The sequence below is a fragment of the Nycticebus coucang genome, chromosome 8 (genome assembly GCF_027406575.1).
Source record: "Nycticebus coucang isolate mNycCou1 chromosome 8, mNycCou1.pri, whole genome shotgun sequence".
Taxonomy (NCBI): Eukaryota; Metazoa; Chordata; class Mammalia; order Primates; family Lorisidae; genus Nycticebus; species Nycticebus coucang.
Window position 1 is genome coordinate 117,561,095 of NC_069787.1, and position 144,179 is coordinate 117,705,273.

The 144,179-nt window shown below is 41.2% G+C and overlaps 2 protein-coding genes and 2 pseudogenes across 2 annotated transcripts; 2 read left to right on the plus strand and 2 right to left on the minus strand.

The window, feature by feature from the left end:
* Positions 1-9,151: 9,151 nt before the first annotated feature.
* Positions 9,152-33,389, plus strand: SELENOT (selenoprotein T). The gene is made up of 6 exons (XM_053599335.1): positions 9,152-9,385; positions 25,973-26,083; positions 27,002-27,128; positions 29,574-29,661; positions 31,993-32,146; positions 32,662-33,389. Exons 1-5 carry the CDS (start codon positions 9,249-9,251, stop codon positions 32,115-32,117), a joined length of 588 nt encoding a protein of 195 aa, XP_053455310.1. The 5' UTR covers positions 9,152-9,248; the 3' UTR covers positions 32,118-32,146; positions 32,662-33,389.
* A 30,491-nt stretch (positions 33,390-63,880) lies between these two features.
* On the minus strand, positions 63,881-102,327 carry ERICH6 (glutamate rich 6). Its single transcript, XM_053599879.1, has 14 exons — positions 101,837-102,327; positions 101,097-101,145; positions 95,758-95,849; positions 87,630-87,695; positions 87,334-87,389; positions 87,112-87,228; positions 84,869-84,967; positions 82,321-82,478; positions 81,800-81,870; positions 80,771-80,916; positions 74,665-74,750; positions 71,397-71,552; positions 68,869-69,097; positions 63,881-64,149 (listed from the first exon to the last, which is right to left on the minus strand). The coding sequence occupies exons 1-14, from the start codon at positions 102,243-102,245 to the stop codon at positions 63,886-63,888; spliced, it is 1,998 nt and encodes a 665-aa protein (XP_053455854.1). The 5' UTR covers positions 102,246-102,327; the 3' UTR covers positions 63,881-63,885.
* On the plus strand, positions 65,432-65,547 carry LOC128592923 (uncharacterized; annotated as a pseudogene).
* Positions 102,328-132,485: 30,158 nt separating the features above from the next.
* Positions 132,486-132,659, minus strand: LOC128592796 (uncharacterized; annotated as a pseudogene).
* Positions 132,660-144,179: the final 11,520 nt, after the last annotated feature.

Sequence of the window (144,179 nt, forward strand, 5' to 3'; positions counted from 1 at the left end):
CAGTCCATCTTGTGCAAAGCTTCATAAAGCTCCATAATGACCTTCCTACAAGACTTCCTGTAGCACTTTTCTTTGCTCAAGAACCTGTAGCAGCTGCCTCTTTTGTTCTTTGTTTTTTCAGTGTAGCTTCCAAGGTCATCAATTTTATGGCCCTTTCTTATACACTAATGGTATTAATTGTATTCCCCCAGGAAATTCCTTCAGGTCAAGTCTGCTGTTCTTTTCATGGCCCTGGGCTACATCTCTGTAAAGTGAATTTCAGATCAAACTATCAGCCTCTGAAAATAAAAGCAGGAACACTGATAATACCAACTCACCTGTCACTAACTCATTGGTCCTACTTGCAGATCCATTTAATGCCCACCATCCCCTGTCCTCCTTCCCCAAGTGTGTCTGGGAAGCTCCAGGGGGATGCCTGGTAAGTGAATTCACTCTTACCAGGTGTTAGCACTGCCCCCACTAAGAGCACAGGTCTTCTGATGAATGCTGCCTCTGCTCTGCTGGATACCCTACCTTCACCGGCATCAAGGCTGCTCCACTGGGCACTGGGGTCTCTGCCAACATCCGGGCACACTTGGCATATCACACCCCTGATGTGCTAGAGCCCTTGTGGTGCCACAGCTTTGACTTCGGATAAGATGGAGAGTATCTCTCTGCCCTTGCATCATGCTCTTTTGTTAGAAAAAGTTTGTTGGGCGGCACCTGTGTCTCAAGGAGTAGGGCACCACTCCCATATGCTGGAGGTGGCGGGTTCAAACCCAGCCCCGGCCAAAAACCAAAAAAAAAAAGAAAGAAAAAGTTTGTTGACAGTTGTGCTTCTAGGGTCTCCATGTTGTACGGAAGTTTTAGAATTTCATCTGTCACTATTTTGACCCAGTCATGCTGGGATGAGGATGCAATCAGAGTACCAGTCACTCTGCCGAGGTTGGAATTAGCATCCCACAAAGACAGGCTCTGCTGCTATCTGGGCTCTTGCTATTGGCCCCTTAAGTTGCATTATTTATCAGGAGCATTCATTCCTCATCCCCTTAACCCAGGTACACACCTGACACCTCTGAGCCCCATGGTAGAAACCTCAGTTTATTAGGGTTCCCCCCCCATCTACTTTTGCACTTATTTGTCCTACTTGAAATATTCCATTTTTCTTGCCCTGCAGAGATCTTGTTTAAGTTTTTCCCCATGAATCCACCTAATTATTTATGGCCTGGTTTTCTGCTATGTCAGACTTCTCCTGTTTTTGTTTTTGTACATATTTTAACAGTTACAAATACCAGATTTTCTTATTATTTTTATCTTTATTTTAGAGACAGGGTCTCTCTGAAATGCGGTGGGACAACCATAGCTCACTACAGCCTTGAACTCCTAGATTCAAACAACCCTCCCACCTCAGCCTCCCAAGTAACTACAGATGTGTGCCACAAAGCCCAGCTAATACATATATATATATTTAATTTTTTAGCCCCTTTTGCAGCAACAAAGGACAAGGAGTCCCATTCATTGTCTATGGTGAATATATATTGTTCTGTAAATCGGTATCTTGTTCTTGCTCTGTAAATCTTCCTCAATAGACCTTGTTTTGTGCTTGAAAAAAAAAATTTTTTTTTTTTTATAGAGACAGGCTCTTGCTATGTTGCCCAGGCTAGTCACTCCTGGCTTCAAGCAATCCTCCTGCCTTAGCCTCCCAAAGCACTAGGATTATAAGTAGCGAGCCACTGTGCCCAACCTGGGCTATTAGCCCTCCCTACCTCTAGTCCAGTGGTTCTCAACCTTCCTAATGCCTTGACCCTTTAATACAGTTCTTTATGTTGTGGTGACCCCCAACTATAAAATTACTTTCGTTGCAAGTGATTGGGGGTTACCACAACATGAGGAGCTGTATTAAAGTGTTGCAGCATTAGGAAGGTTGAGAACCACTGCTCTAGTCATTCTTAACCCCAGTCTTTATGCACATAGTTGTTTCATTACTTTTCCTAAAAAGGCTGTAATAAATGGCACCAATCTTCAGTGACTCCTTGGTCAGGTGGAAGACTATCTGATTGAGTTTTGTCTCTAATTTTGTTACCTATAAAGATGTGAAGGAAAGTACTACTAAATCTAAAAAGGGGGGGGAACCAGATATGTAGCAGCACTCCTCTCCCCCTACCATAAGAATGTGACCTTTTGTAACTATCCTAGGAAATAGCCCCGAGCTGAAGTAGATAATCGGTAACTGGTTCTGAAAGAAAAAAACTAAGCAAATGTTTAACTGCTAATCTTGTCTTAAGACAGATGAATAATGAACCAGAGTTCTTCTTATCTGGAAAAGCCCCTATGTCTGCTACCCCTCCCTAAAGCCCCTGCTATGTCTGCTACTCCTCCCTACTTTGTGGTTTTTGCCTTTATAAGCTTGTAAAAACTGCTGTTCAGGGCTTGACTCTTCGGCTCACAAAAGAGTTGTGAGTCAAGCCCCAGCATGCTAGAATAAAATCCTCTTGCTGTTTACATCAAGCGCCGTCTCAGGGCGGAGTGGGGGGACCTGCCCCAAGTCTTTCAGATGTAACTCATTATTAGTGTGGAATCAAGTAGGCGTTAGTTTTAGGTGGTAAACACAGGTACAATTTACATGTCCTTTCTGTGGGAGGTTAACATTAATGTTAAAAACATTTCCTCAGTTTACTGAAATTTCATGATGGGGTTGAATTTAATTAAATACTGTTCCTTCTATTGAAACAATCGTTTGACATTTCTCCTCTAGTCCATTATTACAAAGAATTCCAATAGTGGATATGTTTTTCATTTTACACTATTTAATAATAAAATGAGGGTCCATGAAGGTAGAAAAACTGAGAAGTAGGATCGATTTGCTTCACCTGAGAGGCTCCCCAGCATGTGGAGTTCCCAGACTTGCAGTCCGGTTCCTGCCTCATCCCTGCTCATCTGTGGCCAGTGATAAAGTCCTGACAGGGAAAGACAAGAAGCCAGCACAGTATTTCCATATGAGGGAACTCTTGGCAGCATTCACAAAACTCACTCTCCAAATCAGGAAACACCAACCTGGCCCACTGGTTTCTCTACACACTGACGAGTCGCTAGGCAGGTGGTCCAGACAGTGTACTCTCTATCCTCCTTCACACGTAAAAGAAGAAACGTGTTCCCAGTGTCAACTATTGTGCCAAGACTGCATGTCCAGGAATCCTTGCACACCCCCAGAATCCAGTTACAAGAGTCATCCGCATCCAGCTCCCAGTAAACCTTCCCAGAGGTGAAGGCCTGGTCTCCCCACACAGCAAAATAGATCTGTCAGGATTCAAAGATGCATCTTGACTGTAAAACCTAAACTTGAAGTTTCTCACATCATCAAACAGCCTGATGTGATTGCTTACTTCATTATTGAAAGAAATCTCCACTCGGCGGCTCCACTGTCCAGTGATGGCTCTGACGCTGAGCGCTGGACGCACAAACCGGCGCATGTGCAGCTGCACAGACTCACTTCTCGTCAGTAGGTCTCCCAAATCCTGGAGCAGCTTCTCGTCTGGTTTATGGCACAAATCCATCAGTTCCTCGTGCATTTCCTTTAGTCGGTTCCTTTTTTTTTAAGGAGATAGAATCTCATTTTGTCACCCTCGGTAGAGTGCAGTGGCGTCACAGCAACCTCCAGCTCTTGGGACTTAGGCAATTCTCTTGCCTCAGCCTCCTGAGTAGTTGGGACTACAGGTGCCCACCACAGCTCCTGGCTATTTTTTGTAGCAGTTTGGCCCGGGCTGGGTCTAAAGCTGCCACCTCTGGTATATGGTATAGGGACGGTGCCCTACTCCTTGAAGCCACAGGTGCTGCCCCCTGCATGCTTTCTTTTTGAACTTTTGCCAGCAAGCACACGGGTTTTCCTCCTTAAAGTTAATCTTTACCCCAGGTGCTAAGATTTATGTCATTTAGCAACCTTGTTAAGATACTATCTGATACAGCTGTTTCCACAATTCAGTGCTGACTGCAATCTCATCTGCTCCAGCCCTCCTGATCCCAGGCTGCGATGTAATGAAAGCCTTTTTGCTGCTTCATCCCATGGCAAGAATGCAGAGCTAATAGTGGATTTTTTTTTTTTTTTTTTTTTTGTAGAGACAGAGTCTCACTTTATGGCCCTCGGTAGAGTGCTGTGGCCTCACACAACTCACAGCAACCTCCAACTCCTGGGCTTAAGCGATTCTCTTGCCTCAGGCTCCCGAGTAGCTGGGACTACAGGCACCCGCCACAACGCCCAGCTATTTTTTGGTTGCAGTTCAGCCGGGGCCGGGTTTGAACCCGCCACCCTCGGTATATGGGGCCGGTGCCTTACGGACTGAGCCACAGGCACCACCCAATAGTGGATTTTTTTTTTTTTTTTTAAATTTGGCCGGGGCTGGGTTTGAACCCGCCACCTCTGGCATATGGGACCGGCGCCCTACCCGCTGAGCCACAGGCGCCGCCCCCAATAGTGGATATTTTAACTTAAGAAAGTTTAGGCTGGCTGGGCCTGGTGGCTAACACCTGTAATCCCAGCACTTTGGGAGATGGAGGTGGGTGGATCTCCTGAGCTCAGAAGTTTGAGACCAGCCTGAGCAAGAGTGAGACCCCCATCTCTACTAAAAATAGAAAAAACTAGCTGGGCATCATGGTAGTCACCTTTAGCCCCAGCTACTCAGGAGGCTGAGACAGATTTCTTGAATCCAGGAGCACAAGGGTACTGTGAGCTATGATGATGCCACAGCATTCTACCCAGGGCAACAGAGTGAGACTGTCACAAAAAAAAAAAGTAAGTTTAGACTGGGCACATTGGCATATGCCTGTAGTCCCAGCTACTGGAGAGGCTGAGCTCGGACAATTACTTGAGCCAAGCAGTTTGAATACAACCTGGGCAACATAGCAGATTTTAAAAATAAAAGATAAGTTTTTTAAAATTCTGTACTCTGAAATTATTTCAACTTTCTCATGATGTATTTTTTAATACATTAACTTAAATCTGTTTCCTTTCTAAAGGTTCCATTCCCATTGATTAGGATGGAGTCCTCATGACTCAATAGGCCCCATCTCCCAACGCTGTTAAGTTTTTAATATCTGCTTTTGGGGGACACATGGTTGGGACTCAGAAAATAATACCCCAAAATGAAGACCTCAGAAGTCAAAGTTTTTCTCCTATCTTCTCCTGGTCTCCTGTCTCTCAGTCCCATTATCCCTCAAAGATAGTCATAGAAACTTGAATCCCTTTCCCCCAGGGCAGGTGATAGACACCAGAACTGCTTTACATCAAAGCTAGCCATAAAAACATAAAAGTGTTAGTCTAACTAAAAGAAAAAGGCCTAACTTTTCCTTTGCTCTATGTGTGTAAAAACTGGCCATAAAGAAATTGACTCATTGTGTTTGACCTCCATTCCACAGAACACCCTGCCCCCTGCCCAGAAGGTAGAAGGTAGGAACACATGCTCACAGAGTACCTAGCCTACTTGCATTAGACTTACTCCTTTTGTCCAATAATATTTCTGCATGGCTGTCCATACCTTGTTGAACCTAAGCATAAAAATGGACAATTTCATCTTTAGGTCATCATTCTGAAGGCCTCCATGTATACATGTTAAATAAATTTGTATGCCTTTTCTTCAATTAGTCTTTTTTTTTGCTAGGTGACTTTTCAATGAGCCTTCAGGGGACCAAGGACCTTAGCCCCTACACATTCAAACCATAGCATCCCGGGCAGCACCTGTGGCTCAAAGGAATAGGGTGCCAGCCCCATATGCCAGAGGTGGCAGGTTCAAACCAGCTCCAGCCATAAACTGCAAAAACAAACAAAAAACCCCCAAAAAACCATAGCATCCCCCTTTGCTGCAATTAATAATAAATGAAATTGTTCAATTATTGGTGTATCTTAAAGGCTTTGACAGGACTTAAAAAGATGTATCAGTGAATGGCAATGTGTGGATTTTGATTCTGATTGGAAAAATTATTGAATCCAACCAGGTTTCATCTACCTGCTGTCCAAGAGGAAGCCAAAACCCAGAGACATCAGGGTTTATAGCAGAGAAAGAGATCATTGCTCAGAGCGCTAAGCAGAGAGATAGGAGAAATTTCTCAAATCCACCTCCCTAAGAATTAGGGAAATGGTTTTTTTTCTTTTTGTAGAGACAAGAGTCTCACTTTTTATGGCCCTCGGTAGAGTGCCGTGGCGTCACACAGCTCACAGCAACCTCCAACTCCTGGGCTTAAGCGATTCTCTTGCCTCAGCCTCCCGAGTAGCTGGGACTACAGGCACCCGCCACAACACTCGGCTATTTTTTTTTTTTTTTTTGGTGGCAGTTTGGCCGGCCCGGTTTGAACCCGCCACCCTCGGTATATAGGGATGGCGCCTTACCGACTGAGCCACAGGCGCCGCCCGGGAAATGGAGTTTTAATGATAGTTTGAAAGGCAAGGAATTCGGTAATTAGGTATGATAATTGGCTAAGTTTGGGGCAAAATTTTAGGGCTGTGGAAATCATTGTAAGTGTCTAGAAATAATCTTCTTGTTTTGCTTCAGCTCTTTGGGGTCATGATTCCAGTGGAGTTGCTTTCTTAGCGTGAGCCACTGGACTGGGCAGGTTAGCCAATCCACTGAAATGCAGAGCCTGACAGAGGTCCTCAAACTTTTTAAACAAGGGACCAGTTCACTGTCCCTCAGACCGTTGGAGGGCCGGACTATAGTTAAAAAAAAACAAAAACAAAAAAACTATGGGGCAGCGCCTGTGGCTCAGTGAGTAGGGCGCCGGCCCCATATGCCGAGGGTGGCGGGTTCAAACCCAGCCCCGGCCAAACCGCAACAAAAAAATAGCCGGGCGTTGTGGCGGGCGCCTGTAGTCCCAGCTGCTCGGGAGGCTGAGGCAAGAGAATCGCGTGAGCCCAAGAGTTAGAGGTTGCTGTGAGCCGTGTGACGCCACGGCACTCTACCGAGGGCGGTACAGTGAGACTCTGTCGCTACAAAAAAAAAAAACTATGAACAAATTCCTATGCAAACTAAATATATCTTATTTTGAAGTAAAAAAACAAAATGGGAACAAATACAATCACACCACCTCATGTGGCCCACGGACCGTAGTTTGAGGACCCCAAACTACCTTTTGAGTTTCAAAAGGTGATCTTATCCATGGAGAAAAGTTAAGAATCTTTACAACTACAGGCCATGTGGAAAAAGTTAAGAATCTTTATAACCCCCAGCTGGAAGCAAACAGGGCACAGTGACTATTATCAAGCAAATGAAGGAACAGGGGTTGATTATTATTATTTTTAGCAAAGCCCTTCCTTCAGAGTTTTGGGGCCCTTACTCTAGTTCTCACCTTGCACCCCTTCATCAATTTGTAAGGGTGGTTTCAAAATGGACAGGAAGAATATGAATGCTGGCAATAGGATATTTCATATTAAGCAATTAATGTCTTTTCTTTCTTTAGAGATAAGGTCTCGTTATGTTACCCAGGCTGGTCTCAAACTTCTAGTTTCAAGTGATTCTCCAGCCTTAGCCTCAGGAGTGGGAGCCACTGCACCCTGCTCAATTAATTTTTCTTACAGGTGGGATAACGGTACGGTGGTCATTTATTTCCCCCCTAAGAATAGTTATTTTTTAGAAATATGTGATTATACATATGGTATCTAAGATTTGCTTCCAAATGTTACGGTGCAAGATTTTAAAGGACCACCACAGACATCAAATAATTAAAACCAATTTTAGGAGTCTTTATTAGGTTGGACAACCTACTGTCCCCCTACGTGGATACAGAGGGAACAGCCCAGGCCATGAGAAAGGAAGGATTTATATAGGGTAAATTATCTATACTATCAGGGGGCTACGTGCAGTCCAGGCAGCAAGCAAGCAATGACTTTCATCATCGCTTGTTACAGAAGCAAAAGACATTACAGCACTTAGAGTTACAGCAGTCACAGATCAGCAGGCACAGATCACAAGCCTGGGTAAGAAAACAATTCTACTCTGAACAGTGGGTCAGGCAATAATTGCGGTGCCACACTGACGGCTACTCTTTTTTTTTTTTGGCCGGGGCTGGGTTTAAACCCACCACCTCTGGCATATGGGACCGGCGCCCTACTCCTTGAGCCACAGGCGCCACCCAGCTACTCTTGATTCTTAATTTTTATTTTAGCTACTTTACTTCCTTCTTTCAAGCAAGGGTAAGGGGTTTCGGGGGGGGGGGTGTTTCCTACCCCACCGCACAAATATCCCTGGGAAAGGAAGGAGCACTTAGAGCCATAGACAAATCAACATTGTCAAAATACCAGTAACTATTAAAGCTTGTTGTTAAGTATGGTAATTCTTCGGTTCTCATATATGTCTCCAACATTCCGAAGGCTTTTCTTTTTAAGAGACAGTCTCACTTTATCATCCTTGTTAGAGTGCTCACTTTAACGCCCTTGTTAGAGTGCTGTAGCATCACAACTCACAGCAACCTCCAACTCCTGGGCTCAGGCGATTCTCTTGCCTCAGCCTTCCAAGTAGCTGGGGCTACAGGCGCCCGCCACAACGCCCGGCTATTTTTTGTTGCAGTTTGGCCGCGGTTGGGTTCGAACCTGCTACCCTCAGTATATGGGGCCGGCGCCTTACCCACTGAGCCGCAGGCGCCGCCCCCAAAGGTTTTTCAAAAAAATTTTTTTTTTCCAATATTCTGCTTGCTCCTTTTACTTTATTTATTTTTTTGTGATTTTTGGCCGGGGCTGGGTTTGAACCCGCCACCTCCGGCATATGGGACCGGCGCCCTACTCCTTGAGCCACAGGTGCCACCCTCAAAATTTACTTTTAATATCCTTTTAGGAGACAATAGATGTTATCAGAGAAAGGGCCTTAGCAGGGCACCCCAAAAGGTCAGCATTACTGTTCTGAGAGTACTTCCCCTGCCAACTCCCACATCCGTTATCACTGCTGTCAAGTAGGTGTTCCTAAACGTGTCAGACCGATGACGGTACAAATTAATAAAACCGGATCTGTTACAGGAACTCACACCTATCTATCTACAGTCATCCCAGCAGCCTGTCGACCCCCTCGCTCCGGAGACCCCGCACACATCTAAGATGGTGGTGGCTCAGCTCAGTGAAACAGGTCAGCCCTCCCTTCCAGAGTGTGCGCAGGCGCTTGGCTGCGCAGGCGCATTCCTGCTTCCGCCTCGACCTTGGCGGATCGCGCCTGCGCAGTGGGGGGTTGCTCGCGGCTTGGCTTTGGGCGAGCTGCAGTCACGATCCGAGGGCGGCCGGAGTGGCTGTCTCATTTAAGATGAGGCTTCTGCTACTTCTCCTAGTGGCGGCGTCAGCGGTGGTCCGGAGCGAGGCCTCGGCCAACCTGGGCGGCGTGCCCACCAAGAGATTAAAGATGCAGTACGCCACGGGGCCGCTGCTCAAGTTCCAGATTTGGTGAGTATGTGCAGTGGGCCCGGGCCCGCGCCACTCGCTACGCAAGGCCCCGGCTTATCGGCCTTGAACGGCGCCGGCGTCCTTCTGCAGCCTGCCTTCTCTCGGGCAGGACATCCTCCTTCCTTCCAAGTAAAACTGCTCACTTCTTTTTTGCCTCCTGCAATGGTGGGAATGCGGAAGGAGGGCACGAGAAGGTTAAATAGTGAAAGGCGAGGACGAGGGGACGCTTGTCAGTGCGGAGCACAGTTTGGCGGCGTCACGCCATAGCTACCCCGGCTGCCTGCGAAGATGGGAATGAGTAGGCGCCGCGTCGGCGGAAGAGCGCCGAGCGTTTGTCACTCGGTTCACATTTTCTTTCCGTACGCGGTTACGTCGGACAGTCTCTTGTTGTTTAATTCGGGTCATTGGAAAGGATCCGGGATTGAAAGACTCCCTTTTCTCCCGGACCTGCTGGGGTGACTGTTGAGTGAGGGAGTGTACTTGTGACAGCTGGAGACAGGCGGTCTGAGTTTGCCGGTTCTCAGTTTGCGATATCCAATGTGTTAGAAAAGGAGCGTGTTGCTTTGAACGTTGACGGTTCGCTCCCAGACACCCGGCTCTTCGCCCCTATTCCTATCACACCTGCCCCCTAGGAGTTGCCTTTCTGGCATCTCGTTCTACCTTTCACGGGTGTTGTGCAGGGAAATGGGAAAGAACCTGGCAGTTTTCGACATTGTTCGGTAAATGACTTTGTTATTATCGAATAGTTAAGGGTTAGAAGCAGGGCAGTGATGTATTTTATAAAGTAAGTGGGGTTGGACGGTTTGAAAGGCAGAAGATTAAAGAAAAAAAAAACCCAAATTGTAAATTTGCAGGAATAAGAATTGTACATACCAAAAGGCTAGTTTTCTCATAGGATGGTCAAATTAGTAAATTATCAGAGTCCCGATCTTTGGAGTACTGGCATTGGACATTGTTCATTTAAAGTCATCTTTTAAAAACTTAATGTTTTTGGCTCGGCGCCTGTGGCTCAAGCGGCTAAGGCGCCAGCCACATACAACTGAGCTGGAGGGTTTGAATCCAGCCCAGGCCCGCCAAACAACAATGACGGGCTGCAACCAAAAAATAGCCGGGCGTTGTGGCAGGTGCCTGTAGTCTCAGCTGCTTGGGAGGCGGAGGCAGGAGAATCGCTTGAGCCCAGGAGTTGGAGGTTGCTGTGAGCTGTGACACCAGCGCACTCTACCCCGGGCGACAGCTTGAGGCTCTGTGTCAAAAACAAACAAAAAAAGTTAATGTTTTAATATGGGTATACTGAAGTTTACGGTTTTTACTTTGCCAACTAGCTTTTTGCTTAATCATTGACTACTAAAGTAGCAAGTCTTTAAAATTAAAAAAAAAAAAAAAGAAAGTTTAGGTAGCATTTAAGCCAGAGTTAGAAAATAAGATGGTGAGACTTTATTTTTGGAGTGAAAACTAAAAACATTAAAACAACTCCCTGTACAGTTTACCATGTGCCTGGAGTATGTCATCTTCCATATAATATTGCAAATGGCAGCATGATTTAACCATTCGAAATTTTTCCCTTAATTTCTATCCACCGAAAAATTTTAAGTATTGTGATACTTTTGGATGTAAGTAGTTAAAAAAAAGACTGCAGTTTTAAAATTACATAAATTTTTTGGATAGGCGGCGCCTGTGGCTCAAGGAGTAGGGCACCGGTCCCATATGCCGGAGGTGGCGGGTTCAAACCCAGCCCTGGCCAAAAACCAAAAAATAAAATTACATAAATTTTTTGGTATCTTACCTTACTATCTCTTGGTTGCAGTTTTGCTTTTTTTAAAACAATCTTTTTTACATTTGCTTGTATTGGAATACTTGTCACAGTAATTTACCAGGTGTATATTTCACTGAGGATGTTCTTAGCAAGGTTTTAAAAGTGTGTAAACATAGCCGGGTGTTGTGGCGGACGCCTGTAGTCCCAGTTACTCCAGAGAATCATTTGAGCCCAGGAGTTTGAGATTGTAAGCTATGACGCGGTGGCACTCTACCGAGGGCAACGAAGAGAGTCCCCTGGGTAGAGTGCCATGGCATCACAGCAACCTCTAACTCTTGGGCTTAAACGATTCTCTTGCCTCAGCCTCCCAAGTATCTGAGACTACTGGCGCCCACCACAATGCCTGGCTAATTTTTTGTTGTAGTTGTTATTGTTGTTTAGCAAGGTTTGAACCTGCCAGCCCCTGTGTATGTGGCCGGCGCCCTAACCACCGAGCGACAGGCACCCAGCCTAATAAGAGTTTTCTTTTGCAGTCACCCCAAGTATGTTACAGAACAAAAATCTTCCAGTTTTTTGAGGGGGTGGGAGGGGGGGATCTAACTGTATTTGTATGCCTTGCCCCAAAATACAGATAAACTTAGCTTGTTGTTCATTGCTTTTTCCTCTAGAGATTAATCTGTTTATGGTAAAGTGAACATTGGGTTTTTGGTTTTGGTAGATTCTCTTGGACATTTGTTTGCAAGTTTGGGAAAGGAAAGGAAGCTAGTACAATGGAGAATAAAAAGGCATGAAGAATTTATGTATTTATTTTGAGACAGGGTCTCTGCTGTGTTGCAGAATAGAGCGCGTTGGTGTTGTCCATGGGCACTGCAATTTCACTCTTGAGCTTGGTGATCCTCCTGCCTCAGCCTTCTGAGTAGCTGGGACTGCAGGTGTGCACCACCATGCCCGGCTAATTATTTTACTTTGTAGAGATAGGGTCTTGCTATGTTGTTCAGCCTGATCCCAGACACCTAGGGCCTCAAGTGATCCTCTTGCCTTGGCCTCCCTAAGTGTCACCTAGTCACATGAAGAATTTTAAAATTTCATTTGAAGTCAGTGTATAAAATGCAATTTTTCAATAATTACCATTGTTAATCAAAATTATTTTTACTTCAGTTTCTATTGATTTCGTCCCTGTAAGTACTTTTTAAAAATAACTGTAGCTCAGGATACCACCTGATAATTGTACTACTTTTGTAATTTTTTGTACAACCAGATGGCAACACAATTCAGAGATCAAGCTTGTAGAATAGTTTAAGACACATTTCCTACTATGTGTGTATGTGTTCTTTTCAATAAATTTCCATTTATTGAAATACCTTCTGTTTGGCAGAAACTAAAGGTAATGACTACCTCATGAAGCCTGAGTAGTACTCTGTGTACCTGAGTCTTTAGTTTGTTGTGTCAGTTGATTAATTTTGATGACATTGGCTTCATATTTGGGGACAAAATTTATCCTATTTAGACATTTAACCATTGAACATAAAGTTATTTAATCACATTTTCTTATTTATTTGTTTTTGGAGACAGGGCCTCACTGTTTTGCTCAGGATAGAGTGCAGTTCTGTAGTCACAGTCATAGCTCCCCACAACCTCAAACTCCTGTGCTCAAATGATCCACCAGCCTCAGCTTCCTGAATAGTTGGGCTTACAGGCCTAGTATACTCAGCTAATTTTTTTTCTATTTTTTGTAGAGCCAGAGTCTTGCTTTGTTGCTCAGGCTAGTCTCAGACTTCTGGCCTCAAGCCATCTGCTTGCTTCTCCCAAAGTGCTAGGATTATAGGTGTGAGCCTGTGAGCCACTGTTCTGGCCCACATTTTCCTCTTTTTAATTTTTATGTATGATTTTATTCTTTTTTTTTTTTTGCGACAGGGTCTCAAACTGTTGCCTTGCGTAGAGTGCTATGGCGTAACAGCTCACAGCAACCTCCAACTCCTGGGCTCACGTGATTCTCTTGCCTCAGCCTCCCAAGTAGTTAGGACTATAGGCAGCCGTCACAAGGCCTGGCTATTTTTTGTTGTTGTTGTTGTTGTTGTTGTTGTAGTTGTCGTTGTTTTAGCTGGCCCTGGCCAGGTTTGAACCCACCAGCCTCAGTGTATGTGGTGGTGTATGTGGCTGGTACCCTACCCTCTGAGCTACAGGCACTGCTATATGTTAGCTACTTTTAGGTGTGAGGTATGACAAGCATATTTATTTTTTATTTTTTATTTTTTTTTGAGACAGAGTCTCCCTTTGTTGCCCTCAGTAGAGTGATATGGCATCACAGCTCACAGCAACCTCCAGCTCTTGGGCTTAGGTGATTCTCTTGCCTCAGCCTCCCAAGTAGCTGGGATTACAGGTGCCCACCACAGCACCCAGCTATTTTGTTGTTGTTGTTGCAGTTTGGCGGGGACCGGGTTTGAACCTGCCACCCTCGGTATATGGGGCCAGAGCCCTATTCACTGAGCCACAGGTGCCGCCTGACAAGCATACTTTTTTATGTATACATGATTTAACTTATCAGATACACAGAGGCCGGGTATGGTGGCTCACGCCTGTAATCCCAGCACTTGGGAGGACAAGGCGGGTGGATTGGCTGAGCTCACGAGTTGGAGACCAGTCTGAATAAGAGCGAGACCCTGTCTCTAAAAAATAGCCGTGTGTTATGGTAGGCACCTATTATCCCAGCTACTTGGGAGGCTGAGGTAAGAGGATCGCTTGAACCCAAGAGTTTGAGGTTGCGGTGAGCTAAGATGCCATGTCATTCTACTGAGGATGACCAAGTAAGACACTGTCTTACAAAAAACAAAAAAAACAAAAATCAGATAATACAGCATTCAATTAGTTGTAGCAGTTTAAAGAGATTAAAATAAAGGCCTAAGACTGATTTGGAATTTTTTTTTCTTTTTTGAGACAGAACCTCAAGCTGTCACCCTGGGTAGAGTGCTGTGATGTCACAGCTCACAGCAACTTCCAACTCCTGTGCTTAAGCGATTCTCTTGCCTCAGCCTCCCAAGTAGCTGGGACTACAGGTTCCCACCACAACACTGGGCTATTTTTTGGTTGTAGTTGTCATTTTTTTGTTTGGCTGGCCCAGGGTGGATACGGACCTGGCCAGCTCTCTGGTGTATGTGGCCGGCGCCTTAGCCGCTTGAGCTATAGGCACCGAGCCACAATTTGGAATTTTGACACTGATCAATATTAGTAAAATGCTGACTTGGAGAAATTGTGAGTTATAGACAATGTGTTATTGTAGACTTATTTGCATATTCAAATATATATATGTATAATTGTTTATTTTTGTTTTTATTTTTTTTGCAGTTGTTTGGCCGGGGCTGGGTTTGAACCCACCACCTCTGGCATATGGGGCCACAGGCGCTGCCTTGCATATTCATATATTTGAGTATCTGTTCTCAGCAGGCACATTGCTTGGTGCAGTGTTGCGCGAAGTTCTTTCGGGTGAGATGACTCAGAGTATAGACCTGCTTATTAAAATAGTATGGAATAAAGGGGGCTACAAACTCTTATGGTGGCAAGTAGCAAACTTCTTTATTTCTACCTGGCTTATATAGCCAGTTGTGTACGTACACATTGTTAATAATCACAATTACTTCATAGGTATATTGTAAAAACTAATCTTTTCCTGTGGTCTGCTAATCTACTGATCAACTGATACTCATTCTTCTAAACTTTCTATGATATTTAAAAATCGTAATCTTGGAAAAACATGCTGTTAGCCATTTTCCTGTAAACCGGTAAGTCACAAGACCACTGTGGGGGAAAAGGTTGATTGTTCACCTGGCCTCTGGGCCCTTCACCATTTGGAGGCAGTTAACACTGTCTAAGACACACTGGTGACGGGCTTGCACGCCTCAGCCTCTGGGGCCAGCTTCTGACCACAGGAATTTTACCTCCTCAGTGATCAGGCTTAATGGCTTCAACAGAGTTCTGCCTTGGTTTCTTCCTGACTGTGTAAAGAAAGACTTTGTCCTTGCTCACTCTCGGAATGGTGGGCACAGAGGCAGATATGCTTTTCGCCTACAGTGCAGGAAATTTAATTCAGTGCTCTCATAGTGTTACAGGCAAGAGCAGATACAGTCATTAATCCATGGACCTCACACACATAAAATTACAGTTGTGTTAAATGCTATGAAGAAGGGTTATATGGTGGAATGAGGTGACCTAAGGGATCAGGGAAGGTTTCCATGAAGAAATGAACTTTGAATTGAGATTCAAAGGATAAAATTTATTTAGAGGCAGCTTTCCAGGCAATGTAATAATATGTGCCGTGGGCTTAACAGTAGAAAAGAATGGTTTACTTATGAAGCCTAAGACTGCTGATCTCAGAGACAAGAAAGTAGCACTCAACCTTGAGTGTCTGGCAGCCACCAGAAAGACCATTTGATTTAATTGTGGAAAAGACATTCTGGGGGACAGGAATAAAAGGGAAACCATTGGGGGACTTTTGGGGTTGTCCAGGCAAGAGATGGTGGAACTTGGAATGGAAAATGGTGGTAAAAGTAGAAAGTAAAGAGGCAAGTTTAAAAGGTTTTTATTTAGGAGGTAAATTTAGCAGCTTTTGGCAATGAATTATTTGGGAGAGCAAGGAAAGGTGGCCTGAGGTGAACGATGTCAAAGATGACTCCACTTCTGGAGTGATGCTACACCATTCACTGGAATGGTAAACATTTAAAGGAAATAAGTTTTATAAATTTTTTTTGGTGAGAGGGAAGAAATCCTGAATTTTGAAGACTAAAGACATAGTAGCCTCAAAGTGTTCATCTCTCCAAAATAGCTACAGTAACTGAAACCAGAAGTAACAGTAAAGTAACAGTTACTATGTTTCACCCAATCTAAGATATAATAGATTGTAAGATAAACTATTATTTTATATATCACTTAGAAGGACAAGATACTGCCACTTAAAACTATGACACACAAATGATTATAAGGTAAATCCTGATTTTTGTGTGTGGTGTGTGTGTGTTGCTCAGGGTGGAAGGTAGTAGGGCAACCATAGATCACTGTAGCCGCAAACGCCTGGACTCAAGCAGTTTTCCTGCCTGAGCCTCCTGATAGCTTGGGACCATGTGCGCCTGCCACCAGTCTGGCTATTTTTAACTTTTTATTGAGAGGAGGTCTCGCTGTGTTGCCCAGACTTGTCTCCAACTCCTGGCCTCAAGTGATCCTTCTGTCTCTGCCTCTTAAAGTGCTGGAATTACAGGTGTGAATCACCATGCTCAGCCCTGTTTTTTTTTCTTTTTTTAAGAGATGGGAAATATGGAAAAATATGCTTCTTGGTGCACCGGCCCGCGGGGAATTCAACGGAGACCTGGGAAACAAAGGGGTCAGTCAAATGAGGGGACAAGAGACACGAAAGAATGAGAGCAAGTCAAGAGTCTGATCAAGCTCCGTTGAGTTTATTTTTCAGCTGGACTTATAAGCACACAAACGAGGAAGTAACTAAGGGCTATTCCTAACAGGGCGGGGAGGGGGCTAGTTTCTGGAAAATTACTAGAAGGACCCTAAGGCGGGGGGTGCATTTTTGAGGAGATATGCAAGGGGAAAGTACCGTTGCTATTTATGGTTGAATTCCTGAGAATAGTTTGCTCGTAAAATCAAGATAGCAAGGGGCATTTTTGTGATATGTTTTGGCTCCCGGCATCTCCTCCCTTTTAGTTTTTTAAATTGTTGGGGTCTGTCAGTTGTCGGTAGAAGAGAGGGCATTAACCTTTTGGGGGGAAGTATTGACCTGATTCCTCCTGCGGGCATAATGACCGCATGATAAGTTTGAGCGTCTTTTGGGGAGGAGAGGAGAAATTTTTACAACGCTAACCTCTATGCAAATCAGGTTTGCTTCCAAGGGACTCAGAGAGGCTGTTTATGCCTTCCCTCTGCAGTGTCTTTATTGCACCCCGTAAAAAGGTACCCAGGTTGTACTCACATATGATGGTGAGTCAACGTGCATAGCTCTGAGTGCTTACGCGGTTCCCGGAGGAATATCTTCGTTGTTAGGTTCGGCAAGGCCCCGGTCTGCAAGGTCGAGTTTATGATAATGGACTTGAATGGGTTTTGATGCCAGGGAGTCAATTTGTGATTTGATAAAATTCATGATTTTGTTAAGAATAATGGGTCCAAGGGTGATTATTAATAGCAAGCTAATAAGGGGACCTGCAAGGGGCATGAGTAAGGAGTACATGGAGGATTTCCACCACTCGTTTGCCTCAGAACAAAATTTTTGTTTTTGTAAATCTAAGCTTATGAAGTTTGTTAATCTGTGTTTTCATCAGTCGAGTTTTCGGTTAAATAGAAGCGCCAAGCGAAGGGCTTGGTAACCGCTGGAACAGGTTGGCCCAGTGCCAGGAGGCAGAAGATTAGGAGATAAGGCAGCATCATGGATGGAAATCCGTGGTTCTGGAAGGAAAAGGAGAAAGATAATTTCAGGGAGGTTTTTCTCCCTGGATTTTAGAATTGTTATCAATTTGTTTTACTAATCTTTCAGGCAGCCATCTGGCTGCATTTTCTTTGGTATCAAATAGGCATAGGGATCCTCGGCCCCAGATAAGAACTGGGTCTGGGCCATTCCATTTTGAGGTGAGTGGATCCTTCCATAGGACTGTGGCATAATTGTTATTTGTTTCTGGGTGCCAAAGGCGGTCAGCGGCAGACTTGCCCTGGGCATCTATATTTAAAAAATTAAGGATTAGCAGCCCGGGGGAAAATTTAGCTTGTATAATGTTACTATCATAGGGACTATGTCCCATGAGTTTATCCCTAGTTCATTTTTTGGAGGTCTTATTTTTAAGATTATGGGCTGCTGTTTTTTTGTAGTTATCAGCATATTCGGTTCTCCAGAGGACATAATCACTTCCAGGCAGGGTGGCACGGGTTATAAAGAACCAGTCATTTGGGGTGAGCCACCGCTCACTCAGAGATTCAACTATAGATATAGTGAAAGGGGCTGTGGGGCCATAGAGGGACACAGCAGTTTTTAATTCTTTAACATGCTTGAAATTCAAGCGACGATACTGCTGATCGGCAGTTTCAGCTTTTTCAGTATCTGAGTCAGAGGCCTCGTGGTCATTATCTGAGGCGTCATCTGCTGAGGGGTGTTCGTCCCCATCAGAGGGGGGTTTTGGTTCTGATTTGGGAGGGGGATCTCTTTTTATCTTAGTTATAGGAAAGGTGTATAGTGTCTTTAAAGGTTTTTCTTTTGAGCTATGTTTATGGAACGTTGGGGTGGGGGTGGGGGGTTTAGTTTTAATTCTTTTTTTTTCTTTTTTTTTTTTTTTTTTTGTGGTTTTTGGCCGGGGCTGGGTTTGAACCCACCACCTCTGGCATATGGGACCGGTGCCGTACTCCTTGAGCCACAGGCACCACCCGGTTTAGTTTTAATTCTAAAGCATGTAACTCTTGAATGAGTTTTAAATGTTCCTTCCTTGTTTGGAGTAAGTCCTTAAGGGAGGAGACCTCTTGACGTAATTTGCGTTTGACATTTTCAATTGGCGTATCTACGCCTAGAATTGGAGCACAAAATGGAGGGGTAGAAGTATAGGAAGGGGGATGATTTAGGACGGAAGGGAAGGGAGGCCAGTTAGAATTAGCCGCCTCCTCTTCCTGGGTGGTCGTTTCTTCCAGGGAGAGGGAGTCGGGCTCAGGCATAGGAACAGAAACAGAAGGGCAGGCTGAGGGTGGTCTGGAGTGTTCTTTAAGCACCTTCTCTCCTTCTTTAACAACTTCTTGGATATCAGGCCATTGGTTGTAAGTTTTCAAAATATCATAGATCAAGTTCCAGTAGGAAAATGCCTGAATGGGGATTTTTTCGGGGCCGAATGTTCTATAATAATCTTTTAGATAATCACAGACTCTAGTCCATCTCAGAATATTAATAGTGCCTTCTTGGGGGAACCAAGGACAGATATCACCAATAAAAACAAAAAATTTATAGAGATCTTTTTTCTTTACCCGAATTCCTCGTGTCTTGAGGGACTCCTTGAGTCCCTGAATAAACAAGTCATGTTTACTTAACGTTTGTCCCATAAACTCGTTGCTTTCTCTTACCTTCACGGATCAGACTCGCAGGTGGGTAATTCTGTGGTGATCTCCGTGCGGATCTTCACTCACGTCCTTCTTGTGGCGCGGCGATCACAGTGCGGATTTTCACTCACAACCTTGGTGTTGCGGCAATCCAATGATAAGGGTACCCTTACTGGCAGCAACGTTCGATGACACCCCCATACCCTTGCCCCACGTTGGGCGCCAATTGCCCCGGCCCGCGGGGAATTCAACGGGGACCTGGGAAACTAAGGGGTCAGTCAAATGAGGGGACAAGAGACACGAAAGAATGAGAGCAAGTCAAGAGTCTGATCAAGCTCCATCGAGTTTATTTTTCAGCTGGACTTATAAGCACACAAACGAGGAAGTAACTAAGGGCTATTCCTAACAGGGTGGGGAGGGGGCTAGTTTCTGGAAAATTACTAGAAGGACCCTAAGGCGGGGGGTGCATTTTTGAGGAGATACGCAAGGGGAAAGTATCGTTGCTATTTATGGTTGAATTCCTGAGAATAGTTTGCTCATAAAATCAAGATAGCAAGGGGTATTTTTGTGATATGTTTTGGCTCCCGGCACTTGGTGTCAGTGAATTAAAGGAGTAGTAAGAAGTTGGTCTAGAGAGCAGATGAGTAGTTAGTAGTAGTGTTACTGGAGAAATAAAATTATGGCTACCATACCTACCAATAGGTTGGATTTTAAAATTTTTCTAGAAATGTTCACATAGAATTTAGTCACCATCTTAATTTTTTTTTTTTTTTTTTACCATTTTTTAGCAAACAAGTAGCTGCAACATCTGATTGAACACTGCGCACATATCCATATTCGTTGTTTCTATTTAATAACGAAATATTTAGTTCGAATGCAGGTAAAACATGACTAAATGATTTTGGAGGTTTTCTATTCTCTTAATGAAAATTGAAACATTATTTCCTTACAGTTTGCTGTTAAGCTAAGTGGTAGAAAATCAAATATGTCATTTAGAAATACCAAGATAACCTCACATATTTTGACTAGGATAGTTAATGTGCCTGGTCCCCTTGAATGTCATTAGGTAAATTACAGTATTAAATCTGTTTATTCTTAAAGAACTCTTTAATACCATGGCATCACAGCTCACAGCAACCCCAAACTCCTGGGCTTAAGGGATTCTCTTGCCTCAGCCTCCCAAGTAGCTGGGACTACAGGCGCCTGCCACAATGCCCGGCTATTTTTTTGTTGCAGTTGTCGTTAATGTTTAGTTGGCTTGGGCTGGATTGGAACCTGCTAGCCTCAGTGCATGTGGCTGGCACTGTAACCATTGTGCTACGGGCGCCAAGCCTGATTCTATAATTCTTGTAATTTGAATAAAGTGGGTCTGTGTTAACAATCAAATATTATTTGAGCATATACTTTGTACTAGGCACTGTGGTAGCTCTAAAAAAGAATAAAAAATGATTGCAATCTTGAAGAAATATAGTGTTTGGGGGAAGACTACATAACACGCAAAAATATAACGGTAACCTATAGTAGACAGTGTATAGTAAAGCACCCTACAGAGAATACTGACAGTACATGTTGAGGGAATAAAAGGATAAAAATCTTTTGGTGAGATCTTGAACAAATAAGTAGTCAACAGGAAATTGGACAGTATTTTAGGGACGGTGACTGTGAGCAGTAGTATGGAGTTGGAAATATATAAGGCATAATGGAAGGTGGGAAGCTAAATAAACCAGTTACACCAGAAGGCTCAGGGCAGTTAATTTGAAGTTTGGTTTGTACTAAGTAGTATAGAATGTTGAATCTTCAGCCTAGAAGTTCAAGTTTAGTGCTATAAGGAATGTGAAAGTGAGAAAGTATTTTTACACAGATGAGTTCTGTGATGGATGGAATCTACACTCAGGCAGCTGAATTGATTGGGGGAAGTAAAGTTGGGTAGCAGGCTACTGTATTTAAAAGGCAGCTATGGGCATAAGGTATAAACCTAATTCTAATAGAAAAAGTAAATATTAATGTGAATTCTGTAGGTAGTTTTGAACTTGAAAAATGGGATAGTATATTGTTTGAGGAGTCAGTGGAACATCAAAATGGAGCCGAGTTGGAGCTCCATTAATCAGGCTGATATGCAGGGAATGTTAACTTTGTTCCTCTCAGCGGGTTGCTTTCTATCCATATTCACCCAGCCAGACTGCCTTCCTTATAACAAGTATTCTTTTTTTTTTTTTTGCCGGGGCTGGGTTTGAACCCGCCACCTGTGGTATATGGGGCCGGCACCCTACTCTTTTGAGCCACAGGCACCACCCTATAACAAGTATTTTTTTTTTTTTTTTTTTGCAGTCTCACTTTATGGCCCTCGGTAAAGTGCTGTGGCATCACAGCTCACAGCAACCTCCAGCTCCTGGGCTTAAGCGATTCTCTTGCCTCAGCCTCCCGAGTAGCTGGGACTACAGGCGCCCGCCACAACTCCTGGCTATTAACAAGTATTCTTTTTTTTTTTTTTTTTTTTTTGTAGAGACAGAGTCTCACCTTATCGTCCTCGGTAGAGTGGCGTGGCGTCACACAGCTCACAGCAACCTCCAGATCCTTGGGCTTAGGCAATTCTCTTGACTCAGCCTCCCAAGTAGCTGGGACTACAGGCGCCTGCCACAACGCCCGGCTATTTTTTTGTTGCAGTTTGGCCGGGGCTGGGTTTGAACCTGCCACCCTCGGCATATGTGGCCGGCGCCCTACCTGCTGAGCCACAAGCGCCACCCCTATTAACAAGTATTCTTAAATCTTTTCTTAGAAAAGCTAAAAAAAAAAAAAAATTAAAAAATTCACTGACTTTCTTTTCTTTCTTTTTTCTTTTGGTTTTTGGCCGGGGCTAGGTTTGAACCCGCCACCTCCGGCATATGGGACCAGCGCCCTACTTCTTGAGCCACAGGCGCCGCCCTCTTTTCTTTCTTTCTTTTTAAGAATGTTTTTTTTGTTGCTCAGACTAGAGAGCAGTAGCATCATCACAGCTCACTGTGCCGCTGTGTTTTGTCTCTTTACTCTGGAAACTTTTTTTTTTTTTTTGAGACAGAGTCTCACTATGTCGCCCTGGGTAGAGAGCCATGGCATCATGGCATCACAGCTCATAGAACCTCAAACTCCTGGGCTTAGGCAATTCTCTTGCCTCAGCCTTCCAAATAGCTGGGACTACAGGTGCCCCCCACAATGCCCGGCTAGTTTTTGGTTGTAGTTGTTGTTTGGCAGGCCCGGGCTAGATTCGAAACCACCAGCTCCAGCGCATGTGGGTGGTGCCCTGGCCGCTAAGCTACAGACACTGAGCCTGGAAACTATTTTTTTATTAACAAATTTATATGGTATATAGCTATTCAATAAAGGTGACTTAATTTGTCTCTTGTCAACATACTTTATATACTACTTAATGTTTTTATTCTTTTCAGGACTTCTTTTTTGAAATTGAGGTACGATTTACATGCCTCAATGATGAATGATTTACATTCACCCATAGTGCATTTTTATAAATTGTTAGACTGATAAAAAGGTAAAATACATGTGTTCTATGCTAATTCATAGCCAAACTGGAAAGGTCTCTTTGATGCTTTGTTTATTGCTTTCATGCTTATCTTTTACTTGTTCGAAGTGGACTGATTTACCCTCCACCTCTGGCATATGGGACCGGCGTCCTACTCCTTGAGCCACAGGTGCTGCCCTTCAGGTGATGCTCTAATGAACTCGGTAACAAAGACATAGCTCGGAACCTCTTACAAGCCACTTTGGGCTCATTTTTTGTGTATTTTTGCAATAGTGTACATTGTAAATCTCTAAGAGAGGCAGTTGGAAGGGATATCATTTGATTTCATATAATACAGTTCCTTAACCTAATAAGCTGCCACCTCTTTTTGCGCTTTGTAAAAACCTTGAGCAAGTCAGATCTACATTTTTTAATCTTCATCCAAAGTGTGTGAATACTCCTCTTTGCAACTTTTAAAAAGGCATTTACCAGATTCGTTTATTATTTGTTCCTTGAATATCTTGTTTCTTGTGTGATTTATAGCAGGGGTCCCCAACCTTTTTGGCAGCAGGGAACAGTGTCATGGAAGGAAATTTTTCAATGGATGGGGTGGGGAGGGAATGATGTGGGGACGTTTCAAGCACGTTACATCTTTACCTCAGTTCATCAGGCATTAGATTTTCATAAGGAGCACAAAACCTGGGTTTGTGCTCCAGTGAGAATCAAATGCCTTTTTTTATCTGACAGGAGGCAGAGCTTAGTCAGGGATAGGAGCGATGGGGAGTGGTTTTAAATACAGATGAAGCTTCGCTTGCTCACTTGCTGCTCTGCGGCCTGGTTCCTAACAGGCTGCAGGACCCTACCAGGGACAGCACGTTTAGGAAGACCTGTTCAGGTCTCATTGCATAAAACACTTAGAGCAGGTAAGGCCCCAAGCAGGGGTGTATTAGGACTTCATCTACTTAAACACAACAAGGTGAAATACAGATTACATCTAAAAATGGCATGGTCAGGGTTTTTTTTTTTTTTTACGAGATGAAGTCTCATTCTGGTGCGAACATAACTCAATGTAGCCTCGAACTCCTGGGTAGAAGTTATCCTCCCACCTCAGCCTCCTGTTTAGCTGGGGCTAGACACCATCACAGGAGTACACCACCACATCCAAGGCTGGTTAGTTTTTAATGATCAGTGAGCTTTTGGACTAACCAGTGCTCTAGGCAATTTGAAACTAGTATTTATACTATATTTTTCTGAATTTCTTGGTAAGGGTAGAGTAAATATTAGTTGAAATTCTTGGGTTCAGTAGCGCATGCCTGTAATCTCAACACTTCAGGAAGCCAAAGCAGGAGGATCTCTTGAGGCCAGGAGTTTGAGACTACCCTGGGCAATGTACTTATCCTGTCTCTACTAAGAAAATAATAATAATTTAAAAAGTTTTAAAAAATTAGTCAGGCGTGGTGGCACACACCTGTGTATAGTTCTGGCTATAGGAAAAAAAATAGATACTATTAGATAATCAACTCCATTATAAACACCAGTTCAAACTTGGGCATTAAAATCAATTTTTAGATGTTAAGGGTTATCTGAATTATTTTTATAATACCTTCAAAACAAAAGCAATATAAAAAATTTTATCAGATGGCGCCTGTACCTCAAGCAGCTACACCAGAGCTGGCGGGTTCAAATCCAGCCTGGGCCTGCTAAACAGTGACAACTACAACCAAAAAATAGCTGGGCATTGTGGCAGGTGCCTGTCGTCCCAGCTACTTGGGAGGCTGAGGCAAGAGAATCGCTTAAGACCAGGAGTTGGAGGTTGCTGTGAGCTGTGACACCATGGCACTCTACCGAGGGCGATAGCTTGAGGCTCTGTCTCAAAAAAAAAAAAAAAATTTATCAGAGAAAGCAATTGGGGTAGAAAACTATTACAATACTTGATGAATGTAGATGAAATGTTTATGTAAGATTTCTATAATATTTTTGCAACTGTTAATTATATCAAATTAATATGAACTTGGGAAAACCCTGTGTGCTGATTAGGAAGAATAAAGAATAGTAACAATGGTAACAGTGGTAAGTATTAGATAGGTGAATGTTAAGGTAAGGTAGCTAAAGGTGCATAAGTCCATTAAGTGTAAAAATTTGTCTCTGCAAAAATTTATACTTTTAATAAATTCTAAATGTAAAGAAAATATTCACTGTAAATAAAGACCAGTCAATTTCTCACTTTTTTAAAAAGCAGGTTTTCTTTTCTTTTCTTTTTTAAATTGTTGGGGAGTCATTGAGGGTACAAGAAATCAGGTTGCACTGATTGCATTTGTTACGTAAAGTCCCTCTTAGAATTGCGTCTTTGCCCTCAAAAGGTGTGGCACACACCAACAGTCCACCCCCCTCCCTCCATCCCTCTCTCGGCTCGTGAGATTTACTAATATTTGGGCCGCTTAACCCTGTCAGATATAAACTCTGTACTGTTCCTTTGGGGTGGTAATGGTATGGTTGCTATTTCCACCTGCTTAATTGACAAAGCTGGGACCTCGGGTTTTATGGTGCAATAACTTAATTACTGACCATACTTCCCCTTTACCAAGTGGTACCTTCATTGCTTTATGGTATTTACGTAGCCCTGAACTTAGGACTTAGTGAACTTAGGTGCTGAACAATATTACCTGAAATTTGTAAGCTCTTCTGTTGGTATAACGATGGTACTACCATCTTTTTTCTTCTTTATCTGTGTACTGTAAGGTGTATTTCCCTTTTCTTGTTGGAGCAACATATTCATATATTTGAAAGTGTTGTTGAGCGACTTTAATGGACAAGATTGGATGCTGTTGATCTAAGGCTTTCCTTCTCAAATTGTTGAAAATTATCTTCCCAATTATTTTCCTTTGCAAAATGGAATCAAATTTAGAGATAGAAACCTGAACCACATTGATGGGAGAACTCAAGATATGCTGAATGTGAAATATTCACAACAAATATTTGTTGTGCAACAGTAACTCAAATCTATAAAGTTTAATGTTCTAATGGATTATTTGAAGAGGAGGTAATCAAAATACATGAAATTTGTGAAAAACCTCCATGTACCCATCATGGAGGTTTTATGGTGCAATAACTTAATAATGTTAAGTTAATAATGAACCTACCCATGTAGGTTCAATCATTATTTATTTGTGACTGATACTGAGAAAAATTTTAAATTATGGTAATATTTTAGGCGTTGTCTAACTGCAAGATAAACCTACATATATTATAAACCGCTTAATGGAAACACTTTGTTTTTCTGCAGTGTTTCCTGAGGTTATAGGCGGGTGTTTGAGGAGTACATGCGGGTTATTAGCCAGCGGTACCCAGACATCCGCATTGAAGGCGAGAATTACCTCCCTCAACCAATATATAGGTAAGTAAATTTCAGTAACTTAAAAGGAAAATGTTTCATTTGACTTGATACACTTTCGTGAATTGGTTTAATGAACTTTCCTTGGTTATTATAATTTCTTAGTTGGTCGTGATACATAGATAATGCTGCTTTGTAAATAGCACGTTAATTTGACTCAAATATAGATGGCTTTTTCTGTAAGAAGGAAAAATGGTCATTTAAGAGATGCCAATCCTTCTAATGATGAGCTTTCTTTTGTAGTTTCTTTTTTTCTTTTTTTTTGTAAAGACAGAGTTTTATTTTATTGCCCTCGGTAGAGTGCCGTCGTGTCACACAGCTCACAGCAACCTCCAACTCCTGGGTTTAGGCGATTCTCCTGCCTCAGCCTCCCGAGTAGCTGGGACTACAGGCACCTGCCACAACGCCCGGCTATTTTTTTTTGTTGCAGTTTGGCCGGGGCTGGGTTTGAACCCGCCACCCTCGGCATATGGGGCCAGCGTCCTGCTCACTGAGCCACAGGCGCCATTAGACCAAGAATCCCAGATCTTCATAGAAATATAGTGGATTAAATTCTGTACTATCTTTTTTTTTTTTTTTTTTTTTTTGGTTTTTTGCCGGGGCTAGGTCCCACCTCCGGCATATGGGACCAGCGCCCTACTCCTTGAGCCACGGGCGCCGCCCAAATCCTGTACTATCTTAAAGTAATAGTATCTTTAAGGCCAATTCTGTATAATTTCGTAAGTTAAGTTTTTGATTGTTTTAAAAATATCAAACATCGTTTTAATACTGCACAGTAAACTTCAGTTACTGACTTTTCCTGTTACTAGTAACTTTGAGATTTGGTGTCTAGAAAATGTCTGTATACATACACTTGAATTAAATTTTAACGTAGATGAGAAATTCTGGTTTCTGATGGATTTGTTTTTTTTCTTTTGATAGACACATAGCATCTTTCCTGTCAATCTTCAAATTAGTATTAATAGGCTTAATAATTGTTGGCAAGGATCCTTTTGCTTTCTTTGGCATGCAAGCTCCTAGTATCTGGCAGTGGGGCCAAGAAAATAAGGTATGTAACTTAATAGCTTTGGTAACTGTAGGATTTTTGGTTGTCAGTTTAAACTATTTTAATGGATTTTTGAGTTCTTGTTACTGATTTACCTGTTAATGTGTATTATTTCAACTTACACCACTTTTATGTCTAGGCAAGTCACTTAATCTCTTTTGGCCTATGTATTAAACATGATTATGTCTTAACCTTTTCTTTTCTTTCTTTTTTTTTTTTTTTTTTTGTAGAGACAGAGTCTCACTTTATGGCCCTCGGTAGAGTGCCGTGGCCTCACACAGCTCACAGCAACCTCCAACTCCTGGGCTTAAGTGATTCTCTTGCCTCAGCCTCCCGAGTAGCTGGGACTACAGGTGCCCACCACAATGCCCAGCTATTTTTTGGTTGCAGTTCAGCCGGGACCGGGTTTGAACCTGCCACCCTCGGTATATGGGGCCTGAGCCTTACCGACTGAGCCACAGGCGCTGCCCTGTCTTAACCTTTTCATTTGGGGAGAATAGGAAGGTGTCACTTTAATAGAACCTGGGAATAAAATAATTTATTACCTACCTTGATTATATATATTTTAGGTAGGTCAAATCATATCCAGCAAAACATACTACTGTATATTGGCCTTTTATACCAATTAATGTGGTATTAGTGGGTTGAGTTACATTAATAAAAGGGGTTTCCATGAATTTATTATCTCTTGTAATTATCCTTTGACGCTTCTGTTTATGTGAATCTGTTTGGCAGATTACACGAATGAGTCAATATAAATGTACTTGAGGATCTTGGGCTACTTCTCTTTTCCTTTGTAAGGATTGTTATAACATACATTCTTTGTAGAGCACTCTTATTTTCATGTTTTAATTAAAAAATTTTCTCTGGAGAAATTTTTATTTCTCTCTTTGGTAGAATTTCTAAGCTTTCTCCTTTGACGTATTCTTACGCTGAGTCCTCTCTGTAGCCTGTCCTTTAGTTCTAGGCTGAATACTTTCAGAAGATTCTTTCCTACATGGTTGTATTTATATTTCTTTTTTTTAAGGAACCACTTAATAACAGGCAAGACTTTTTTTTTTTTTATTTTGGCCGGGGCTAGGTTTGAACCCATCACCTCCGGCATATGGGACCGGTGCCCTACTCCTTGAGCCACAGGCGCCGCCCCCCCCCCCTTTTTTTTTTTTTTTTTTTTGAGACAGAGTCTCACTATGTCGCCCTTGGTAGAGTGCTGTGGTGTCACAGCTCATAGCAACCTCAACCTCTTGAGCTAAAGTGATTCTCTTGCCTCAGCCTCCCAAGTAGCTGGGACTACAGGTGCCCGCCACAATACCCAGCTATTCTTTTGTTGTCAATGGCAGGTCTGGGCCGGGTTCAAACCCTCCAGCACCAGTGTATGTAGCTGGCGCTCTAGCTGCTGAGCTACAGGTGCCGAGCCCAGGCAAGATTTCTTAACATAAACTTCCACAGGTGCTATGTCTGAAGTTTGTATGTAGCCTATTAACAAAATGTTGATTTGCTAAGGATTAGAAATTGGAAGTTGAGTATCAATGATAATGCTTTATGTTCTATTTATTGATTTCAAATTGTCTTTAGTACATTTTACTTCTGTAGACATATATGTACCATGGTTGATTCACTGTGAAAGAAGAGGAATGTACTTGAGCACAGTAGCTTTCATGACAGTTCCTGTGTATTGTTCCCTTGAAAGGAGACTTATGTTCCTAAATATTAGAATAATCCGTATGAAATCAAACACCACTAAGCTCAAGTGGGGCAAAAGGAAAGCCTTTTCTCATTTATTGTAGACATTTATTTTTCTGAGATAGCTTACCATGAATTGGTATCCTAACTACATCCTACTTTTAGTCTAGTGATTTTGTCAAATTAAAACAAAATTAAAATTAAATTTTATTAAATTAAAATTTTGTGTCCAACAAGGTATATCTAGTGTCTTTGGGAGAGTATAGATTTGCCTTTAAAAGGTGAATGGATGTACTTAAATATGCCAGTGTTCTCTAATCTACTTCTTTTTTAGTTTGACTTAAAATGATTTGTTTGAAACATAATAAAACAGGTTGTAGTAAATACATATAGTTGCTGATTATTGCATCACTAGTCTCTTGTGAAATCACATGTTACAAAATGGTAAAGGGAATCCTTCTGATACTGGATTCTTCTGTTTAACTTATTAAGGCTATTAATGATATTTCTTATAAATCCTGGGCACATTATGACCAGTATGTATAGAGTTGTGAATTATTGTATTTTTCTTGCTCTGTGTATGTTATCTGAACATATAGAGTAGCGGTAATAGTTTGTGTGGAAACTTTTAGTGTAGATTAGAAAAGAGCATTTACCAAATGAGAATTATACTGTATATTAAAATTATTAGTGTATCCTAAGTTGTCATGTTGTTTTGACTTCAAAATGACCTTGCCTGTTGTGCTTCATTGTATTTCCTCTTAGGTCTATGCATGTATGATGGTTTTCTTCTTGAGCAACATGATTGAGAACCAGTGTATGTCAACAGGTGCATTTGAGATAACTTTAAATGGTAGGTTCTGTAGAATTTGCATTTTGTGACAAATTTTAAATCTTATAATGAGCATCAGGCATTTCTATTTTTCGTAAGAGAAACTTTTTTTTAAATTTTATTTATTGCTGACAATTGATTCTTTAGGAAGGAGAAACTTCTTTAATGTTTCCATAAAAGATAAGTTTATTTGAAAGAAATTGGAAATTTAGGAGATAGTTAATAAGTCAAAGTTTTCTAAATTCTTCTATTTTTACCTGTTTTTGAACTTCATATTTTGCTATTCCTCACAGAGTTGGCCCTCTTCCTATGCCATATTATCTCGGTGATCCTCATCTACTCTCTTAGCTTTAAAATAACATTTGTATGATAATCCCTGACTGTATCGCTCTAGACCTTTCTTCTAAGTGCTGTATCTAACAATCTTAAATATGACATGCTCTAAAATAATTCTCGATTACTTCTGGTTCCTACAATTCCTATACACTGTTAATGTATTCCTCCTCAGGCATTTCTCATTTATTTAATGGCACCATTATTTGTCTACTCAGTTGCCCAGGTCAGAAACCTAGGTAACATCACCTTCTCCCTATCTCCATATTTAATGGGTTACCAAGTCTTATCAATTCTACCTCCTAAATTTTTCAGAAGCCATTACTCTCGTTCAAGTCACAATTTCCTTGATATCCTCTTATTTATTCTGTAGGGGGTGGCAAATATGACCCATGAGCTACTAACGGTTTTTACCTTTTTTTTTTTTTTTCGAGACAGAGTCTCACTATTACATACCAGGATAAAATGCAGTGATAGCATTATAGCCTACTGCAGCCTCCAACTCCTCCTGTGTTCAGGTGATCCTCCTGCCTCAGCCTCCTGAGTAGCTAGGAGTTCAGGTGTGTACCACCACACCCAGCTAATTTTTCTCTTTTTTGTAATGACATGGTCTCACTCTTTTTGAAGCTAGTCTCAAACTCCCGGCCTCCCAAAGCTAGGATTATAGGTATGAGCCACTGTGACCAGCCAGTTTTTACATTTTTAAATGGTTAAAAAAAAACTTTTTTTTGTGACACATGAACATTATATGAAAATCAGACTTCAGTGTTCTAACTAAAGTTTTGAGTTTCATCAATGATAAAATTTGTGCAAATTTGCTTATGTAAGTATCTATAAATGTCTTTGATTTTTGTCTCTAGTTTTGTAAAGTCTAAAATACTTAACATCTAACTTCTTACAGAAAATTCACCAGTATTTGCTCTAAACAGTAACTGTTTTAAATGCAAATTTTATCATGTTCGAATGCCTCAAATTCATTGAATGAGTTGACTTTGTTCTCTGAATAAAGATAGGAACACTTAACATAGCTAAAAGGCCCAGCATGGCTAGTCTAGGGGCCAGCAAGCCATGGTTCTGTGGACCGTATCTTCTGCTGCCTGTTTTGTGAATCAAGTTTTATTGGAACATAACTATACCCGTTTATGTGTTGTCTATAGCTGCTTTCAGGCTACAAGGAGAGTTGAATAACTGACAGAGACACTGTATCTTCCCTAGCTGAAAATGTTTACTTGCTGGCCCTTTAGTTGGTTGGCTCCAATCTAATTCTTCCCACCTCCCCAACTTCCCTTCTGCCACCTCCCCTGTATTTCTTTCAGTTAGGCTTTCTCTTACTTTAATGTGCCAACTTCTTTTCAGCCTTTACATTTCTATTCTCTCTGCCTAGGTGGTTTTCTACTCCCATGAACCTTTACTCTGTCTTGGAAATTTTTCCTTTAATCTTTTAGAACATAACTTCTCTAAGTAGTAAGGGAGAAAGGCTTATGTAGGTGCCTCATACAGTGGCACTTTCTTTTTTTTTTTTGTAGAGACAGAGTCTCACTTTATTGCCCTCAGTAGAGTGCCGTGGCATCAAACAGCTCACAGCAACCTCCAACTCCTGGGCTTAGGCGATTCTCCTGCCTCAGCCTCCCGAGTAGCTGAGACTACAGGCGCCCGCCACAACGCCCGGCTATTTTTTGTTGTTGTTGTTGTTGTTGTTGCAGTTTGGCCGGGGCTGGGTTTGAACCCGCCACCCTCGGCATATGGGGCCGGGGCCCTGCTCACTGAGCCACAGGCGCCGCCCACAGTGGCACTTTCTAGTTCTAATTCTTAGTACATAGTTATAATCTTACATAATACTTCTGGCATTTTCCCTGCAAGAATGTAAACTCCTCTAAGAGCAGGAAGCTGTACTGTTTTCCTCACTTTTTATAGCCCTCATTATATACATAGGCACTCAATAAGTACTTGTGGAATGAATGTCTTACTATAAAATCATCTTTAATTTTTTTGGGGGGGTGGTACCATTTATTTTTATAGATGTACCTGTATGGTCTAAGTTGGAATCTGGTCACCTTCCATCCATGCAACAACTTGTTCAAATTCTTGACAATGAGATGAAGCTCAATGTGCATATGGATTCAATCCCGCATCATCGATCATAGCCCCACCTATCAGCACTGAAAACTCTATTGTAAGTAGTTTAAAAATAAAGTAACTATATATGGATTTGTATTAATTCTTATCACAAATCAGCAAGTTAGTATTGAATATATTATCATTTGAGTTTCCAATTCAGGATTAAACAGATGGATGTGTTCTCCATTAAAATTTATGTTAAGAGTGTTTGGACCTGTTAAATAAAGTAAAATTGTATTAATAATTTTATTTATCTTGAAAACTTAATAATGAGGCCTGTAACATTTGTTTTACTCCACAAAGTCCTAACAGCTAGAGTTAATATATTCTAGAATGTATATAAACACACATCCTTTCCTTACCTTCAAATAATTAGTTCCTGAGAGTATGCAAATTCTTTTAACATGCTCTTGATAAAAAACTTAAAGCAAATGTGTGAACACAGATATTAGATAACTTCTGCTTAGCAGAGTTGTTCACTACTTTTCTGATCAATGACTTGACGTTCTAAAGGAGTTTGTAAGAGTTATTTTTGAAATAAAATACTCTTTTTTTCTGTGTATCTTTCAGACATTAAGGGATTTTTGCAAGAGCAGCGTGACTGACAGTATGAAGGCCTGTACTGAAGACAGCAAGCTGTTAGTACAGACCAGATGCTTTCTTGGCAGGCTCGTTGTACCTCTTGGAAAACCTCAGTGCAAGAGAGTTTTCCAGTGCTGGCGCATTTTGGAATTCTGCACATTCGTGGAGTGCAATAATACTGTATAGTTTTCTTCCCCCCACAAATTCATCCAGTTTTTTTTTTAAAATAGTGAACATTACTACTTGTAACTTTTTTCTTAGTCATATTTTGAAAATAATAGAAAATTGAGTTACAATTTGATTTTTCTTTCCCCCAAAACGTCTGTTAAATCTGTTGTGCTTTTATATGAATTTTCCTTTTTTATAATTTCAGATTAATCTTTTTGGAAATATAGCTAAAGTTCCCAAATACTTTATAAAAGTTTATTAGATATCTCTGATTTGGTTATGTCCAGTTTATATGGTTTTCAAAATATTGCAGATTGTAAACAGTGCATTATACAAGATTATGGGGGAAATCCTATATCCAGAGTACTCTACAAATTTGTGTGTGTGTGTGTATGTGTGTGTATGATTACCAGAGAACCACTAAAAAACCAACTGCTTTTTAAATCTTGTTATGTAGTTCAAGTGTCTTGCCTTGACCAATCTAATAAGTTGATTAACTGGGCCTTTATACTTAACTAAATAAAAAACTAAGCAGATATGAGTTAAATAAAAAAAGTTTCAATTTATTGCTCAGTGCACTTGTTGACATTATATTTAAAAGTTATATTCCTAAATTTTTGTTTTGATTGACAGGTAATGTCGTAAGGGATACACTTTAGGTTCACACATAAAGAATGGGTTCATTTACCATTTTTAGGGTCATTGAAACTCACTAAAGAAAGTTCAGTTGAACCTTTTTACATCATTGATATTAGTTGAATAGAGATCAATTGTCTGATAATTTAACATATATCAGAATTTTATTGTACACGAAGAACAAAAATGCTTTTAAATTTAATTTTTAAATACTGTTTCAGAGTTCTGTAAGAACAACTTAGCAGAAATAGGACCATAATGTTAAAAAGTCATATAGTGGGGCGGCGCCTGTGGCTCAAGTAGAGTGCTGGCCCCATATGCTGGAGGTGGTGGGTTCAAACCCAGCCCCAGCCAAAAATGCAAAAAAAAAGTCATATAGCAGCAAAACATATTTTAGCTTTCATATAGAAATAGAAATGGTAGAGCCAAAAGTAGGCCTAAATTTGTTAGTGGAAATAAAGGGTTTTAAGGAAAGGTTATTAGGTGTAGGTTGAGTATCCCTTATCAGAATGTTTAGGACCAGAAGTTTCAGATTTTGGATTTTTTTTTTCAGATTTGGGAATATTTGCAGTATACTTTCTTAACTGGTTGTGTCTCCCAAATCTGAAATCCTTTGTGTGTCATGTTGATGCTCAGAAAGTTTCAGATTTTGGAACATTTTGGATTTGAGATTTTCAGATTTGGGATGCTCAGCCTACAGTTTGACGTTGGGTCCACCTAACACTTAAGTTTGTAGGGCCTAACCTTATATAATACCTAACCTTATACTTTGTCACTGATTATTTGTTGAATGCATGTCAGGTAGTGATCTCGATTGTGATAGTCTAAAGGTGGAAAATACTATAATCTCCAGATGACAATCTAATAATTCACTATAGAAAGCTGATTAAATAGTTATCCTTTTAATTAAGAGTACAGAACTGGTAACCTAAGTTCTTATGTAGTGACAACAGTCAATGCAATTTAAGCTGAAAATTCCTTAGAGGTTGTTATTCAGGTATGTAATATTTTGTCTTTGACTAGAGCTTAAAACCTTGTTATCTGATTGTGTACCAGTCTCAACTCCCCATGTTCTGCAAATAGAACATTCTGCTGAATGTGTGTAGGGTCTTTCTTCAGCTAATGAGCATTCCACTAATGGCACAGTCAACTTTGTGGCATGTAGATGTTCAAAACTTGAGCCTTGTATGTTGCTGTGGACCTTGTGGGTCAAACTATAAAAAAACCTAAGATTCAATTCCAGCTTTTCTCCATGTTTGCCTTGGGTTGAATAACTTTGTTTTTCGGAGAATAGCTATAAGTGGCTTAGACACTGATAAAACTCAGCTGTTTTGTTGACACTCATCTTTGTTTTATGCTTAGCCATATTTAAATCTTGACTTTAATACTTTAATAGAATCTAGTGAAAAAATTAGAGGGAAGAATGAATATAAAAGAATAATATAAGGAAAAAATAGTAAACTATTCCTAATGTTTCAAAATTTGTTAGTTGCTTATAAATTGCTGTTGCTATATAGTTTCTAAATGTCTATGCATTATATTAATTAGAAGACCATAGAACGTGCCAGCAGGTTGGCTAATATTATTGGGGTTTTACCACAATTGCCATTGTGGAAGAAATTATTTATTACATTAATAAAGAAATGTTGGTAAAACGTGGCTTTTTACTTCAGTGTGTAAGATAAGCAAGACAAATACGCTTTCAGAATATAAATGGCATTGTTTGTGTATGGCACCAACATTAATGACATTAAGGAGTTGAGCTTTTACAGCTATTTACAACACAACATTGTTTGTGTATGGCACCAACATTAATGACATTAAGGAGTTGATGAGCTTTTATAGCTATTTACAACACAACATTGTTTGTGTATGGCACCAACATTAATGACATTAAGGAGTTGATGAGCTTTTACAACTATTTACAACACAACATTGTTTGTGTATGGCACCAACATTAATGACATTAAGGAGTTGATGAGCTTTTACAACTCTCAAAATGTCACAGATTCCCAATGATGGCTCTTTCTTGAATTTTTAAGACAGAATTCTTGAGACATAGTCTCACTTTGTTGCCCTTGGTAGAGTGCAATGGTGTCATAGCTCATAGGAACCTCAAACTCTTGGGCTCAAGCAATTCTCTTGGCTCAGTCTCCTGAGTAGCTGGGACTACAGGCGCCTGCCACAATGCCTGTTTTTTTTTTTTTTTTGTTTTTTTTTTGTGATTTTTTTGGCCGGGGCTGGGTTTGAACCCACCGCCTCCGGCATATGGGACCGGCGCCCTACTCCTTGAGCCACAGGTGCCGCCCTTTGTTTTTTTTTTTTTTGTTTGTTTTTTTTGCTTTTGAGATGGGGTCTCACACTTGCTCAGGCTGGTCTCGAACCTGTGAACTGAGGTAATCCACCTGCCCTTGGCATCCCAGAGTGCTAGGATTACAGGCATGAGCCACCGTGCGCAGCCTCTTTTTTTGAAAGTTAGTTTGGGACCTTGATTTATTGCCATTTTATTAGTGTCATGATTTAAAATAATTTAGATTTTAGAAATAGTCTATAAGATTTTTTAATATTCTAAGGCTTTGCTTTTTAAATTTGAGAGAAATAAGGAATTGTAAAGTTAAGGGATTTATCTCTGTGGCATTGTGAAAATAAACTTTTAAGCCACTGTGAAAGAACCTCCTATATTGTGGAATTAAATCTACACTAGAGCACTTTATGTACGAACTTTATATTTAGGAGATTTTATCATACAAGTTGTCAAATAATATGTTTACTTTCTAATGGTTTTGGAATCCCAATATTTATCACATACCCTCTGTCTGCCGCTCAGTTCTTCTTATACTCTTGGACTTTAAACTGCTCCCTTACAGACCACTTGTGCTTCAGTGCTGCTGAACTGTTAATAGCTCAGTGATGTATTCTGTGCTGGAGTGGAATAGAGAGGAACAGTTTACATCACTGCCCACCTTTACCTCCAACCTCCAGAATCTCTAAGAAATTCACACTAGCATCCCTAGATCTGGAGAGAAACCAAATTTTCTTTTTCTCTGTTGACTGGTATGGACAATTTAACAATCTCAGAATGAGATAAAAAATCAGATTTTTAGGGGCAGCACCTGTGGCTTAGTGAGTAGGGTGCCAGCCCCATATACTGGAGTTGACGGGTTCAAACCCAGCCCTGGCCAAAAACTGAAAAAAAAAAAAAAAAAAAATCAGATTTAAAAAAAAATTCAGCCAAGTCTTTTGTTCTACAATCCATGGTTCCCTCTTCCCTAGAATTCAGAAAAGCAAATAGGCCTAGCTCCAAACTGTATCTTGAAGAAAAGTACAAACCAATTTCAGATACAGTGAGAAGTTGTTAAATCATTCTATATCAAGACCAATAGAATGTCTTCTGCTATCTATGGTAAGTATCAACAAAATTAAAAAAAGGTAACTATGCAGACATTTGATGCCAGTGGTTTTAAAACTTCAGTGTGCTTAAGAATTACTGGGACAAATTTCTGGATCCCACCCCTAGAGGTTCTGATTTGGTTGACCTGAAATGGGGCCTAGTAATTTACATTTCAAACAAGCTTCAAAATAATGCTAATACTGTCAGTCTCTGCTCTACACTGAGTAGCAGCTGTACCACAGAGCAGAATGCAAAAGACTCATGACTCAACCTGGAACCTTCCTGTTTATAGAATAAGTTAACACTTTGTTGAGTCAGTAAAATGGGAACTCAGGAGGTAAACAGAGTGAGATGAAAGGTAGATTGTTTCTCATAAGAATTGACTGACTTGTCCCGATTTATCTTTTCACAAGGCACTCCTTTCTTGTTAGTATTTTTATTCTTGAGACAGGGTCTGGCTCTGCTTATCAGGCTATATTGTATAGTGACACAGTCATAGCTCACTACAGTCTTAAACTCGGGAGTTCAAAGGATCCTCATGCTTCAGCCTAGTAGCTGGGACTATAGGCATACACCACTATGCCCAGCTATTTTTTTTTTTTTTTAAGAGATGGGATCTTAGTGTATTGTTCAGTCTGGTTTCAGACTCTTAGCCTCAAGTAATCCACCTGCCTTAACCTCCCAAAGTGCTGGTATTGTAAGTGTAAGCTACCTCTCCCAGCCAGTTAGCATTTTAAAACTTTTTGGATGAATGTGTTTTAAAAGGAAATACTATTTGGAGTATAATTTAAAATAACTGGCTTGAATGCCCAGATTTTCTCAGAATGAGACAACCGCCTACTTTGTGCTTATTTTATAGTGACAACATCTAGATTTTCACATTACACAGACATCTATTGAAAGTCTTAAAGTTCTGAGAAAAATACATAATTTTATTAGAGTAATTAACCATAATAGAACGCACTAAATTGCTAGGGAAACCCAATCTGAACTATTTTGTGCCCCCAGAAAGGAAAAGATTAGTTCACGTACAGAAAATTCTGATGTAGAATTGGCCTCAGGAATTCAAATGGGATTATCAGAACTCTTTTCTAAATTGGCCTCATTCTTTGCAGGAGTCTCACCATAATTGGGGAACAGAGTGTAGAGGGGTGGGGAAGGAAGAAGAGCATGGATAAAGTCCCAGAAACGTACTCTGGTCCATCTTGTATCACCTTCCCCATCTGGAGTCTTTCTCATTTGACACAGATGCGTGATCCTTCTTGTCATCTCTTACCCCTCTTTTCCTCTAATTTACTCCACTCAGCTTCCTTCCTATTCAGGATTGTAATTGTTGAAGACATGTCTGTGGTTTTGTAATTATAAGCGACTCTGATCAAGTGCTAGCTATTTAACTGACAGAGTTGACTAGCGTGGATGGAGCCAGCACTCGATTACTTAAGACAAGTATTAGTATTAGAGCCTGGCAGGCAGGTTGCTACCACTACTCCCTTGGGCCATTGACTATACTTATCTGTTCTGTGTACTAGCAACTGTTAGTGAAGGTAAAAAACAATTTCAGCTCCTTTGTTTATTACTCTTAAGTGCTAAGAGCAGGTCTGTTTGCAAGAAAGTGTGCTGATGACATTTTCCCCTAAATGTTTAAAAAAGTGTATTAGTAAATGCTGCTGAATTTTGTCCTTTAATTGCTCATAAAATCAAGAGTTAAGAGACTATTTTAAAAGACATGAACGTGTATAATGCATATAAGCAATAGGTTACTTATAAATGTGATTCTTAGAGTAAAAGTCTGTATTGAACATATATGAAATTGGGTGTGTTTGAAATTACTTCAATACTCTAGTTTTCAAATAAAGGCTAAGAGAGGTTAAATATCTTGCCCTGGTTAGATACATATGGTAAAACGAAATCTATAGTCCTGGAGCTGGGAGAAGACAGGGTAAAAGCAGAGAACTTTGTCAGAAATCACTCCAGGCAGGAAGAGGGAGGACAGTAACAAAGCAGTCTTACAAATGTAATTTCCATCTCCACATTTAAGTACGATGAGCTAGAACTTTTCAAATCAGTGTAACAAACAAAAAAGGGCTATGTGTGCATGAGACACCGAAAGAAGAAAAGGCAAGTTTACGTGACGATTTACTATCCTAACGTAACTAAATTCAAGCTTCAGATTTACTAACTAGAAAGACCCTTTCCGAAAAGTAGATTTACAAATTTCCCTTTTTCGGACCACTTCCTCTCCTCTTTATCTGTCCACGTGGTGACAAGTGCAAGGTAGTTTACCTTATACATACGGTAGGTTAAAAACACCACTGCTGCCTCTGAACTAGACGTTGGATCATATGTTTCCTGAAGGTCCTCACAGTTTTAATTCAATGAAAATGCCTTGAGTAGGTCTTCTCAACTTTTCTGCTGAAGCACCAACCTTCCTGGACTGTGGCCTGATGTGGCCCATTGAAAAATAGTTTTATTGATGTCTTATTTTATGATAAAATTTGTGCAAAAAAATTGTTTTCGTTTCAAATTGTTTTAACGAACTTTTTGTTTTATTCATAATTCCCTAAGTCTTTAAGCAAAATGGATACTTCAAGAAAAATGTTTCTCCTGAGGCTGTGTGTAGTCCCTACACCTTGGCATCTTATTCCCCTGGGGAGTGGGGGGTGTATGTGTACATCATCTTAAGAAACATTATAGAGTAATTTCCTTCACATGTATATGAGCTTTTATATACTCTGCAGTAAAGCATCATGCTTAGGGTGATTACAAGAGAAGAGAAGGCACTCTAGGAATTTTGTGGGAAGATAAAACACGGGACACAGATACAAGCTGCAAAATATTACATAAAGTTACAATACAAAAAAAGTATTATACAAAGTAATGACAAACATGCTGAAAACAAAGTCTTGAGGAAGATGAAAATGGTTCATGGGCGGCGCCTGTGGCTCAGTGAGTAGGGCGCCGGCCCCATATGCCGAGGGTGGCGGGTTCGGACCCAGCCCCGGCCAAACTGCAACAGAAAAATAGCCGGGCGTTGTGGTGCGCGCCTGTAGTCCCAGCTACTTGGGAGGCTGAGGCAAGAGAATCGTGTAAGCCCAAGAGTTAGAGGTTGCTGTGAGCCGTGTGACGCCACGGCACTCTACCCGAGAGCGGTACAGTGAGACTCTGTCTCTACAAAAAAAAAGAAAAAAAAGAAAATGGTTCATAAATGTTGCTTTTGAATAAATGAGTGGATGATACAGTTTGGATGTTTGTCTCCTCCAAGCCTCATGTTGAAATTTGATCCCCAGTGTTGGAAGTAGGGCCCTGTAGAAGGTGTTTGGGTCCTGGGGGTGAATCCCTGATGAATGGGTTGGTTCCTTCCTAGAGAGCTAAGGAATGAGTTCTTCCTCTGTGAGTTCATGCAAGAGCCTACACTCTCTGAGCTGGTAGTTTAAAAAAGAGCCTGACACCACCACCTCTCTCTCTTGCTTCCTCTCTTTATTGATGTGCTGCTTTCTTTTGCCTTGCACCAGAAGTGGAGGTTTCTGAGACCTTCACCAGAAGCTGATGCTGGCACCATATTTCTTGTATAACCTGCAGGACCTTGAGCCATATAAACTTCTTTTCTTCCTTTTTTTTTTTAATTGTTGGGGATTCATTGAGGGTACAATAAGCCAGGTTACACTCATTGCAATTGTTAGGTAAAGTCCCTCTTTTTTTTTTTTTTTTTTTATTGTTGGGGATTCATTGAGGGTACAATGAGCCAGGTTACACTGATTGCAATTGTTAGGTAAAGTCCCTCTTGCAATCATGTCTTGCCCCCATAAAGTGTGACACACACCAAGGCCCCACCCACCTCCCTCCTTCCCTCTTTCTGTTTCCCCCCCATAACCATAATTGTCATTAATTGTCCTCATATCAAAATTGAGTACATAGGATTCATGCTTCTGCATTCTTGTGATGCTTTACTAAGAATAATGTCTTCCACTTCCATCCAGGTTAATACGAAGGATGTAAAGTCTCCATTTTTTTTAATGGCTGAATAGTATTCCACGGTATACATATACCACAGCTTGTTAATCCATTCCTGGGTTGGTGGGCATTTAGGCTGTTTCCACATTTTGGCGATTGCAAATTGAGCTGCAATAAACAGTCTAGTACAAGTGTCCTTATGATAAAAGGATTTTTTCCCTTCTGGGTAGATGCCCAGTAATGGGATTGCAGGATCAAATGGGAGGTCTAGCTTGAGTGCTTTGAGGTTTCTCCATACTTCCTTCCAGAAAGGTTGTACCAGTTTGCAGTCCCACCAGCAGTGTAAAAGTGTTCCCTTCTCTCCACATCCACGCCAGCATCTGCAGTTTTGAGATTTTGTGATGTGGGCCATTCTCACTGGGGTTAGATGATATCTCAGGGTTGTTTTGATTTGCATTTCTCTAATATATAGAGATGATGAACATTTTTTCATGTGTTTGTTAGCCATTCGTCTGTCATCTTTAGAGAAGGTTCTATTCATGTCTCTTGCACATTGATATATGGGATTGTTGGCTTTTTTCATGTGGATTAATTTGAGTTCTCTACAGATCCTAGTTCTCAAGCTTTTGTCTGATTGAAAATATGCAAATATCCTTTCCCATTGTGTAGGTTGTCTCTTTGCTTTGGTTATTGTCTCCTTAGCTGTACAGAAGCTTTTCAGTTTAATGAAGTCCCATTTGTTTATTTTTGTTGTTGTTGCAATTGCCATGGCAGTCTTCTTCATGAAGTCTTTCCCCAGGCCAATATCTTCCAGTGTTTTTCCTATGCTTTCTTGGAGGATTTTTATTGTTTCATGCCTTAAGTTTAAGTCCTTTATCCATCTTGAATCAATTTTTGTGAGTGGGGAAAGATGTGGGTCCAGTTTCAGTCTTCTACATGTAGACATCCAGTTCTCCCAACACCATTTAGTCAATAGGGAGTCTTTCCCCCAAGGTATGTTCCTGTTTGGTTTATGAAGATTAGGTGGTTGTAAGATGTTAGTTTCATTTCTTGGTTTTCAATTCGATTCCAAGTGTCTATGTCTCTGTTTTTGTGCCAGTACTCTGCTGTCTTGAGCACTATGACTTTGTAGTACAGACTAAAATCTGGTTTGCTGATGCCCCCAGCTTTATTTTTATTACTAAGAACTGCCTTAGCTATACGGGGTTTTTTCCCATTCCATGCAAAACGCAGAATCATTTTCTCCAAATCTTGAAAGTACGATGCTGGTATTTTGATAGGAATGGCATTGAATAGGTAGATTGCTTTGGGAAGTATAGACATTTTAACAATGTTGATTCTTCCCATCCATGAGCATGGTATGTTCTTCCATTTGTTAATATCCTCTGCTATTTCCTTTCTGAGGATTTCATAATTTTCTTTTTTGTAGAGACAGAGTCTCACTTTATGGCCCTCGGTACAGTACCGTGGCCTCACACAGCTCACAGCAACCTCCAACTCCTGGGCTTAAGCGATTCTCTTGCCTCAGCCTCCTGAGCAGCCGGGACTACAGGCGCCCGCCACAACGCCCGGCTATTTTTTGGTTGCAGTTTGGCTGGGGCCGGGTTTGAACCCGCCACCCTCTGCATATGGGGCCGGCGCCCCACCGACTGAGCCACAGGCACCGCCCGGATTTCATAATTTTCTTTGTAGAGGTCCTTCACCTCCTTCACTAGGTATATTCCTGGGTATTTCATTTTCTTTGAAACTGTGGTGAAGGGAGTTGTGTCCTTAATTAGCTTCTCATCTTGACTGTTATTGGTGTATACAAAGGCTACTGACTTGTGGACATTGATTTTATATCCTGAAACATTACTGTATTTTTTGATGACTTCTAGGAGTCTTGTGGTTGAGTCTTTGGGGTTCTCTAAGTATAAGATCTTGTCGTCAGCAAAGAGGGAGAGTTTGACCTCCTCTGCTCCCATTTGGATTCCCTTTATTTCCTTGTCTTGCCTAATTGTATTGGCTAGAACTTCCAGCACTATGTTGAATAGTAAAGGTGACAGAGGAGGACCTTGTCTGGTTCCAGTTCTAAGAGAAAAGCTTTCAGTTTTACTCCATTCAGTAAAATATTAGCTGTGGGTTTGTCATAGATAACTTTAATCAGTTTTAGAAATGTGCCACTTGTGCCTAAACTCTTCAGTGTTCTAATTAGAAAAGGATGCTGGATTTTATCAAATGCTTTTTCTGCATCTATTGAGAGGATCATATGATCTTTATTTTTGCCTCTGTTAATATGGTGGATAACGTTTATAGACTTGCGTATGTTAAACCAGCCTTGCATCCCTGGGATGAAGCCCACTTGATCATGATGAATGACTTTTTTGATGATAAGCTGTAATCTATTGGCTAGGATTTTGTTGAGAATTTTCGCGTCTATGTTCATGAGTGAGATTGGTCTGAAATTCTCCTTTTTGTTTGGGTCTTTTCCTGGTTTTGGTATCAGGGTGATGTTTGCTTCATAGAATGTGTTGGGGAAGATTCCTTCTTCCTCAATTTTTTGGAATAATTTCTGCAGTACAGGAATAAGCTCTTCCTTGAAGGTTTGATAGAATTCTGGAGTGAAGCCATCTGGACCAGGGCATTTTTTGGTTGGAAGATTTTTTATTGTTTCTTTGATCTCAGTGCTTGAAAATGGTCTGTTCAGGAGCTCTATTTCTTCCTGGGTAAGTCTAGGGAGAGGGTGTGATTCCAAATATTGATCCATTTCCTTCACATTGTCAAATTTCTGGGCATAGAGTTTCTGTTAGTACTCAGAGATGATCTCTTGTATCTCTGTGGGATCAGTTGTCATTTCCCCTTTATCATTTCTGATTGAGGTTACTAGGGATTTTACTTTTCTATTCCTCGTTAGTCTGGCCAATGGTTTATCTATTTTATTAATTTTTTCAAAAAACCAACTCCTTGTTTCATTAATTTTCTGAATGATTCTTTTGTTTTCAATTTCATTGATCTCTGATTTGATTTTGAATATTTCTTTTCTTCTACTGAGTTTAGGCTTAGATTGTTCTTCTTTTTCCAATTCCACAAGATGGCTTGTGAGATTGTTGATTCACTCTCTTTCTTTTTTTGAAATGTAGGCATCTAAAGCAATAAATTTTCCTCTCAAAACTGCTTTTGTAGTATCCTACAGGTTTTGGTAGCTTGTGTCTTCATTGTTGTTATGCTCAAGGAAGTTAATGATTTCCTGTTTTATTTCTTCCTGCACCCATCTGTTCTTCAACAGAAGATTGTTTAATTTTCATGCCTTTGTGTGGGGTCGAGCGTTTTAGAGTTTAGTTCCACCTTTAGTGCCTTACGGTCTGAGAAGATACAAGGTAAAAGTTCAATTCTTTTGATTCTGTTGATATTTGTTTTGTGTCCCAGGATATGATCAATTTTGGAGAATGTTCCATGTGGTGATGAGAAGAATGTATATTCTTTATCTTTGGGATGGAGTATTCTATATGCGTATATCAAGCACAGTTGTTCTAGGGTCTCATTTAAATCTCTTATATCTTTGTTTAATTTCTGTTTAGAGGATCTGTCTAGCTCTGTAAGAGGAGTGTTAAGGTCCCCTGTTATTATGGTATTATCAGATATCATATTGCTCAGACTGAGTAAGGTCTGTTTCAAGAATCTGGGAGCATTTAAATTGGGTGCATAAATATTTAGAATTGAAACATCTTCTTGTTGTATTTTTCCCTTGACCACTATTAAGTGACCATCTTTGTCTTTTTTGACTTTAGTTGCTTTAAATCCACATGTATCTGAAAATAAGATTGCAACTCCTCTTTTCTTCTGAATTCCATTTGCCTGAAAAATTGTCTTCCAACCCTTGACTCGGAGCTTTAATTTGTCTTTTGAAGCCAGGTGTGTTTCTTGCAGACAGCAAATGGATGGCTTGTGTTTTTTAATCCAGTCAGCCAATCTATGTCTCTTCAGTGGGGATTCAAGCCATTAACAGTTATTGAGATAATTGATAAGTGTGGTAGTATTCTATTCATCTTATTTTGTGAGAGTCCATTGCTTAGTTTTATCTTTTGCATCAGTGTTGAGGTTAGGTTCTGTCCTTTAATTTCTGAGTTCTTACTTTGCTGCTGATCATTGTGGTGGTCAGTGTGCAGAACAGGTTGAAGTATTTCCTGTAGAGCTGGTCTTGTTGTGGCGAATTTCCTCAATGTTTGTATATCCGTAAATGATTTGATTTTTCTGTCAATTTTTAAGCTTAGCTTAGTAGGGTACAGAATTCTTGGCTGGAAATTGTTCTGTTTAAGTAGATTAAAGGTAGATGACCATTGTCTTCTTGCTTGGAAAGTTTCATTAGAGAAGTCTGTGGTCACTCTGATGGATTTGCCCCTGTAGGTCAACTGGCACTTGCTCCTGGCAGCTTGCAGAATCTTTTCTTTTATCTTGACTTTGGACAGGTACATCACAATGTGTCTTGGAGAAGCTTGGTTATAGTTGAGGCAACCTGGGGTCCTATATCCATCTGAAAGCAGTGTGTCAGAATCTTTGGTGATAGTTGGGAAATTTTCTTTTATAATATTCTCTAGTATGGCTTCCATTCCTCTGGGGGCATTCTTCTTCCCTTTCTGGGATTCCTATAACTCGTATGTTGGAACGCTTGATAAAGTCCCATAATTCTGACAGTGAATGTTCTGCTTTCTCTCTCTTCTTTTCTGCCTCTTTTATTATCTGAGTTATCTCAAGAACTTTGTCTTCTACCTCTGAAATTCTTTCTTCTGCATGGTCTAACCTGTTGCTGATACTTTCCATTGCATCTTTAAGTTCCTTAATTGACTGTTTCAGTTCCTTCAGCTCTGCTATATCCTTTTTATATTCTTCATAGCGTTTATCTCTTATTTGATTCTGGTTTTGGATTTCCTTTTTGTTATTTTGCACTTTATTAGCAGTTTCTGTCATTGTTTCCATCATTTCTTTCATTGTTTTCATCATGTGTATTCTAAATTCCCTGTCTGTCATTCCTAACATTTCTTTATAGGTGGAATCCTCTGCAGTAGCTACCTCATGGTCCTTTGGTGGGGTTGTTCTGGACTGGTTCTTCATATTGTCTGGAGATTTTTGCTGATTCTTCCTCATGAGTGATTTCTTTTATCTGCTTCCTTGCCCTAATTTTCCTTTCACTTCCTCTTGCTCTTTAAGTTCTCGTGCCTGTGGACTAAGCGTTCGGTGAGTCCTTTTGGTACAGGACCAGAAGGGTGAGAAGGTTGAAGAGCAAGAAAGGGATGAAAGAAAGGAGGACCAAATGAAAAGATAAACAAAATAGAGAAAGGAGAGGGCGTGGGTAACAGGAATATTGACAAAAAGAAGAGAGGCACAGAAAGAGGGAGACAGAGCAATATATGTGTACGGTAGGGTACTTTGACACAACCTTAAAAATAACCCACCTTCTGGGGGTGCCCAGTTCGGTGGTTCCCTTGAGGTCAGCGGCTCTTTGCTAACCTGATCAGACACAGTACCCCACTTCCACCAAGTAGATAGGAAGACAAAAATGCTATAAATCAAACCAAAACAAGCAAACAGAAAACTTTACAGGATAAAATTGGGTGAAAAATCAAATAATAGCTGTAGAACCACTAGCAAAAATGAAGTGCTAGTAATTGAAAAAGGCAGCAATGGGAAATTATAATTAAACTAGAAGAATTGAGAAAGAAAAAAGATCTGTACGGAAAAGGTTGAAATTAAAAAACAAAACAACATCAAAATAAAAGAACAACCAAACCAAAAACACACACACACACACACACAACTAAAAACAAAGCAGTATGTATATGTTGTTGAATATTGTCTTGGCAACACGTGGTCTTCTGGGATATGAGATGTTAATCACAATTCTGATACGACTGGAGGCTGCTGATTTCTCAAACCCCAGCAAGTAGACACCCTAAATCTCTCTTCAGCCCACTTAAAAGGCACTTTGAACTTGTAAACTTCCTGAGCAGAAGCTTTCCTAGGAAAGTGCTTGTCGCTGGAATCACTGCTGAAGTGGCTATCCACTTACCCAGTGTGCCAAAACCAGTCTCACTCTGCCCTTGAGCGTTAGGGCTGCAAGGCGGCTCAGACCCCACCCTTAGGCTACTCAGTCGCTAGGTTACCAGCTCCCACCCGGATTCTAGCTCTCCAATCCTGAGGGCGGACCTTGCCGGGGCAGATCACTCATAATGGCTCCCTGTGGCCCACGCCAAACACTAGTAGCTCCGTCTGGCTCAGCGACCCAGACTGGGGCTCCAGACAATGGCCAAATTTTTCCACACTCCCACCCAGACTCTCCCCAAGGCAGTTCAACCGAGTGCCAAGTCCAAAGATACCAAAACCGTTCACAGGTAAGGCCTTTCTGGTTTGCTGTCTCGCTGCTACTGAACTTAACAGTTGCGGGCGGGTTTAGATCAATTGAACACACGCGACCACTTGCTGTTTTTCCACTGTTTTAGTCCTCCTCTTGGGGTCCAGAAGTCTCTCGCTGACTCCCTGTATTCTCACAGTGGTGATGATAGGCAGATTCCACCAGCCAGAGATGCCTGGAGTCCTATCTCCCCAGACTCACGGTGTCCAGATGCAAGGAAGCTGTTACTCGGCCGCCATCTTGCTCTCTCTCCTCTAAACTAATTTTCTTTTTAAGTTACCCAGCCTTGGGTATTCTTCGTAGCAAAGCAAATGGACTAAGACAATGAGTTTGGTTAAGGCTGTGGCTCTTAACTGGGATTTTGACAGTAACTGAAAATATTTTCGGTCATCAGGACTGGGAGGGACGGGTGCATTGTTCTTGGCTTCTACTGGGGAGAGCAGAGATGTTGCTATGCTTAAGATAGTTTGCCACAACAAGGAATTACCCAGTCCAAAATGGCAGTAGGGTGCTATTGAGAATCTATGCATTAAAGTTAGGAAAGTTGGGGGTGGCACCTGCATATACTGAGGGTGGCAGGTTCAAACGCAGCCCTGGTGAGACTGCAAAAAAAAAAAAATAGCTGGGTGTTGTGGCGGGCACCCTGTGCTCCCAGCTACTCGGGAGTCTGAGGCAAGAGAATCGCCTAGGTTCAGGAGTTGGAGGTTTCTGTGAGCTGTGTGACACCACGGCACTCTACCGAGGGTGATAAAGTGAGACTATCTCACAAAGAAAGGATAGTTGGAGAAGGGGGTTTGGAAAAGAGAAGAAGAGACCAGTTAACAGTGTCCTTACACAGGGTGGCCTCTCTGGGTCCTGTAGAGGAACCTATTCTGAGTCACAACTCTAGCTGACACCAGGTGTGGGAAGTGCCTTAGCCTAACCAGTTTCTTGGTAGGGTGGGAGGGGGCAGCTCTTCTTTCATAGCCAGCCTATTATAAAGGCCCAACGTGGTTTCAAGGGATTTTTGCCTCTCTGAGCAGTTTTTTTTTCATGTTTATGCTTAAAACTACTTTAGTAGAGGAAGCATTTCATTTCAATAATTAAATAAAAGGCTAAATTGAAAGTGACAAACATTTTAGTGGGAAAGACTGTCAAGGATAAAAAGCTAACAAGGAAAAATAGCTCTTCCGCTCCAACTGAATGATATTTCTGTTCCGCCATGTTGGAAGACATCGACACTTTTTTTTGTTGTGTTTTTGCCTATCATTCAAAAAATGGTTATGTGTTTTCTTACATTCCCTGTTAGGGCAGGACAGCAACAGAAAGTCTTATTTGTCCTGATTGCCTTATATGTCTTGAATAGTGATTGATTTGGCACAGATTTTGCAAGCACATATGAGTGCTTCCAGTTGTCACCTCTACACTCACAGGTTCTACACCAGCCCTCACCTTGCTTGGGTCTTACATAAAATGAAAACACGTGTAATAGAAACAGGGCTTCTAGGAGGTATTTTTCAAGTGATCTGAAAAAGAAGAAACTTCAGGAAAATGAATTAGGTGCTTCTCATTCCATGACGAGAGGTTAGTGACCATGCTGAGTACATTCTTTGGCCCTCAAAGAATGAGGTTATAGGAGTAGTGATCACTGGTTATAGGAAGAAACAGCCTGTTCAATGTGAAAAACTGACAAGTTATTTTAGAATACGCAAAGTTTAAGAAAAGTGGACAAAGTTGCTCAGTACTGTGGATGTTAAAGATTTAGAAGGAAGTCCTACACATAGTGGAAAAAAATTCTTCTGGCTGAAGGAAGTTGCAGTTGTGAATAGCTACATCCTTACTCATTAGATCAGAGTGGAGAAAAAGTACACACGTTTCCTACAGGAGAAACCTCGTCACTCACTCAGCTTGTGAGCAGTGAGAGGAACGGAAATTCAAGGAAGAGGAAGACCAGCTCCTTCTGACACAGAAGAAAGGCTAAATGGGAAGATGCAAAAGGAAAAAAATCAACAAAGGATTGCGTGGTTTACAGCAGGAGAAATGAGAAAGGGGGAAGGGGAGAAAACATTTTCTACTGTGAGCCCTGTAAGAGGAAGCCTGGATTTCATCTGGAGATTGCTTCAAGAGTATCCCACTCAAAAAATCCATAAACAAAAATAAAAACACTTTATTTTATGTAACCTAAAATAGATAATAAAATCAGGTGAGTTCATCTTTATGTTTTTCTGTTTTAAATCTGTAGAATAATTACAAGTAATCTGCCAACCTCCTTCCTCCCCCAAATAAATAAGAGCTGGGGAGTATGCAGGTGGCAGAAAAATTGGATTGGAAAGGGTTTTAATAGATGTTTTCTCTTTTTTGATCAGAGAAGAAGAACAACTTAGGGATCTTGAAGTTGGTAGTTTAGACCGCCCCAGAGGACAGAAGTGGGGACAGAAAGAAGAGGGTTCACAGGAAACCTTCCTAGGGAAGTTTCTGTTTCCTTGGAACTTGTGTGAGAGTGAGAAACTGTGATAGGAAGCTGCTTTGAAATACGACTTTCTAGGGCGGCGCCTGTGGCTCAGTGAGTAGGGCGCCGGCCCCATATGCCGAGGGTGGCGGGTTCAAACCCAGCCCCGGCCGAACTGCAACAAAAAAATAGCCGGGCGTTGTGGCGGGCGCCTGTAGTCCCAGCTGCTCGGGAGGCTGAGGCAGGAGAATCGCGTAAGCCCAAGAGTTAGAGGTTGCTGTGAGCCGTGTGACGCCACGGCACTCTACCGAGGGCGGTACAGTGAGACTCTGTCTCTACAAAAAAAAAAAAAGAAAGAAATTCGACTTTCTAAAAAAGACTGGTTGGGTGTAGGCTTCTTATATTTTTTTCCCTTCCAAAGGCATTTGTATTAATTAGTTGCATGATAAGAGGTGATTAACGTTCCAGGCCAGTAGAGTTCAAAGATGCCTTCCAACAATGAAAATAACCTGTTAGTCCTCCGGGCTTCCACTTTCCCTTAGGCTGACTAAATGGGGAAAATAACTTTGGAATCTGCCATGGGGAGAAGCAAATCCACAACCTGAAAGTCAATCTCACTGGAATTTTTCACCTCCAGAATAGTATTTTCATTTAGCTTAAATAGTTCTTGGAGGAGTTCCTCTAGATGCCAGTTGTGAAGATGTGTCCCATAGTTCCTGCATTCAGGCAGCTTATGCTACAGTGGAAGAGACAACCGCACAAAATGTCCCACAGCAAAACATGGTAAGTCGCCTAACGAGGGCTGCAGGAGCAGAAGGAGGGGTAGTGGATAGAGTTTTCAGTGAATGAGGGTGTTCCACAGGAACAACAGCACTGGAAAGGGGAGACGGCACAGAGGTCTTAGTGGTGATTCCTGCGGGGGAAGGGGCTGGAGCCCGGGTGTATGGAGCGCGGGTGGAGGGAAGACTGCTGGGAAGAGGCTGCAAAGGTAGGTTAGACAAGATGGTTGTGGGCACTCAGAACTGAGGGGAGGAGTTAGGGTTAACTCTATGGATAATGTAATAGCCAAGGAGGATTTCTGAGCATATGAGCCGTAAGATCATACCTGGCTTTTTTTTTTTTTTTTTGTGGTTTTTGGCCGGGACTGGGTCTGAACCCGCCACCTCCAGCATATGGGACCAGCGCCCTACTTCTTGAGCCACAGGCGCCGCCCCCTGGCTTTTTTTTTTTGAGACAGGGCCTGAAGCTGTCACCCTGGGTAGAGTGCTGTGACGTCACAGCTCAACCTCCAACTCTTGGGCTCAAGCGATTCTCTTGCCTCAGCCTCCCAAGTAGTTGGGACGACAGGCGCCCGCCACAATGCCCAGCTATTTTTTGGTTGTAGCTGTCGTTGTTTGGCAGGCCCCGGCTGGATTCGAACCAGCCAGCTCTGGTGTATGTGGCTGGTGCCTTAGCTGCTTGAGTTACAGGCGCCGAGCCCATACCTGGCTTTTAAGAGATGATTCTAACTAGTAAGAATGTAGGGGGCAGAGAAGAGGATGAAGAGGCAGCTGGAGGCTCTAACCAAAACGTTTTCTGGCACTCTGACAGCATCACGTTCTTCAGACATCTTTAACTTGGAGAGATAATTTTTAAGTAATTTATTAGACTTAAAAAATTAGTGTTAGCTTTTGTGGCCACTCACATTTCTTTTGTTTTCTCCTTGAGTTACTTTTACTTTAGGATTCAGTGTCATGCAGAAACCTATACTGCCTTAGACTTATCCTTCTTAAATATGAAGTCTCATAATTTAGCTTTTAACCTTTGGGTATCATTTAAATTCTTTGGGAATCTATTTTCTGTGCATTAGCTAAGGATACTCTTTTCTTTGAGAATATGAAATTAGCTGCAGTTAGAGTGCCTACTGGTGTGATGTGATTATCCTCTCTCGTTTTGCTGAAAAGTCATCTTTGCCCAGTCAATCCTGACTTTAATCTCTGAGGACAATACACAGGATGTCCTGTGAGTATTGATTGATTACAATGATCCCAGATATTCACTAAGGGGACTAATTTTCATTATTAATTTCAAGGAAAATTGTATAATGGAAATTAAACCGATTACCCTCTTGTACTGAATGAGAACTTCCATGCTCTCATTGAATACAAGCAAGAGCAGGACCTAGAAATCTTGCTGAAATCTTAGATCGTGGGCAGCACTTGGTAGGCGGCCGATATGCAGGGTATGGAATCCTCACTCACATCCCAGGCATGACAGCATGGTGCACTTGTCTTTCTCTGGGGGAATAATGAACAGTGACAAAAATTTAAGCCAACAGAAATTTATTTTCTCACTAGTTGTGGAGGCCAGAAGTCCAAGATCAAGGTGCTGCCAGCATTGGTTCTGGTGAGGCCTTGCTTTCTGGCTTGTAGCCAGCCACCATTTCATTGTGTTCTAAGGACCTGGCCTTTCCTCTGTGCACATGCCGGGAGGGACTGGGGGAGATATCTCTGGTGTCTCTTTCTCTTATAAGGACATCAATCATATGGGATTAGGGTCCCACCCTGTGACCCCATTTAGTTTCAATTACCTCTCTAAAGGCCCTGTCCCAAATACAGTCACATTAGGGTGGAGGGAAGACTGTGGAGGAACAGTACTTTTTAGACTTCAGGTACAAAGAGGGATCCCAAGCAGCACAGTTATCTCACTGAGTTGGGGAAGCAAATTGGAATTCAAGAAGGTGGATGGAATGTGCAGGGCCAACAGTCACAGAGGAGGGAACTACCCAGAGAAAGAACCCTAGACGTCTGCAACAGAGTTGGTGCCTTTATCCCTTTATCCCTTACCCTGTGCATCACCTCCATCTGGCTATTCCTGAATTGTGTCCTTTATAATAAACCAGAAAATACCAAGTGTTTCCCTGAGTTCCTTGAGCCATTTTGGGAAATTATCAAACTTGAGGAGAGGGTTTTGGGAACTCCTGATACATTTCTGATTAGAGTGTGGGTGGGCAGGACCTTGCATCTGGTGTTTGAAGTGGAGGCAGTCTTGAGATTAACGTTCGTGGGACTTGACACTAATTCTAGATAGATAGGGTTATTATTTTATCAGCCATTTGGACAGAGTTTTAATTTCCCAGGTGCAGGTATCTGAAAGGCTCCCAGGGTGAGTCTAATGTGCAGCCAGGGTGGAGAACCACCAGCGGAAGATCAATGCTCCTCAAAGTTCTAGTGAGCACATGAATCTTCTGGAGAACTTGTTATATGCAGATTCTGGGGTCTGAGATTCTGCATTTCTTACCAGCTCTGAGAACTGTTCATGCTGCTGGTTCAAGGGCCACCCTCTTAGCAGGGAGGCTGTAGCCTTTAGTGGCTTTTGGGAGTACGTGATGATCGTACTAAAATGTGATAATGGTATTATGGTTATTTCTGTAAAGGGTTATTCTTTTGGATACAGATACTGATATGTGAATAGAATGATATTTAGAAATTGCTTATGAATAATTCAGTGGGAGAAAAGAGGAAGTATAAAGAACAAAATGGCATAAGGATTATTTTATGAATATTTTATGAATATTTTTAGAATATTTTTTAGTGGGCGGCACCTGTGGCTCAAGGAGTAGGGCGCCCGTCCCATATGCCGGAGGTGGCAGGTTCAAACCTAGCCCCGGCCAAAAACCACAGAAAAAAAAAAATAAAAATAAATAAATAAAGAATATTTTTTAGTTATAGTAGGTGCAGAAAGCAATCTTTTCAGAACTTCCCTTATCCAACTAACACAGAGCTCCCTAAGAATTCAGCTGGCATAACTCACTGCCTCCCCCACTCTGAGGAAGGCTTCAGAGAAGTGACTGACTCTGGACACTGTAACATTCCAAGAAAATTAAACCAGGTTGGCAAAACCTTTCCTACTTTCCCACTGAAGGCCTAACACCCCCTTTTATGATGCTGATATCTATTAGAAATCTTCACCCCTGGCTGTTTGGGGTCTCTCTCTCCCCTCTGTCTCTTCCCCTCTCCCTCACTCCTTCCTTCCCTCTGGCCCTGGTCCTCTCTCTCATGTACTTTTCTCCTGTTAATCTGCTGTCAATTAATTCACAGGCCTCAAGCTCTAGGACGTAAGTTGGTAGAGGACAAATTTTCCTCCTAATTGTGTGTGTGTGTGTGATGGTATCTGCTTTATGACCAGAAAGAACCTCCACTTTGCGCTTCACATGGGTGTAATTGGATACGGTAGTATTTGGAGTGTCAGCTCCACCCTAGATGTTCAGCTGAAGCTTTCACCTGCCAAGGATGTCTGATTCAGTGATCTTTAAACCAGGTGTCTGACGGCCCTTAAGTGTGAAGGCTTCTCCAAGGAGTCAGTTCCCATGGGCCCAGTTTCTGGTCTTCTCTGAACATGAACTGACAGAGATTGAGCCAGTAATGGAGGCAGAGGTCCTTTCCTCCTTCAGTCACTCATCTCCCCCTTTATAAAGAAAGACTGAGCCCTAATTACAGGGTATCTGAGTGCGGGGCAGTGGCAGGTGCACAGCTCTCAGGCCTCCCCCAGGGGTCCACACTGAGAACACATGACCTCGGAATTGGCCATGTTACACATTAAGTGGTTGGCAATTCATTGCTTTTAACTAAATTTAAGGAGAGTGAGCATAAATTTCCACTAAAGTTTTACTTTCAATTTATTAAATTTTGTCATGTTGTTTTGATCAGTTGTGTGCTACTAATAACAATAATGTTAGTCAAAGGAATTTGGGGGGAACATTTAGAGCCTTAAAGCCATAGAATGTACAGTTTTAAGTATGTATTTTTGCAGTCAAGCGATATGAGTTGACCTGCACTAGGTCTTCAAGTATAAAATATACCACACTCCAATAAACTTCTTTGGAGGAAGTAGGATGAAAGCGTAAATTCAAAAAGAAAAGGAAAACCCAGCTAGGTGTGGTTGCTCATGCCTGTAGTTCCAGAACTTTGGAGGGCTGAGGCAGGAGGATCCTTTGAGCCCAGAACTTGAGGTTGCAGTGAACTACGATCATGCCACTGCACTCCAGCCTGGGCAGCACAGCCAGATCCCATCTCAAAAGAAAAAAAGGACGTTGCAAAGTTTCTGACTTAAAGGAGAACTATCTCATATTGTTTTTAGTGGATAACGATGGGTATCATTATTGTGGTGTCAGATTCCACTGGATTCATTTTAGAAACTAATTTTTTTTTCAGAATGTCAAGATTTACGATACTGGAAATTATGGTTTTTGGGAACTGCTTACATTTGTAATGAATCATAGATGTCACCTAAAGAAATGTGCAGGGGGAAGCATGCATCAATATCTTTTCTTAAGGGCATAGACAGGGAGAAGTTTGACGACCACTCATCTGGATGGATTGCTTTGTTCCCTTCTGGGGGCCTGAGGGCCACTAACTAGGATATGTTTTCATTTAAGCCCTGTTTTTGTTTTACTGAGGCTATTGTAATGAGAGAATTTAATGAAGGAGAAGTTGATCCATACTTTATAATTTCATCTGTTTTAAGATTGATAAATAGTAAATGCTACAAAAACTTAAGTGTGCTTACGTGAATCGTGTGGGTGTGTTTTGTGTGGCACTCTGTTCTGTTTTAGTAAAGGAGAAACAAATGTTTGCGTGGCACAAAGCTACTTCTACTAGGGTTATTACTTTTTAATATAACTTTTTTTTTTCTTTTTGAGACAGAGTCTCCTTTGTTGTCCTTGGTAGTGCGCCATAGCATCACAACTCACAGCAATCTCAAACTCTTGGGCTCAAGCGATTCTCTTGCCTCAGCCTCCCAAGCAGCTGGGACTACAGGCGCCCACCACAACACCCGGCTATTTTTTTGTTTGTTTCGCAGGCCCGGGCCGGATTTGAACCCACCATCCCCGAGCATGTGGCCAGCATCCTAACCACTGAGCTATGGGCGCTGCCCTAATATACCTTATTTTAATAGTAATATTTAACTCATTATATTCCGATGTCAGCTCTCAGTTCCCAGTGATTCTCTCTTCTTATTATCTAAACTAACTTTATCATCTATTTCTAATTCTGTTAAGCTTCAGAGAAGCAAGGTGAGCCCATTCCCTAGTTTTGTGAGACTGTCAGTAACAGGCTGGGGTCTTTGCATAGACCCCGCTTTGAGGGGGTCTCTGTAATAATTACAGCAGTTCTCATCATGAGCACTGCGTACAGCATCCCAAACACTGCACACACCTTCTCTCTAGTGGCCACCACGTGTTCTGGTCTGAATGTTTGTGCACCTCTCCAAATGTATATGCTGAAATCTTGAACCTTAGCTTGCTGGTATTTGGAGGTGGGGCCTTTGGGGAGGTGATTAGGTCATGAGGGTGCAGCTTTGTGAAGGGGACTGGTGCCTTTACAGAAAGGACCTCCACAGATGGCTCCAGGTCTCTTTCCACCATGTAAGGATACAATGAGAAGCTGGACGTCTGCAACCCAGAAGGGGGCCTGACTGGAACCTGCCCAGGTCAGCACCCCGCTCTCCAACTTCTAGCCTCTAAAACTGTTAGAAATGTTGGTTGTTTAAGGCACCCCAGTTATGGTAGTTTATTATAGCAGCCAGATTTGTGACACTACAACCATGAGAAATTGATTTTATTTTTTTTAGTTTATAGCCGAGAGAACTGAGGCTCACAGAAATTCAATAACTCGCCCCGAGGCACACAGCTGGTTCATGGATGGCTGGGACTGCCTGTGACTAGTCTGACTGAATGACATACTATTCAGAGCCCTTGGGCTCTGGCCCTCAGCACGGAGCTCCCTGGTGAGGGACAGAGGGAAGAACATTGGGGAGAGTCAGATGCTTTCTGACTCCACTTTCTGGTTATCTGTGCCACCTAAGAATGGTCTTTCAGTCTCAATGTCTTTGTGGAGACAATGAGTATGAGGAGGATTATTTTATCTTCTGGCTCTTATTTTCTTATAGAATTGATGAAAAATTCACCTTTCAGTCACAGAAGATTTCCCAAAACTTCGTTTGAATTCGTGGAATTGGGAATTCAATATGTTTCTCCATCTGTGTTAAATGCTGCAGGGAACAGATTATCAAAACTTAGAAGCGGGTGGAAGTGTGTAGTATCCCTGCCTCATCCGGGCATTAGTGAAGGAAGCAGGGAGTATGGACACAGGGAAATGTAACACATTTTGGATAGAGATACGTTACCTGTGCATGTTCCAGGCAACCGTGAGTTGAATAAACTCAAGTAGAGAATGTCCAGGCTGTTCATGTTTTGTTCTGAATCTGGTCTCTACCCCTGGAGAATTACATTTTAGGTAGAGCTCAAAACAGAAAAATATATTTTGTATTAAAGTTCACCTGTTCTTTGGATAAGGAAAAAAAGAAATTGCTAAATTCCAAACTTGGCATCTGGATTCCCTACTCTACTTGGAGGAATTCAGCTAAAGCCTCTGCTGAGGCCCAGGAGTGTCTGCTGCTCTCCCTTAATGGCTTCCCATGTCCTTTTTATGTTTGCTTTCTTGGTTCCGGCTGGCTAGTCTGAAAGAAAAATGAGAACTTTCAGATATTAAAAATATGTAAGAATAATTAATGAAGGCCCATGAACTTACCACCCTGCTTAAGATAGTCACAAACCCCTTAACCTCTCACCATCACTTACGCCTCGAATGGGTTAAGGCCAGCCCCAAACTTGCCATCAAGCAATCGCACGCATTTCTTTATACTTTTCCTGCATGGGTATGTCTACCTAAGTGACAGACAGGATCATTTGCATGTTTTGAAACTTTATATGAATAGAGTAATACTGAATTCCTTTGTCCTCTTTACTCCAAGTTTTTTAGAGTTGTTCACATTAATACTAGTAGTTCATTCATTTTCAGGGCCATATGGAATTCCAGGGTATGAATACAGGACGCTTACCTATTCTGTTGATGGACATTGTGTTGTTTTGTTATTACAAACAATGCTGCAGTGAACAAGCTTGTTTTTGTCTCCTTGTGTGAATGTGAGTTTCCCTAGGATGTAACTGTTTAGGAATGGAAACTCCCTGTGGTTGGTAGGCACGTATTTCACTTTACCGGGTAACAGGATTTGCTCTCCAAAGTGATGGTACCAATTTACCTTTACTCCAAGGGTATTTGCCCGTTTCATTGCTTTCCATCCTTGCTCCCAGATCATCGTTATTAAGAAAGAGAAGAAGTGCATGGTGATCAGCAATTAGATCAACTCTTCAGGCTTTAGAAATTAGCAGCCTTTCAAGAAAAAGACAGGTACAGCCCTGCTCTATCCGGCTTCCTCCTACCACCCCCCCGCACCGCACCTGGCAGCACACGTCCCTCACTCCCAGCAGACGGCAGGCAAACTCTTCCCACCTCAGGACTTGACCTTCTCTTTTCCCAGCTCATTGCACAGCTGGTTTTGTGTCCGTTGTTACATCCTGGCTCCTCAGAGAGGCCATCCCCTTTGTACCCTCTTATTACGTGACTCTCATTCACATTACTCTCTGGGCTTTCTATTGCATTTATCACAATCAGAAATTATTTTTACTTGTTTGTTGCTTCTCTCATTGGAATATAAAGTCCAAAAGGGCCATATAGAGTGCCTGGCATGTGCTAAATTTGTACTGAATGAATAAATGTGCACACTGATGCCTTCTGGTCTAGGCAAAACTGTTCCTCTTTCCTATCACTTCTCCATCCTCATCATTCCAGCATTTTGCTGGCCATAAGTGCTCGGGTTAGGGTGAATGCAAAGGACTGATAGTATCCTAAACAGAGGCATGTCCAATGCAGTCTGTTTCCTTTTGAGATGCCCCAAGATCTCATGCACTGGCTTTATCCACAGTAGAACCTTTCTCTTTGGATCCAAGCCAGACCACCCGCTTCTATGCTCAATGTCTGAGATGAAACCTGTGATTCCAGCCTTTTTCTCTGTATCTTTCCAAAAGTCATGGCCTCTTTAAGTGGTTGGTCAAGGGTAGGATTTGCCTGAACCATCTCTGACCCTTTCTTGCTAATGTAATGGTGTGGGCAGCTCCTCAAGGGGTTGAGTATGTATTTACTTACTATCTGGGCATTTGTCAATCTGTGGTCATCTTTTAAGCACCTGTGATTCCTACATCCAGTCAACATACTCAAAGATTAATTGTTGCTTCAGGGAGATAATCTTGATTATTTTGAGATTGGTCATTTGATTAGCTTGCCTTCTTGTGCTGTCCTCCCTCCGCCCCCACCTGACTCCTGTTCCTGGACTCAGACGTGCACTTTTTCTTTTTTTTCTTTTTTTTTTTTGGTGCTCCCTGTCCTGCTGTCACTGCTCTTAGTCATGGTTTTGTCCTCATCTCTTCTTGTATTTCTTTTTCTCTGAGGACAGAGAACTATGATTTCTAGCTCTGTTATCCCCAGTACTTCGTACAAAGTAGGCATTGAATAAATGTTTATTAACCAGATGAACAAATGAATGAATGGATTAAATTCTAGACACGGAATGAAAACTTGGTTTATTAACATACTCAGCTTGTCTGGACAGTGTACCAGCCATGCTTTTGAAAAATAACAGCTCAACTCCACATAAAATCAGGTTTTTTATCCTCTACAAGAGGATAGATCTGGGAAACCAGGATTTCATGTGAATCCATTTCGGTCTATTCTCAACCTGCACCATCAAGCACTGAAAAAAGCAGCAAACAGATGCCCGGAATCTTGCTCCAGTACCATAAATGAATCTCTGGTAGAGATTTCACTTCATTCGTTCATTCATTCATTCAACATTTGTCAGGTGCTAACACGTGCGCATATAAACAAGATAGCAAGCAACCGATTGTTTTTCCAGCGCACTGTCCTTTTGCTTAATAGTTAGCTCTGTGTTATTTTGAAAATGATACAACTGGGCATCATCTCTGAAGAGTTTGGATGGATGTCGTTTTCATTTCTTGGTTGCAGTCCCATAGAGCCGTGGTCCCCAACATTTTGGGCACCAAGGACCATTTTCATGGAATACAATTTTTCCATGGACTGGGAGTGGGTTTGGGAAAGTGGTTTTAGGGATGATTCAAGTTCATTGCAGCTCCCCTGCAGATCATCAGGCATTAGATTCTCTTAAGGAGCAGGCAACCTAGGTCCTTCACTTGCACAGTTTACAGCAGAGTTTGTGCTCCTTTGAGAATCTAAGGCCACGCTTGTCTGGCTTGTCTGACAGGAGGCGGAGCTCAGGCAGTGGTGCACGTGGTGGGGAGCAGCTGTAAGTAGTTATGTACAGAAGACATTTCACTGGCTCTCCTGTTGCTCACCAGCTATGCAGCCGGGACTGGTACCAGTCAGCCGCTCAGTGGTTGGGAATTACAGCTGTAGAGCAAGTAAAAAGTGGATGCAAATAACAAGTTCTTTGCTCCCTAGACTTCTCTGTGCACTGTCTAGTGCTGGGTCACACAGCAAAGTGTCAGATGGACACGGAAGTGCTTTTCTTACCTGGCTGTGGACACATGGAGTCTTTCTATCACCTGCTTTGGAATTGCTAGTTTGACTCAAGTCAGGGTATTCCTGATTCTTCGGTTTTATTCTGTGTTGTAGGGGAACAAAACTGATGCAATTCTCCCTCTAAGGACATTTGTGATTTGAGGAGGCTCTAATCACTTGTTATCTTTTCAGTACAGATTATGTTGTCTCAACTTTAACAGGGGGATTAGGCCTGGTGGGATGCATTTTGAAAACAAACTTCTCCTAATTTCATATTATTTTATTATTGCCTCATTTATATTCACCTATTCTTAAATTATTTTATTTTCCTATGTTGAATATATAAAAGGTATCTTACATTATTCCTTAAATAGGGCCCAGCATAAGCAAAAAATTTATATATAAAATTTATTATTTTATGCAACCTTTTTGCAAGGAAATGAAATAATAGATTCATCATTACCTGGTTTTAAGTCAAAGCTATTTTTTTTTTAGTTGCCTTTCATGTTCTTTCTAACATTTAGAGAAAAATACAGTGTCTTTTTGTGTTTTTAAGGAATTATTATTATGACAATATAACATTTGTTTCCGAATATTATTGACATTTCAAATCTTACCAATTTAATTTAATACAGCTAGTAAAACTTAGATTCCAAAAGATTTTGCTTTATTAATTTATTCATTTTTAAAAAATAAACTGATAGTAAATTTACCAGAGAAAATGCAAATCCTAACAGTTTCACAACTTAGTTGTTTTCAGTTTATTAACAAATAATGTGCATTTAATTGAGTTAGCCTATTTGGTTCTATACTAGAACTTAATTTTCTTAATTTTGGGAGTAGGAATTCAGCTTATCTCTTGTTTTTCAAAATTCTTATTGGGTTGGACACAGTAGCTACTGTTTGTAATCCCAGCATTTTGGGAGCTTGAGAACAGGAGTTCAAGACCAACTTGGGCAACATAGCAAGATCCCTGTATATACAAAAAATTATTTATTTAATTGAGAGATTTAAAAAAATTCTTAATAGCATTGACTAATTCTCCTACATGAAATGAAAACACACACACACACACACCACACACAAACAGAGAAAAGACAAGAAGGAAGTATAGCACAATATTAAAGATGGCTGTCTGTATAGGGGTGGGATCATAACTCCCTTTAAAATCTTTATACTTTTATGTAATCTCCAAATTTTCTAGGATACGTAGCAGTATTTTGTTGTTAGAAAAAGCTACAGATGTGATGAAATCTATGTTGTTCATATATATTCTAAGAGATTTATGTCACTTAATACATCAGAGATATCTTTTATATCTCCATCTCTGCAGCTTTTGCCAAACACACTTTTTTGCCAAGGTTAGCTGGAGCAGAAATTTTTAATGTCTTTACCCATCAGTTACATTAAAGTCTATTTATATATGTCTTCAAAAGATGATCATTTTATCTGTGCAAAAATTTATAATTAAGATCTAAAATTGTGTATCTACATTTGTGTATCAACAAAATGAAAATAAAATTCATAATTCTCAGATGAGGAATAAAAATAGACAGTGGTTCACACTACTTCTTTAGACGTTAGTCAGTGTTTACCAACCTTTTTTTATCTCAGGGCACATTTAACCTACAGTTAAACTTCCATGGCACACTTAAATTATGTTGATCAAAAAAAAGAGAGAGAGAGACTATACTTACTGTGCTTTGAACTTCTTTTGAAAATAATTCAACTGATGATCTTTAAAAATTTTTGCGGCATACCGGCTGAAAATCACTGCTTTAAGCACTTCAATAATTTCTTCAACATTTACATCTAGAAAAACCTACACATTTAAAGTGTTTTCTTTTCCCTCAATTAATGCAATAGTACTATATGACAACTTTATGGCTAGAAGAGTTTAGTTTTTTTAACCAAGGGGAGGTCTACAAGAGAAAAAATGTGTTTAGTTTTTTTGAAGAGCTTTTTATTCAAAACTGAGATTATCTAAAACAGACATATGGAAGAGAAAATATTGATATATAAAATCTTTAGCATACCCCAATCCTCTTTTGGCAGAGATAGATGCTGATAAAAATAAGATTTATCAGTATTGCTGTTTTAAGAAATTCAGTCCCTTAAATCAATCTAAATACCTTGAAATATATATTGACAGAAATATTTTCCACTTAGAAACATTGTCAGTCTTACTACATGTTTAAAGAAGCAGCATAAATTCCTGTATTACGTGTGATAAATTATCATTTAGTAAAGTAAATTCAAAATAACATTCTGGCATTAAACATGAAGCAACATGGTAAAAGGCGTCACCCCATTATTCTGCTAATCTCAATTAAGGCTTTATTCAGTATCTGCTATGGGCTCAGCACCCCAAAAGTAATTTTTAATGATGTACAAAAACAGATTTCAGTTAGGGCTTTGTTGTGATGTACTAGTATGTGCTAATTTTTTTTAGAGCTATACTGATAATACACTAGCTCAATTAATTTACTATTTCTATCTCACTTTACAGTAAAAGTAGGCATTGAATAAATGTTTACAGAAACTAAAACTTCACTCAATGGGAAACTAAAAGTTCACTCAATGAAAAAGAAGGGGTTAAAGGCAAAAATAAAAAAAAAAATGAGTCCAGGAGTCTTTATTTTTTTTCTCACAAAAATTGCCATGAGGAGTAGCAGAGTGAAAATTAAAAAAAATAACATTCGTGAAATACTGCATGCTTCCTCTTACTACTTTCCCTTCCGTTCCCTTCCTGCACATCCTCGGGTGGCTCTTAGTAGAAAAACAATTACAATTTGGTACTAACCTGCCAAGGGGGAGTAGGCTTAAGTTGTTGGAGGCGCTAAGTGACTTCTATATAATAAGCAGCTGAGCCATGAGGAGGGGAAAAGAAGAAAACAGGCTGAATTTGGGGCAACTGGGAATTGAGTGTGGGAGGAAAGAATTAGGGAACAGCTGCTCTGTTCATCTCTCCTCACACATTAGCACCGCGTTTGAGTTCAGTGTAAGGAATGGCCCCTGAAACTGTATTTCACCCTCTCCAAAAGAACAGTGAATTGAGAAGCCCCAGGAAGTTGGGGCGCTGCGGGGGTCAGGGCTCCCTCTCCGTCTGGAGGGTCCTCCACCTCCAGCTCCCAACTCTGCTTTCTGTTCTAAAGTAACCTCAGCATTGGGCAGAGGTTAAGATGCGGGGCTGTCACTACAGATTCAGCAACACTCTCCGCCCTCTCACACAGCATGGGAAATAGCCTTCTGTCATCTCTCCTGGCTGGTTCCCTTGATGATTCACCCGTGACACATACCTCCTTGGGCTTTGTAAGGGCGGAAAGCAGCAGCCATCACTCACCTGTGGCAGGAGGAGGGGACGTCTGGGCAGATGGCGGTTTCTTGCACTTCCTGCACTGTAGTATGATGCTGTAGCAACTTGCAGAAGCGTGCCTGCCAGTCTCTCACACAGGTGCTGTGAGCAGCTAAGATCATTGGTGGTGACTTTGGAGCCTCCTGAGATTGCTTCCCTTCTGGATTCCCTGAAGGCCAGCAGGGGGTGACTTCCCTAGCCCTTGGGGGGTGGGGGGTTGTAAACATCTCCTCCCTTCCTGCTTGTCTTTTCCTGTGTGAATGACACCCATACTTTTGCTGATTTGCTCATTCTCTGGTGTTGGGCAAGTGAGTTGTTTAATTTTCTGAACAAGAACGTAAACCAGTAATGTGTTCTAAATTTATAATATAGCATAGTTCTTGGTATTTCCTAGACATTTTGTACACTTTTTTGGAAACCTCCCAATCCCCCCCAAAAAAGAAAACTCAGCAAGACATATGAAAGTATCATCCTCATGCTTAGTTAAATTTTTGTATTTATTATATTGTTTATTGTTTTCATTATATCTTGCTTTATACCAGAGCTTTGGCAGAGGGCAATGAGTTTTAGAGAAAGTGAGGAAAGGTAGGAAGGTTGCTTTAATTTTTCCCAAACCTGGCTTGAGGGAAAATTCACACATCCTTCAAGTTTATGAAACAGGCTTCGAATCTTTATTAAACTGGCCAGCAGGATTAGGTCATCTCCACTCAGATATCGGAGGATTGGAATCTCCTCAGGGTTTGGTAGCTTTTCAGCAAAGAGAAAAAGAAGGGAGCTCAGAGTCAGGGGTGGAACTGGGGAAGTCTGGTGCTAATGGGGGTTAGATTTCCCCACCGAGGGTTCAGTCTAGTTATCTGTAAGCAGGGGCAGTGGTGCCACTTTAATTCGAATAAGGAAAGAGCTGAAATGCTTTGGAGACTCAGAAGACTGGATGGAATTTGGATACTTTGAAAAGCTTACAATGTATTCAACTAATTTAACCAGTACAGACTGAGGAGAGTACAAAGAGGCCTCAACACAGTCCCTGCCCTGGGAAGTGCCCAGTGTGGGGGCTGTGGTGGGAGGCAGGGAGGAGGCCGTTTTCCTCGGAGAAGGTAGGACCTATTTGACTAGAACTCCTTTTCCTTCTCCTAAACGTGCCCATACCCTCAGGAGGCTGGTCCAAATTAACCTGCCATTATCCTTTCTTGGCCTCTGTTCTCCCCACTTTTTCACAGCCTGTGATGATTCGAGACAGCTGTTGTCTCCTTGCAGTGTGAAAAAACTGGATGGATCTGGTAGGATGTTTTTGCCCAAGGTGCTTGCAGCCTGTGGCTTCGGGGCCAGCCTAGGAGGGGCATTTAGCCTCAGTGGGGCAGGTTAAAGCCAAGCAGCACTGCAACCTTCCACAAGCAGAGTGACCCCTTAACTGCAGAAGATGAAAGAACTTACAGTACCCTTCTGCATTCCACACCTCCCTCCAGGGAAAGGAAAGAAGGAAGTCTGAGGGAGGAGATGGACAAATGACAAAGAATAAAACAAGATCTTTAACCTACGCTTTCACACCTGATTCCATAAAAGGACAAAACTTTACAAATTAAATTGACAGTGGTTCTAATAAGAAAGACTGCATCAGCAGGAATAATTTTAAGGAATTCTGGAAACCAAAAGCAGAGGAGGCCTTATCTACAGAGAGATAAATGACTAAATGGTCACCCAAAACACTCACACTGTGAGTTCAAAGTCAATGGAAATGAGGAGGAGGAGGGACCCTGAGGTATACAGTGTTGAGCGCTGGTGCCCACAAGCTGAGCACTGGCCCCGGCCTAGCCTTCTGCCCCTCCACAGCATATACCATAGTGAGGACAAGCAAATCTCAGTAAGTAGAACAAGGAAAAAGAGATTCTCAAGTACAAAAATGAACATACAACTGAGAATCGCCATATACTTGAGGTCGGGAAAGAGAGGCACCAAATTTACCTGTCAGAGAGACTAAAACACAATAGAAAAGAAGACTTTAGGATATATAGAGAGTGAATATTTTCTGAGGGTGCTCACCTTTTGGCAGAACATATACTAAAATCGGAGCGATACAGAGAACAGAGAAGATTAGCATGGCCCCAGTGCAAGGATGACACACAAATTCGTGAAGCGTTCCATACTTTTAGACAATCTAATACACACCCATATAAGAGAAAAACTCAATTTAATTCAAGTTGTGGGGAAGGGAATTGAGGGAGGGGATAGAGGGACAGAGAGAGAGGGATTGGTGTGCTCCCACTTCGTGGGCACAAGGTGGGGGTGTATGGCACACTTCTTGGGTGCAGGACACAACTACAATGGGACCCTACCTAACAAATGCAAACATTGTAACCTAATTATTTGTACCTTCACATTACCTTGAAATTAAAAAAAAAAATTTTTTTTTTTTCTGAGGGATTTGAGAGAACATTTTCATCAAGGAAAATAAGCAACTTAGAGTACCTGGAAGTTAATTCTTGCATTTAGAAAGAAGATGTGTTAACAGTTTTAGACTAACCATTAACATATAGCATATTAAAAGACTGAGTCTCTTAGATTGAAAAAAGCAACAAAATCTAGCTATAGCCTGGTGGCTTACTCCTTAATCCAATACTCTGGGAGGCTGAGACTGGTAGATTGCTTGACCTCAGCAATTCAAGACCAACCTGAGCAAGAGCGAGATTCTGTCTCTACTAATAGAAAAAAAACTAGCCAGGTGTTGGGCTCCCGGTTACTCATGAGGCTGAGGCAGGATAATAGCTTGAGCCCAGGAGTTCGATATTGCTGTGAGCTATGATGCCATGGCACTCTACCCAGGGCAACAGAGTGAGATACTGGCTCAAAAAAAAAAAAAAAAATCTATATGTCCTGTTTTCAAGAAACATATTTAGCTCAAAACTACATGAAAAAGATTGAAAATCAAAGGAAAAAATATACCAAGCAAATGCTAACAAAAAGAAAGCAAGTATAGCAATTTAATAGCAGATGGAACAGCATTTAAGGCAAAGGCTATTAAAAGGAAAACTGGGAATAATATATGTTAATAATATTAAAATTTGTATTTATTTTTTATTTTTTTGAGACAAGAGTCTCACTTTGTTGCCCTCAGTAGAGTGCCGTGGCATCATAGCTCACAACAACCTCCAACTCTTTGGCTCCAGTGATCCCCTTGCCTCAGCCTCTCAAGTAGCTGGGACTACAGGCGCCTGCCACAACGCCCGGCTATGTTTTTAGAGACAAGGGCTGGCTCTTGCTCAGGCTGGTCTTGAACCTGTGAGCTCAGAGCAATCCACCTGCCTCGGCCTCCCAGAGTGCTAGGATTACAGGCGTAAGCCACCACATCCAACCCTAAAATTTTTATTGTCGAAATAAAAACAAAACCCTTATTATTCCACCGAGTGACATAATAGGCATAGCTGAAGAACAAATGAGTGAGGTGGAAGATTTAGTTGGCACAGGGGGAAAGGTACAACTCACCAAAAAGATAGGGAACATCTTTAATTTCCTAAACCTAAAGCTTCCAAATATATAAAGCAAAACTTGACAGAAACACTGGGAAAAGATGAACAAATTAGGAGCATTATATACATTTCTCAGAAATAAAACCAAGGATATAAAAAGAAAAGAATAGAGAGATGTGTGAATAAAACAATCAGAATTTTATATAAAAAACAAACAATACACCTTTTTGGGTAAATACACATGAAATACTCATAAAAATTAATTTAGAATTAACTTAGAAAATAGCCATTGATACCTGTGTGGCCAACTGCTCAGCCACATTCCCTGACCATTTAGAAATTAATAAGAAAAGGATAGTAAATCTTTATAGGTATTTGAAAATTTAATGACTATTGAATAGAAGAAATCAAAATAGATATTATCAACTATTTAAAAGCAAAAGTAAATAAGAATACTACATATTAAAACTTGGGGTAAATGAGTAAAGAGGCACTCAGTGCTAAGGTATAGGAATGGGTATTGCTGGTTCGGATGGATTGGTCAGGAAAGGACTCCAAGAGCAGAAATGTGAAGGAAGCAAGGGAACAGCCATATGTTAATGGAGAAGGAACAGCTCAGGTTATAAGAGTAGCATGTGCAAAGGCCCTGCGGCAGGATCATGCCTGGTATTTTCTAGCAACAGCAAAAAGGCCCATGCAGCTGGAGCAGAGTAAGGAAGAAAAGCATAATACAGAGAGACTATTAAAACAAGGTTGTTAGATCATATACAGCAATGTGGGCTTTTTATAGAGCCTTGGCTTTTGCTCTGAGTAAGATGAGAAGTCCCTGGATAGTTTTGACCAGACTTAAGGTTTCAAAATATCACTCCAACTATTATGCAACACAGCACGACCATGTCTCTACAAAAAACAAAAACATGAGCTGGGCCTGGTGGCTTGTGCCTGTAGTTTCAGCTACTTGGGAGGCTGAAGCTTGAGCCGGAGTTTGAGGTTGCAGTGAGCTATGATGAGGCCACTGCAGTCTAGCCTGGGCAACAGGTCAAGACTCTTATCTCAAAACAAAGATGAAACAAAGGTCCTCAGAGTTTAAGGAACTCGTTCAAAGTCACACGCTATATATGCATATAGATACACACAAATCTCTGTTTACATCTATCTCTGTATCTATATTAACCTACCATTTACTGAATACTTACTCAGTGCCAAGTACCACGCTCAGCACTTTACACCCTCACTGAATCTTCACAGCAATCTGTAAGGGAGGAATCATTATCCTACTTTATGGACTGAAGTTCAAGTTCATCCACTTAGTCAAATGGCAGAGCCGAGGTTTGAAACTGCAGACTGTACAACCCAAAGTCCATGTTCTTAGCCATTGTGTATTATTGCCGGTCACTGAGAGGGTACTCTGGGCTGTGCCCTGGGCGAGGCACTGGGGAGAGAGGAGTCAGTAAAATAGAGATTCTACCCTTCAGGAGCTCACCGTCCAAAAAGAAAGGCAGCCGGGAGAGCAGGAAAGGCAGCATGGTTCAGCGAGTGCAGGGCCAGAGACAAGAATGTGGGAAACCCGGAGAAGGAAATGGTCACCGCTGACTGGCGAAGGCCCAGGAGGAAGCATCTCCAGGGAGACCGGGCTTAGGCATGGTCTTGAACCTGAGTAGAACCCAGGTCTCCTGGCCCAGCCCTAGGACTCTTTACCATAGCAAGGAGAAAAATTAACAATACAAAATCATAGAACAGAATCCTGAAAGCAGCACTACTCAGCCATAGAGCAAACACTCGGTGCTACTTGGATCTAAGTCTGAAATAAAAGGAATTTCAGAAGAAGAAACAATAAGGCTGCCTCGATTCCACATGAAGCTTCCCTGTGTGTTTTCTCATTGAATTCCAAAATTCTTAGTGGACAGTAGTTTATGCACTAGTGCATTCTATCAGTAAAAACATTAACAAAAATTAGTTTACTCATTACTCTAAATGCTTTAAATTATTGTAAAAATGTACCTACCTTCACTTTGGTTCCAACACTGATTCTTGCCTGTTGCCCCATGGCTAGAAAAGTGATAGAAATCTTGTCTTGTTCTAAGATGCGAACTCCAATATAATGGTTCAAAGCCAGAAAGACGGGTTTAAACGAAACAAAGGGTGAGGAAGTGATGGACGCTGACCAATTCCAAGCCCTTATTCTGTTGCCAGCTTGGTCTGAATACTGACCTCCCACGATATTGATGTATACCCTGGGCAGGAAGGAAATTGAGAAAATCATAAATAGTAACACTGTAAGAGAATGCTGGAATCAGCCCTGCCACTTGCTAAACAAGGGGAGTAACAGTTTATGTTAACCAATAGCCTGTGAGTGGTGGAAACCTCAGGTAATCTTAGGGTGATAATATTACACCTGAACTCCACACTAATTTAAAGTACTGTGTCCAATTTGAGGCCATACCGATAAACTAAAATGGGTTCAAAGGACGGAAATGGGATGGTAAAGGGGTCTGGAGGGATGAAGAGGGAGCAGGGAAAGGTAAGTCTGGAAAAGAAGAGATATGGCAGAGTAGGCCGTTACTGAAAGTGGGAAAAGACCAGAGCTTAGATTCACGCCAAAGAGAAGATCAGTGGGTATAAATTCTGGGGCAGCCCAAGTTGACCTCAGGACAAGAAAGCTGTTTCCTAAAAGTGTCCACCAACTGGGAGCCAGGAGTCCTTCCAGGAGGCCTTGAATGGGGCTGGGTGTGTAGGGGAGAGGCTCAGGAATGCCTCTGAGACCCCTGCAGTGGAGAAGAGCCCTGTAATGGAGCAGAAGGTGGAACTTAGACCACATGGTCATCTCTAATCTCTTTGGATCACCAATGCCTTTTTCCACTACATTACATTCAGCACGGCACAGTCCGCGGCCTGGTGGCCCTCGTCATGGTACTTTGTCTGTTCAGCTATCTCCTTGTCATACTCTGTCACCTTCTTGCATTGTGGGTCACCACTCCCACCTTGAGGCAAGAGAATAGGTATAGTTCTGGGTAGTTAGAAATTGGCTTAATTTGATAATGAATTTTTTTTGGAAAAAAACTAGATGAATTGGCCACGAGATCTCACAAGCGTAAGATAACTAACATCTTATTTCCCCAGGATTGATCAGTGGTAGTAATCTAACACCAAAAGCACAATGAGAAAATGAGCTGATTATCTGATGGTATTTGAAAAGAGATACTTAGTTTTATCTTGAAATGTGGGTGAAATAATATTTGGCTAAAATTGTCTGGATAAATCGATCCTTTGTTTATTTAATAATCATTCTTTGAGTCTATACCACATAAGATGCACTGCTGTATAGTGGCAAAGATTTAGGATGTGCCTTCAGCTAACATCAGTCCAGCAGGGAAAATTGACTTGTTACATGAGAGGCAAGTAGCAAGTCTATGGAAGTTATCAAGGAGCCAGGTCAGAGTGCCCAGCAGCTCAGTTCAGTGGGTCAGGAGCCTTATAAAAATCAACCTAGAAGGACCATTGGTTTCTAATCTAGAAACCAATTAGTATTGGTGACAATTAATATAGCCCTCCACCAAATGTAATACAGAATTGCTATTGAAGCCTGGAAGGTAAGCAGAAAAATTTCTAATATATATAGTAGTAATGGATTGACTACTGATTTGGACTAAAAACCCAAATAGCTCACTGTGTCTTAATTTTCTCAAGTACAAACTCCTGGCCTCCTTCCACCTTGGCCTCTCAAAGTGCTAGGATTTCAGGCACGAGCCACGACATCCCACCTTTGTAGAGATTTTGTTTGTTTATTGTTGCGGTTGGTTGTGGCTATAGGAAGCTTCCTAGTTTTTATTTTTTGAGATGGACTCTCACCATGTCTCCCCAGGCTAGAGGGCCACAGCACCACAACTCACAGCAACCTCAAACTCCTGGGCTCAAGCGATCCTCTTGCCTCAGCCTCCTGAGTAGCTGAGACTACAGGCGCCCACCACAACACCCAGCTGGTTTTTCTATGTTTAGTAGAGATGGGGATCTCAGTCTTGCTCAGGTTGGTCTCTAACTCCTGAGCTCAAGCAGTCCACCTGCCTCAGCCTCCCATAGTGCTATAATTACAGACATGATCTACCACACCTGTCTTAGGAAGCTCATTAGTTCAGACTGTATCTCAAGAAATAAAAACAGGGTAGCAACTGTTCATTGACAAATTATTTCCATAGGTAAAGCACATTAACATCATCCTGGCACAGGCTCTAAAGACTGCCTTGGTTCATAAGCCAAATTCCTAGAATTACTATACAATTCATTAATTTTTTTTCTATATTTCAATAATATAGTTCATATTTTCTTACTGTCTATAGAAAGAATATGCTGAGCTTCATTTTATACAGTTGCTTGGGATTTTTCTGAGAAGCATATGGGACGGCATAAACCAAAAATGCCTCTATCTAAAGGGCACAAAATTAACCTTCTTAAAGCCATTCTTATTATTTAAAAAGAAGAATAAAATTTCAGAAACCAAAAAACCAAAATGGTAGCAGAAGTAGCCTAGAAGCCTACCACACATTTCCATTGTGATGATAACAGGAACTTCTGCCGGAGGAATCCAGCAGTGCCAGGATGGTGGGGTTAGTAGACGTGTCTTCTTGGATTATACAAGTGAACCCAGTTTTCTTGTTAGGCACTCGAATGATGGCTAGGTTTCCAGATGGATAGCTGAGGTCAGATAAGGTCATATGGTCCTTGACTATTGTGGAATAAATTCACTTTAAGAGAGAGCTCTTTGAAATACTAAAGCATTCTGAATATAGGTGGTACTATTACCAAAAAAGCATTTTATGCTTTTTATGTGGATCCAAATATATTTATGAGATTCAAAAATCCCCAACAAAATATTAGCAAATGAAATCTAGCAATATATAAAAAGGATTATGCACCCTGATGAAGCTGGGTTTATCCCAGGAATGCAAAGTTGGTTAAATATCTGAAAATCAATTAATCTAATATGCCATGTTAACAGAAGAAAGAGCAAAAAACATACAGTCATCTCAAGAGACAGAAAAACTATATGACAAATATTAAATAAATAGCCTGGTCATTAGGTAGAAGTTCAAGTGATAGATAACAAAAGTGTTCCATGAAATTAATATTGAATTTTGGTATTAAAAAATTACATGCTGCTCCTGAGTGTGCAAACTGGTACACATTTTCTGGTTGGTGGTGGGGAGGCAAAATCTATCAGAGCTTTAAAATGTCTAAATGTCAGAATTTCTATCCCTTGGTATTTAATTCAAAGAAATAAATGCAACAAAGTATACACAAAGCTGTTCATTTAGCTGTCGTGTGGGATAGCAAAAATTGTGAAATCACCTTTGTTCGCTGATAGGGGATGCATGAAAAGAATTACAGTGAAATTCTATGTGATAGCAGGAACTTCTACCTATATATTTATTGCATGTTATATATGTATAACATTACTTACTTACAATATTATTACATAAAGAGCCAGTTATGAAATATGAATAGTTGAGGAATTGATTTTTAAAAAACTATATACATGCTTATAGACAGAAAAAAGTAAGAAAAGATATATTTTAAAATGCTATCAGCTTTTCTCTGTGTGGTAGAATTTGAGGGTAATTTTTTATCTTTAGGTTGTTAAATATGAAATGTTTGATTTCAGATTAAAAGTTTAGGTTATTATATCTCAAACAAGAAACATTACAATTAATTATAGTATGCGACTAAATTGTCAACCCGGTTTTGCCATCTTTTTTTTTTTTGTAGAGACAGAGTCTCACTGTACCGCCCTCGGGTAGAGTGCCGTGACGTCACACGGCTCACAGCAACCTCTAACTCTTGGGTTTACGCGATTCTCTTGCCTCAGCCTCCCGAACAGCTGGGACTACAGGCGCCCGCCACAACGCCCGGCTATTTTGTTGTTGTTGTTGTTGCAATTTGGCTGGGGCTGGGTTTGAACCCGCCACCCTCGGCATATGGGGCCGGCGCCCTACTCACTGAGCCACAGGCGCTGCCCCAGTTTTGCCATCTTAATGACAGCTTGTGTATGCCAGCCGTGAAATCTGGAGAGCGACTAGGGATGAAATTGCAAAAGGTATTTTCCAGAGCTTGTTGAGAATTGAATATTTTTCCTTGCTAAATGTGGTCCAAAGTCTGGAAGGAGTGGTGGTCAGTTGGGGCAAGGTCTGGCGACTATGGGGGATGACAGAGAGTTTCCAAGTCCAGCTTCTGTAGTTTGAGTAAAGTTGCTAATGTGGCATGTCTTGTGAGAAGATTGGCCTGTCTCCATTGTCCATTCTCAGCTGCTTGACTGCTAGCAGCCTCATCATTTTGTCCCATTGGTTGCAGTAGACCAGTAATTGGCTCACCAGGTTTCATGAAGCTCTATCAGATAATTCCAGCGCTGGACCACCAGACAGACACCCTTAGCTTTTTTGATGAATATTTTGTCTTGGACTGTGTTTCGGCACTTCATCTTTATACAATCATCTTTATCTAACCATGGTGCAAAATGTTTGCTATTGTCAAAAAGAATCCATTTTTCATCACATGTAATAATACGGTGTAGAAACAGTTCGTTGTTATACGTGACAGCAAATAAAGGCAAGCTTCAAGATGATTTCTCTTCTGATGCTCGTTTAATTTGCATGGAGCCCATCTATCCAATTTCTTTACCTTGCCCATTTGTTTCAAATGATCCAATATTGTTGGATAGTAACATCAAACCTTGCTGCTAATTCATGCGTAGGTTGAGATGGATTCGCTTCCACTGCAGCTTTCAGCTCATCATTATCCACCTTACTCTCAGGTTGCCCACATGACTCATTTTCACGATTAAAATCAGCAGAACGGAACTTCTCAGTCCATAGACAGACCGTGCATTCATTAGCTGCATCCTCCCCAAACACATCATTGATTTTTTTAAGCTGTCTGACCTGCATTGGTTCCACAATGGAACTCGTATTCAAAAATAACATGAATTTTTGATTTATCTATGGTTTCCCAAAAATGTCTCCAAAAAAGTTTGAAATATTATAAGCCAAAACATGCATTTGAGGCCAGGCATGGTGGCTCACGCCTGTAATCCTAGCAATCTGGGAGACTGAGGCGGGTGGATTGCTTGAGTTCAGGAGTTCGTGACCAGCCTGAGCAAGAGCCAGACTCCGTCTCTAAAAATAGCTGGGCATGGTGGTGGGCACTTGTAGTCCCAGCTACTCAGGAGGCTGAGGCAAGAGGATCACTTGAGCCCAAGAGGCTGAGGATGAAGTGAGAGATGACGCCACAGCACTCTACCTAGGGCAACAAAGTGAGACTCTGTCTCAAAAAAAAAAAAAAAGTACATTTAAAAGAATGAGGATGTACCTTTACAATAAAAATAAAACAAGAAGTGTCAAAGAGAAATGTCAGAAATATCAACGGTCAAACTTAGTATTTAAGGCAATTGGACATTTCATACTTAATCACCTGTATTTTTCTGTTTTTTTTCTTTCTTTTTTTTAGAGACAGACTCTTACTTTGTAGCCCTCAGAAGAGTGCTGTGGCGTCACAGCTCACAGTAAACGCCAGCTCCTGGGCTTAGGCGATTCTCTTGCCTCAGTCTCCCGAGTAGCTGGGACTACAGGCGCCTGCCACAACGCCCGGCTATTTTTTGTTGCAGTTTGGCCCGTGGCGAAACTCCACCCTCCACCCTTGGTATATGGGGCTGGCACCCTACTCTCTGAGCCACAGGCACTGCCCTGTATTTTCTTTACCTTTCTTTTTTGGAAAAATAAAGCAAATAAAAATCATATGTTGGAAGAAAGGATACAATATTTGCATTGTCCCATCTGGAAACGAAGTCAGAAACTTGCTCCCGTTCTTGTAGTGCTTCTCTACCAGCTCGTTCCTCACAATCTACACCACAGGAGAAAAAACACTGAACTGTGAATTGTTTCAGACAAAAAGCAGTAAACATGACAACAGTGTGCATGGGCTGGTTGCTGGGCTGTGAACTCGCCCCCGCCTTCAGCACCAGGCAACCACCCTTGGCAGTCATTCACAGGTCGCCTACAGTCACTGCAGTATAACATGGTGAGATCTTTCTGCTAGAAACCTGACATCATATACCTATTTGAAGGTTTTTTTTTTCATTTTTATTTAGGTTTTTACTTTATACACGTATTACTATAAAAACAAAAAAGATAAAAAACAGTCCCAGCACACGCATTCTATATCCTGATCATACTGTTGGTTCTACAACTCTGTCAAAATTCTTAGAACTGAACATCTAAAAGGGTAAATATTAGTAGATGTAACTTTTACTTCAATAAATTTGACATAAACGAGAAAAAAACTTCAGGATAAGCTGTAGCAGCTGGTGTCTCTTCAGAGTTACTCTTAAAGTCCATTTGAGCACAACACCAGTCAGGTGTGGGAAGGTGAAGCCAGACATACAGGGAGATATTATTATACCTCTAAATTCAGCTATTTTATATGTAAAGCTCAACAGGGAAATGAATTTTAACCCTACAATATTTCATAATAAACTGAAGATTCAATTTAATTCTATTTATTACTAATCTTGAATTGCACTAAAAAAGATATAGGAAATCCTAGGGCTAACTAATGAAATTATCTAAATGTTCATATAAATGTGGCCACTTATTTTGAAAGCTAATCCATCTTTTCACTTCTAAAAATAATAAAATATGGAAGACATTCAGATATAATTAAAACATGCTATTTCATCAATGAGTAATTATAAAACAAACACCCATGTAATCACCATGCAGATCAAGAAATTAAACAACGATGACATTCCAGAAGCATCTGTCCCAGTCTGTCCATCCCAATGTCAACACCCTTCCTTCCTGGACATAAACAGTAGCCTGATTTCATAGCAATTTCTCTGCTTGCACTTTTATCATTTATAAATATTACAGTTTAATTTTCCTACTTTTAGATTTTATATAAATGAAATCATACATACTTTTTATGTTTTGTTTCTGTCAACATTGTTTCTAAGATTCATACACTTCCTACTGTGTAGCTATAGTGCAATAATTTTCATGTATGTGTAGTAGTCCACTGTATGGGTTTATCACTATTCATGTATTCATTCATTTGTTAATGGAAATTTGGGTTGCTCTGTCTTTTGGCTATAACAAACAATGATACTATGAACATTCTTATACATGTATGCTGGTACCAAGTTCCTCTTGAATGTTAGACACAGAGGTAGAATTCCTGGATCCCAAGGTACCCCCATCTTCTACTTTACTAGATAATGCCAAAATAATTTCCAGGTTGTGCCAGTTTACACTTCCATTAGAGGCAAATGATAGCTAATCTAAAACTCAGTTTTATCAGATTTTATATTTTTAAAAAATATGGCTGGGATACTGATCTATACTGATCTCTCTGGTTGTAGTTTCCTCATGAGGTTGAGCACCTTTCTATGTATTTGTTGACCATTTGAATTTTCCCCTTTGAGAAGCATCTGTTCAAATTGTTTTGGCCCATTTTTTAATTAGGCTAACATTTTTTTCATGTTGACCTGCAACAATTTCAATTTATGAAATCCCTTATGAAGCCTATAATCCCAGCCCTGTGGGAGGCCGAGGCGGGTGGATTGCTTGATCATGAGTTGGAGACCAGCCTGAGCAAGAGACCCTCGTCTCTACCAAAAATGAAGAACTGAGGCAAGAGGATCACTTGAGCCTGAGATTTTGAGGTTGCTGTGAGCTATCACAGCACAGCACTCTACTGGGGGCAACACAGTGAGTCTGTCTGAAAAAAAAATTAAAAATCCCTTAGGAATATTGCTTTTTCCACCTGTTAGTGACCCCTTCCCTAACCTGAGGCCAAAAGCCATTTACCTATATTAAAGAATCTTTGTAGTTTTGCATTTGACATTCAATCTACTTAAAATTGATTTTTACATTGGGTGGTTACACTTTTATTTTTTAAAAAACATGGATCTTCAAGTGTCCCAGCACTGTGAATTAAAAAGATTATCCTTTATCATTGTGCAGTGCCTCCGCTGCCATAAATCAGACGCTCACATATGTGTAAGTTTGTTCCTAGGCTCTTTATTCTCAGTAGGAATTGCACTGTTTATCCTGCACCTGACAATCCTACATTGTCGTCATTACCATATTTAACAAGCACTTCAACAGCAAACTTGATAGATCTTAATACCTGGTAGAGCACGTTCTCTGTTCTCCTTGCTCTAGCCCCTCCCTTCTTGAAAAGTGGTTTGGCTATTCCAGATTCTTTATATTGCCACATAAATTTTAGCACCAACTCGTCAAGACATCCCTATCCCCAACACACATAAGGTAACGATCTTGTGAGAATTTGATTGAGATGGTATTAAATGGATAGCTCACTCTCGGAAGAATGTCATCTTTAAAATATTTACTCTTCCAATCCATGAACATTGGATCAACTTTCTTAAAGAGATTATTCAAAGGTTCTGTAGTATTACTGCCCTTTTTTCTGTCTTCTTGTCTACAGTATTGAAGAGGTGGGCTAAAGTATCTCATGATGATGATTATGGATTTCTTTATTTCTCCTTTTACTTATGTGAAATTTTGCTTTATATATTTTTGAGGCTGTGTTAATAGGGGAAAATATTCTGTAATGTTATATCTTGCGTTAGACTGAAGTTTTACATTAAAAAGTATCCTTTTATCTCTAGTAATGCTTTTAACTGATATAGGTAAAAGATATAAAAATCTTTATATTTTAAATACTAGCTTCATATTTATCTTTATATGTCTATATATATAAATATCTTTATATGTTTATATATCAACCAATCTTTTAGTATTTTCATGACATATCACTTTAACATTTTTATCTTTATATTTCAATTTGTTATTTTAATCTTTGTCTTATTTAGATGTGTCTCTTGTAAACAGTATATAGAACTTTCTTTTTATTAATAAAAGAATCTAATCTGATAGTCTCAGATTAATCTATTTACATTTAACTACTGACATTCCTTGTTATGTGTTTTTTCCCATATCCTTTCTAGTCATTTGGAGATATTTAAAACAAATCATTCTATTTTTTGTTCTGCTTCTCCTAGCCTGTAAGTTATACCATCTGTTTCTACTATTTTTCTGGCCGTCCTAGAAATTTTAACAAGCGAACTTAATTTATCCAAGTCTGACGCTAATCTATTTATTTGCCTTTCTCCTGTTGTAATTGCATTTAGCCTTCTTCCCACTTTATGTCCTACTGTTGTCATGTATTTTTATTCTATTCTGTCTTTTGAAACTACATCCACCAGGAATGATACAAACCACTATCATTTCTGGTTTATCAGCCAACTTTAAGGTTTATTCATGTATACCATTTATCACTTTCTTTGTTCTTCGGTTTTCTGGAATCTCAGACTAACTTTCCAAGAATACTCCTAAGAATTGCCTTTATTTATTTATTTATTTTTTATTATTAACTCAGCTGTGTACATCAATGCGATCATGGGGCACCATACACTGGTTTTATAGACCATTTGACACATTTTCATCACACTGGTTAACATAGCCTTCCTGACATTTTCTTAGTTATTGTGTTAAGACATTTATATTCTACATTTACTAAGTTTCACATGTACCCTTGTAAGATGCATCGCAGGTGTAATCCCACTAATCACCCTCCCTCCACCCAAGAATTTCTTTTAATGAAGGGCTACTAGCCACAACTCTATTTTCTTTAGAAAATGTGTTTTTCTGCACGCTTTCTTGAAAGATATTTTTTTACTGGGTTCGAGTTCTAAATTGGCTATTATTTTCTTTCAACACACTGAAGACATTCCACTGCCTTTGATCTTATATTGTTGCTGTTGGGAGGTAATCTGCTAGTCTAAATATTCTCCTTTAAATGTAAACTGAACTTGTATTTGTCTGTTGCTTTTAAGTTTCTCTTGTTGCTGTTTTTCTTTGGTCTTCCATAGTTTCATTATGATGTATCTAGGATTTTTTTTCTCCAGACTGCTTGGGGTTCACTGGAATTCTTAAATCTGTAGATTGGTCTTTTTTATTAGTTCTGAAAAATCATCATCAACTCTGCCTGATCATCTTTTCCCTTCTTTTTCTGGGATTTTTGGACAAATTGCATTTTAGGCCTTTCAATTTATTTCTGTATTATACACTCCCTGTTGTATTTCTTACCTTTTTAAATTTTGTCCCAATAGTAAATTTTGTTTTTGTTTTTCTTTTTAACCTTTTTTCAGGGCATTAGTTTTCTCTTTAGTTGGGTCTAACCTGCTTTTTAACTCTCTTTTGCTTTTTTAATTTTAATTATATTTTTCATTTCTATATGTTAATTTTTTTCTTTTATCTGCTATCACTTTACAGTTTTTTGTTATGTATCTTCAAGCTGATCTTTTATTTTCTTTTTTCTTTCTTTTTTGTATGAAAGGTTTTTATTGGCGAGGGAGGGATGCTGCAGAGCAGCACCAAGGAGGAGAGAAAAGAAGAGAGAGAGAGGGGAGAAAAGAGAGAGAGAAAAGGGGAGGGGGAGAGATAGAGAGAGAGACAGAGAGAGAGGAGGGGAGAGAGAGTTGATCTTTTATTTTCATAAACACAGTTAGATTATTTCATTTTCCAAAGTCTTTGCAGGGCTCTTTTTTTTTTTTGAGACAGAGTCTCACTATGTTGCCCTTGGGAGAGTACCGTGGTGTCACAGCTCACAGCAACTTCAAACTCTCATGCTTAAATGATTCTCTTGCCTCAGCCTCCCAAGTAGCTGGGACTACAGGCACCTGCCACAACACCTGGCTACTATTTGTTGCAGTTGTCATTGTCATTTAGCTGGCCTAGGCTGGGTTCAAACTCACCAGCGGTGTATATGGCTGATGATGTGTCACTGTGCTACAGGCGCCGAGCCTGCAGGCCTCTTTCTATTGGGTATCATTCCTCTGGGTTTTCAGTTGTGGTATCAAGTTTTCTTGCGTTTTTGGTTATTTTTCACTATGTGCTGGTAATTGAACTTGAGAAGTAATATGAAGGTTGAATAAGTGACCTTCCTCCAGAGAGGATTTGGATTTGCTTCTATTAGGAATTTGAATTTACTGCACCCCTTAAATTTTGTATTATCCAAAAGAAACAAACTAGGTCTTAGTAATTTAACTTTTGGGAGTCTATTTTGAGGAACTGTACTTCAAAGAAATGTACTTATACACAAAGATATTCAAAGACTATCTATGATATCAAGTATACCCCCAAATTGTTAATAACATGTATGTTCAAGAACAGAGGAATGGTTAAAAAAACTGTGGTATATGAAAAATTACATAGCTATTAAAATAATGTCAACTATATAAGATCACGGACAATTCTTTCTACAATTAAGTTAAAAAGAGATAAAAATTACATATATGACACAATTATAAATATATGAACCAAAACCTATGTGAAGAAAAAAGTCCAAAACAGTGCTATCTAATAGAACTTTTGATTACAATAAAGATGTTCTGGATATTCACTGCAGTTATCTAGGACTTGAGGAATGGCTATGTGACTGTGGAATTATATTTTTAATTGTATTTGATTTGAATGTATTTAAATTTAAATAGTCATATATAGTAATATCACAATATTGGGTAGTGCAAGTCTAGAAAAATACTGAAATACTAGTGTTTGGGAGAAGTAGTTGGGACTTTTGATAAGCTTTTCCTTTTTAATTTTTTAAGGGTTTCAAATATTCTTTAATATCCAACTATTACATTTTAAAGTAAAAAGCCTTTAAACATTTAACAAAACATTGTTACAAAGTCTAGTAGCAGTTAAAAGGCCAAGCCTGTACCAATTTTTATGGACAAATTGTTAAATGCGTCATGTAACCAAACTTCATGAGAACTTTTACAATTTTAGATACAATTGATTTTTTAAAAATAGCAAGTAAAAAGATGAATTCATTACCTTTCCACATGCTCTCCTAGAATCACAACAAATAATGGACATGTGACTATTATTTAGTTGAAAATCAGCTAGTATGTCATTAGATGGCTGTTTTTCTGGTATATCCATGGAAAGTTGATAAGTTATCGTTTTAAAGTGCTTTGGATCTACTGGAAAAGAGTCACGTGAAAGTACATATATGTGTTAAATTTTCTAAAACTTCCCTTCTAAAATCAAACTTCAAAACCCCCATTATAAATGCATTGATTCCTAAAGCTCTTTTTAAATGAAGAAAAATGTCAACCTTCATTAAGTTAGTGAGGGACTTCTTTGGTAAAAAATGAGAACTTTGTTAAAGAAGAAAAATGACAATTTTCTTTAAGTGGGATTTTCTGGCCTTTAGTTCTAGTAGGATACAGTTGAATATCAGGAAACTTTGTATTAGGGATTTAGTTACCAAAAAATAAATAAAAATAAATCTTCATTACCTATCTTTTCGATAGCTTTAAGAGTCAGATACTTGGAAAGGTTAAGTAATTAGCCCCAAATCAGACATCCTGTAAGTTTCCTTTTCAAGCAAGGATATAAATCCAGGAGTTCTGATTCTAAAATCAGTAACCCTTCCACTGCCTGTGTACTGGCACTGCAGCTATACAGGCCAGCTGACACAAAGCAATATATGAAGCAAGTAATCTGATTTATCTTTGACAGATTTTCTATAGCCAAGCTTGAAAATACAACGGAAAGTGTGCTTAATAAGAGATAATGGACTTGAAAGCTCTTGGCAGCTATCTGCAAAGTGCCCTATCGATGTTGCTAATTTATTTATTTAATAATAACAACGCCATGAAGACTAAGACCTCCAGAAGCCAGCTGGCTGGAAACACCGGACTTTCTATGTCATTTTGACGGAGGAAGGCTTTACTGCACTTAGAAATAAAATTTCTCAATAGCATTTTTTAAATACATTAATTTTAGCTCTAGGGGTCAAATACCTGAGCTTTCTGATGTTGTACGGCTGGTCTGTAATGTCAGTGTTGATAAACTCACCTTCCTCGGGGAAAGTAGGCTGTTCATTCGGTATTATTGTAAAATGTCTGGCCATTTGTCGCTCCTGTTTTCTACAAAATCAAAAAATATCACGCATAAATCTGAAACATGGTTGAAGCTTCACACAGTATACTATCAATTTCAACTGCCCTCTCTAGGCAGTTCAGCTGTTACGGTGAATACTTATTCACAGCTGTTACTGTGAATACTTATTTACTCAGCATGTGGGTCTCCCCTCTGTTACCGAACACATTTCTCCAAAGTAAGAATTGTGAATCATCCTGATAATTTAGGATTGATAATTTCCACGTTAAATCAGTGAGTTCACTGAGTTTCTGGGAGCTTTTGAATCTCCTGACATCCACCAGAAATTATAATAGGTTTGCTTTGGCCAATTTTTATTTCTTCACGGGGATGCATCTTCAAAATTATATATTTTGAAAAAAGACAAGGTTCATATAGAAAAAGCTCTCCAATGAAGTTGGCCTATCTGAGTGTCAGTATCAAAGGCTCAGGGTTACCTCCGCAGGGCTTTCTCCTTCGCCTTGAGTCTTTCGGCTTCACTGCCATGGGCTGCGTGAGGTCTAATACTGATCAGTTCAGGTTTTGAGCTTTTTTGTTTTTTTACTTCATCAAAGATGTAGTCTATCAGATTTTGGAAAGGCATACAACAGCAAGCCTGAAAAACAGACGGGTTATTTTCATGTCATCAGTCCGAGATGCAGATGATTAGAGGGGACAAAAATGGCTAATGGGGCTTCAATGACAATCTACCATACGTTTTTTTTTTCTGGTAGCAGCTTTATTAAGATGTAATTCACATATCATATAATACATCCATTTAAAAGCAACAATTCATTGGTTTTTAGCATTTTCACAGAGTTGTACAGCCAGCACCACAATCATTTTAGAACATGCTATACCCATCAACAGTCACTTTCCATTCTTCTTTCCTCTCAGCCGCCGGTAACCACTAACCTCCTGTCCCTCTCTCTAGATTTGCCTATTCGGTACAGTTCACAGGAGATCTAACAATGAAGTTTGTGAACTCATCCTAGAAAAAGTGCTATATCCCTCGTTGCTGAAGATCACTATGGCCGCCTTGGAGGTGCTCCCCTTGGGAAGCTGGGCACCCATGCCAGCACTTGAGCCACCCTTCAAAGCAATTTTAACTCTTTTTCTGGAATAAACATCAGGGCTGTTGTCACAGGCGGTCTGACAATTAAGTTTGCAAACTTGCCACTGTGTGCTTACGTTAGCAGCTCGGTACAATGAACTTGGTAAGGTTTCATAACCTTGGTGTATTGGTGTTTCATAGCTGTGATCTTGTGGACACGTGGCGGTGTCTTGCCCAGTGGTGTTCATTATTGTTGTTGAGTGCTTTTTTGTGCTATAGGACAGCTCCGATGGTCATTCTAGAAAAAGGGTTCCAAAATTTCTTTGAAGGGTGAACTAGGTGCTGGCGCCAGTGCACAGCTTCCCAAGGAGAGTTCTTCAAAAGTGACTATAGTGATATTCAGCAATGAGGTATGTGATACTTTTTCTAGGATGGGCTCACAAACTTAACTGCTAAACCTCATCTAAAAGGAACCATACAACATGCACTTTCTGATCAGCTTCTCTCAGCATAAAGTTTCCAGGGTTCATCCATACTGTAGCATGTTTCAGTACTTTGGGTTTTTTTTTTTTTTTGTAGAGACAGGGTCTCACTTTTGTGGCCCTCGGTAGAGTGCCCTGGCCTCACACAGCTCACAGCAACCTCCAACTCCTGGGCTCAAGCAATTCTCCTGCCTCAGCCTCCCGAGTAGCTGGGACTACAGGCGCCCGCCACAACGTCCGGCTATTTTTTGGTTGCAGTTTGGCCGGGGCCGGGCTTGAACCCGTCACCCTCGGTATATGGGGCTGGTGCCCTACCGACTGAGCCACAGGCGCCGCCCTGGTTTTTTTTTTTTTTTATAGAGACAGAGTCTCACTGTACCGGCCTCGGTAGAGTGCTGTGGCGTCACGCGGCTCACAGCAACCTCCAACTCCTGGGCCTACGTGATTCTCTTGCCTCAGCCTCCTGAGCAGCTGGGACTACAGGCGCCCGCCACAACGTCAGCTATTTTTTTGTTGCAGTTTGGCCGGGGCTGGGTTTGAACCCGCCACCCTCGGCATATGGGGCTTGCGTCCTACTCACTGAGCCACAGGCGCCACCCATTTATGGCTAAGTAATATTTATTGTATGCATATATACCACATTTTATGGACTCACTGTTTACACTTTTTGGCTATTCTGAATCATGCTGCTATCTTAGGTGTAAACCTAGGAATGGATTTTCTGGGTCATGTGATAACGGTTTGTTTAACTTTTCAAGGAACATAAGAGTATTTTCCAAAGTGACTGTACCATTTTATTTCCCCCTCAGCAGTATATTTGGGTTCTAATTTTTCTACATCTTTACCAACAATTTTTTTTTCTTTTTTTTTTTTTTTTTTTGGTTAATGGCCGGGGCTGGGTTTGAACCCGCCACCTCTGGCATATGGGACCGGCGCCCTACTCCTGGAGCCACAGGCGCCACCCTCTTTTTTTTTTTTTTTTTTGAGACAGAGTCTCACTATATCACCCTCAGTAGAGTGCCATGGCATCACAGCTCACAGCAACCTCAAACTCTCGGGCTTACGCGATCCTCTTGCCTCAGCCTCCCAAATAGCTGGGACTACAGGTGCCTGCCACAATGCCTGGCTATTTTTAGAGACGAGGTCTCACTCTGGCTTAGGCCAGTCTTGAACTCATGAGCTCAGGCCATCCACCTGCCTCAGCCTCCCAGAGTGCTAGGATTACAGGCGTGAGCCACCACGCCCAGCCACCAACAATTGTTATTATCTGTCTTTACAATTATACTCATTCACAAAGTGCTTGTAAAGTGGTATCCCATTATAGTTGTGATCTGCACTTCACTGACATCTAACACAACTCTTTTGAGAATGGCAATGTAGGAGAAAGATATGGGAAAAAATACTATGTATGTTTAAAAATAGTATTTAACAATAACACTATTTCCTTAGCAAACTTACTTTAGAACTTACAGGTCCTACTGATTCAGAGTAAGTGTCCATATCAGAAAAAAATGCTCTTAGATCACTTCCACAAAACTCACAGTCGGGTGCCACCGCCTCCTCCATTTCCTTCAGAGACAAAGAATAAAATGAAGACAGGGCGACAAGGAGGCCCAGGGGCTCTGAGGGCGACCTCTAGATAAGTGTGTAAGGTGTTTGAATATCGTTAAATCTTTCCAAAAGTATCAGATAAGAAAAAGCCTTGATGTTACTGTGTAGTTCACCATGTATAATTATCTATTTTCTAAACTAAACAAGAATTCTTTCTTAAGAGGATCTCTGAGATGGAGCTCTGAATTCTGTCTGTGCTCTGAAGCTAATCCAGAAGGGGTAGGGTAGGTTGGGGGTGGGGGGGAAGGAGAGAGAGAGAGAGAGTTAGGGGCTTGGGTGACTCAGTTAGGAGCTGATACACTGTGGCCACATCAGGGACCTGAGGTCACATCTGCGCCTGCACAGCTCCTGAGCATATGAGTTGCCAAGGCTCAGCATAGGCGTTGCAGAAAGACCTCGCAGATCACAGGCACCACCAGGGCTTTAGTATTTGCCAGGGAAACTATCTTCTGAGATGGGCAAAAGTGCCCATCATGGGGCTAAAGGGTGACTGAGGTGGCCGTGCAGGGACTAACCACCCCAGAGTAATATCCAACATCTTTAGGCCATTGAAACTACCCAATGGTAAGTGCCACACAGTACTGGCAGCAGGATGCGTAGAGATAGAAGTCTTACACTAGGGAGATGTTGGAGGAAAGTCTAGGACAGTTATTAAGTGATGGGGCAGGGTAGGAAAAGTGCTTGGCAACAGGCCATCTATAACCTGTTCCATACAAGGGACTTAGTAGTGAACTCAGCCTATGGTCCTTTCACCTGTTGCCTGGGGCAAAGAAAGCAAGAGATACTTCCAAAGACCATGAGTGGAGCTGGGACCTGCACTCGAAGAAGATGAGGCTGGAGAAGAGAGCTGGGGAAGCTCTGAACTAGACAAGCGTCAATGCTGGACCTGAAAGGTCTGCTGAAGAGCTGGAGGAGCCAGCTTTGTCCAGGGACATCTTGGAGGAGAAGCTATGAGGCCTTCCCAAGTTCAGGCCCAACTCTGGCTGTGAGGGTAACCCCTGATCAAAAGACTTCCCCGGATACAGGCCTTTGTCATTCAGAAAAAGGAAGGTACTGCATTTGAATAGAGAATTTCAGCCTAAAGAGGCTATGGAGTGATCAATACATTTAGAAACCTGGGTAAATATAAGCAGTAAATGCTTATCGATTGTATCATCTGATATATTTAATACGTGGTCCCACATTAGTATTGCTTAGTTCAATGTTCTGTACCAAATGGCAATGAACACCACATCAGTGTGGCCCCAGCACGTCCATTAGTCCCTCCACGTGCAGACAGGACGTGCTGCCTCATGTGATGGCATCTCTTTCTGTCAGGGAATAAACTGGCACCTTTGTCATACCCAGAAGAAGTCATCAAAAGGGTTGGGATCTGGGCAGGAGGCAGTGCTCCCCACATGGCCACGCCATCCGATCCTACCATGCTGGTGTAGTGGAGTGATGAGCCATCCTGTTAGAATTACTGGGATAACCTGCATTAATGGGTCACTTAACGTGATCAAATATGGCAAATGTGCACCTGTGTTTCCAGGCTTTGTAGCCATTGTTACAGGTTGAATTTTGTTCCCCCAAATGATACATTGAAGTCCTAACTCCTGATAACCTGTGAACAGAACTTTATTTAGAAATACAGTCTCTGCAGATGTAATCAAGTCAAGATGACGTCATTAGAGGGGGCCCTAACCCAATATGACTTAGAAACACTCCTTAGAAAAGAGGGCCATGTGGACACAGACACACAGGGAGAATGCTGTGACAAGTGAGGCCGCAACTGAAGGGAGGCAGCTGCAAGCCAAGGATTGCTGGCCACCACCAAAAGCTAGAAAGTGGTGAGAAAGGATTCTCCCCTTCGTGTTGGCCTTGTCAATTCCTTAATTGCAAACATCTAACCTTCAGAACTAGGAGACAATAAATTTCTGTTGTTTTAAGCTGCCTAGTTTGTGGTGCTTTGTCACAGCAGCCCCAGGAAACTAGAGCTTGGGGCTGACACAGACACTCGAGGTACAATATTCACTGCCTATTGTATAAATCAGTATGTGCATCTTTGTGTTATTTTAATGTTATTTTTTTACAGTAATAATGAAAATATGAATTAAAATCACCTTGAAGTTAAGGTCTAAATCGGGACGCTCTTTTTTGTATGCCAGAATGGCTGGTGGTCCAACACTGAGCAATGTTCTTAGAGAAGGCTCAAATAACATTATGAAGTCTTCCTTGAACTAAATTTTAAAAAAGAGAGAGAGAAAAAAGAAAAAGTTGAAGACTGAATAAGCTATTTTTACCATGACAACAGTGTATTAATTGGAATGACAAATATTTCTTACCTCCAGCTCATATAAAATACCTAGATTTGGCTCTTCTGGATTAATTATCCATTTTTCTGAAGAGAAAAGATAGATTTAGAAGGAACGAAAACCTTGTATGATGCATCCCCCTCCTTGTGTGATGACCCCATGCTCCTTGCCCAGAACACAGACACGGTTTAATTGCCCTGACCCTACATTCCCACCAGGTTCTTGCACATACTCTCGGGGGGAGTGTGTTTCTAAAGGGCATGGGCCTCGTGCAAGTTATAGTTGGTTCTCTCCTGGGAAAGGGATGACGCCACACCTCTGTTTACCTCTCAACTTAGACGCTAGATAGTCAGGTTCAGTTTCCCTCCTTCTTGTGGTGGTTGTTTCCTTCTCTGTAAAGAGAGCGTGCGTTTGTCATCAGTCTGACAAAGTAGAAAAGAAGCTGAATATAGAAGAAAATATTGTGACCGGACCCAGAAACAAACACAAGATGAACACCCATACTTGTTTTCTTTGTAGTTCTTTTATGCTGTGGCCTCCTCGGCCAGTTTAAGGCTTGATGACCAGAACCTTGTGACTTTTAACTAAATAGTTGACCTTTTTGAGTTGTTTTCCAGAGATGGCAGAATTTCTGCAAGATAAAGAGCTAAGATTAGGAGGGACTATTGGGAAAGGATGATTGTAGTTTGAGAAGGACATGATATTTGGGGGGCCAGGGATGCAGAAGTTGGAAGTGGCAGAAACTTGTTGGCTTCCACCTAGATTTTAGGGGATGATCGGAAAGCCGGGGTGCCCAGAGAAAGGCCTGCCACTTGGGTAGAGCCCCCACAGAGAGACTCTACTGGGCAATATGAAGGGGAAATGTGGGGTGGGAGCCCCACACAGAGTGCCCACCTGGCACTGCCTTATGGAGCTGTGGGGGAGATCCACTGCCCTCCAGACTCCAGATGGTGGAACCATTGACAGTGTATACCCTCACCCTGGAGAAGCTGCAGGCACCAGACCCCAGTCTGTGAAAGCAGCCATGTGGGCTGTGCTCAGGGAGGCTTTGGAGGCCGCTCCTTACACCAGTGTGCCCAAGTTGCAGGACACAGAGCACCTTTCTTTTGGCTGATTTCTCCCCTTTGGAAGGCGAGTGTTAACCCAATGCCTGTACCACTATTTTGTCTTGGAACTGAATAACTCAATTTTGGTTCATAGGTGGCAGGAACTTGCCTTGAGCTTCAGGTGAGACTTTGGACTTTTGAGTTGATGCTGGAAGGAGTTACACCAAGACTCACTCTCCCTTCCTAACTTGTACACATTCTTTAACCACTTATAAAAGCCCTACTTTCCCTTAGTGCAGGAGATGGATTCGAGGCTGACATTATTAGTATTAAAAATTCCTTCCTGGGCGTGCCTGTGGCTCAAAGGAGTAGGGCACCGGCCCCATATGCCAGAGGTGGCGGGTTCAAACCCAGCCCTGGCCAAAAACTGCAAAAAATAAAAAAATGAAATAATAATAATAAAAGCCTTTAAAAAAATAAAATTCTTTCCTTCCCTAGCAATTCTTATTGTTTCAGTAATTGGCTTTCTGTGTGGTTCGCAATAAGACCTAGACCAGAACCCCCTTGTAGCAATATGGATTTGGTAGCAACATATGTCTTAGAAAAATAAGTACCCCCTCGCATTTATCTTTAAATTTTAATTATTAATTAAATAAATTAAATTTTATTATTCCACATAACATTTTTCCAAGTAACATTTTATCCACGATAAGGAATAAACAGAGTAAATTCACCATTTTTTTCTTTTTCTTTTTTTTTTTTGAGACAGAGTCTCACTTTGTCATCTTCAGTAGAGTGCCGTGGCATCACTGTTCAGCAACCTCCAACTCTTGGGCTTAGGTGATTCTCTTGCCTCAGCCTCCCGAGTAGCTGGGACTATAGGCACCCGCCCAGCTATTTTTTGTTGCAGTTTGGCCAGGGCTGGGTTCAAACCCACCACCCTCGGTATATGGGGCCAGTGCCCTACTCACTGAGCCACAGGCGCCACCCAGGAAATTCACCGTTTTCTATATCATGTTTAAAAAATATTTCCCTACTCCTTTATGCTCCTAGGATAGAACAGTCTCCGCTTATCTGTAGGGGTTACAATCAAGACCGCTTGTAGATAAATGCCTGAAATCACAGGTAGTACCAAGCTCTACACACATATATACTGTGTGTGAATTTCTTTTTCCTTCTTCACAATTTTATAGGTAGAAGATCCATTCTTACCACAGATCTAAGCAAACTCAGCACATGATTTATTTTTCTTTCCTTATTATTGTTATCTTTTGAGACAAAGTCTCACTATGTTGCCCTCAGTAGAGTGCCATGGTGTCATAGCTCACAGCAACCTTAAACTCTTGGGCTTAAGTGATTCTCTTGCCTCAGCTTCTCAACTAGCTGGGACTACAGGCTCCCACCACCATGCCCGGCTATTTTTTTGTTGTTGTCGTTGTTTAGCAGGCCTGGGCCGTGTTCCAACCCACTAGCCCTGGTGCATGTGGCTGGTACCCTGACCACTGAGCTACGGACACCAAGCCTTCTTTCCTTATTAAGTGGAGAATGTGCACATTTTCACTTAAAGAAATACCTTCATGTCTTCTCTTTGGCATATCTGAATTGCCAGCGCCACTAGTCTTGTGCTATGGGGCCATTACTAAGTAAAATCAAGGGTCACTGAGCAGGAGCATGACAGCTGATCTGACAACCAAGGCTGCTGCTGAGTGACCGACAGGCAGGTGGTGTAGACAGGGTGGATATGCTGGACAAAGGGGTGCGTCACAGCCCAGCAGGAAGTGGGATGGCAAACCTTTCATCACTACTCAGAACCGTACACAAACTTGGGAACTGTTTATTTCTGGAATTTTCCATGTAATACGTTTGTCTGGACTGCAGCTGACTGCCGGTAACTGAAACTGCAGAAGGCAGAAGTGCAGATGAGGAGGTATTATTCTACTGCATGGGCAAGTATTTCAGCTGGTCGCGCTCATGCCGTGTATACCCTTTGTTTTCTGCTTCTTTGAAGTAGTCCCTGTCGACTTCATGTCTGTTGTTCTGTATGAGACGTTTTAGGCAGGAGGGTGCTGAGAATTCTAATTTAGACAGTGAACTAATAAAGCGCCAGGATTACTCTGTAGGTTCCAGAGCAGCACTGGAAAAGGGGGAAGAAAGCATCGGCGCACCGGCCACTTTGAGTAAATGCCTGGAAGGCTGAAAGCAGATGGGATCGGAATGATGACAAACTATTCAGGGCAACCGGGGATGGAGGCAAAGCCAAGAGGCTCTGCGACGCGAGGGACTCACTTCCCAGTACAGCTGGGGACAGCGAGAGCTGCTGCTGGAGGAAGACGCAGGCTCCAGGGTGAAGGTGGGGGAAACGTGGAAACTCTGAAAACATTTTAAATACGTCTTGGGCATTTTGTCCAACAAAACAGCCAGCATAGATTAAAAAAAATTAATGCACAAAGCTTTTCATCAAAGCATTATTTGTTATAGGGGAGAGCTCAAAAATCACAACAGAACAAAACAAGACCCACCCTGAAATATCTAGCCAACTGTTTATTACATAAGCTGCACCATCTGTATATGACGACACATTTTAAGAAATTAGATCAGCCATTCCTGACACAGGAAGATGCCCAAGATACATTGCTATCTTAGTCCATTTGGACTTCTTAAGCCAAATACCCTACACTGGGTCGCTTATAAACAACAGAAACTTATTTCTCACAGTTCTAGAGGCTGAGGAGTCTAAGATCAAGGTGCCAGCAAGTCTGGTGTTCAGGTACAGCCTGTGTCCTAGTCCATGCCTGGGGACGGCTCACCGAGCCTTCACAGGGTGAAGGGGCAAGGCAGGAACCCCTTTGCTCACTAATCCCACTTAATTGTCTCCCAAAAGTCTCACCTCCTAATACCATCACACTAGTGATTAGCTTTCAACAAATGAATTTTGGGGAAACACATTTAGACTAAAGCATTCTTCCCTTACCTCTCAAAACTTCATATTTTTATCAAAATACATTCATTCCATCCCAATAGCCCCAAAGTCTTAACTATTTTCAACATTTCTCTCTTCTCACATGTTTAGCATAAACCCTCAACAGAAGCCAAGCTGCACCTGCAACACTTGGCTTACAAATTTCCTCGGCCACATATATCCAATTTTACTGCTCACAAGTTCTAACTTTCAGAAAACATTGGGCCACAAATACAACTCAGCTAAGTGCTTTGCCACTACATAATAAGAAGACTGCCAATTGTCCTATAACAGGTCCCTTATTTCCTTCTGAGACCTCAGCAGAACGGTCTTCACTGTCCATATTTCTATCATCCTGATCATGATCAATTAGGTATTCTCTAAGAAGACTGAGGCTTTCTCTATATATCTCTTCTGAGCCCTCACCAGAACTGCCTCTAAAAGTCCATTCCTGGTAAATAAGCTTTTTCTAGCAGGCATTTTCAGAACTCTTTCAGCCTCCACCCATTCATTACCCAGTTCTAAAGTCACTCTCACATTTGAACACTTCTTCCTTTCCTTTCTTTTTTTTTTTTTTTTGAGACTGAGTCTCACTTTGTCACCCTTGGTAGAGTGCCATGGTGTCATAGCTCACAGTAACCTCAAACTCTTGGGCTCAAGCAATTCTCTTGCCTCAGTCTCCCTAGTAACTGGGACTACAGTCACCTGCTACAACACCCAGCTGTTTTTTTGTTACTGTTTCATTGTTGTTTAGCAGGCCGTGTCTGGGTTCGAACCCACCAGCCCCCGTGCAAGTAGACTTAGTGTCCAGTGAGGGTCCATTTCCTGGTTAATGGTTGGTGTCTTCTAACTATGTCCTCACATGATGGGCTGTAGGGCCTCTTTTTCAAAGGCACTGATCTCACCATTCTCATGACCTAATCATACCTCCTAACACCATCATGTTGGTGATCAAGTTTCAAAATATCAACTTTAGGGCAACAAAAATATTCTGATCATAACAATTGCTAAGTAAAAACAATATAGGAGAGATCAGACTACCACTATTCACAGGAAATGTAATTGTCCAATAGATTTTCAACTGACAAACCATTAGGATTAATAAGAAAGTCAGCAAGGGAATCGGGTACAAAATTAATACATAAAAATCAGTAGCTCTCCCACACATTGACAAAAACCAATTAGAAAATAGTGAAAAGATTTCAGTTGTTCTGAAAAACAAATAGAGAGGTGCATTAGATTCCTGCCAAGCAATACTTACTATCATATTATGGAATTTTTCAATGCAATTCAATAAGTTAATTCTAAAATATTTTTGGAAGAGCAAATGCCCAAAAAGAACTGGGAATAATATGTTGAAAAAGAACAAGGAGGTGACCTTACTATCAAATGTTTAAAAAAGGAAAAAGAATAAGGAAGGTGGAAGTTGTTATATAATATATTAAATATGTAGAGCTCTAGAAATTAAGATAAGGTAGTACTAATATTAGAAAAGACCATCCCGTTCACAAAAATACAGTCCAAGTCGATTAAGATGCCAAAGTAAATAATAAAATCCTGTAAGTTTTAGAAGAAAATATAATCTTGATGTGGGGAGGGGCTTCTTAAATAAACCATGGAATATAAGAATCACAAGGAAAATACTTATTTATATCAAACTTTAAAATTACATATGACACAAAACTACCACAAGATAATGTAAAGTATGAAAGACAAATGGGGAAAAAATTTCACAACACATATAACAGTCAAAGAAGTTTTAGAGATATGTGAGGAGAGAAAGGGAGGGAGGGAGGGGAGGGAAGAATCCAAACGAAAAATGCGCAAAAGATATGAACACTTCTTTGCTTAATTCAAAGATGATAATCAAACGACAAAAAAAAAAAATATCCTGATAATAACCCGTTTCCCCGAAAATAAGACATCCTCCGAAAATAAGACCTACTTACAGGAAAAGATAAGGCGTCCCCTGAAAATAAGATATAGCACACCTTAAAATAAGACACTGTCTTATTTTCGGGGAAACAGGGTAAGAAGCTCAACTTCACGAGTAATCAAGAATACTAAATAAAATAAGATACAGTATAATTTCTACCTACCAGACTGTCAAAAATTTAGAAGAGTTAAAAGATCCACTAGTGGAAAGGGTAGAAAAAAAGCAGTCTCAACACGACCCCTTTGGTGGAAACAGACATTGGGTCAGCTTTTCAGAGGAAGGTGATGATTTTACCCAGCAATTTCCTGGCATCTGTCTTAGAGAAATAGACAGCTGTAGACACCAAGAGGAGGACACTTACTGTAACATTGTGGAAGTGAAAATCGGGAAACAACTTTATGCATCAAGTGGAGAAGCTTTAATAAATAAGTGCACATTCACATCATGCACTATTACACAACAATTAAAAAGCATGGGGAAGCTCCGTATTTGCTGACCTGGTAAAATTTCCAAGGCATATTGTTAAGTGAAAAGCAAATAAAACATATGCAGTGTATTACTGTTCTTATAAACCGTAACAACAAACAAAAAGGGCCAAACTATTGTCTATATTTCTATATGAATGCAACTGCTAAGAAAAAGATAGGAAAGGTAACACACCAGCGTGAGAATAGTGGTGACCTCTGATATTGGGGAAATATTCAAAAGAAACCATTGTTTGGTTTGTTTGTTTGTTTGTTTTTTTTTTTTTGAGACAGAATTTCACTCTGTTGCCCCTGGTGGCCTGTCATGGTGTCATAGCTCACAGCAACCTCAAATTCTTTGGCTCAACTGATTCTTTTGCCTCCGCCTCCCAAGTACTAAGACCATAGCTACACGCTACAATGCCTGGCAATTTTTAGAGTCAGGGTCTCAGTCTTGCTCAGGCTGGTCTTGAACTCCTGAGCTCAAGCAATCCACCTGCCTCAGCCTCCCAGAGTGCTGGGATTACAGGCATGAGCCACTGCACCCAGCTAATATTTAATTTTTTGAAAAATAAGAGTATGTTTGGATCAGAATCTGGATCGGAAAAAAGAAAAGTAAGACTTTATGTATTCATTGCACCGTCACACTTAAAAGCTTAGCAATGACATGGGAGTGTGGGGCATGATTCCATTTTTATTCTACGCTTACTTCAATTCCCTTCTCTCACTCTCCCCTGAGCCCACTCCAGTTAGCTTTGCATCCCGCAGTTAACACGGAAGCTGGTCCTGTCCACATCAGCAACAATCCCTACATGCTAAACCTAGAAGTCAGTTCTTAGCTCTAATCTTCCCGACCTCAAAGTGGCATTTGACCAGCTGATGGCTCCCTCCTCCGTGAGACTCTTTCTCAGCATCTAGGGACACTTTCCTGGTTTTTCTTCTGTATCACTGGACACTTTTTCTATCTCCTCCTCAGGTTCCCAGCTGAACAATGGAGGGCTGCAGGGCTCAATCCTTGAGCCCTTTCCCCTTTACCAGCTCCTCTTGGCAGCCATGATCACATTAATGTACACAGCTATGATTTAATAAAAAAATAATAAATAAAATACAAGGTGAATAGTGTTACTCCTCTGCCCAAATCCTCCTGTGACCTCAGGCTTCACTCCAGTTAGAAACATTTGGCTCTGATTATCTGTTTGACCTTATCCCCTGGGATTCTCCTCGCTGGCTCCACTGTAGCCACGCTGGCCTCTTCTATTCTAGGAGGCAGTTGCTGTTTCCTTTGCCTGGAACACTCTTGCCTTGAGATTGCTGTGGCCTATTCCCTCACTTCCTCAGGTCTTTGTTCAAATATCTCAGTTCTCAGTGAAGGTTTCTCTGGCTAAGCCGGCAGCCCTCCCACCCTGTCCTCTTCCCTGCTCTACGTTGCCCCTTAGCACTTATATCACATAACGTATTATGTATTTACTTATTTTGTGTATTACTTATCTTGCCATCACCTTCACCTCCCACACTTTAATGAGACATTGGTTTTGTTGATCATTGGTTCCTTAGAGCAGTGCTTGACCTAGGATAGTGTTCGGCAAATGGTAGGTGCTCAATACATATTTGATGACTAAGGGACACAACATAAAACCTGAATATAAAAGTTGAAAGGCGGCTGGGCACAGTGAGTGCCTCGTGTCTGTAATCCCAGCACTTTGGGAGACTAAGGCTATAGGATTGCTGGAGCCAGGAGTTTGAGACCAGCCAAAATATGTCAGATTATTTCTTGATAGGAACATAAATGTTACCTACCATTTGTTAAATACTAAGAGCCAAAGAATTTAAATATTTCTTTCTTTCTGATCTAAATAACAATGCTATGACAGTATGATTATTACTAAGAGATGGAGAAACTGAGACTTAATGAGGTTTAAGGAACTTGCCCAGCATCACACTTAGTTTGCTTTGGGACCGGAATTCAAACCTAGCTCCGCTACCCTGCTATACCTGTGATATAACACCCCATCCCACCTCCCAGCAAAGATAAGAAATCAAACTACTCACTTGCAGGCCTTTTATTATACATGTCTTGAAGCCAACTTTCTTCTGTTTGTACTGCTCTTGGAATTTTTAGATGCAAATTTTGATAGATAGTTCTGAAATGTAGACAAAATATTAGTTTTGAGTACACCTATGTAGTTGTTAGCAGGGCTTCTAAATACTTCATTTAATAGTCAAGTAACAAATACACGGAGAAGATCTTGATTCTATTTTCTTTGAAATATTTTCTTCCATGCTTATCTCTTCAGGAAATGTAGGCAGAATGTGTTTGCATCAAACTTGTTCTTTGGAAGGAATTCCTTTCTAAGTCCCAGTGGCTTCCAATGTCATGTTACATCCCTTGGGGAGTAAATGACTACTGCTACGTCTGTACACTTGTGGTGGCAGTGGTGTGTGCATTTCAACATTTACTTGAATTCAAATCGGGACAAAGTGTTCATTTTCAATAGCTTAAAAACAATCCAAACTCTTTTTAAAGGGCTGCTGTTACATTACGTGCATTGTAGTCAAACAATCTGCAGTGTTTGGAGTAGTCTAATCAGTTATTTCAGTTATCCTTGATGTGATAGGAAGGCAGGAATTCACTGACTTGTAGTAGTTAAAGTAATATTTACTGGTAACAAGTAAATGATATTATTTTTCAAGTTCCTTTGTCTCTTTGAATTTCAATGTAAAAAATATAATGTGCTGGGTCTTCCAAAATTGTCACACAGTATCTTTTTTTTTTTTTTTTTGTAGAGACAGAGTCTCACTTTATGGCCCTCGCTAGAGTGCCGTGGCCTCACACAGCTCACAGCAACCTCCAACTCCTGGGCTTAAGCGATTCTCTTGCCTCAGCCTCCCAAGTAGCTGGGACTACAGGTGCCTGCCACAACGCCCAGCTATTTTTTGGTTTGCAGTTCAGCCGGGGCCGGGTTTGAACCCGCCACCCTTGGTATATGGGGCTGGTGCCCTACCAGCTGAGCCACAGGTACCACCCGTCACACAGTATCTTTTCAAACGATTTAGTTAACTTCTGGATTGTCACCTTGTCACCTCACTTCTCTCATGTCTCCACCTTCCTTTTTGAGGCTTTATTCCTTGGCATGTTGCATCAGTGAAGTGTTTTTGTTTTTGTAATTCTGAAATGACTGTGCCCTGTGGTAGGAGAGGAACTCCTCTGTAGAGACACCTGTGGGAGTCTCTTAGGGAGTTTTATTTATCTAACTGCCCAGAGACACAAGTTAGACTACCAGGAAAGGAAGAGAAATCCTTTAAAGAGAATATTTAGATATTTATTTCTTTCTGATCTAAATAACAATGCTATGATAGTATGATTATTACTAAGAGATGGAGAAACTGAGACTCAATGAGGTTTAAGGAACTTGCCCAGCACAACACAACTTGCCCTACACAACGTTTAATGGTTCCTGCGCTCCCCCTTCCAATTCAATGGTTAACAAACACCGATATATTATTCATGTAAGTCTCTTTGCCCTCCTTAAACCAACACAAAGGATTATTTTGGAGATTCTGGGTAAAGATGAGAAATAGAAGACAGTAACAAAATTAACATTAACTGAGAATTCACTCTAGAGTGCAGCATGTGATAATAGTTGCTTTACTCCCATTATTTCATTTATCTTTCCATAAAACAATGAAAGCATTTTTAGAGTCAAGGAAACTGAAGCTTCTGAAGATTAGGAAATCTCTCAAAAATCACTAGGGATTCCTGGCTCCCTCCAAAACCTGCGTTTTTCCACATTCATCTGCTTCCTAAAGTTTGCCCCATTTCCAACAGGAATAGTAATAAGACAACTAAAAATAGAAGTTGAGTCAATATAAGGTGCATTTTGGGGAAAGTTTTGGACATATTTCTTGAATTCTTTTTTTTTTTTTTTGTAGAGACAGAGTCTCACTTTATGGCCCTCGGTAAAGTGCTGTGGCATCACAGCTCACAGCAACCTCCAACTCCCGGGCTTAAGCAATTCTCTTGCCTCAGCCTCCAGAGTAGCTGGGACTACAGGCGCCCGCCACAACACCCGGCTATTTTTTGGTTGCAGTTCAGCTGGGGCCCGGTTTGAACCCGCCACCTCGGTATATGGGGCCGGCGCCTTACCGATTGAGCCACAGGCGCCGCCCTTGGACATATTTCTTTAAAAACACTCAGAATCTCACCAAATTCACTGGAGAATGCTTGGAAATATAAAAAGTATATGAGAGAAATTAAGAATCTGATATAGGAAAGAGAAGTCCCCATGGGAATTCAGGTCAAGATGGCAGCTAAGTACAGAATTTTCCTTCCTTTTCTTCCCAGATTCTTGCTGAAATAAAACACTTTAAACAGTTTAAACAAAAAACTAGCCTTGGAAAATAAGAAAGGTTAATAGACAAGGAATATTAAAAGGAAAAAGTGATTATAGGTTGATAGAAAGCCAGAGCAAAGATTACTGCAGTTTAAGACAAGTGAGGTAAGTAAGGTTCTTCCAAACGAATCCTGAGAAGCTTCTAGCTGGACCCAACCAAAGAGAGAGGCCTGGGGGACGTCGTCAGGGTAGTTCAAGGTATGAAATTTGAACATCTGTCCAGGCAGCTGTTCCTCTCCCAGGGCAGCTGGCAGCAGTTGTTTTTATTTCCACACACAGTCCAGAGAACAGGCTTCTAAAAATAGTGGGGCACCTGCCCAGGGAGGTTTTAGCTCTAAAAGGGAAGCAGAGTAGGCGTTTACTCAGTACTTACCCAACAGGCTTGGTTGAGAAAAGATAAAGTGACATTCCTCCCAGAAAGAACTCTAACCATATAGTAAAGTATCCTTTTCCTAACTCTAGTAATAGTGGGTTACCCAGCTTGACTGCTCCTTGCCCAGACACTCTGCAGAAAACTGGCTGTGCTACTCCCCACCCACCTGGATCATAGTAAACCCTCCCAGGCAAGCGGTAAGGAAGATCCCATTCTAACCACTTACCAATCATCCCTTTATCATATAAAGGATTACCGGTTACTGAGGGACAATCAATAGGATAGCAAAGGAAGAGCAAGATAAATAAACGAACTGCCCTTGAAAAAAAAAAAAAAAAAGAGTACAAGGAACAAAAGAGAACTTCAGTATATAGTGCCCTCAAAGACATAAAAACCAACAAACCAAAAAAGTCAAATTATTTTGAACAGCAACAATCAGAGAACAAGAAGTGGTTCTTGGAAATTACAAATATGAGTCTTTAAATAAAAAATTCTGTACAAGGGATGTATAGTAACCTGAAAACATCAAAAGTCTTGAAGATCCTGAATATATGAAGAAAAAAGTGTGAAAGATGGAGAATCTATCTAAGAGGTCCAATAGTCTAGCCGGGGTCCTGAAGAAGAGAGCTGATGATGAAGAGGAAATAAGCAAAAATTATAGAAGGGTTTGAGAATCAGACTGATAGTGACGCCAGATGATGGGAGGCAATGAAGCAAAGAGCTCTGAGGAAAACGGTTGTAATCTATTCTTTTATGCCAGGTTATATCATTAATCAAGCAAGCATGAGGGCAAAATGAAGACATTTGCAGTCAGGCAAAAACTCACACATTTAACTACCTATGAGACTTACATGAAAAAATTACCTGAGGTGTTTTTCCAGAAAAAGGAAAAGGAATTTTAAAAAGGCGGCCATGGGGAAACACAAAAGTGAGCCCATTAAGCGCAACCCAGAAAAACTGGAGACAACTAAAAACAACTGAGATTTGAAAAGTTCACTTGTTAGGAGACAAGTTTTTCAGATGGAAGATTATATTTTCTTGTCCATGGATCCAGTGGCATTACTGGCTTCTTAACGTGGAATTGTATGATTCATTAGTTTTCAATTTTAACAACTAACTTATAACACTTTAATTATAAATATCACTAAAGCACTTTAATTGTGTTATTCATTGGTTTTCAATTTTAAGAATCAACCTCTAACACTTTAATTATAAATAACCTAAAGCACTTTAATTATAAATAATAAACCAAAATGCAACCATACAAAAATTTGGCAAAGTAACATAACTTTTGTGTGAACATACATATATTTTAGTATAATGTGTTATGTAATATATATGTAAATTGTTAATTGGGGCAGAAGAAGTTAGAGAAAGAAGAAAGGAAGCGTAAGTACATTAATGTGTTAATTGCTCATAAAAGTCAATTGATCTAAAATAGATAAATCAAGAAGTAGAAGTTTAAATACATACTTTCAAGGGCTAAACGTGAGGGAAACTAAAAATAATGTAACTACCAAAATGGAGAATTGGAAAGTCAATAGTTATATCAGAAACTGATAAATCAAGGATTGAAAATGTTGTTTAAAATTATAATAGGAACAAAATTGAAACTGTTCACTTTGGTAGGTGTGAGTAAAGGTGGAGAAAGGCATGGAGTGTGTCAATTTTATAACTTTGTATACTTTATTTTTTAACCATGTACATATATTTTTTTACTGAAAATTTGAATTAAAAGGACAAATGAGGCCAGGCACAGTGGGTCACGCCTGTAATCCTAGCACTCTGGGAAGTGGAGGTTGGCAGATTGCTCTGGCTCACAAGTTCAAGACCAGCCTGAGCCAGAGCAAGACCCTGTCTCTAAAAGTAGCCAGATGTTGTGGCGGGCCCCTGTAATCCCAGCTACTTGGGAGGCTGAGGCAAGAGAATCACTTCAGCCAAGAGTTTGAGGTTGCTGTGGGCTATGAGGCCTTGGGACTTTACTGATGGAGACAAAATGAAACTCTGTCTTAAAAAAAAAAAAAAAAAGGATAAATGAAAACATGTAAGTGGGACAAAACAATTTTCTTTACACTTAAGAATTTAAAAGTTGCTTATAAAAGTAAAGTTAGGGTAAACAATAATTCAAGATTGTAGATTTAGTTTGATGCTGAGATTTCAGGGAAGATTTACAAAGATGTTTTTCTGGTATCTTCCTATTATAGTTAAAGTATTTGAAGGCTAATAGCAATACAAAGAAGAGAGAAAAAAGAAAAGCCACAATTTCCTCTCTCCTCGGCAAAAGGTATCCATGAGCACTCTCAAATTTAGCCAATAGAGGCGTATATTCTAAACTTCCACAGCACTAATTGAATGCATGGCACACATTTATTATTTTTTTTATGTTACATTGATAAAGTAGTCATCATTTCTACAGCTAGGGTAATAAGCTGCACACAGGTAGAGGATTTGTCTTTCTCTCTTCCAAATTTCTACCAGTTAGACATCTTTCAAAAACCCTTTTTGAATAAATAAGTTGTAAATGGCATGGATTATTTTACTTTCCAACATATTTATCCAAAAGGCAAACATTATTAGGCAACTTCAAAAAAATAATAATATGAAAATCAAAACCATTTTCTTACCTATCTAAAGTCATTTCAGACGTGTCTTTCCTAAATATCTTAGGAATACCTGTTGAATGAAACATTTCAAAGTAAGCTGCTCTGTCTATAATCAGTGGTTCTCAAAAGGGCAATTTTGCTGCCCAGGGACAAATAGCAATGTCTGGAGAGATTTTTGATCATGATAAGGGTGTGTGCTACTAGCATAGCCAGAGATAGAGGCCAGGGATGCTGCTAAAAACACTATAATACACGGGACAGGCCTCTATCCCCCAAAGAATTATACAGACCAAAATGTCAATATTGGAAGCTTGAGAAACCGACTCTAAATAACTGCTCTGCCTGTCTTTTAAAGGAAGTGATTGGAGTGACTTCAGGACAGTTAAACACGCAAAAGGGTTTAGCAGCATAGCACCCTTCAGGGACTTCCCCAGGAGTAACAGGAAGGCGCGCGTGCGTGTGCATGTGCGCGTGTGCGTGCGCGCGTGTGGAAAAAGGAGAGGAGGGGAGGGGAGAGGTAACACTCCGTGAAATGTTATAAAAATGAACGTTTCATACAGCACTGCCCAAATTTCACCTTTTACTAAGGGTTCCATTTATATCCTAAATTGTGAAGCATCACAACAGCTCAGCCAAGAGTTCAGGGCATTGGACCGAACTGAATGCGACAGACTGCGGGTGTGTGGAGTGGGGCAAGCACGGAAATCAGACACCCAGGGAGGCAAGGCTCGGGAGCGGGGAGACCAGGGCCCGGACGGTACTTTTATGGGAGGAGAAGCTCAAGCGGAGGCCCGGGCTCATCTGGCTACTTGTTTCGCTCGGCGTCTCGATGGCAGTCAGCGTGGAGCTCAGGCTGGGGCTGACGACGCTGGCCAAGCGGGCGCGGACTTCCTGCGAGTCGTCACCCAAGTCCAAGCCCTTGCAGAGGTACTCCTCGTACGACCGCATAGGGCCTTCTAACATCTTCGACTCCTCCGCCGCCGCCGCCTCTTCCACATCTTCCTCCTCCTCCTCCTCCTCCTCCTCGTCTTCCTCTTCCTCCTCCTCATTCTCCTCTTCTTCCTCCTCCTGCTGGATGTCCTCCGCTTCTAACCCGTCCTCCGTCTCCTTCCGGCCCTCCTCCTCCTCCTCGGGGTCTCTGGAGCCGCGACGAGAGTGCAGGTTGGCCATGGCTGGCGGGAAGCGGGAGCCAAGCGGGATTGAAGCGGAATCACAGCGGGAATGCAGCGGGCGCCTGAGCAGCCGCCGGGGATCGGGTCTCTCCGGCCTGGGCCGCGCTGCGTTGCGCGTCTGTTTCCCTGGGCAACGGCGTGCCCCGCCCCCTCCTGTATTTAAAGCTGCAGGCCGCGTTTAGCCGAGTGTTGCTACCCGGGGAGGGGCCCGGTCGCCCGGGCTGCCAGGGTTCTTTCCGTTCGCTAACTCCCCTGGATAGACACCCACAATGCCACCCGGTAGACAGATGTTTGTTGGGACTCAAAGTCAAACAGGCGTCAGCCCTTGGGCCCTAGTTTGCTGATTTAATTTTTTTAATGGCCTTACATAAAATTAGCATATTAAAATGTTTTAAATATTAATTGTCCTAAATGCTAATATTAGTATTAGGTTAATATTAATTAATTTTGATTACCGAGATTTTTGGTGCTCCCCACTATATCCAGCTCCTACCTGTTGCTTGTTCCACTTGGGTCTTTTTGAGACTTTGTTTTCAGTTCATTGTACTTACTCACATTTTTGTAAGCTATTTTTATACACACAAAATGATGTACAGAATAATATTGTGGACATTCGGTTGGCTGACCCTTACATTAGATGAACAGGGTTGCATCTAAAAGTCCCCTTGTGTGATTTCAGCTAAATCACTTGATCTCTTTCAGAATCAAAGAGATTCTTTGGGTGCGAATTGGTAATAATCCATATATATCCCTAAGATGTTTGTGGGTATCTGCTGGGGTCCCACCCAGTGGGCAGCGTCCTTTAAAACTTGTGGAACTGGTGGCTATCGACTGAGGAAAAATAAAGTTAAAAACTGGAAGAGATAAAGAGACAAGACACACAGAATAGAATTTTCAAAGATGGGAACATAGGGGACCACCTAGCTTGTGGGGTTCAAGTGAGTGGCCCTGACTGTTCCACCCAGCTTTTAGTGAAGGCTATTTTCTCATTTAGCTGAGAGGGTAAGCTGAGGAAGGGAATAAAAACATTAGCAGCTTCTCAGAGTAAGCGTGTTCTTGTTCTATTTATAATCATTAACTTTAAGGATCTGGGCTCTGTGCCCATAGCTCAGTGAGTAGGGAGTCAGTCACATACACCACAGCTGGCAGGTTTGAGCCCTGCTCTGGCCTGCTAAACAACTGCAACCAATAAATATATAAATATATATATATATGGGCATTGTGACAAGCGCCTGCAAGTTCCAGCTACTCGGGAGGCTGAGGCAAGAGAATTGCTTAAGCCCAAGAATTTGAGGTTGCTGTGAGCTGTGTCGTCAGGGCACTCTACTGAGGGCGACATAGTGAGACTCTCTCTCAAAGAAACAAACAAACAAACAAACTTTAAGGGTCTGGGCAACCTTGAGAAATCCAAACCCTGAACCTTGTGTGGCGGCAGCCTCCTGTCTGTGGTCAAGCACAAGGATTCCTTGGGGGAGGTTAGACCCCTCCAGTTACTCCACGGAGCAGACACAATGGCATCAGTCTTCTCTGAAAAACTGGTAGAAGAGAGGAATTTTCTTCAGATCTCCACCTGAAGGCATTTCCCTCCATGATTAGTGTACAAGCTCTCCTGGCCATATTTCAGGGCTTGAGCTGCTCCCTTGCCATAATACAAATCCCCACAATGGGTATTAGTTTGACTGTTACTGGGCAGGGAATGACTGGTTAATGTCCCTTCCCCAGCCTTGCACATACTTCTGTTACAGCTATTGTCCTTCAGAGTGGTTATAGACCCAGCAGGGGTGTTTGCAAGCTGTATTCCTTACAGGCCAGGCTTCTAGTAAAAGCAGGAATTGCTCAGACAAGTAATTTAGCTGCTAGTTTAGAAGTAAGCTAGCTAAACTGTTTTTATTCTGCCTTGCTCAACTTATTTTTCTGTTTTTCCCCTTTCTGGAGGTGTTTTCTCTTGCCAAAAATGGGGTCTTCAGTCCCCATTCTCCCTGCAGATATCAATGAAAGTTAAACGCCTGCCTACAACTATCAACACATCTCATCCCAAGACCAGCAAGAACACAGTTGTAGTGAAGTTAGTTGTATTCATTACTTGTTGCTGTTGGATCGGGATAGAAATGGGGTGATAGTCTGTGGAAAGGAGACAAGGACAGTCCAGGGACCAAAGAAGAGTTTATTAAGGAAAGGAACAGAGGTGAGGTCTGATCCAGAGTCAGCCTGCCTGTCCCGGTTCCAGGCCTCTTTATCAGGCTTTTTGGTATAACAGAAATGTGGGTGGAGGTAGCTGTGGGAGGGCTTCTACAGAGGGGCTGCTAACCAGGGTGAAAAGCCCACCCTGCAACATTCCAGGAGTAATTGCCCTGCAATATTCCAGAAACGTGGGGCTTTAACTATTGTCTGCAGTTCCATCTTTGGTTCAATTCATTTGACCTTTTTGCCCACTTCCTCTAAAGGACTACCTCAGTAAGATAGCGGCTGTGATTATGCTAAGGAGTACCTAAGGTTTGAGGATCCCTTTTCCACACTTGCAGCAAAACGTCTCAATAAGAGGATGTTACAAAGATTATAGGATTTAGACTTAGATTAGATGATTTGGGAGTGGATCTAAGGAAGCAGAATTTCTGTCACAGAGCAGGGCAATTCTATGATAGAGTATTTTGTGGTGTGTAGTGATCTTATTTTTGTCCGTGCTTAGGCAAAACTATGAAGTGGCCTTGTTTTGTTCCATTTTGTCATGGGATCAGGGTACCCTTGTCTGAGGTTGTTATTCCTTAAGAAGGTCTCTGTCCAACAGGAGGACAAAAGGGCCTGTCTGTGAACACTTGAACAATATTGGGGTCTGTGTGTGAATAACACATCACGACCTCCCAGCCATGAACTTTCCAGCTCAGGGGATTTGTACTAACAGGGCTCTAAAGGAAATAGGAAGTGAGAAGTTAGGTGTCTAGATTCACAAAGCTGTTTTGTGACCATCCAATCAAATGCATATTGAGTGCTACTATTAACCACCTCTCTGCTGGTCCTGGTCCCTGCCCTCATTAACTGCCCACAGCACCAGAGCCTCTGGATCAAGTCCAGCAACCATCAAGCACAAGGGCAGAACAGGAGGTAACAGGCACAAAATCACCCCTGTACTCCAGGGAGTCAGAGGGAAAATACACAGAATATTTTTGAAAGGAGAAGAGATCTTGAAGGTGAGAGAAGCAGGCGGTACATGTGAGGGGACATTTGAGTTGCTTTGGAAGAAAGGGTGCAATGTGGGGGGCTGGAGGGGAGCGTGAAAGGCATTCCAGCAGGTTCAGGGCAGGAAAGGAGGGCCAGCTCAGGGCACTGTGCATACATGAGGTACAAATAAGAGAAGTGGAATACAAAAAGGAAAAGAAAAAGGCCAGTTCTTTTCTAGGTAATAATAGCATTTTGACGCTGGAAGCTATCTAAAAGATGGTAAAATTCAGTCAGGTTCTTCTACATAGGTGAAGGACTTGTTCAAGAGCCGGCAAGTGTGTTTCTGTTTCCAGGGTCCTGAGGTCCCGAGAGAGCCGCCTGGAAATCAGGATATGGGGTGAAAGGGGCCAGCAGAGAGGGTCACAGGGCTTGTGCTTACTGGAATTCCCTGCCTCTAGCTCCATTCTCTGACTGCTGCAGCATTTTCTTCATTACATGATGAATGAATGTGTTAAGCACTCCTTGTTTTGAGCCTGTGTTTAGACTTTCTTGAAAATCTTAGGGAATTTCCTTCCTTTGGATCCATTTACTCTACAAAGAATAGTGTCTTCTTTATCCATAAGGTGATGTCACTTTCTTGTTTGGGTCATTCAGAGACAATACAATGGTGGGCCACTTTGTATTCGCTTCCCCTTTCCCAGGGTTAAGCTGGAGTCAAGGGCTTGAGATTTGAGATCCAGACACCACCCCTGACCAACTGTGTGACTTTGAGGTTATTGAGCCCCAGTTTCTTGATATGTAAAATGGAAATAATAGTACATTTCCACTTACCTCCCAGGGCTATTTGGAGATAAAATTCAATTATTATTTTATTGTCTTTTTGAGAACTAATCTTGTTTTTTATTTTATTTTTTAAGACCACATAATTCTGTTTAGAATACAATGTGAGCTTCTATAATCTGTAAAATAATGTCTCTGTAAAAACTTCAGAGGTATGTGGATTTTTTAAAAAAATTTCTTTCACAAATACATAATGTTCTATTATCATTACTTGATGTTTTGTTTTCTTATCCTTTCGTCTTTAATTGACACATAATAATTTTATGTATTTACGGGATACAAGGTGATGTTCAGGGTATTTATTATAGCATATCACCTCATACATTATCATTTATTTGGGGTGAGAACATTCAAAATCCTCTCTTCTAGCTATTTTGAAATACACAATATTATCAACCACAGTCACCCTTATGTGCAATACAACATCAGAATTTACTCCTTGTATATCACTGTAGCTTTGTACGTGTTGGCCAATGTCTCCCTCTTCCTTTCCCCTCCCTAGCCTCTGGTAACCATTATTCTGCTCTCTACTTCTATGAATTAACTTCTTTAGCTTCTACATATGAGTGCGATCACGTGATATTTTTCCTTCTGTGCCTAGTTTATTTCACTTAGTGTCCTCCAGTTTTCTCCATGTTGCTGTAAATGATGGGACTCCATTCTTTTTTATGACTGAAGAGTACTCCATTATGTATATGTACCACAGTTTCTTTGTCCATTCATCCATTGATAGACATTTAGGTGGATTCCATATTTTGGCCACTGTGACCAGTGCTACAATAAACATGGGAGTGCAGACACCTCTTCAATGTACTCATTTCCTTTGGATCTAATAATGGGATTGCTATAGTACTATTTCTAATTTTCTGAGAAACCTCCATGCTGTTTTCCATAACAGCTGTACTAATTTATATCGCCACTAGCAGCTGTAGATGTGTTCCATTTTTCCACATCTGTGTCATCATTTGTTATCTTTTTCTCTTTGATAATAGCCGGTCTCATTAGAGGTGATAAATCATTATAATTATGATTTGCATTTCTCTGATGATTAGTGATTAGTGATCTGTTTGCCATTTGTCTGTCATCTTTTGAAAAATGTCTATTAAGATCTTTTGTCCATTTTTTAAATTGGATTTTTTGTTGTTTTCTTTTGAGTTCCTTATATATTCCAGATATTAACCCTTTGTCAGATGCATGGTTTCCAAATATTTTTTCCATCTTATAGGCTATCTCTTCACTCTGTTGATTATTTCTTTTGCTATACAGAAAACTTTTAGTTTGATATGATCCCATGTGTCTATTTTTGCTTTTGTTGCCTATGCTTTTAGGGTCTTATCCAAAAAAATCTTTGCCCAGACCAGCATCATGAACAATTTCCTTTATATGTTTCTTCTAGTAGTTTTATTGTCTGGGTCTTACTTTTTTTTTTTCCCCCCTTCAGTTTTTGGCCGGGGCCGGGTTTGAACCTGCCACCTCGGGCATATGGGGCCAGCACCCTACTCCTCTGAGCCACAGGTGCCACCCTTGGATCTTACATTTAAATGTTCAATCCATTTCGATTTGATTTTTGAAATGATAAGAGATAAAGGTGTAACTATTTTCTTCTACATGTGACTATCCAGCTTTCCCAATAAATCCACCATTTATTGAAGTGCCTGTCTTTTCCCCATGGTGTGTTCTTGCACTCTTGTTGAACATAAGTTAGCTATAAGCATGTGAATTTATTTCTGCATTTTCTACTCTGTTAGGTGGGTCTCTGTGTCTATTTTTATGCCAGTACTATGGTATTTTAGTTACTATAACTTTGTAGTATATTTTGAAGTCACGTAGTATGATGACTCTGGCTTTGTTCTTTCTGTTTGTCTTTCTATTTATCATTTCCCTTTAAAAACTGCCATGCAGGGGCAGCGCACCTATGGCTCAAAAGAGTAGGGCACTGGCCCCATATGCCAGAGGTGGCGGATTCAAAGCCAGCCCTGGCAGAAACTGCAAAAAAACCCAAAAACTGCCATGCATGGTCTGGCTTGGTGACCTCACGCCTCTGGGAGGCTGAGGCAGGTGGATTGCTGGAGTTCACAAGTTCAAGACCAGCCTGAACAAGAGTGAGAACCTGTCTCTACTAAAAAAAAAAAAAAGGAAAATTGAGGCCAAGAGTTTGAGGGGTTGCTGTGAGCCATGTTGCCTGGGCACTCTACCAAGGACAACAAAGTGAAACTCTGACTAAATAAATATAAAAACTGCCATGCATACCACTCTGTTGAGAAAGGTAGGAAAGTGAATTTTTGTCCAGTTCAAACTTCTTATTTGCATGTCCGTTCTTATTTGAACGGGCTATAGTAACTCCCTAGTGTGTTCATGAAGCAAGCACAGTGCCTCTTCAGCATGCTTTTGTTAAGCATTGTTCTGATTCACTCTGGAAGAACACTACCAAAGGACTGCAGCCTTGATGATAGCTAATTAAGAATGTGCCTGTAGGCTCGGCATCTATAGCTCAAGTAGCTAAGGCGCCAACCACATACACTGGAGCTGGTGGGTTTGAATCTGGCCCAGACCCGCCAAACAACAATGACAACTATACCAAAAAAAAATAGCCAGGCATTGTGGCAGGCGCCTGTGGCAGTCCTAGCTACTTGGGAGGCTGAGGCTAGAGGATTGCTTAAGCCCAAGAGTTTGAGGTTGCTGTGAGCAGTGACGCCATGGCACTCTACCAGGGCGACAGCTTGAGACTCTGTCTCAAAAAAGAAAAGAAAAAAAAGAATGTGCCTGTAATGCCAGCAGTGTGGTAGTCTGAGGCAGGAGGATCACTTAAGGATCGTCTGAGCAAGAGCAAGACCCTGTCTCTACAAAAACATAGAAAAATTTGCCAGGTATGGTGGAGCACAGCTGTAGTCTTAGCTACTTGGGAGACTGAGGTGGAAGGATGGCTCACGTGGATTAGTTTGAGGTTGCAGTGAGCTCTGATGACACTACTGCACTTTAGCCTGTGGGAGGTACAGTGGGGGAACACAGTGAGAACCTCAGCCTTAGGAAAGGAAATAGGATTTATGTTTTAAAGAGAAATCTCTGCCTTCTGAAGAAGGTATAAACTAGGTTGTAGCAATAAGGACAAATGTAGTATTTCTAGCAAAATTGCAGTGTATTAATTTCTTTTGCATAGTAATCCAGAGAAGGTGGTTTAGGTTCTTGGAGCAACCTTCATCTATCAACAGACAAGGCCCCAGGTTCCATCAATCTTACTGCTCCCTTATTTCCTAAGATGTGGTCCTCATCCTCATAGCTAGATGCCATGTCATCATTCCAACTGGGGAGGCAGAAAGAGGAAGAGGAGGGTAGCCATGTGTTTTGTTTGTTTGTTTGTTTTTTAAAGAGTATCATCTGTAAGTTAAATGTATCACTTCCATTCACATATTCTTGGTCCAAACCAATTATATACACTGGCATATATAGCCATTATTAAACCAATTATATACACTGGCATATATAGCCATTATTAAACCAATTATATACACTGGCATATATAGTTAGAAGCAATAGAGGTTAGACATGTCATTTCTTGCTGGGAAGCCATGGACTTGTTGAAAGTTGTAACAAGGTGTGGGGGTGGTCAGTGATTGAGATGTTAGGAATGGATCCTGAGGACCAGTGTGGATCCAGTGTGGAATGGATCCTGAGGACCAGTTAGCAGTCTCCATCATGGACCCTGGTTAAGAGCAGAAGAGAATGACATCTCATACCCAGGACAGGTGAATAGGACAAGCCCACCCCTGGCAGATACCAGTATGGCTCACGCATGGGAAGGAACACCTGAGGTTTCTGTGTGTTAGGGGAGGATGAATTTGAATGGTCGTTGTCAAATTACCTGGAAGGCTTGTTAAAATATAGACTGCTGTGTGTTCCCCTGCAGAATTTTGGTTCTGGGGAAGATCTGAGAATTTTCATTTCTGGCAATTTTCCAGATGATGCTAGTATTACTGGTCCACAGATCAAACTTCAGTTACACTGTCTTGTGCCCAACTAGCTTATATTGGTTTTGCTTCTCAGAACTAACAAAAAGGGGTGTGTGTGACAGTAATAATATAGTTGAGCCCTATGTTTTCAGCTGTGGAATTCTAGAATCCCTCGTCATTGTGTTACTGAGTGGATCACTGCAGACTGAACTAGGTAAACTCCTTAACGTACCCTGTTTCCCAGAAAATAAGACAGTGTCTTATTTTAAGGTGTGTTCCCAAAGATGCGCTAGGTCTTATTTTCAGGGGACGTCTTATCTTTCCTGTAAGTAGGTCTTATTTTCGGAGGATGTCTTATTTTCGGGAAAACAGGGTAGATGAGCATAATCACTTCCCTTTTGATTTCCTAATCCCCAGTTTCCCTCTCCCTTGCTAATTCCAATAGTGTATCCTGTGAAGGCACTTCAAGCATCACTGATGCTTCAAGCAGATTTCGCTGTGTGTTTACTTCACAAAGATACGTGCAGTACCTTATTTTTATAGAGTTTGATTAATATTTTAAAGAGAATTTTATGAACATAGGTCTTGGTTCTTCAGGACAAGATGGAACATGATTAATTTAGTGGCTTCCCTTTCTTAATTTTAAGAAAGACACTGAATTTACTGAGTGAGGTAACTGAATTCCTCTACATTAGTTATGGAATGAAAATGAAAACAAGGGCAAATCAATTTGAAAGTAATTACATTTCCTGAGGAAATGACCCAAAAGTGGATGGAATCTATTTATAGGCCTCATTTTTGATTATTGACATCTGCATTTTAGCTGTGGTTGGACTGTCTCATTTCTAATTCCAAGTTGCATTTAGCAGGTGGGGGTGGACAGAGAGGGGCAATCTTTAACCGTGTCAAAGTCAGTCCTGAGAAGGATGGACTGAGGACACAGCTAAAAAGCAGAAAGGATCCCATCTATGCAGAAAACAAGAAATGTTGCACAAGCAGGGACAGGGGTGAGGCCCTAGGTGGTGGTCAAGTCCCAAGCATGTGGCTCGTCAACACAGTCCTTGCTTTCTGGATTACAGGGAACCCAGCCTAGTGGAGGGGGCAGGGACTGCAGTTTCGAGAGAAGTGCCTTGATGTTAGATTCAGGGCTAGGCAACTCCAATTATTTTGTCAAAAGTCCAGGCAAAGAATCTGAATAGATAGAAAAATAAGTCAAGAGTGTGAGGCAGGAGATCAGGTGGGGCTGTGGCCACCACATAGTATTGTCTGCAAAGCGTTCAGGGAATTAGATCTCAGTTGAGAAGTAACTGTCAGCTTGAACTCCACAAGTTTTCTGGGCAAGCATGTTGTAGAGAGGGTCAGGGCAGTTTCTGAGCGTTTAGATGCTGCTTCAAACAAGTAGGTAACAATGCCTGAGCTGGCAAAGTGACTCTGCCTGGGACACCCAGGCTGAGTCTCTACCACCCAGAGTACCCTAATGAATTGGATGAGCTAAAATCCCAAGGAGACATCAGAATCTTTTTCTCTAAAAACTTTTCTTAAACATCTTTTCTAGAGTCTGGGATTATTGCCTTTAAAAAAAAATGCAAAAACCTATTATTTTTCATTTCAGAATGTATGGATTTACTTCACTGACCTGATAAAGCAACTTAATTTGAAAGACAGCATCAGGCAGCGCCTGTGGCTCAGTCGGTAAGGCGCTGGCCCCATATACCGAGGGTGGCGGGTTCAAACCCGGCCTCAGCTGAACTGCAACCAAAAAATAGCCGGGCGTTGTGGCGGGCGCCTGTAGTCCCAGCTACTCGGAATCGCTTAAGCCCAGGAGTTGGAGGTTGCTGTGAGCTGTGTGATGCCACGGCACTCTACTGAGGGCGATAAAGTGAGACTCAGTCTCCACAAAAAAAAAAAAAAAAAAAAGAAAGACAGCATCAAGCAGTATTCTTTCAAATATGTCCTTTTTAGTTCTTTATTGTTAAATTTTTAAATAAATACAGCTCAATACAATTATACAAACTGTATGCAACCAGTCCCAGATCAAGGAACAACATTTTACCAGCCCGCCCTACCTTCCAGCCACCACCCACCCACCAGGGGAGCCATCTTGCCATCTGTTAGCACTGATTACTTTTGTCTGTTTTTATTTTTTACAAAAATGGAATCATACAGCATATACTCTTTTAAATATGGCCATTTGGCTGTGTGTGCTATAGGTTTTGCATCCTTTCTGCTCTATATGTAGTATTCATTGTGTGAATATATCACAGGTTGTTCATTCTTTTGTCTTTTTTTTTTTGAGACAGAGTCTCACTTTGTCACCCTGGGTAGAGTGCCATGCTGTCATAGCTCACAGCCACCTCAAACTCTTGGGCTCAAGCGATCTTCCTGTCTCAGCTTCCCATGTAGTTGGGACTACAGGTGCCCTCTACAATGCCTGGCTAATTTTTTCTGCTTTTAGTAGAGATGGGGATCTCACACTTGCTCAGGCTGGTCTCCAACTCCTGAGCTCAGGCAATCCACCCACCTCAGCTTCCCAGAGTGCTGGGATTACAGGCGTGAGCCACTGCACCCGGCCTTGTCCATTCTGTTGATGAGTATTTGGGTAGCTTCCAGTTTGGGGGTTATTATAAGTCATGCTGCTATGAATTTCTTGTTACAAGACTTCAGGTGAGTATATATTCACATTCTGTCAGTACTTTACTTTTATTATTATTTTTTATTTATTATTAAATCATAGTTGTGTACATTAATGCAATCATGGGGCACCATACACTGGTTTTATACACCATTTGACATATTTTCATCACACTGGTTAACATAGCCTTCCTGGCATTTTCTTAGTTATTGTGTTAAGACGTTTATATTCTACATTTACTAAGTTTCACTTGTACCCTTGTAAGATTCACCGTAGGTGTGATCCCACCAATCACCCTCCCTCAGCCCATCCTCTCCCCTCTCCTCCCGTCCCTCTCCCCTTTTCCCATATTCTTAGGTTATAACTGGGTTATAGCCTTCATAAGAAAGCCATAAATTAGTTTCATAGTAGGGCTGAGTACATTGGATACTTTTTCTTCCATTCTTGAGATACTTTACTAAGAAGAATATGTTCCAGATCCATCCATGTAAACATGAAAGAGGTAAAATTTCCATCTTTCTTTAAGGCTGCATAATATTCCATGGTATACATGTACCACAATTTATTAATCCATTCGTGGATCGATGGGCACTTGGGATTTTTCCATGACTTAGCAATTATGAATTGGGCTGCAATAAACATTCTGGTACAAATATCTTTGTTATAATGTGATTTTTGGTCTTCTGGGTATATACCTAGTAGAGGAATTATAGGATTGAATGGCAGGTCTATTTTTAGATCTCTTAAGTATTCTCCAAACATCTTTCCAAAAGAAATGTATTAATTTGCATTTCCACCAGCAGTGTAGAAGTGTTCCCTTTTTTCCACATCCACGCCAACATCTCTGGTCTTGGGATTTTGTGATGTGGGCTAATCTTACTGGAGTTAGATGATATCTCAAAGTAAGTTTTGATTTGCATTTCTCTGATGATTAAGGTAGATGAGCATTTTTTCATATGTCTGTAGGCCGTGTGCCTGTCTTCTTCAGAGAAGTTTCTCTTCAACTCCCTTGCCCAGCCTGAGATGGGATCATTTGTTCTTCTTTTGCTAATACATTTGAATTCTCCGTGGATTCTGGTTATTAAACCTTTGTCGGAGACATAACCTGCAAATATCTTCTCCCATTCTGAGGGTTGTCTGCTTGCTTTACTTTCTATGTTCCTGGCTGTGCAGAAGCTTTTTAGTTTGATCAGGTCCCAGTAGTGTATTTTTAAAGCTGCTTCAATTGCCCGAGGGGGTCTGCCTCATAAAATAGTCACCCAGACCGATTTCTTCAAGAGTTTTCCCTGCACTGTCTTCTAGTATTTTTATAGTTTCATGTCTTAAGTTTAAATCTTTAATCCAGTGAGAGTCTATCTTAGTTAATGGTGAAAGGTGTGAGTCAAGTTTCAGTCTTCTACAGGTCACCAGCCAGTTCACTCAGCACCATTTATTAAATAGGGAATCTTTTCCCCACTGAATGTTTTTTTTTTCTTTTTAATTTTCTTTTTTTTTTTTTTTATTGTTGGGGATTCATTGAGGGTACAATAAGCCAGGTTACACTGATTGCAATTGTTAGGTAAAGTCCCTCTTGCAATCATGTCTTGCCCCCATAAAGTGTGACACACACCAAGGCCCCACTCCCCTCCCTCTGTCCCTCTTTCTGCTTTTCCTCCCCCCCATAACCTTAATTGTCATTAATTGTCCTCATATCAAAATTGAGTACATAGGATTCATGCTTCTCCATTCTTGTGATGCTTTACTAAGAATTATGTCTTCCACTTCCATCCAGGTTAATACGAAGGATGTAAAGTCTCCGTTTTTTTTAATGGCTGAATAGTATTCCATGGTATACATATACCACAGCTTGTTAATCCATTCCTGGGTTGGTGGGCATTTAGGCTGTTTCCACATTTTGGCGATTGTAAATTGAGCTGCAATAAACAGTCTAGTACAAGTGTCCTTATAATAAAAGGATTTTTTCCCTTCTGGGTAGATGCCCAGTAATGGGATTGCAGGATCAAATGGGAGGACTAGCTTGATGCTTTGAGGTTTCTCCATACTTCCTTCCAGAAAGGTTGTACTAGTTCGCAGTCCCACCAGCAGTGTAAAAGTGTTCCCTTCTCTCCACATCCACACCAGCATCTGCAGTTTTGAGATTTTGTGATGTGGGCCATTCTCACTGGGGTTAGATGATATCTCAGGGTTGTTTTGATTTGCATTTCTCTAATATATAGAGATGATGAACATTTTTTCATGTGTTTGTTAGCCATTCGTCTGTCGTCTTTAGAGAAGGTTCTATTCATGTCTCTTGCCCATTGATCTATGGGATTGTTGGCTTTTTTCATGTGGATTAATTTGAGTTCTCTATAGATCCTAGTTATCAAGCTTTTGTCTGATTGAAAATATGCAAATATCCTTTCCCATTGTGTAGGTTGTCTCTTTGCTTTGGTTATTGTCTCCTTAGCTGTACAGAAGCTTTTCAGTTTAATGAAGTCCCATTTGTTTATTTTTGTTGTTGTTGCAATTGCCATGGCAGTCTTCTTCATGAAGTCTTTCCCCAGGCGAGTATCTTCCAGTGTTTTTCATATGCTTTCTTTGAGAATTTTTATTGTTTCATGCCTTAAATTTAAGTCCTTTATCCATTTTGAATAAATTTTTGTGAGTGGGGAAAGGTGTGGGTCCAGTTTCAGTCTTTTACATGTAGACATCCAGTTCTCCCAACATTTATTGAATAGGGAGTCTTTCCCCCAAGGTATGTTCTTGTTTGGTTTATCGAAGATTAGGTGGTTGTAAGATGTTAGTTTCATTTCTTGGTTTTCAATTCGATTCCAAATGTCTATGTCTCTGTTTTTGTGCCAGTACCATGCTGTTTTGAGCACTATGGCTTTGTAGTACAGACTAAAATCTGGTATGCTGATGCCCCCAGCTTTATTTTTATTACTAAGAACTGCCTTGGCTATACTGGGTTTTTTCCCGTTCCATACAAAACGCAGAATCATTTTCTCCAAATCTTGAAAGTACAATGTTGGTATTTTGATAGGAATGGCATTGAATACGTAGATTGCTTTAGGAAGTATAGACATTTTAACAATGTTGATTCTGCCCATCCATGATCATGGTATGTTCTTCCATTTGTTAATATCCTCTGCTATTTCCTTTCTGAGGATTTCATAGTTTTCTTTATAGAGGTCCTTCACCTCCTTTGTTAGGTATATTCCTAGGTATTTCATTTTCTTTGAGACTATGGTGAAGGGAGTTGTGTCCTTAATTAGCTTCTCATCTTGACTGTTATTGGTGTACACAAAGGCTACTGACTTGTGGACATTGATTTTATATCCTGAAACATTACTGTATTTTTTGATGACTTCTGGGAGTCTTGTGGTTGAGTCTTTGGGGTTCTCTAAGTACAAGATCATGTCGTCAGCAAAGAGGGAGAGTTTGACCTCTTCTGCTCCCATTTGGATTCCCTTTATTTCCTTGTCTTGCCTAATTGTATTGGCTAGAACTTCCAGCACTATGTTGAATAGTAAAGGTGACAGAGGAAAACCTTCTCTGGTTCCAGTTCTAAGAGGAAAAGCTTTCAGTTTTACTCCATTCAGTAAAATATTGGCTGTGGGTTTGTCATAGATAGCTTCAATCAGTTTTAGAAATGTGCCATCTATGCCTATACTCTTCAGTGTTCTAATTAGAAAAGGATGCTGGATTTTATCAAATGCTTTTTCTGTATCTATTGAGAGGATCATGTGATCTTTATTTTTTTTGCCTCTGTTAATATGGTGGATAACGTTTATGGACTTGCGTATGTTAAACCAGCTTTGCATCCCTGGGATGAAGCCTACTTGATCATGATGAATGACTTTTTTGATGATAAGCTGTAATCTATTGGCTAGGATTTTGTTGAGAATTTTTGCATCTATATTCATGAGTGAGATTGGTCTGAAATTCTCCTTTTTGTTTGGGTCTTTCCTGGTTTTGGTGTCATGTTGTTGTTTGCTTCATACAATGTGTTGGGGAAGATTCCTTCTTCCTCAATTTTTTGGAATAATCTCTGCAGTACAGGAATAAGCTCTTCCTTGAAGGTTTGACAGAATTCTGGAATGAAGCCATCTGGACCAGGGCATTTTTTGGTTGGAAGATTTTTTATTGTTTCTTTGATCTCAGTGCTTGAAATTGGTCTGTTCAGGAACTCTATTTCTTCCTGGCTGAGTCTAAGGAGAGGGTGTTATTCCAAATATTGATCCATTTCCTTCACATTGTCAAATTTCTGGGCATAGAGTTTCTGGTAGTATTCAGAGATGATCTCTTGTATCTCTGTGGGATAAGTTGTTATTTCCCTTTATCATTTCTGATTGAGGTTACTAGAGATTTTACTTTTCTATTCCTCGTTAGTCTGGCCAATGGTTTATCTATTTTATTTATTTTTTCAAAATACCAACTTCTTGTTTCATTAATTTTCTGAATGATTCTTTTGTTTTCAATTTCATTGATCTCTGATTTGATTTTGGATATTTCTTTTCTTCTACTGAGTTTAGGCTTAGATTGTTCTTCTTTTTCCAATTCCATAAGATCTCTTGTGAGATTGTTGATGCGCTCTCTTTCTGTTTTTCGAATTTAGGCATCTAAAGAGATGAATTTTCCTCTCAAAACTGCTTTTGCAGTATCCCACAGGTTTTGGTAGCTTGTGTCTTCATTGTTGTTATGGTCAAGGAAGTTAATGATTTCCTGTTTTATTTCTTCCTGCACCCATCTGTTCTTCAACAGAAGATTGTTTAATTTTCATGCCTTTGGGTGGAGTCGAGCATTTTTTTAGAGTTGAGTTCCACCTTTAGTGCCTTATGGTCTGAGAAGATACAAGGTAAAATTTCAATTCTTTTGATTCTGTTGATAATTGTTTTGTGTCCCAGGATATGATCAATTTTGGAGAATGTTCCATGTGGTGATGAGAAGAATGTATATTCTTTATCTTTGGGGTGGAGTGTTCTATATGCGTCTATCAAGCACAGTTGTTCTAAGGTCTCCTTTAAATCTCTTATATCTTTGTTTAATTTCTATTTAGAGAATCTGTCCAGCTCTGTAAGAGGAGTGTTAAAGTCCCCTGTTATTATGGTATTATCAGATATCATATTGCTCAGACTGAGTAAGGTCTGTTTCAAGAATCTGGGAGCATTTAAATTGGGTGCATAAATATTTAGAATTGAAACATCTTCTTGTTGTATTTTTCCTTTGACCACTATAAAGTGACCATCTTTGTCTTTTTTGACTTTAGTTTCTTTAAATCCACATGTATCTGAAAATAAGATTGCAACTCCTCTTTTCTTCTGAATTCCATTTGCCTGAAAAATTGTCTTCCAACCCTTGACTCGGAGCTTTAATTTGTCTTTTGAAGCCAGGTGTGTTTCTCGCAGACAGCAAATGGATGGCTTGTGTTTTTTAATCCAGTCAGCCAATCTATGTCTCTTCAGTGGGGAATTTAAGCCATTAACATTTATTGAGATAATTGATAAGTGTGGTAGTATTCTATTCGTCTTATTTCGTGAGAGTCCATTGCTTAGTTTTATGTTTTGCATCAGTGTGGAGGTTAGGTTCTGTCCTTTAATTTCTGAGTTCTTACTTTGCTGGTGATCCATTGTGGTAGTCAGTGTGCAGAACAGGTTGAAGTATTTCCTGTAGAGCTGGGCTTGTTGTGGCGAATTTCCTCAATGTTTGTATATCCGTAAATGATTTGATTTCTCCATCAATTTTTAAGCTTCGCTTAGCAGGGTACAGAATTCTGGGCTGGAAATTGTTCTGTTTAATTAGATTAAAGGTAGATGACCATTGTCTTCTTGCTTGGAAAGTTTCATTAGAGACTTCTGCGGTCACTCTGATGGATTTGCCCCTGTAGGTCAACTGGCGCTTACTCCTGGCAGCTTGCGGAATCTTTTCTTTTGTCTTGACTTTGGACAGGTTCATCACAATGTGTCTTGGAGAAGCTCGGTTAGAGTTGAGGTGACCTGGGGTCCGATATCCCTCTGAAAGCAGTGTGTCAGAATCTTTGGTGATATTTGGGAAATTTTCTTTTATAATATTCTCTAGTATGGCTTCCATTCCTCTGGGGCATTCTTCTTCCCCTTCTGGAATTCCTATAACTCGTATGTTGGAACGCTTCATAAAGTCCCATAATTCTGACAGTGAACGTTCTGCTTTCTCTCTCTTCTTTTCTGCCTCTTTTACTATCTGCGTAATCTCAAGAACTTTGTCTTCTACCTCTGAAATTCTTTCTTCTGCATGGTCTAACCTGTTGGTGATACTTTCCATTGCATCTTTAAGTTCCCTAATTGACTGTTTCTGTTCCTTCAGCTCTGCTATATCCTTTTTATATTCTTCATATCATTCATCTCTTATTTGATTCTGTTTTTGGATTTCCTTTTGGTTATTTTCCACTTTATTAGCAGTTTCCTTCATTGTTTCCATCATTTCTTTCATTGTTTTCAACATGTGTATTCTAAATTCCCTTTCTGTCATTTCTAACATTTGTTTATAGGTTGAATCCTCTGCAGTAGCTACCTCATGGTCCCTTGGCGGGGTTGTTCTGGACTGGTTCTTCATGTTGCCTGGAGTTTTCTGCTGATTCTTCCTCATTGGTGATTTCTTTTATCTGTTTCCTTGCCCTAATTTTCCTTTCACTTCCTCTTGCTCTTTAAGTTCTCGTGCCTGTGGACTAAGGGTTACAGGACCAGAATGGTGAGAAGGTTGAAGAGCAAAAAAGGGATGAAAGAAAGGAGGACCGAGTGATAAGAAAAACAAAGAAAAATAGAGAAAGGAGAGGGGGTGGGTAAAGGAATATTGACAAAAAGAAGAGAGGCACAGAAAGAGGGAGACAGAGCAATATATGTGTACAGTAGGGTACTTTGATACAATCTTAAAAAAAAAACCCCACCTTTTGGGGGTGCCCAGTTGGGTGGTTCCCTTGAGGTCAGCAGCTGTTTGATAACTTGATCAGACACAGTACCCCACCTTCACCAAGTAGAGAGAAAGACAAAAATGCTATAAATCAAACCAAAACAAGCAAACAGAAAACTTTATGGGATAAAATTGGGTGAAAAATCAAATAATAGCGGTAGAAACACTAGCAAAAATGAAGTTCTAGTTATTGAAAAAGGCAGCAATGGGAAATTATAATTAAACTAGAAAAATTGAGAAAGAAAAAGGATGTGTATGGAAAAGGTTGAAATTGAAAAACAAAACAACATCAACAACATCAAAATAAACAAAAAAACAACCTAACAAAAAACACACAACCAAAAACAAAGCAGTATGTATATATTATTGAATGTTGTCTGGGCAACACGTGGTATTCTGGGGTATGAGATGTTAATCACAGTGCTGATACGACTGGAGGCTGCTCATTTCTCAAACTCCAGCAGGTAGACACCCTAAATCTCTCTTCAGCCCACTTAAAAGGCACTTTGAACTTGTAAACTTGCTGAGCAGAAGCTTTCCCAGGAAAGTGCTTGTCGCTGGAATCACTGCTGAAGTGGCTATCCACTGACCCAGTGTACCAAAACTGGTCTCAGTCTGCCCCTGAGGGTTAGGGCTGCAAGGCGGCTCAGACCCCACCCTTAGGCTACTTGGTCGCTGGGTTACCAGCTCCCACCCAATTCTAGCTCTGCGACCCTGAGGGCGGAGCTTGCCGGGGCAGATCACTCACAATGGCTCCCTGTGACCCACAGCCAAACACTATTAGCTCCGTCTGGCTCAGCAGCTCAGACTGGGGCCCTAGACAACGGCCAAAGTTCTCTGCACTCCCGCTCAGGCTCTCCCCAAGGCAGTTCAACTGAGTGCCAAGTCCAAAGACACCAAAACAGTTCACAGGTCAGGCCTTTCTGGTTTGCAGTCTTGCTGCTACTGAACTTACAGTTGCGGGCGTGTTTAGACGGATTGAACACACGCGACCACTTGTCGTTTTTCCACTGTTTTCATCCTCCTCTTGCTGTCCAGAAGTCTCTCGCCGACTCCCTGTATTCTCACTGGGGTGATGATAGGCAGATCCCACCAGCCAGAGATGCCTGGAGTCCTATCTCCCCAGACTCACGGTGCCCAGATGCAAGGAAGCTGTTACTCGGCCGCCATCTTGCTCCGCCTCTGCCAACAACCAATATTTCAATAAGAATTGTACCATTTCTGTTTCCAGGAAGTCCCTCCGACTTCCCTACAGATCTCCCAGGAGCTGCAGGTCCCAAGGTGAGAAGAGCTGCAGCAGAGATATACCTGGGTCCTCCTGGAAATGCCACAGTGAAGAGGGTCCCCACTGAATGTTTTTAATTGACTTGTCAAAGATCAAATAACAGTAAGTAGTTGGGTTCATCTCTTGGTTCTCTATTCTGTTCCATACGTCTACCTCTCTGTTTTTGTGCCAGTACCATGCTGTTTTGATCACTGTTGATTTATAGTATAGTCTGAGGTCTGGTAGTGTGATTCCTCGTGCTTTGTTTTTATTTCTGAGTAATGTCTTGGTTATTTGAGGTTTTTTCTGATTCCATATAAAACTAAGTATTATTTTTTCAAGATCTTTAAAGTATGACAGTGGAGCTTTAATAGGGATTGCATTAAAATTGTATATTGCTTTGGTTAGTATGGACATTTTAACAATGTTAATTCTTCCCAGCCATGAGCATGATATGTTTTTCCATTTTTTAACATTTTCATCTATTTCTTTTCTTAGAGTTTCATAGTTCTCTTTATAGAGATCTTTCACGTTCTTTGTTAGATAAACTCCCAAATATTTCATCTTCTTTGGCACTACTATGAATGGAATAGAGTCCTTGACTGTTTTTTCAGTCATATATATATTGTTGATATATATAAACGCTGCCAATTTATGAATGTTGATTTTGTAACCTGAGATGCTGCTGTATTCCTTGATCGCTTCTAAGAGTTTTTTAGTAGAATCCCTGGTGTTTTCCAGATATACAATCATATCATCTGCGAAGAGTGAAAGTTTGATCTCTTCTGACCCTATATAGATACCCTTGATCACCTTTTCTTCGCTAATTGCGATAGCTAAAACTTCCATTACAATGTTAAAGAGCAGTGGAGAGAATGGGCAACCTTGTCTGGTTCCTGATCTGAGTGGAAATGATTTCAGTTTAACTCCATTCAATACGATATTGTCTGTGGGTTTGCTGTAGTTGGCCTCTATTAGTTTAAGAAATGTCCCTTCTATACCAATTTTCTTAAGTGTTCTGATCATGAAGGGATGCTGTATATTATCAAAAGCTTTTTCTGCATCAATTGAGAGAATCTTTATTTTTTAATTTGTTTATGTGCTGAATCATATTTATAGATTTATGTATATTGAACCAGCCTTGAGACCCTGGGATAAAACTGACTTGGTCATGATGTATAATTTGTTTAATGTGTTGCTGGATTCTGTTTGTTAGGATCTTGTTGAATATTTTTGCATCTATATTCATTAGTGATATTGGTCTATAGTTTTCTTTTCATGTTGGGTCTTTTCCTGGTTTGGGGATCAGGGTGATGTTTGCTTCATAGAACACGTTGGGTAGTATTTCTTCTTTTTCTATATTTTGGAACAGGTTGAGTAATATAGGTACTAGTTCCTCTTAAAAGGTTTGGTAGAATTCTGATGTAAAGCCATCTGGTCCCGGGCTTTTCTTTTTAGAGAGATTTTGTATGGTTGATGCTATTTAGAACTTGATATAGGCCTGTTCAACATTTCCACTTGATTCTGGCTAGGTCTTGGAAGGTGAAATGCTTCCAAGTATTGGTCAATTTCCTTCAGATTTTCATATTTCTGAGAATGAAATTTCTTATAATATTCATTAAGGATTTTTTGAATTTCTGAGGAGTGTGTTGTTATTTCTTCTTTGTCGTTTCTGATTGATAAAATTAAGAGATTTTACTCTTTTATTCCTGGTTAGGTTAACTAAAGTTTATTTATTTTATTGACCTTTTCATAAAATCAACTTTTTTGATTTATTGATCTGTTGTGTAATTCTTTTGTTTTCAATTTCATTTAATTCTGCTGTAATTTTGGTTATTTCTTTTCTTCTACTGGGTTTGGGGTTGGAATGTTCTTCCTTTTCCAGTTGCTTGAGATGTCCCATTAAGTTGTTAACTTCCTCTCTTGCTGTTCTCTTGAAGAAGGCTTGTAGTGCTATACGTTTCCCTCTTAGGACTGCCTTTGCGGTATCCCAGAGGTTCTGGTAATTCGTGTCTTCATTGTCGTTTTCTTCCAAAAATTAGGCAATTTCCTTTTGATCTCATCTCTGACCCAGCTATCATTCAGCATAAGGTTATTTAACTTCCATGTTTTTATATGAGTATGCAGATTCCTGTTGTTACTGAATTCAACTTTTATTCCATGGTGGTCCAAGAAGATGATAGGAATAATTTCTATTCCTTTAAATTTACTGAGGTTAGACTTGTGACCTAAGATGTGATTAATTTTGCAGTATGTTCCGTGGGCTGATGAGAAGTATATGTATTCAGTTTTGTTGGGATGAAATGTTCCATAGATGTCTGCTAAATCCAAATGTTGGATGGTTTGGTTTAAATCTAAAATTTCTTTGCTCAGCTTCTTTTTGGAGGATCTACCCAATACTGCCAAAGGAGTGTTAAAATCTCTGACTATTATGGAGCTGGCGGAAATCAAGTTGCTCGTGTCTGTTAGAGTTTCTCTTATAAACTGAGGTGCATTTTGGTTGGGTGCATAAATATTTATGATTGAAATCTCATCATATTGAGAGATTTAACAAATATGATCCTTAACAAATATGAAGTGACCATTCTTATCCTTCCTTACTTTTGTTGGTTTAAAGCCTATTGTATCTGCAAATAGAATTGCAACACCTGCTTTTTTCTGATTTCTATTTGCCTGAAATAAGGATGACCATCCTTTCACCCTTAGTCTATATTTATCTTTTAAGGTAAGATGAGATTCCTGTATGCAGCAGATATCTGGCCTGAGTGTTTGTATCCAGTAAGCCAATCTGTGCCTCTTTAGAGGACAGTTTAAGCCATTCACATTAGTGGAGACTATTGATAAGCCTGGTAAAATTTGGGGTATCAAGTTTTTCAAAAGTGTAGTGGACATTTTTAATCCTTTCACCACTGTGGAAGTTGGAGTTTGATCAAAAGTTTCTCAGTGAGTTTACTTTTGTGGTAGAGGATTGTTGGTCATTGTGGAGGATAGGTCTGAGAATATCTTGAAGAGCTGGTTTAGTTATGGCAAATTTCTTCAACATGTGAATGTCATTAAAGTATTTAATTTCTCCATCATAAATGAAACTCAGTTTAGCTGGATACAGGATCATGGGTTGAAAGTTATTTTGTTTTAGGATATTAAAAGTGGATGACCACTCTCTTCTTTTAGCAGAGAGATCTACAGTCATTCTAATATTCTTCCCTTTGTAGGTTATGGTTTTCTTTTGTCTGGCTGCCTTCAGAATTTTCTCCTTCATATTAACTTTAGTGAAGTTAATTGTGATGTGCCTGGGGGATGACTTATTAAGGTTGAGTTGTGCTGGGGTTCTGAAACTGTCTGCTATCTGAATTTCAGAATCCCTTGTCATGTTTGAAAAATTCTCTTTCATAATTTCATGGAGAAGGGCCTCTGTGCCTCGCGAAGCCACTTCATCACTTTCAGGGATTCCAATGAGGCGAATATTAGCCTTCTTTGAATTATCCCAGAGCTCTCTGAGAGAACGATCCATTTTTGCTCTCCATTTCTCTTCCTCTTTGAGAGTTTGGGAGTGTTCAAAAGCTTTGTCTTCAATGTCAGAAATCCTTTCTTCTGCTTGCTCCACTCTGTTACTGAGGGATTCTACTGTATCTTTGAGGGCTGCAGGTCTTTGAGGGCTGAAAATTCTTGCTTCAATGTGTCAAAATCTTTGGTGATTTTGTCTTTAAATTCACTGAATTCTTGAGACAACTTTTGAATTGCTCCTCGAATTTCTAATTCCAACTTTTTCTCCATCTATTAATCTTATTTGCAATCCAAATTCTGAATTTAATTTCTGACATCTCGGCCATCTGTTTATGAATGGGATCTTCAGTTACATCTGCCGAATCTTTCCTTGGGGATGTTGATCTACTCTGGTTATTCATGTTACCAGAGTTTTTCTCCTGATTCCACTCCATGATTATTTTACATCATTTGACTAGATGAGTGGATAAAGAAAAGTTGGGTTTGGGGCTCCAGGAGTAGTGATTAACCAGATCTTTGTCCAAAAGCTGGGACTGGTGTCTGTACCTTTTCCCCTGGAGGTTTGCCAAGGACCTGTACAGTGCTACGGCCTGAGAAACTGGCGATCTGCTTGATGTGGTAGGGGTAAGTGTCTTGTTTTCAGCTGGTCTCTGTCCAACCCGAGTGAATCAGTTACTCTGGGTTGAAGTCTCAGCTGTGGAGTAATACCAGCAAAAAAAAAAAATTAAGTCACATGCTCCCCACAGGCAACAATTGGAAAAGGAAAATCAAGCCTTCCTACAACCACACACCCAGGGTACCACTTGGATAGTCCTCAGGTGATTGACCCAGTGAAAGAGTTCCAAATCAATTGTCTCAGTCAGCACCTGTCTCAGGTGGAAGAGTTTAATAGGTCTTTAGTCACTAGATCACAGGGGTCTGCTGACAACTCAAATATGACTTGCTCCAGTGCTCCGTGAGGTCAGGAGGACCCACCCAGCAAATAGATTAGTCTGGGAAAGTTGATGCCTCCTTCCCCACCTTGCACCTCTGTCACACCCAGTCACTGATAATCTTGCAGGGCTGTGACCCAGTTTCCTCCAATGAGCAGATACTCCAGGGGTTTACAGGAGTATCCAGCGGATACTCCTGTGATTCTGCCTGAATCACAGGAAGATCTATGTCTCCTCAGCCAGGCCGCTGCTCTCTGCCACTATCCAGCAGGGGGAGGTGAGGCCTGACAACCTCGGGTGCTTAATGGAGGCTGGGGCTGTTCACTCATTTCCAGCTCCGCCCCTGATTGATATTACTGACAGAACAGAACAACTTCGCAGAATTTGTTTCTGTCCCAGCTATCTTCCCCTACAGAGAATATATACAGTTTTATGCCTGGCAGGAGAGTGCCATGGCACCCTAGTAGGGGAAGTAGGTCTAGTTTTTAGAGGGTCTCTCCTGTGGGATATAATGGGAGGACTTTTGAACTCTGCTCGTTTCTTTATGGAGTACTCCAAGCCATTCTCATGGGGGAGGGAACTCCTGTCTGCTTGGCGATGGATTTTGTACCTTTTGTTTGTATCCTTGGGGTTGCAGTTCTCCTTAGCAGGGTTGATGTGCATTCTTCAACCTTCTCTCTTGGTGTAGCTCTAATCTGCCAGGTTACTTGCTAAATTTCTGTCCTTTAACTCTCCTTCTGGATGGGAGCCTCTGTGGAAAGCTGGCTTCAGTCAGCCATCTTGCCTTCATCCCCCAGTATTTTACTTTTAGTTGTAGAAACACTTCACATCACCAGTATCCTGCCTTAGTCCATTTTTGCTTCTGTAACAAAGTAACATAGACTGGGTGGCTTATAAACAACAGAAATTTATTTCTCACAGTTTTGGAGGCTGGAGGTCTAAGATACTGATGCCAGACTGGAGGAGATCTGGGGCAGGGGCCCTCTTCCAGGTTGCAGACAGCTTTCTTCTCCTTATATCTCACAGAGTGGACAGAGGACAAGAGAGCTCTCTGTGGTCCCTTCTTTAAGGGCACTAATCCTGTCCATGGGGGCTCCACCCTCATTACCTAATTACCTGCTAAAAGCACCACACCTCATACCATCATGTGGGGGGTTAGGACTTCAATATAGGAATGTGTGGGGTCCGAAAACAGTCTACTGAACCCACTTTGAGTCAGGAACTGTCAGTTACTGCAGGATTTTTTTTTTATTGTGTTAAAACATTTATATTCTACATTTAGTGAGTTTCATATGTACCGTTGTAAGATGCACTGTAGGTGTGGTCCCACAAATTACCCTCCCTCCACTCATCCTCCCCCCCCTTCTTCCCCATATTCTTAGGCTATAATTGGGTTATAGTTTTCATATGAAAGCTATAAATTAGTTTCATAGTAGGGCTGAGTACATTGGATACTTTTTCTTCCATTCTTTTTTTTGTTGTTGTTGAGACAGGGTTCCACCCTATGCCCCTGAGCAGAGTGCAGTGGGCATGCCCCTGAGCAGAGTGCAGTGGGCATGGTAGCTCATTGCAACCTCAGACTTGGGCTGCAGGCACCTCACTGCCTCAGCCTCTGGAAGCTGCTGGGATTACAGGCACTTGCCACGGCACCTGGCTGGGTTTTTCCATTTTTTTCATGAGTCAGGGTCTCACTGTCTCTCAGGCGAGTCTTGAACTCCTGAGGTCAAGCAATTCTCCCTCCTCAGCCTCCCACAGTGCTGGGATTACAGGCGTGAGCCACCGCGCCCAGCTTTTTCTTCCATTCTTGAGATACTTTGCTAAGAAGAATATGTCCCAGCTCCATCCATGTAAACATAAAAGAGGTAAAGTCTCCATCTTTCTTTAAGGCTGCATAATATTCCATGGGGTACATATACCATAAATTATTAATTCATTCGTGGGTTGATGAGCAGTTGGGCCCAGGAAATTGAAAGAGAACAAATAGGTGTCTCTAAGGGAAGTTCAGGTGAGGGTGAAAATAGTCACTTTGAACTCTAACAAGGTTTGACAATTAAGTTCACAAACTCACCACTGTGCACTTAAGTCAGCAACACTGTATAAACAGCTCAGTAGGCTTCATAACCTTGGTATATCGGGGTCTCACAGCTGTGTTCGTGTGGATGTGTGGCAGTGTTTTTCTGAGCAGAATTCATTATTACTGTTGCATGTGTTTTGTGCCATGATGAGAATGTCAGAGCTTGAATTAAAGCAACAGCAATGCACCACCAGCTCACATGGCACTGTCTGTGAGGGAGTTTGCAGCCAGGAAACAAATAACTGTACTGGAGCACCCTTCCTCCACCTGACCTGACCCCCAATGACTTTTTTCTTCACCCAAAGATAAAGGAAATATTGAAGGGAAGGAAGACTCTTTGATGACATTCAGGACATCAAAGGTAATGTGACAATAGTTCTAATGGTCATTCCAGAAAAGGAGTTCCAAAATTGCTTAGAAAGGCAGACTAGCCATTGGCATCTATGCATAGCTTCCTGAGGAAAGTACTTCAAAGGTAACCATAGTGATATTCAGCAATGAGGTATGTAGCACTCCAAACCTCTTTTCCATACATTCTCTTATTTAACTTTAGAGCAATAGTTCAGTTTTTCTTCCTTTTACAGATAAGGAAACTGAGGCATAGAGAGGCCAAATACCTTGCCCTCTACCATACCAGAGAGGCAGCAGCTACTCAAGTGATCTGGCCCCAGAAGCCAAACTTTTTGTCACTAAATTATGCTGCCTCTTCATCCCTCTGTCCCTACCAGGAACGTGGATCCTTCTTAAACACGCCTCATCTTACTGTCTTAAATTCAACCCTCTCTTGACTTCACATCTCCTTCCAGCTACTTCTCTCCTCCTCCCCTTACTGCCATAGATTTGATAGTGTTGCCTACTCATATCATCTGTTTCCTCACCTCCCACACTCTTCCTTACCACACTCCACTGTCATGCTACTGGCCCCTGCTATGCAGCCACATCCACTCTTGTAAAATCACCATGACTTCTCTGTTACCCAATCCAATGGATTGGTTATCATGTTGTACATCTCCTCTTGGCAGTTTCCAATATTGTGGATCACTCACTCTCTCCTTGAAACTCATTTCTTGGCTTGAATAACTCTCAGTTTTCATCCTACCTCATGTCAACTGAAGAATGATGAGGATCATAAATTTTAAAAGGATAGTGTTATTTCACATAAAGGGCTGCCACGTGCAGGCTGGCCATCTTGCAGGCTGGGAAGCATAACTTCTGGCCAGAAGCCAAGAGCAAATATTTAGAGGGAAAGGCCCTGGGAACAGGAATTTTATGCTAAGCAGGTGGCTAAATATACATATTTAACAAGCTGTTGGGGGACTCATGAATATTTATGAAAGGAGAAACACGTGCATGGGCAATTGAGCTTCATGCTACTTCATAGGACCCATGTTCAAAAAAATAGTGGCCTTAGCATGATACTAGGGTAGAGTTTTCAGCCCTCTGCTATCAAAGATGAAGCAGCAGACATGGAAACCCTCTCTGTCCAGCCTCTGTAGAGTGGTTCTGACCACTCCTTGGTCTGTGACCCCTTATCAGGAAGAAATACTGGTCAGTTGTAAGTTGAAACCACAGAAGGGGAGGAGCAGCATTATAGGGTTTATTGAAATCAGTAGTAGAGCAGATCTACCCAAAGACTTGGTTCTGTTTAACCCCTAGGGAAGAAAGCCTGATGATGGCCAACAAGGAAGGGAGCGTAAGTGGTGAGTCTGACCTCATATCCTGTCATGGGTGGAAACTCAGTGTTAAGGTTTCTCGGGAGTCTCCTTGACCAAAAGGGGTCCATTCAGTTGGTTTGAGGGCTCAGGATTTTATTATTTCTCACACTTTAATCTCAGTGCTTCTGCATGGCTGATCCTCTTCTATAAGGCCTTTTACATATTGAAGTGACTCGTGGGTCATCCCTGAGCTCACTTTTCTTCGAATTCCATCAATTTTCCCTAAGTATGCTCATCTCCAGCCATAGCCACATTTACCACCTATGCCATAAGGACCTCAGTGTGTACCTTTAGCTTAGATCTTTCTTCTAAACAACAACCTTGTATATCAAACTGCCCACTTCTCCACTTGGCGTTTCCTGTGTACCTAAATTTTGCTTCTCTGAAATGAGAGGCCCACCTTCAGCCTGTTCCTTCCCATTATCAAGTTCGTGACAATATCATCTATCCAATTGCAAGGAGTTATCTTTGACATCTTCCACTTCTGGGCCCCCAAATCAAATCACTCACTAGGTTTCTGCGAACTTTCTGCTAGTTATCTCTCACATCTCTCAAACCTAGGCTTAAGTTACCTTTATCTCTAGCCCGGATTAATTAAAATCATTTCTTGAAAGGTCTACTTTCCTTCATTCCTGTCTTTGCATCCTTCAAATTGCAGCCAGAGTGATCATTTAAAGGTACAAATCCAATCTTTATCACCCAGCTCCCCGATTGACATCTTACTATTCTTGGGAATAAGATCAATCAAAACTCTGAACACAAGTTGCGATGTTTTACGTGAGCTGGCTTGCTTCTCTAGCCTCTGCTTTCCTTGGCCTACATACTGAGGCCACTCTGGCTGACTTCCAGTCCTTCAAATCTACCCAGCTCCACCAGCTCCCTTTCAACCTCAGTGCCTTCCCATGCCACCACCCCGCTCCTTTCCACAATGAACTTTTCTTAGATCTCTACTGAGATTTCACTTCCTCTGAGAAGCCTTCCCTGACCCTGACCCTGACCTTCAGATATAGTCGAGCACTTTGTTATATGTTTTAGATCCTCAGCCACATAACAGGCTATGTTATGGCCCATTATTTCACTTCCAAGAGCTTTTTATGATGGGAGCAGAGGGTTAGTTAGGTAAATAGTTGCCTAAGGCCAGCCTACCAGATGGAATGCTAAGCTCCAGGAAGGCAGAGGCTGCCCCCACGTGGCCATCCCCCATTGACAGCACCCAGCACAGTGTCCTGCCTCTAACACGGGCTCAAATAAATGAATGACTTGCCTTCTTCAGAATTTTCAATTCTGTCTCTTTTGATTGTTTCTCCCTCGTATTTTATCTGAGATGTTTAAGGTGCTAACAAAAGTAAAAGCAGTGAGTGCTAATTTGGCCTGTGTGGCTGCTGCTGTCACCAGTGTTACCAGTATCAAAATTAATGGTTTTACATAAAAAAAAAGATGCTCAACATCATTTGCCATCAAGGATGCACAAAACAAAACCATCATGAAGAATTACTTCACACTCGCTAAGATGGCTATAGTAAAAAGACAATAACAAGTTTTGGGGAGAATGTGGAAAAATTAAAACTCTCACAGACCACTAGAGAGAAAACAAAATGGCGCAGTTGCCTTTGGAAAACAGGCTGGCAGTTCCTCAATACATTAAACGTGGGGTTACCACACGATGTAGTTTACATATTTGTTGCCTCCATGTCTCATGTTGAAATTTGATCCCCACTGTTGGAGATGGAGCCCAGGTGTCTGGGTCGCGGGGGGTGATCCTTCATGAAGGGGTTGGGGCTGCTCTTGTGCTAAGGAGTAAGTTCTATATTAGTTCCTGTGACAGTTTATTGTTAAAAAGAGCCTGGAAACTCCCTCCACTCTCTCTTGCCTACCAGTTTCCCTTCATCTCCCCTTCACCTTCTGTCAGGAGTGGAAGAAGTCTGAGGCCCTCACCTCAGAGGAAGATGTGGGCGCCAGGCTTCTTATACAGCCTGCAGAATAGGGAGCCACAGAAACCTTTCTTTATACATTACCAGCCTCAGGCACCCCTGGACTAAGACACCAGATGACCCAGTAATTAAACTCCAGTTCCACTAAAGAGAAATGAAGACATATGTCTACATAAAAACTTGAATGTGGGTCACTACGAAAGTTTTGAGACAGGCGGCATTGTGGTCCATTATTTCACTTCCAAGAAACACAAGTGGACAGCATCCTTTTCTGATTCACCCCTGCAAGTTTCACCTTTCTTGCTCAGCTTATTGGTGTTGCTTCATTTGTTTCTCTCTGAACAGATTTTACATTCCTTGATTTTTGTGTATCTCAAAACTTTAGTAATGACCTATGTATGTGAATGCTAATATCAGCATTACTCATAATAGTGAAAAAGTAGAATCAGCCCAAATGTTCATCAACTGATAAATGGATAATTAAAATGTGGCATATCCATGCAATGGGATATTATTTGGCAATAAAAATAAACAAATTGCTTATGTATGCCATAACATGGATGAACCTTGAGAACACCATGCTGAGTGAAGCAGCCGGTCACAAAGAACCATGTGTTGTGTGATTCCATTTGTATGAAATGTAGAATAGACAAAATAGGCCAATCTATAGACACAGAAAGTACATTAGTGGTTATCTAGAATCTGCTAGTGGAGTTTGGAGAAACGGGGGCATGTCCGCTGATGGACATGTGGTTACTTTCAGGAATGATGAACTTGATCTAAAATGGACTGTGATAGCCAGGTGCTGTGGCAAGCCCCTGTAGTCCCAGGAGTTTGAGGTTGCTGTGAGATATGATGCCCAGCACTCTATCCCAGGGCGACTGAGTAAGTCAAAAATAAAAAATAAAAAATAAATAAAAAATAAAATTGACTGTGGTGCTGCTAACATCATCTACATGCCATTGATATTTACACTTTATGGTGTGTGGATTCTATCTCAACAAAGTTGTTTTGAGAAAGAATTTACTCTTGAGGGTAAACTGAAAGCATCCTGCCCAGACATTAGTAACAGCACAGAGCACTGAGCCTGCCACATGCACGTGGCTTTTCATCCCCAGATTCTTCTCTCTGCAGATCACGTGCACTTTGATTTTACTTTCCTGAGATGTAACGTTCTATGTCCACCCATCCTTGAATTGCTAGGAACTGCACTTGTTCAGAGTAACTAGCAGTTCTTTCTTCTTTGGACTGTTGGAGAACTAAGATATTTTTAATTTTACTTTTTTTATTGATACATAATAGATGTATGTATTTTAGGGGTACATGTGATCATTTAGTACCTTCATAGAATTTGTGAAGAGCAAATCCATGCAGTCAGGCTATCCATTACCTTAAATATTTGTCATGGCAGGGTATTGGGAAAAGTTTTCAATTAGCAATAATCTCACCTCAGATAAACCTCATTGGCTATCACACTGACACTGTGAAAAGCTGTTCTAGCTATTTAAAATATATAATAGGTTATTATAAACTAGAGTCACCCTGGTGATGTATCAAAACTAGGTCTTATTTTCTCTATCGGATTAAATGATTTGATACATGCAATGCAGTTAACATTGTGTCTGGCACATGGTAAATAAATATTAACTATTATTATCTTGACCAAAAATTAGTTCATTTTTTATTGTTATATAAAAGCCATTGGTTGTGTTTCACAATTTAAGTAGCTATTATTAGTGTACTTTTGATAGTTCTATCACACGTCCAATTCATTTCTTTTTCTCTCCCTCAGAAGTGGCTCTAATCTCTATTCCTTCCACCCTCAATCTCTTACAACAGGGTGTAATAATATATATGAACACTAGGGGGCAACATGCAATTGCATTAAACAAAACCCAGCACCCTTGAAACTCATATCAAAAGATATAAAATGTCTAGTATCAAAGGAAGGTGAAATGTCTTCCTGTAATATAATGTCTTGGAGTATTCTTCTATAGAAAAGAAACATTATTTTTACGGTATTGCTTCTGGAAAAATAGCTTCAGTCTTCCTGAAATTCTCCGTATGTGTGTATGTGCCCGCCATGAAAAGTTCATATAACCACTTCCTCACATGCTGTTGACTCTATACACCACTTCTCCTGAGAACACTTAGTGTCTCCTGTGAACTGGTTCCTCTGATGGAAAGTGTTTGGAAGTCTACATTAGAATAGTGCTGCCTTACAATATATAACATACTATCTAACCTGGGAGGCCCAGGAGTGCTTCAAATCTTAGGCTTCCCTGAGATTTTTGATGAGTTTCTATTGAAATATTGAGCCCCCACTTCACCTGAGTCCCTCAAAGGCAGGAAAAACTACCCCACCTTCATCTTTGTGTCCCCATCCACGGGGGGCTGAGTGTGCCCTGGGTGTGGCCTACTGAGGCTGAATAATGTCTACTAGAGGAAACTGCTCCATGAGCAACAGCTGGAAATAGAGGGAAAATTATGACCTTTTTGTGCATGAGCAGTGGGACTCTAAAATCCCCCTCCCCTGTGAATTTTCTTTAGTTATTTTTTCAATATCTAAATGCGGTTCATGCTCATAATGGAAAAACCAAGCAAAAAGAACATTTAAAATACGGATAATCCCATCCACCCAATATTAACCAGAGGAATAGCACAGATGCTTTTCGCCTCATGTCAGAGTATAATATATAAATATGTGTGTGTACATATATAGTGTTTACATTTATGGCAGCATGGAGCACAGTATCTCATTGTAGGATGATATCATACTATATATATTTTTTAACTAATCTCCCTCTTTGGAGAATTTAGCCTGTTTCTAAATTTTTGCTCTGTTAAAAAGCAGTCTGGGGCAGCGCCTGTGGCCCAAAGGAGTAGGGTACAGACCCCATATACCGGAGGTGATGGGTTCAAACCCAGCCTCAGCCCAAAAATTGCAAAAAAAAAAAAGCAGTCTGGTGAATATCTTTGTAGCTAAGTCTTAGCCCACATTTTTCTTAGTTACTTAGGATAAATTCTCAGGGGAAGAACTTCTGGGTGATGGGTAATTTACATTGTCACCAACATTGACGGTTCCCTTAATCAGATGAAAAGTTTTAATTAAACATCACGCCAGAACTCTATAATCTTGTCTCAGTGATGTCATTACTGCTCAGAACATTTGGTGAGTTCTTGTTTGGTGATCTAGGCTATGACTCACACAAGAAATAAATCTCAACCTCTCATCTTGCCTTTGATCTTTGACTGTTGAAAAATTTCTAATTTACCACAAAAGGGCAAAGAAATTAACCATGAAAGATATTCATGGAAAGTGCCACCAGACTTAGAAGGTAGGTAGAGGAGCACTTCTCACACTGTTCAAGGCAGTGACACAACAGGGAACAGGTGTGAGGTGCCCCAGAGTCCAGCTGTCATCGTATATGTCCTGATAGAATTATTTAAAAAGTAGTGTCATTTAACCCCGCGTACTCTCCAAGCATATCCATCTTGATTCTTTTTTAGTTTGAAGGGTTTTTTTCTCCTCTCTCCTATCATTTCTCTAAGCCTTTTTGGAAATTAACATGGAACTTTCCCATCATCTGAAGACTCCTCATGGGTTGCAACGGGAAAGACCGTCTTAGCTCCTTCCTTCCTTCCTTCCTTCCCTTCCTTCCCTTTTTTTTTTTTTGAGACAGAGCCTCAAGCTGTCGCCCTGGGTAGAGTACCATGGCATCACAGCTCACGGCAACCTCCAACTCCTGGGCTCAAGCGATTCTCCTGCCTCCACCTCCCAAGTAGCTGGGACTACAGGCTCCCGCCACAAGGCCTGGCTATTTTTTGGTTGTAGCCATCACTGTTGTTTGGCAGGCCCAGGCTGAACTCCAACCGGCCAGCTCAGGTGTATGTGGCTGGCATAAGCTGCTTGAGCCACAGGCACCGAGCCAAGCTGGTTTCTTTCTTAAAGGTTCCCAAGCTCCTTTTTCTTTAGATTTTAAAGACACACACAAATAAAGAACTAAATATTTAAAAAAAAAATGTTTCTTGGAGTTTCTTTATAGACAGGTAACTGGAGCTTGGAGTTTTTCTATAGAGGGTCTTAGATCTAGTTATTGATTGCTAGAACTAGGCAGCACAGACCTGCATCAATTTTTTTCTAAGATTATATATTGATAGTGATACCTTGGAATCCAAACTTAATCTGTTCCAGAATGTTTGAGTTCCAAATCGTTCAAGTTCCAAGACATTTTTTCCCCTTTAAAAGGATAGAAATTGGATTAATCTGTTTCTGGGTCCCACAGACTCGAATTTTTGAAGTGATTTAACAGTATATACACTGGATTTTAAGGTAAAATATTAACAAATAATAGTATTTGAATTAAAATGTACAGTAATAAAATTAAAATATTAAACCCTAAAAATATAAAGGCCTGTTTCATCACAATTGAACACTTGGTTGGAAACATCTCCCTCGCTGTTCACAGACTCCTTAAACCCCTTTACAAACTATGCTGCTGCTTCTGAATTAGAACTGCCAGCCTCTCTGTACATAAGAACACTGCGGATCCCAGTCCATTGCTTAAAGTTCTTGAACTACCCCCTGTAGGCTTTAAACTCCTCTTTGAGCACTAGTATCCGGCAGGCCATTCACTAAATCATCCTGCAGGACCGTTGACTTTCTCACAAAGCATCATCACCACATCACCAGCCAGCTGTTTTTCATTAATCCAGACTAAGAGGAGTTTTTCTACCTCTTCTGTACTTTTCAATCTCCTTGCGGTCAGCAGGGTAACCCCTTTCACCACATCAGCTGTTTCGATAGCTTCTTTATTTTTCAAAATCGTACAAACAGTCGATTTCAGCGTCCCAAACATAGTAGCAACATCAGGCACACGTGTACCGCTTTCATGCTTAGCAATAAGACCTTTCTTAACTTCAATTGAAGCTCTAACAGCTTTCTTCTTTTATTTTCGTCACTACACTTTTTAGGACCCATGGTGAATACACTCAGTTATTATTACATGAAAAAATATCACAAAACAGGCACAAACGCATAAAATGGGCAGTGAAAATCACATGAGCTGCTTTCACTTTAGCTTCTGACAATGAATTGAAGGACAAAGCATAGGGTGGCCCGAGCACTGGGGAAATCTATGCACAAAAACACACAGCTTGCCAAGCGTTCAGATTCCAAAGCAGTGTTTGGATTTTAGGCAAAATTTGCTGGGATTTTTCCTCGAGATTCTAAGTTATTTGGATTCTGGGGGGCAATACTGTATTTGAAGAGTGCTTGGGGGGAGGGCTGATTTATTGAGAGAGGGCCCTACACTGGACTCGAGCCACCCCTTTGGTGCTGCCGTTTATACCACGCATTGCACAGAAGTCCTCAGTGGCTTCAGCAACCAGCTCTGTGCAGGTGGGGCCCCACAGCTCTGGCTTTCTCTGCACGGAGACTCGCTCACCTTCTGCTTGACGTCTCCCTGGCCTTGCAGCGTGGAACATGGACACACTTGCCTCCTGGTTGCCTTTTGCGCTTCCTAGGGACTTGCCTGGCTATGGGGTAACCTCTGATGAATTGGGGATGGGAAGTGGAGGGTAAAGACACTTCCGTGTGCAGGTGTGCAGTTCTGGGGTCCTTCGGCAGTCCCTCAAAGTCCCCAGTGGGATTCAGCCTGTGCTGAGCGCTGCGGGGGTAACACCCCCTGGGCTGGCACTCCCTCTTTGCCTGCTATCCCCTCCCCAGTCCCTCACTGCTGTGGCCTTGGGATCCCTTTCCTAAATAAACTTCATCTAAGCCTTGTCTCAGGCTCTTCTTGGTGGAGGAAAACAGCAGTCACCATCCCATGTGCTGTTTTCTGCTCGTGTTCCTTGTTCTCCATCCACTCATTTAATACTTGCTTGAGGAACATCATGTTTTCCTGGTCTAGGGAAGGAGTCAGATATAGACCTTGCTCTGGAGGAGATCATAGTTTAAGAGAGAGGACAAACAGCTAAAAAAAAAAACCCCAGCAGTGTAACCAGGTGAATGCTGTTTCAGAGAATCAGGAGGGGAAGCACAAGGCGGGACCACTGAGCCATTCAAGGCATCTTGGGAAGTTTCCTGGGGACTGTCTTTTAAAAGATGAGTACGTGTAGGAAGTAGTTTGCAGGAACAAGTGGGAAAAGACCTTCTGGGCCGAGAGAATGGTCTGGGCAGAGACATAAGAGTCATGAAGGAACATGGAATCTCTGGGAACTGTGCCAAGTGTTCCCAGAGGGGAGTTCACGGAGACTGAAGTGGGGTCTGTCAAAATCTGGGTGCCTGCTGCACCACGAGAGGTCTGTGGAGGGGCCCTCTGTGGCTCCTTATGTGTTGCTGGCCTGGCTTTGTGCTTCAGTACTAGGCGGCCTGCTCATGCTGACCAGTGGATACCTGCAGAAATGGACGCAGGACAGGCCCGAAGTCTGAGTCTGCTCCTGGGAAACTGTGTCTGGCCCCACTTAGACTTATGGTAATGTGGGGGTAATGCCCACATTATTACATTATTTTACATTAGTTTTTTGCAATCCAGGAGAGCTAGCATGCAGCCAGCATTTCCAGAACAGCTGGGAGGGTAGGGGGAGAGTATTAACACATCCATCCCCACCCCCCACACACACGAGAATGCCCATCCCTCTGCCTGGGAACAGGCTGTGCGATCTGCGTGTGTATTTCTGTTTTCTCTGTGAGACACAGTCCTGCAGTGGGTCTGTTGCTGTCTTTCCATTGACCCTGATTCTGCCAGGCAACCATGCTGCTCCTGACCCAGGGACAGGCCAGCAACTTTTAGCATGGGCACCCAGACTGGTGGCCAAATCAAGGGCCTCCTTTTGGGGACTATGAGACAGCGGCAGCTGGTGAAGGGTAGAAAGGAAAGGACCCACAGAAAAGGTGCTGGGCAGGAACAGGCTGAGAGGAGAGCAGCGAGAAGCAGGGGGCTGGAGGCAGGAGAAGTGGAAGGAAGGTGGCAGAGACCGTGAGGCTCGCAATCCCCGCGGAGCCCAGGTGACCTATTTCTGATCTACATTCCAGCCTCCCCGAAACCTACCAGTATGGCTGGTCCTATGCTGCTGGGAAGTGAGGAGAGACACACACTCCCCTAATCCGTACACAGCCTAACACGGAGTCGGCTCTGCCTGGCCCTGCTGCCTACCTCGCTGTGAACTTGGGCAAGTCATTGACCACCTGTACCTCACTTTCCTCATCTGCGAACTAAGATCTCAGTGATGTCAGGTTCATAGGGTTGATGTGATGATTCAGTGAGTTCAGGATGTAAACTGCAGAGAAGAGCCTGGCACTTGTTACGCTTTCAATCAGCAGGGAGCGACTGGGTCTGGGCCCACACTCAAATCGAGTAATTAAGGAAGGCATGAGAGGCTATTTACAGAGATGGGTGTCAGGTGACGAGACACTGACCCAGGACAGTAAAGCACGCAGGGTGAGTACCAGCTGTGGAGCTGCGTGGAGCAAGGGATGACGCTATAAGGACACTTAGCAGCCTCAGGAGGGGAGGACAGGACAGGCACGGCACAGTGGGGCTGTGCGTGTGTGTGTACAGGAACCACGCACAGCCTGGGCCTACAGAGCAGGAGGCGAAAGGATGCCTGTGCTCAAGCCCTCTCTCCTCCCTTGCTGTGATCTCCTGCTTATGTCCCCCAAAGGCCAATCCAGCTGGGGGCCCAAGGGCAAGGCAGTTAGGTGGATAGGGAACACAGAGGTGTGTAAGTCTGTCCAGCTCAAATGTCAGCCATTGCTGCTGTTACTGCAATAGACGTCTGTCACCTGAGGACTTGCCTGAGTCTCCATTCCTTGCAAACAAGAGCCTAGCACAGAGAGCAATGGGAGTCACAAGGGGTAGACCTGTGGGAATCATACACTGTGTTGTTTATGGTTACCAGCTCGTCTCCAGCACTAGCTAGTAACGCTCTTTGTGGGCAGGGACAGAGGCCTTTTCCTCTTTATAGACAGAGTGCCCAGCAGGACCCGGGGCATAGTACTGAGGGTGCTGCTAGGGCTTTAGGAATCCCTGAGAAGCATCAGGAACTTGCGACTCCAGCTCACAGGAGCAGAAAAGCACCTGGGATCCTGGGGGAGAACGCTGAGTCGGGGAGAGGTCCTTGCTGCTGTTGAGAGAGAGTGTGTGAATGTGTACACATCACACGTGTCGGGGAGAGGCATTGCCTGGTATGGGTCAAGGGGGCAGCCCGGCCCAGAGCCGGGCTCCCTTGCAGAGCCCCACTGCAGTCAGGGGCTGGCCCTGGGTTTCCTGGGACCTCACTGACTCATCATCACAGTCCCGTGGAGCAGGGCACAGTCCCTGTGTTAACAGACAAGGACACTGCAGCTCGTGAGTTCACAAAGGCAGTGGTGATTAGGAATGTCTGAATTTGAGCCCAGATATGTCATCAAGGCCTGAGTTCTTAATCTCTGTGTGTTTCCCAGCGTGGCCATCACAGTCCACTATTAGAATTTTTGCCGCCTCTGTGTATTTCCTGTATTATCATTTACTTAACATTTTTCTTGAAATTGCCTTCTTTTTGGTTCTTCAAACAATTTTGCTTGAAAAGGAAACTATCACTACCATAAATGGAAAGCTAGAATCACTTACCTTAAAAATAGAAGGTATCAGAAATATAAATATGAAGGAATTTGTGGTCTCTAGCCTGGCTGGCTCTGAATTCTAGAGCAGAATGATTTTGAAATAACTCCATCCCTTTTAACTGCTTAGTTGCCTTGAGAGGCCTCTACCTATCTGGACCCTAAGATCTGTAAAATCAGATTTGAAACTGGATTCTAGCCAGAGGTGTGCTAGTAAATTTTTAACAACTGGCTGTCCAAGAATTACATGTTGACACACACAAGTCTCAGATAAATCTTAGCGATATGAAGGAACTGTAGCACACAAGATAAATAGTAAAAGAATATACGGACCTAAAAATTCCTTATTGTAAACTCTACATAGCTGATTGATTCCCTAAGAATTACATTGTTTTTTGCTGAACCCTTTTATCTGTAGCCAACCTGTGGTTGAAATTGTCAAACACGTGTAGTTATGATAGCAACGCTGGTTGATACCAGTAAGATTGAAGTGAAGCAACTTCAGCTTTCAGATGTTTGTCCGAATTTCACTAGTTTTTCAATGTCATCGATGATGTGAGTGACTTTTCTGCTGAATTGGGTAATAGGTTTTGATTATTGGGAAAATATTTCTTCAGGTTGTTTTGTCATTGTTCTGTTTGTAGTAGAAGGAATCCCAGTCTGACATATTTTTAAGTTAAAGCTCCATTGTTAACATTTTCCTACTTCACTCTCTTAAGTCTAGACAACCGTCACCACCACAAATAAGAAATCAAACCCCAGTTTGGAGCTTTTGCTGCTTATGTGGTATATATGTCTCGACCATGGCCTATTTCAAACTACCAGTGTGACATTGAACACAGAGCTGGGAAGAGATAAACAGGAGCATGACTTTTATACATGGGTCATTATGAAAGTTTTGAGATATACAAAAATCAATGAGTGTAAAATATGTACAGAGTGGAAATAAATAAAGCAACATCGATAAGACAAGCAAGTTGAAACTTGCACGAGTGAATCAGAAAGGACGCTGTGTTTCTTGGAAGTAAAATAGTGGACCATAACACAGTTTGTGTCAGAACTTTCGCAGTGACCTACTAGTATTTGTATCATGCAGATATAAGAGATATAAATAATTGTAAGAGCTCAAATAACAGTAAAATGTAGAAAAATAATTAGGAAAACGTGAATAATTACTAATTTTGTTTCTACTTGTAATTTAGCAAATTATAAATCGATAAAACTTGATAGTAGCTGCATTTATCAACTAACTGGCTCTCGAGATTCCTGAAAACTTGACTCCTATGGGTTGATATATGCCAGCTCTAGCACACTGCTGATTGCATTTCTTATCTTGAAACCAGGCCTCCTGCACGTGCTCCCCTCACAGGGTTACCATCTCGAATAATTCCTGCTGTTCTTAGACGTCGACACTCCACTGTGCTCTGTTTCAATAAAATAGCGAAGTCTGTCCCTCTTCTTTTCTGAAACTCACCTTCTCCTACTTTCTTTCTTACTGACTCTGCTCCCTGGACATTCCTTGAACACACTGGACAGGCCCACCTCTGGACCTTTGCATTTGCTATTTCCCTTGCCTAGAATGTTCTTCCTTCACATAGCTGCGTGATTCATTCCCTCACCTGCTTCACGTCTCTGCTCAATTCTCACCTTCCCAGTGCAGCCCTGCTTGGCCACCCTGTTTATAACTGCAATCCCTTCTCTCTTCTAGTCCCCTCCAGACCATCCCTCTTCCCTGCACTGTTTTTCTCTGTAACATTGATTATCTTCAGAATTCTACACTGTATGGACCCTTTGCATATGTTTTGTCTAGTGCTTGGTTCTCTCCATGAGAATGTCAGCAACACAAAGGCTAGATTTTTTTTTTTTTGTATGTTCTGTTGGATTTTCTGTGTGGAAAGTAGTGCCTGGCACAGTGTAGGGAGTTAGTATATATTTGTTGGATAAATGAATTATTGAATAATGGATGTTCAGTAAATATGTATCTACTAAAATGAATGAGGGAATGTTGTTCAACTTCTGGAGGCACCAAGTTGCCTGGGAGAGGGTTTTTTTTTTTTTTTAACATATCATGCCTTTGTTGACATATAATTAATACACTGTATAATTCACAGTGTACAATTCAGTGGTTTTTGAAGTGTACAATTCAGTGGTTTTTAGTATATTCAGAGTTGTGCAACCATCACCAATAACAGTTGTACAACATTTTCTTCACTCTGAAAAGAACCGTGTGCTCATTAGCAGTCACTCCCCATTGCCCCCCAGTCCCCCTACCCTAGGCTGTGGGGAGCCAGCTGTGGCCGGCAGGGCCCCCACAGCCTGGGCAATGCTCAGGGAGCAACCCCCAACCACTTCTCCTCCCTCAACAACAATGTTTTCACCTGCCAAAAGTCATGTAGCCCATGTGTACTTTCCTTGTTTTTGACAAGCACAGTTTTACCTCTTTAAGGTGGATCTCTACCCCATGTGGTAAGATTGATGCAATGCTATTAAGATTCTGTATAAATAAAGCTGTTTCCACGGTTCTGTGGCTGGCTGCAGTCATCAGCGACCTCAGTCCTCATGATGCCAGCCTAGCTCTCAGCCCCTGTCTTACTTTGTGTCCCTCTCGAGAGGTCCCCTTCAAGGGACGGTACCCAACACAAGGCGACTGTTCATTTTTTGCCCTCTGTACCTGTAGATGTGCCAATTCTGTGCAGTTTATACAAAGGGACCCAGATAAGGTGTGACCTTTTGGCTTCTGTCACTCATCATAATATTTTTAAGGCTCTCCTATGTTGCAGCCTGTATTGATGCTTCATTTCTCTTCCTTGATGAATAACACTCCATTATGTGGATTTTAACCTTTTCATCACATTTTATTTATTCATTAGTTGATGAAAATGTAGGTTATTTCTTTCTACTTTTTAACTATTATGAATAATGCTGTTAGGAACATTCATGTACGTGTTTTTGTGTGGCCATATTTTTTTTTATCTCTTAGGTGTATCCCTAGGAGTAGAATGGCTGGGTCATGTGACCGCTCTCTGTTTAACATTTTGGAGGAACTACTAGACTGTTTTCCAAAGCAGCTGCACCACTTTCTATTCCTATTAGCAATATAGGAGAGTGACAACTTCTCTGTATTCTTTTTTTTCTTTTTTTTGTAGAGACAGAGTCTCACTGTACCGCCCTGGGGTAGAGTGCCGGGGCGTCACACGGCTCACAGCAACCTCCAACTCCTGGGCTTAAGCGATTCTCTTGCCTCAGCCTCCCGAGCAGCTGGGACTACAGGCGCCCGCCACAACGCCCGGCTATTTTTTTGTTGCAGTTTTTGGCCGGGGCTGGGTTTGAACCCGCCACCCTTGGCATATGGGGCCGGCGCCCTACTCACTGAGCCACAGGCGCCGCCCAACTTCTCTGTATTCTTACCAACTCTTGTTAGTATCTGTCTTTTTGATTATAGCCACTCTGGTTTCTAATAGAGCTTCCAGCTTTTTTAATCTTTTTTTTTTTTTTTGTAGAGACAGAGTCTCACTGTACCGCCCTCGGTAGAGTGCCGTGGCCTCACACAGCTCACAGCAACCTCCAACTCCTGGGCTGAAGCGATTCCCTTGCCTCAGCCTCCCGAGCAGCTGGGACGGCAGGCGCCCGCCACAACGCCCGGCTATTTTTTGGTTGCAGTTTGGCCGGGGCCGGGTTTGAACCCGCCACCCTCGGTATATGTGGCCGGCGCCTTACCGACTGAGCCACAGGCGCCTTACCGACTGAGCCACAGGTGCCCCAGCTTTTTTAACCTTTTCATCAACTTTTTTTTGATGTTTCTGAACAGTATTAAATAATTGCACCACACCCTTTGTTCTCTGAAGATTTCTTTCTCTCAGTTTCTTTCTCTTTCACAACAACCGGCTTTACTCTGCATATCACTTCCCACTCCAGCCTCTTCTTATGCTGCTTTCTTTTCTGAAGGAAGGACTACAGAAAAGGAAGTCCTTCCTTCCTCCCGCTCTTCCTTCCATCTTCCTTTGTCACCCTCAGTGGAGTGCTGTAGCATCACAGCTCACAGCAACCTCCAACTCTTGGGCTTAAGGGATTCTCTTGCCTCAGCCTCACAAGTAGCTGGGACTACATGTGCCCGCCACAACGCCCAGCTATTTTTCAAGATGGGGGCCTTGCTCTGGCTCAGGCTGGTCTGGAACCCGTGAGCTCAGGCAATGCACCCACCTCGGCCTCCCCAAGTGCTGGGGTTATAGGTGTGAGCCACCACACCTGGTTGCTCTAGTCTTGCTTTTCTTTTTCCTTTTCCAGCTCTTTGTTTTTGACCAGAATGGTGGGTTTACTTTTAGGATTTATTTATTTATTTATTTATTTTGAGACAGAGTCTTACTGTGTTGCCCTTGGTAGAGTGCTGTGGTATCATAGCTCACAGAAACCT

What these genes read in the sequence shown, in the direction of transcription:
- ERICH6 (XM_053599879.1), bottom strand. Translation starts at nt 102,245, where the DNA reads ATGGCCAACCTGCACTCTCGTCGCGGCTCCAGAGACCCCGAGGAGGAG. An exon ending in TCTGAAATGACTTTAGATAG is followed by an intron (nt 95,850 to 101,096) that starts GTAAGAAAATGG and finishes TCTACATTTCAG; the next exon opens with AACTATCTATCAAAATTTGC. An exon ending in GTGTTGGAACCAAAGTGAAG is followed by an intron (nt 64,150 to 68,868) that starts GTAGGTACATTT and finishes TTTGCTGAAAAG; the next exon opens with CTACCAAACCCTGAGGAGAT.